At 42.3% G+C, this 140,934-nt stretch overlaps 12 protein-coding genes and 3 non-coding genes across 21 annotated transcripts; 7 read left to right on the top strand and 8 right to left on the bottom strand.

Annotated features, from left to right (window-relative positions):
- Nucleotides 1-4,253: 4,253 nt before the first annotated feature.
- Nucleotides 4,254-6,076, top strand: LOC113134548 (tripartite motif-containing protein 16-like). Its single transcript, XM_026313989.1, has one exon. It carries the CDS (start codon nt 4,376-4,378, stop codon nt 6,056-6,058), a length of 1,683 nt encoding a protein of 560 aa, XP_026169774.1. The 5' UTR covers nt 4,254-4,375; the 3' UTR covers nt 6,059-6,076.
- A 4,323-nt stretch (nt 6,077-10,399) lies between these two features.
- Nucleotides 10,400-12,199, top strand: LOC113134598 (tripartite motif-containing protein 16-like). The gene has a single exon (XM_026314051.1). The coding sequence runs from the start codon at nt 10,441-10,443 to the stop codon at nt 12,130-12,132; it is 1,692 nt and encodes a 563-aa protein (XP_026169836.1). The 5' UTR covers nt 10,400-10,440; the 3' UTR covers nt 12,133-12,199.
- A 6,056-nt stretch (nt 12,200-18,255) lies between these two features.
- On the top strand, nt 18,256-20,310 carry LOC113134550 (tripartite motif-containing protein 16-like). Its single transcript, XM_026313991.1, has one exon. The coding sequence runs from the start codon at nt 18,408-18,410 to the stop codon at nt 20,088-20,090; it is 1,683 nt and encodes a 560-aa protein (XP_026169776.1). The 5' UTR covers nt 18,256-18,407; the 3' UTR covers nt 20,091-20,310.
- A 3,789-nt stretch (nt 20,311-24,099) lies between these two features.
- Nucleotides 24,100-33,192, top strand: LOC113134992 (uncharacterized). Its single transcript, XM_026314623.2, has 3 exons — nt 24,100-25,868; nt 31,472-31,715; nt 32,033-33,192. The coding sequence occupies exons 1-3, from the start codon at nt 24,195-24,197 to the stop codon at nt 33,073-33,075; spliced, it is 2,961 nt and encodes a 986-aa protein (XP_026170408.1). The 5' UTR covers nt 24,100-24,194; the 3' UTR covers nt 33,076-33,192.
- A 2,544-nt stretch (nt 33,193-35,736) lies between these two features.
- On the top strand, nt 35,737-45,014 carry stard3nl (STARD3 N-terminal like). 2 transcript variants are annotated; one of them, XM_026314078.1, is made up of 9 exons: nt 35,737-35,889; nt 38,862-39,177; nt 40,985-41,062; nt 41,586-41,663; nt 42,222-42,275; nt 42,606-42,723; nt 43,322-43,414; nt 43,555-43,622; nt 44,235-45,014. In XM_026314078.1, the coding sequence occupies exons 2-8, from the start codon at nt 38,986-38,988 to the stop codon at nt 43,617-43,619; spliced, it is 678 nt and encodes a 225-aa protein (XP_026169863.1). In that variant the 5' UTR covers nt 35,737-35,889; nt 38,862-38,985; the 3' UTR covers nt 43,620-43,622; nt 44,235-45,014. The 2 variants fall into 2 exon arrangements, with proteins under 2 accessions (XP_026169863.1, XP_026169862.1); XM_026314077.1 differs by having other exon boundaries at nt 40,982-41,062.
- Nucleotides 41,799-72,753, bottom strand: slco5a1a (solute carrier organic anion transporter family member 5A1a). 5 transcript variants are annotated; one of them, XR_003296074.2, is made up of 14 exons: nt 70,068-71,787; nt 61,893-62,025; nt 60,490-60,707; nt 60,056-60,220; nt 57,090-57,288; nt 55,485-55,644; nt 55,096-55,340; nt 54,513-54,577; nt 46,287-46,442; nt 45,527-45,677; nt 43,980-44,106; nt 43,433-43,568; nt 42,633-42,708; nt 41,799-42,441 (listed from the first exon to the last, which is right to left on the bottom strand). XR_003296074.2 is itself a non-coding variant. In XM_026313945.1 (10 exons), exons 2-10 carry the CDS (start codon nt 71,026-71,028, stop codon nt 53,269-53,271), a joined length of 2,667 nt encoding a protein of 888 aa, XP_026169730.1. In that variant the 5' UTR covers nt 71,029-71,486; nt 72,714-72,753; the 3' UTR covers nt 52,334-53,268. The 5 variants fall into 5 exon arrangements, 4 of the variants coding, with proteins under 4 accessions (XP_026169731.1, XP_026169730.1, XP_026169729.1 ...); XM_026313945.1 differs by lacking the exons at nt 41,799-42,441; nt 42,633-42,708; nt 43,433-43,568; ... (1 more) ...; nt 45,527-45,677; nt 46,287-46,442 and adding exons at nt 52,334-53,789; nt 72,714-72,753 and having other exon boundaries at nt 70,068-71,486; XM_026313946.2 differs by lacking the exons at nt 41,799-42,441; nt 42,633-42,708; nt 43,433-43,568; ... (1 more) ...; nt 45,527-45,677; nt 46,287-46,442 and adding an exon at nt 48,182-52,474.
- Nucleotides 72,754-73,343: 590 nt separating this feature from the next.
- Nucleotides 73,344-75,304, bottom strand: LOC113134552 (E3 ubiquitin/ISG15 ligase TRIM25-like). The gene has a single exon (XM_026313994.2). It carries the CDS (start codon nt 75,274-75,276, stop codon nt 73,606-73,608), a length of 1,671 nt encoding a protein of 556 aa, XP_026169779.1. The 5' UTR covers nt 75,277-75,304; the 3' UTR covers nt 73,344-73,605.
- A 2,384-nt stretch (nt 75,305-77,688) lies between these two features.
- LOC113134556 (tripartite motif-containing protein 16-like) lies at nt 77,689-79,812 on the bottom strand. The gene has a single exon (XM_026313999.1). It carries the CDS (start codon nt 79,735-79,737, stop codon nt 78,088-78,090), a length of 1,650 nt encoding a protein of 549 aa, XP_026169784.1. The 5' UTR covers nt 79,738-79,812; the 3' UTR covers nt 77,689-78,087.
- Nucleotides 79,813-84,111: 4,299 nt separating this feature from the next.
- Nucleotides 84,112-85,845, bottom strand: LOC113134553 (tripartite motif-containing protein 16-like). The gene has a single exon (XM_026313995.1). The coding sequence runs from the start codon at nt 85,803-85,805 to the stop codon at nt 84,135-84,137; it is 1,671 nt and encodes a 556-aa protein (XP_026169780.1). The 5' UTR covers nt 85,806-85,845; the 3' UTR covers nt 84,112-84,134.
- A 5,670-nt stretch (nt 85,846-91,515) lies between these two features.
- Nucleotides 91,516-117,396, top strand: LOC113134536 (double-stranded RNA-specific editase B2-like). The gene is made up of 11 exons (XM_026313970.1): nt 91,516-91,713; nt 105,780-105,866; nt 106,379-107,319; nt 110,715-110,832; nt 111,339-111,507; nt 111,869-112,023; nt 112,109-112,123; nt 113,245-113,398; nt 113,972-114,153; nt 114,692-114,882; nt 116,265-117,396. Exons 1-11 carry the CDS (start codon nt 91,611-91,613, stop codon nt 116,418-116,420), a joined length of 2,271 nt encoding a protein of 756 aa, XP_026169755.1. The 5' UTR covers nt 91,516-91,610; the 3' UTR covers nt 116,421-117,396.
- On the bottom strand, nt 98,183-98,264 carry trnas-uga (transfer RNA serine (anticodon UGA)). Its single transcript has one exon. It is a non-coding gene; the product is annotated as a tRNA-Ser (tRNA).
- On the bottom strand, nt 99,316-99,397 carry trnas-uga (transfer RNA serine (anticodon UGA)). Its single transcript has one exon. It is a non-coding gene; the product is annotated as a tRNA-Ser (tRNA).
- trnas-uga (transfer RNA serine (anticodon UGA)) lies at nt 103,460-103,541 on the top strand. Its single transcript has one exon. It is a non-coding gene; the product is annotated as a tRNA-Ser (tRNA).
- A 449-nt stretch (nt 117,397-117,845) lies between the features above and the next one.
- Nucleotides 117,846-133,095, bottom strand: LOC113134561 (WD repeat-containing protein 37). Of its 2 annotated transcripts, XM_026314006.1 has the most exons (15): nt 132,944-133,095; nt 131,495-131,662; nt 128,871-128,967; nt 128,505-128,600; nt 128,303-128,367; nt 127,951-128,037; nt 125,095-125,230; nt 124,760-124,831; nt 124,577-124,621; nt 123,991-124,067; nt 123,668-123,905; nt 122,866-123,007; nt 122,161-122,295; nt 121,749-121,863; nt 117,846-121,422 (listed from the first exon to the last, which is right to left on the bottom strand). In XM_026314006.1, the coding sequence occupies exons 2-15, from the start codon at nt 131,630-131,632 to the stop codon at nt 121,291-121,293; spliced, it is 1,575 nt and encodes a 524-aa protein (XP_026169791.1). In that variant the 5' UTR covers nt 131,633-131,662; nt 132,944-133,095; the 3' UTR covers nt 117,846-121,290. The 2 variants fall into 2 exon arrangements, with proteins under 2 accessions (XP_026169791.1, XP_026169792.1); XM_026314007.1 differs by lacking the exon at nt 127,951-128,037.
- A 463-nt stretch (nt 133,096-133,558) lies between these two features.
- Nucleotides 133,559-139,860, bottom strand: gtpbp4 (GTP binding protein 4). Its single transcript, XM_026313981.1, has 17 exons — nt 139,729-139,860; nt 138,549-138,719; nt 138,370-138,473; nt 138,048-138,184; nt 137,781-137,881; nt 137,458-137,550; nt 136,997-137,188; nt 136,657-136,722; nt 136,335-136,424; nt 136,146-136,256; nt 135,965-136,042; nt 135,609-135,660; nt 135,423-135,523; nt 134,824-135,021; nt 134,607-134,672; nt 134,338-134,481; nt 133,559-134,235 (listed from the first exon to the last, which is right to left on the bottom strand). Exons 1-17 carry the CDS (start codon nt 139,774-139,776, stop codon nt 134,083-134,085), a joined length of 1,905 nt encoding a protein of 634 aa, XP_026169766.1. The 5' UTR covers nt 139,777-139,860; the 3' UTR covers nt 133,559-134,082.
- Between the last annotated feature and the right edge of the window lie 1,074 nt (nt 139,861-140,934).

Genomic DNA, 140,934 nt, shown 5'->3' with positions numbered 1-140,934 from the left:
GAAGGAGGCCTAGAGGAAGACCAAAGAGGAGGTTCTTGGATGTAGTGAAGGAGGACATGAGGATAGTTGGTGTGGGTGAGGAGGATTCAGAGGATAGGGTTAGATGGAGGAAGATGATTCGCTGTGGCGACCCCTGAAGGGAGCAGCCGAAAGGAGAAGAAGGACCGTATTTGCATGGACCAAATTCCCATTTCAGTTGTTGATAAAACAGGTTTCAGAAACCTTGTAGAACAGCTTGACAAAAGATATGAGATGCCAAGGAGAAAACACTTCTCTGAGACAGAGATTCCCACTTTGTACATTGAATCGAGGTCTGTGCTTGAATCACAACTGTCCAGCCAGCCTTTCTTTGCTTGTACGACAGACCTTGGGACGAGTTGAACAGTGGACTTGTATATGGCTGTTACAATTCACTTCATTAGTGACTCTTGGGGGTAGTAGTATTAGTAGTAGAGTTCTTTTTAATATAACTATTACTATTTGTGGTAGAATTAAATGTGACATTAATAGCTATATGTAGAGGCGTTTGTAGCAGTATTTAAAAAGCATTGCCTTTTCTCTATTTGACATTGAAGGTCACTAACCTTTTCTCTGTCAAATTTTCATGTCAGACAAAAGGCAAAGATGTTCCGTACCTTTTAGAAGTTTAAAAAATTAAATCCTATACAGAAGATCAATTGGTTTCTAAAGGGCTTTTCAAGCATAGTTCTAAAAATAGGCCTCAGGTTTAAAGGGTTAACCCAACAGCATTCTGAGGCCAAAGTCCCTCCCTTGTTCTACAATGAGCAGTACAGTCGTCATGTTGTGTCCCTTACAGGTGCAGCACCACCCGACTGTTTACTTCAGGTTCTATCAAATTTGGCCCATTTCATTTTTCACTGTGGGCAGTTCTTAGTCTGTGCTACACAGATTTCACAGTTTGGATACAGAAACAAAATGGTGTCAGCTAAATATAATGCACCATCAATTTAACTGGGAGTGATTTTGGACACAGTGTTTGTCAAGTGTTTTCTAGAGCTGTTTATTAATTTGCTGCTAATTTTCTGAAACTGTTTCAAGGACCTGTAATGTCGGGCAGCTTTACTTCCGACGCCCCACTTTGGGGTTACTCCAACAGTCTCCATCGTCTGTCCCTCCTCAATCGTCCAAGTGTCCGCCAGTAGTGGTCCGCACCAGCTTATCGACACCTGAGCCCATGCAAGTAGGCCACAACAGGATTCCCCCAGCGGACAGAGAATGTCGATGGATCCAGAAGTTATACTTCTACTGCAGCACGCCAGGACACCGGGTCCAATTCTGTCCGGCAAAAGACCAGGTTCAGCAGGCCCGTGAGGTCCTTGCTGACCCGAACCCTGTTAGAAAGCACTTCCTCACAATCCCTCACGACTGTTACCCTCGTCATGGCTCCATATCAACAACAGCTCGCTATCCTCATAGACTCCGGGTCCGACACTAACCTCATGTCCCAAGCTGTTGGCCCACCTGCTTCAAGTGCTTCAAGTCAAAACCCTCAACGACACCTTGCTGCATCAAGTCAAGGTCAGAACCAAACCAGTAGTCATGTCAATTGCTAATCATCAAGAATTCGTCTCCACGCCGTTGACTCACTGCTTTCCTCAGTTGTCCTGGGTCTCCCTTGGTTGCAGCTCCACAATCCCCGCATTGACTGGACGACTGGAGAAATTTTGGAATGGAGTCCCGGATGCGACACCACATGCCTCGGTACAGCTCTCAACCCTTCACCCCCTACTTCAAGAGAACACTACGAGCCAGACTTGATCAAAGTCCCAAGTATCTACCACGATCTCTGGGAAGTTTTCAACAAGTCCTGGGCCACATCTTTACCCCCCAACCGTCCCTACGACTGCGCGATCGCTCTCTCACCTGGAACCAGTCCCCCGAAGGGTCGTCTGTACTCCTTATCCAGACCAGAGCAGGAAGCCATGCATACTTATATCCAGGAATCTCTAGCTGCGGGCATTATCAGGCCCTCTAAGTCGCCTGCAGGAGCTGGTTTCTTTTTTGTGGGGAAACGGGATGGAGGCCTCCGGCCGTGTATAGACTATAGAGGACTGAACAGCATCACAGTAAGAAATACCTATCCTTTACCCCTACACACATCAGCCTTTGACTTAGTACAAGGGGCTCAAATCTTTTCTAAACTCGATCTCCGTAACGCCTATCACCTCATCCGTATGCGAGAGGGAGACAATTGGAAGACCGCCTTCAATACCCCGAGCAGTCACTATGAATACCTGGTTATGCTATTTGGCCTCATGAATGGCCCCACTGTCATTCAGAACCTGGTCAATGATGTGTAAGAGATGCTAAATTTCACCCATGTGCCTTTTTTTCAAGAAAATTATCTCCTTCGGAAAAGAATTATGATATAGGCAATCGGGAATTACTGGCCGTCAAATTAGCTCTGGAAGTGTGGAGACATTGTCTTGAAAGAGCAAGACATCCATTTATCATTCTTACTGATCACAAAAACCTTGAATACCTCAGAACAGCAAAAAGACTCAACTCCCGTCAAGCCAGATGGTCTCTTTTCTTTGAACAGTTTAACTTTACCTTATCCTATCGCCCAGGATCTAGAAACAACAAGGCCGATGCCCTCTCTCATGACTCCACTCTTCGCCCGAATTGGAGGAAAAATCAAGATACATCTTACCGGACTCAACTCGCCTGGGGGCAGCCCATTGAACAAGACATCCTCCAAGCCAATCGAGGTAATGCAACACCATCCAATTGCCCTTCACAATGTCTCTATGTACCCGCCCAGTTCCGATCTAGGGTGTTGGAGATATGTCACGCGTCTCGTCTACGTGTTCATCTGGGGATTAGGCGCACACTTCAGGTGGTCTTTCAAAGGTTTTGGTGGCCCGATCTAAGAAAGGATGTTCAGGAGTACATCTTCGCATGTCCGATCTGTGCCCAGTCAAAGCCTTCACACCAGGCACCAGCGGGCCTCCTTCAACCTCTCCCCGTTCCGAGATGACCATGGTCCCACATCTCTGTAGATTTTGTAACCGGTCTACCTCCTTCCTCTGGTATGAACACTATTCTAACAGTTGTGAACCGTTTTTCAAAGATGGTGCATTTTGTTCCCCTTTCCCAACTACCCTCAGCTGTTCAGACTGCCTAGATCTTTGCTGATCATGTGTTTAGACTTCACGGAATTCCCCATGGATATTGTCTCCGATAGGGGCCCACAATTCGTGGCAAGGTTTTGGAAGGAGTTCAGTAGGCTCCTCGGGGTATCAATAAGTCTATCATCAGGTTTCCATTCTCAAAGCAACGGACAGGCAGAACAGCTGAATCAAGAGCTAGAGACCGGACTCCGCATCCTGTGCTCGAAGGACCACAATTCGTGGGTAAGGAACCTCTCTTGGGTTGAGTACTCACATAACTCTGTCTTCTGCCTTCACCAGACTCTCCCCGTTTCAAGTAGTATACAGATACCAACCTCCTGTGTTTGGACCTCAGATACTACAAGCCATGGTCCCTTCAGCTTCCGCGGCTTTTCGTCGATGCCACCTGGTGTGGAGACAGGCTCGACAGACCCTCTTGGCCACTGGATCCAGCTACACCCGTCAGACAAACCGGAAGCGAACACCGGCCTCGCAATATAAACCAGAACAGAAAGTTTGGTTGTCCTCTAAGGACATTCCCCTGGAGGTGACCTGTGCCTAGCTCACCCCTAGGTTTATAGAGCCCTTTTCTGTTACTAAGGTGATAAACCCAGCAGCAGTTAGATTACAGCTCCCCAAGGCTTTATGGGTTCACCCTACCTTCCATGTTTCCAGAATTAAGCCAACCAGCAGGAGCCCACTCATTGGAGTAGTTTATCGGAGGAGTTTTTTCTGTTACGTTTAACTCCGAACTGTTTTGAGTTTGCTTATCAGAATACCTGGAGTTCCTGACCAGAACAAATACTGATACCGTCAGTTACTGCTCTGCGGGCCAAAATTCCGGATTCCATCATTCATCTGCCTAGGATACCTCGAATTTACCGGTGTGGGCTTAGTCAGCAACCATCCTGCACCATATATCGTCTGGTCTATGTCTCCATCTACTGGTCAAATCATATTCCACATTCTCATTCATTATTAAGTCTTGTGACAATAAAACCTCTTTAACTGATGAGTGGTGTGGGTGTTTTTTGGTCCTCAAGTCCGACGAACCCTGTCAGGACCAGTGAACCTGCAGCCTAACAACAAAGGCAAATGATACAACAGGCCTGTCAACATGTCAGTGATCAACTAAGTCTGACATTTTCTAACAGTGTTCTGGTTTATTCATGACTGATTTTAGCTGAAATCCTCTACATCAAAAAGTGAAAGCCACACAGTCATTACCACTGAGAGCTGAAATGGCACAGAAAGGAGTTCAGCTGGACCAGGAATCAATTTCTTGTTCGATCTGTCTGGATCTACTGAAGGATCCGGTGACTATTCCCTGTGGACACAACTACTGCATGACCTGTGTTGAAAGATTCTGGGATGAAGAGGATGAGAAGAATATCTGTAGCTGCCCTCAGTGTAGGCAGACCTTCACACCGAGACCTGTCCTGGTGAAAAACACCATGTTAGCAGATTTAGTGGAGCAGCTGAAGAAGACTGGACTCCAAGCTGCTCCTGCTGATCACTGCTATGCTGGACCTGAAGATGTGGCCTGTGATTTCTGCACTGGGAGAAAACTGAAAGCCCTCAAGTCCTGTCTGGTGTGTCTGGTGTCTTACTGTGAGAAACACCTCCAGCCTCATTATGATGTAGCTCAGTTAAAGAGACACAAGCTGGTGGAGCCCTGCAAGAAGCTCCAGGACAACATCTGCTCTCGTCACGATGAGGTGATGAAGATGTTCTGCCGCACTGATCAGCAGTGTATCTGTTCTCTCTGCTCTGTGGAGGAACATAAAGGCCACGACACAGTCTCAGGTGCATCAGAAAGGACTGAGAGGCAGAGAGAGCTCGAGGGGAGTCGACATAAAATCCAGCAGAGAATCCAGGACAGAGAGAAAGCTATGAAGGTGCTTCAGCAGCAGCTAGAAACCATCAATGGCTCTGCTGATAAAGCAGTGAAGGACAGCGAGAAGATCTTCACTGAGCTGATCAGTCTCCTGGAGAAAAGACGCTCTGATGTGAAGCAGCAGATCAGATCCCAGCAGGAAACTGAAGGGAGTCGAGTCAAAGAGCTTCAGGAGAAGCTGGAGCAGGAGATCACTGAGCTGAAGAGGAAAGACGCTGATCTGAAGCAGCTCTCACACACACAGGATCACATCCAGTTTCTACAGAACTACCCCTCAGTGTCAGCTCTCAGTGAACCTACAGACTCATCCAGCATCAATATCCGTCCTCTGAGATACTTTGAGGACGTGACAGCAACTTTGTCAGAGCTCAGAGATAAACTACAGGATATTCTGAGGGAGAAATGGACAAACATCTCACTGGCTCTGACTGAAGTGGATGTTTTACTGTCACAACCAGAGCCCAAGACCAGAGCTGGATTCTTACAATATTCACAGGAAATCACACTGGATCCAAACACAGCAAACACATGGCTGTTATTATCTGAGGGAAACAGAAAAGCAACATTAATGAGTCAACAACAGTCTTATTCCAGTCACCGAGACAGATTCACTTTATCGGAACAGGTCCTGAATAGAGAGAGTCTGACTGGACGTTGCTACTGGGAGGTGGAGTGGAGCGGGACAGGAGTTGGTGTAGCAGTCACATACAAGAATATCAGCAGAGCAGGGTGGCTGAATGAATGTGGATTTGGAGTCAACAACAAATCTTGGGCATTATATTGTGAACAAAACAGTTATGACTTTTGGCACAACAACATCAGAACTCCATTGTCAGGTCCTCAGTCCTCCAGAGTAGGAGTGTACCTGGATCACAGAGCAGGTATTCTGTCCTTCTACAGTGTCTCTGAAACCATGACTCTCCTCCACAGAGTCCAGACCACATTCACTCAGCCTCTCTATGCTGGACTTTGGATTGGTTACTGGTTTAATGTTGGAGGCAGTGCTGAGATTTGTAAAGTCAAATAGATGTTACAGGATTAAAACAGCTCAATCAGCTCATTGATTTAGTTTCATTAATAGTTGCTCATTGTTGTGGTGTCACATTAATCAAACTGTGTGGATGGAACTATGATCTCTGGTTTCTGTTTTACTTGTTTTCCAAACCACTTTAGAATGTAAAATATTTAATTTATTGTCTGTATTTTCAGTGGAAGTTAATGTTTCATCCAACAACAAAACTGGGGATTGAAAAATGAAGACAAATAAGTTTAAATGAATCCAGTTGGTCCAGTTTGGTAGTAGAGACATACATGAACTGTTACAGTTCTCCTTTGGGACTTCCTGCCGGGGGACTCTTATTTTCTAGAGATTTCCTTTTATCATCGCTCTGGTCCCCGGGCAGCTTTATGTTAGTAATATGTGTTCATGAGTTTCACCTGTTTCTATTATGTTCCTAATCACCGTTTGTGTTCTCCCTATTTATACCTCCCTCTTTCCTTTGTTCCCTGTCGGAGCATTAGTTGATGTTTGCCAGAGTAGAAGGATCATATTTGCCTGTTTGGCTGCCTTTTCGTTTAACCGAGAGGTGTTCTCATTTTTACTGTCTGCCCTCCTGGTGGCGGTGAATATTTGTTTGCCTGAGCCCTGGATGTTTCCATGGAAATAAACTGCCTGCTGTCCTGCACTTGGGCCCTACCTCTCCTTTTTCACCCGCACCACACCGAATCATAACATTTACAGCAGGTTTATAACTCACCTGAGGGTTCAGATAATACTGAAATATACAGTTGACAAATATTTCAACAGGGCACAAAACAATTTGTTCAGAATGCACTATTGTATCATATTAATATTCTGGAGACATTGGGCCGTTTTGATAGATTTCATATCAGCATTTGATGTTATCAGTCACAAGCTAGTACTTGAAAAACAAGTTTTATGATTTCAAACCATCTGCAGTTTCCTGGGTCAAAAGTTATTTAAAAAGTAGATCACAAAGGGTTTTCTTTAATGGTATTTTGTCTCATAGTGTCTGTGAACTGTGGCGTTCCTCTGGGAACCAGTCTTGGTCCATTAATATATTCTTTGTTTTTTTATAAACGACTTACCTTTGGTTTTAAGACAAGCAAAACTAGTTGTGTGCATTTGACACAGCTATGTATGCTTCCACTATATCATCTGCTGCCTTGACTGAAATTCTCAACAAGGAATTAAAAGCATTTGAAAAATGGATTATAAAGAACGAACTGATTATCAGTGTATTGGAGACAAAAAATATTATACTTGGCTCAAGCAAATCTTTAAGGAATGTGCAAAACCTTAAAGTGTTTGTAAATAATACACCTATAGAACAAGTGGAAAATGTTAAACTGCTGGGCATACACACTGAGTAAATTATCTTTGTCAGTGCATATTGATAATATGGTCAAAAACATTGGCAATGCATTAGCTGTGGTGAGAAGATGCAGCAGATACTTAACATTAAGTTTAGTTAAACTTATAATAGGCAATCTGATAATTTCACAGCGAGACTGTTGCCAGTTGATTTGGGTAAATGCTGGAAAGAAAGATTTAAACACACTTCAGTTGGTTCAAAATGAAGCTGCTAGATAAGCTTTACATTTTTCATGCCGCAGTAGTGTCAATAGGATGTGTGGTATTCTGGCACTGGAAAAATGCCGGTGTATGTATAATATTTCAAATGGTACAATACCCTAATTTTGCTCAGTTCAGTATTTCATTTGCTGCTGACGTTCACCACAGTGTTACCCAAACTGACACGAAACTGTCAAGTGTGAAAAGGAAAATAGATCTAACAGGTGAAACTCACTCTTCACGTCAGAAATTAATAAATAACGAAATCGGTAGAAGTGAAATATGACATTACTTTCCCTACAAAAGTTATGAAAGAGGTGAACCAACCGATCTTAAATCACCAGTCTACAAGCGCTGCTATAAGTCATGCGCTGCCACAGGAGGCAACACATCAAATCTTAGCAAACATTTGTCACTCTCATCCTGATTTGTTCAAGGAGTTAAAAGATCGACAGGTGAGTCTCTTTCTACTGATTTAATTTAGACTTTTATTTTAAAGAGATCATTATCATTATTTTTAGTATTAGTAATAGTGATGAAGGGCATAATACTGTTGTGACGACCACTAAAGGGAAGCAGCTGAGTGAGAGAGAAAATTATAACTATTACTAATGTGCACGTTACAATAAAACTTTATAATAAAGCTACATATGTCAGTTTTATAGCTTTTGTTTTTTAGCATCAACCAATAAGTTTAAAAATACACCAATACATGTTTACCAGATTAACATTGTGCATTAAACGAATATGAACCCAAACACTAAAAATAACCAAGATTAATGCCAATGTGGATGCATGACAGCTAATGTTTTACGTGTAAATGTAATTATTTCTTTTGACAGCCAGAGGAAGAAACAAAAAAAACATCTTCAAGCCAGCCTACTATTTCAAAGGTACTGTCAGTGACAAGAAAATATGAGTGTAGCAAAAAGACTTAACAGGGTTGTATTTGCATGGACCAAATTCCCACTTCAGTTGTTGATAAAACAGGTTTCAGAAACCTTGTAGAACAGCTTGACAAAAGATATGAGATGCCAAGGAGAAAACACTTCTCTGAGACAGAGATTCCCACTTTGTACATTGAATCGAGGTCTGTGCTTGAATCACAACTGTCCAGCCAGCCTTTCTTTGCTTGTACGACAGACCTTGGGACGAGTCGAACAGTGGACTCGTATATGGCTGTTACAATTCACTTCATTAGTGACTCTTGGGGGTAGTAGTATTAGTAGTAGAGTTCTTTTTAATATAACTATTACTATTTGTGGTAGAATTAAATGTCACATTAATAGCTATATGTAGAGGCGTTTGTAGCAGTATTTAAAAAGCATGGCCTTTTCTCTATTTGACATTGAAGTTGGCCACCACTTTCACCAAATAAAATGACAAAGCCTCACCAGTTCAGCTGTTTCTAATTCGTGTTAATTCTTTGATAACAGGCCTTCAAGGGGGCGGAGTTGAATCATGAATACTAATGTGGTAGGACCTTTTTTTTAAAGCAATATTCTTTAGACCAGTGGTCACCAACCTTTTCTCTGTCAAATTTTCATGTCAGACAAAAGGCAAAGATGTTCCGTACCTTTTAGAAGTTTAAAAAATTAAGCTAAATATAATGCACCATAAATTAAACAGGGAGTGATTTTGGACACAGTGTTTGTCAAGTGTTTTCTAGAGCTGTTTATTAATTTGCTGCTAATTTACTGAAACTGTTTCAAGGACCAGTGAACCTGCAGCCTAACAAGCTAGCTCACAGATAATAGCACCATCTGGTTTGACTCACCATCCTAAATATTGATAATGAAACTGATAATATTCATCTCCAAGTGACTGTTTCAAGTTTAATTTGGTCTTCAGGCAATTGGATGAATCCAAATACTGAATCAACAAACATCAACCGACAAATGAAGCCAAATACACAGGTGTTATGTTTTTTAGTTTATTTGAGATCCAGGTGTTACATTTTCTTTGCTTCTTTTTTAGCAGGAAACCATCTTGCTGGAAACTAGTAAAATGATTGTCATCCAGGTGTGACTGCTTACTTACTTACAGAGAAACGTTAGCATTATCAGGCTAATATCAGCATATTGTATGAGACTGATGCTGTGTCTCTGTCTGAATTACTGTAAATCTAAAACCAGGGCCTTGTTTTGATCAGTCACCTCATAGCAGGAAGTCTACTGTGATTGGTCCAAACAACCACATATTTACTCCTAAAATAAAGAAGCAACAACATTTTATGGCCTTTCTTTACCATGGATGTTGAACCAGGAGTTGTAGGTCTGTCTGAAGAAATGTCCTTAAAAGTCAAATGATACAACAGGCCTGTCAACATGTCAGTGATCAACTAAGTCTGACATTTTCTAACAGTGTTCTGGTTTCTTCATGACTGATTTTAGCTGAAATCCTCTACATCAAAAATAGATTGTTTTTTAGTTTATATGTTAGGAGAACAGAGCAGGTGAGTTAAAACTGAGGAAGACATGATCCCTAGATGAAAATATCAACTAATAAATTACTGACCAGTGTATTTAATTACAAATTCAAGGGTTAAATAAGCAGTATCTCTGTCTTCCTGAAATGAGGCTCAGCCTGATAACCCTCCCTCTGCTCTCACACACAGCAGCTCCAGTCTGTCCACGTATTTCCTTGTTTCCTCCCCTTCAGATCTACAGTTTGAAAATGGGTGTAACCAACTTGTGGGAAGGTGCAGGAGCTGACAGACCACATTCACTGTACAAACACCTGTGGTTTAGATCACAGCTCAAACTAGTTTCACTTCTAACAAAGTCACACAGTCATTACCACTGAGAGGTGAAATGGCACAGAAAGGAGCTCAGCTGGACCAGGAATCAATTTCTTGTTCGATCTGTCTGGATCTACTGAAGGATCCGGTGACTGTTCCCTGTGGACACAGCTACTGCATGACCTGCATTAAAACTCACTGGGATGAAGAGGATGAGAAGAATATCTACAGCTGCCCTCAGTGTAGGCAGACCTTCACATCGAGGCCTGTCCTGGTGAAAAACACCATGTTAGCAGATTTAGTGGAGCAGCTGAAGAAGACTGGACTCCAAGCTGCTTCTGTTGATCACTGCTATGCTGGACCTGAAGACGTGGCCTGTGATGTCTGCACTGGGAGAAAACTGAAAGCCCTCAAGTCCTGTCTGGTGTGTCTGGTGTCTTACTGTGAGAAACACCTCCAGCCTCATTATGATGTAGCTCAGTTAAAGAGACACAAGCTGGTGGAGCCCTGCAAGAAGCTCCAGGACAACATCTGCTCTCATCATGATGAGGTGATGAAGATGTTCTGCCGCACTGATCAGCAGTGTATCTGTTCTCTCTGCTCTGTGGAGGAACATAAAGGCCACGACACAGTCTCAGCTGCAGCAGAAAGGACTGAGAGGCAGAGAGAGCTCGAGGGGAGTCGACAGAAAATCCAGCAGAGAATCCAGGACAGAGAGAAAGATGTGAAGGTGCTTCAGCAGGAGCTGGAGGCCATCAATGGCTCTGCTGATAAAGCAGCGGAGGACAGTGAGAAGATCTTCACTGAGCTGATCCGTCTCCTGAAGAAAAGATGCTCTGATTTGAAGCAGCAGATCAGATCCCAGCAGGAAACTGAAGGGAGTCGAGTCAAAGAGCTTCAGGAGAAGCTGGAGCAGGAGATCACTGAGCTGAAGAGGAAAGACGCTGATCTGAAGCAGCTCTCACACACACAGGATCACACCCAGTTTCTACAGAACTACCCCTCAGTGTCAGCTCTCAGTGAACCTACAGATTCATCCAGCATCAATATCCGTCCTCTGAGATACTTTGAGGACGTGACAGCAGCTGTGTCAGAGCTCAGAGATAAACTACAGGACATTCTGAGGGAGAAATGGACAAACATCTCACGGGCTCTGACTGAAGTGGATGTTTTACTGGCACAACCAGAGCCCAAGACCAGAGCTGGATTCTTACAATATTCACAGGAAATCACACTGGATCCAAACACAGCACACACACTTCTGTTATTATCTGAGGGAAACAGAAAAGCAACAGTAATGAGTCAACAACAGTCTTATTCCAGTCACCCAGACAGATTCACTGATTACTGGCAGGTCCTGAATAGAGAGAGTCTGACTGGACGTTGTTACTGGGAGGTGGAGTGGAGCGGGACAGGAGTCAATGTAGCAGTCACATACAAGAATATCAGCAGAGCAGGGACCTCGAAAGAATGTGTATTTGGACTCAATGACAAATCTTGGGCATTATATTGTCGACAAGACAATTATAATTTTTGGCATAATAACATCAGAACTCCAGTGTCAGGTCCTCAGTCCTCCAGAGTAGGAGTGTACCTGGATCACAGAGCAGGTATTCTGTCCTTCTACAGTGTCTCTAAAACCATGACTCTCCTCCACAGAGTCCAGACCACATTCACTCAGCCTCTCTATGCTGGACTCTGGCTTGGTTACTGTTTGAATTCTGGAAGCAGTGCTGAGATTTGTGAAGTCATGCTACAGGATTAAAGCAGCTCAATCAGCTCATTAATTTAGTTTCAATAGTTGCTTATTGTTGTGGTATCACATTAATCAAACTGTGGGTAGAACTATGATCTTTGCTTTCTGTTTTATCTCTGCCTTGTTTTCCAAACTGACAATGTAAAATGTTTAATTTACTGTCTGTATTATTATTGTTTTATCCATCAATAAAACAGGATTGAAAAATGAAGATAAGTTGAGTCCACTTGGTCCAGTTTGTTGTTAGAGACAGACATGAACAGCAGAGGGGGTGTGAGAGCCACAGAGCACAGTGTCATGTCCAGTACACCTGAGGGTTCAGGTAATACTGAAATATACATTTAACAAATATTTCACTAGGGTACGAAACAAATTGTTCACAGTACACTGTTGTATCATATTAATATTCTGGAAACAAAAGTAAAATGTACAGCTTTGCTTAGGATCACACAGTAGTAAATGATTTCAGTACTTCTTCACTTGTCCATGTCTTCAATTACAACATGGTGCTTCATGTAATTTAGCATTTTAGAGGTGAAATAATGTGTGCACATAAGTTTCCAGCATCCCAGCACCTGTTTGTGAAAGGAAGATAGTTTGACTGACAAACAAAGAAAATCCCGTTTGTATACAAGTTCACGCCAAATGCATTTTCTCTGGGTTTGCTTCTGCAATTCAGGAGCCATTGCACATGCGCATTGGTGCCTCTTCCTACCCTCCCGTTGACGTACGTCATGGTGACGTCACTGGGAGAAAGGCTGAATGGCTGATGGAGGCGAAAGTGGTTTTCCACATTTCTCATGTCTGTCTCACAGCTGTCTGTGGACACTGCAGCAGAGGAAGGAAGGTAAGAATATGTGTTTTTAATGAGGGATTGTGTTAGAAATCTAACTTCTCCTGCATACGGTCTTTGCCTTAATCACAAATGCAGTAGAGTTGGCTAAAGCTAACGTTTCCTGTTATCCCCACGGAGTTGCTAGCTTGTAGTTCAGGCTAAAACTAGAAGTGACTGACAGTAAATTTACCTTGGAGGTCGTATGTGTTATTTTTATTATTTTTACTTTCTGATTGTTAATAAAAATTTTACACAAAATAATTTAAATTACAAATCTAACCGAAGATATTCAACGCTCGCTCCTGGTAGAAATTTAAAGTTCCCGCTTTTTGCGGCCGCGTATTGCTTATGCGTATATCCGTTTGTTGTGACGGTGGTGGTTTGATTAGTTTGACTACAGCTACGAGCGTTTTAAGGTTCAAAGGTCAGATAACAGTTTTCATATTATACTGTTCGTTGGTTCCTGTCCACTGTCAGTGACGTGATATTGTTCTGCTGCTGTACAGTGACTGCATTTTAACCACACCATGTTTGTCCTGGCTAACGTTACTTTAAGATTAGAGCTCAAGGCTAACGTTAAGTTCTTCTTGGGAATTAAAATGTTGATGAAAGTACAATGAGACATTAATACATCCTGACATTACAGTGGACACTGCATGCAATGCTTCTCTTTAGCAAAGCTCTTCAGTAAAGGCCTCATAATACCAGAGACTAAGATGATGCTGTGAGCTAATTTGAAGCTGCTCTGTTAAAAACACCTGGACATTTTTGACATTAGCCTGGATCGGGTTATGTGTTCACTGCTTCAGATGCTTTGGAATGGAGAGTATCCATGTAAATAATGGTAAGTCTTCTTGTATTTTACAAAGTGCTGCATTATGTGAGGTTGTTTGAGTTATTGCTAGCTAGGGAATGTTTTAGAATCTGTTTTTAAGATCAGTGACTCTTAAAAATCAGCCAGATGAACCTACAGAAGTTTCTGAAGCATGGGGCTACTTGTTTTTCTGCCTCTGGGGAAATAAAGTGACAACTGAAAAGAAGTTAGAGCCTCTTGCTTTATGTGATGGAAGAGAAATTGTAATGAAAGAGAATCTCCTAGTATGACCTAATTAGCAATATCAACAGTAGATTTATTGGTTTTATTAATTTTATTATGAAAGAGATTCCATTTATTACAATAGTAGCAGTATTTGTAATATACAGTGGGTACTATTAGTTTTAATAATCAGCAGAGTAGTATTAATAGTAGTATTAGTAGTGCTCAGTAGTAGAAGTCTTTTTAATATAACTTGTAATTTGTAATAGAAAGTGTCGAGGCATTTGAATAAGTATCCTTTAAAAAGCATGGCCTCTTTTTTTAAATCGAATATAGTCACAGCTTTCACCACATAAAATGACAAAGCCTCACCTGCCGTTCATCTGTTTCTAGTTAGTGTCAATTCTTTGATAACATTTAACAATTATTTAAAAATTATATGTGATATTTAACATAATTTCCCATTGCATTAAGTATGCTTGCTTCCTTTGGTTTTATTTTGAAATTAGCCTAACTAGACTTTGTCATTGTCTACTAATGTTTTTCTTTTATATTATTATTTATTTATTTTAGTGGGACAGAGCTGAATCATGGAAACTAACATGGTAGGACCTTTTTAAAAGCAATATTCTCTACACTTTAACGTAAAAGTTCAACTGAGTTGCTTCTTGGCTTGGAGACTATGAATCTTTCGACACACAGACATCAGCAGACATTGTGTTTCTTTGTTGATGCTTTCATTTACATTACACCCAAATGATTTTTTTTTGTTTTGGTTCCTTCATAATCTGATCAGCAGCGAGTGGTTAATAGTTCAGTTACATTGAGATCAGATGATTAATGTGTCCAGTAAAGTACATTACACAACAGAACCAGGACTAGAGATGAGACTGGTCAGCAGTTTTTTCTTTGTCTCCACACTTTCCTCTTTCCTTCCTTTTAATAATTGGATTTTTGTTTAATCAGATCTGGGCACTTTGCAACCTGTGTGAATAACTGACGGTCAGTTAGAAACAGAGCAGGTCCTCAATACAGCTTCACTAGAACTAAGGACAAAACTCAAAGAAAAGTAAAGTCACCATCTGCTTCAGGTCCAACTTCTCTCTCCTTCAAACTCAAAGCTGAACAGAAGCAGAAGATGCCAAAGCTCTGTGTCCCACTGCTCAGAGATCTTAAACCCTTTACAGTTGATGCTGTGCAGCCAAAACTGTGACAGAGGACAGTTAGAAAGACTGATCCCTGAAGCATCTTTACTAACCTGAGCCAACTTCATGCTGATTTTAAACATGTCCAACCCAAGTTTAATTGCATTGTTTATTTTTTTTTCAGTTCTCATACTGATTCATTTATTGGCACTGAACTGATGTCACTGAGATCTGACTATTTATTCAAGGACAGTTTTTCTTCTACATGAGTTTGTCCATTTCCTGTAGCTTCTTTCTTCTGGACGGAAATATTTAACTTACTGTACTGCGGTCGTCTCACAGCTACAGTTTTCATACTGAAAATATATTTTCTGACATTAGTTTTACTTCTCAGTATTAAAAAGTAGTTTGACAGTGAGGCATCAATACTTAACAAAACATACAGTATCAGTACTTCTGAACCACCACAAGATGGAGGTAGAATTAAATTGTAAATAAAATCACAGAGGATCATGACTCTGCTCTGATGGTGTTTGTGTTACATTGTGTTGTAGCTGCATCTCAAATCTTGAATCTCACACTGAAACAGCCTGACAGCTGTTGGACCAAGCCACTGAACCCACAGTAGCAGTAAATACAGTCTTACCTTAAAGGTGTTTCTTTGAGCTTTGAGGTTAGACAGGAATCTCCGTGGACCATGATGTTTGCAGATGACATTGTCATCTGTAGTGAGAGCAGGGAGCAGGTGGAGGAAAATGTAGAGAGGTGGAGGTTTTCTCTGGAAAGGAGAGGAATGAAGGTTAGCTGCAGTAAAACAGAGTACATGTGTGTAAATGAGAGGGACTCAAGTAGAACGGTGAGGTTACAAGGAGTAGAGGTGAAGAAGGTGGAGGATTTTAAGTACCTAGGGTCAACAGTCCAGAGCAACGGAGAGTGTGGAAAAGAAGTGAAGAGACATGTACAAGCAGGTTGGAACGGGTGGAGGAACGTGTCAGGTGTGATGTGTGACAAAAGAGTGTCAGCAAGAATGAAAGGAAAGGTGGACAAGACAGTGGTGAGACCAGCAATGTTGGAGAAAAAGCCAGGGAAGCCAGATTGAGATGGTTTGGACATGTTCAGAGGAGGGACAGTGAATACATTGGTAAAAGGATGCTGAGGTTAGAGCTGCCAGGAAGGAGGCCTAGAGGAAGACCAAAGAGGAGGTTATTGGATGTAGTGAAGGAGGACATGAGGATAGTTGGTGTGGGTGAGGAGGATTCAGAGGATAGGGTTAGATGGAGGAAGATGATTCGCTGTGGCGACCCCTGAAGGGAGCAGCCGAAAGGAGAAGAAGGACCGTATTTGCATGGACCAAATTCCCATTTCAGTTGTTGATAAAACAGGTTTCAGAAACCTTGTAGAACAGCTTGACAAAAGATATGAGATGCCAAAGAGAAAACACTTCTCTGAGACAGAGATTCCCACTTTGTACATTGAATCGAGGTCTGTGCTTGTATCACAACTGTCCAGCCAGCCTTTCTTTGCTTGTAAGTGTACAATTCACTTCATTAGTGACTCTTGGGGGTAGTAGTATTAGTAGTAGAGTTCTTTTTAATATAACTATTACTATTTGTGGTAGAATTAAATGTCACATTAATAGCTATATGTAGAGGCGTTTGTAGCAGTATTTAAAAAGCATTGCCTTTTCTCTATTTCACATTGGTCACCAACCTTTTCTCTGTCAAATTTTCATGTCAGACAAAAGGCAAAGATGTTCCGTACCTTTTAGAAGTTTAAAAATTTAAATCCTATACAGAAGATCAATTGGTTTCTAAAGGGCTTTTCGAGCATAGATCTAAAAATAGGCCTCAGGTTTAAAGGGTTACCCTAACAGCATTCTGAGTCCAAAGTCCCTCCCTTGTTCTACAATGAGCAGTACAGTCTTCATGTTGTGTCCCTTACAGGTGCAGCACTACCCGACTGTTTACTTCAGGTTCTATCAAATTTGGCCCATTTCATTTTTCACTGTGAGCAGTTCTTAGTCTGTGCTACACAGATTTCACAGTTTGGATACAGAAACAAAATGGTGTCAGCTAAATATAATGCACCATCAATTAAACAGAGAGTGATTTTGGACACAGTGTTTGTCAAGTGTTTTCTAGAGCTGTTTATTAATTTGCTGCTAATTTACTGAAACTGTTTCAAGGACCAGTGAACCTGCAGCCTAACAAGCTAGCTCACAGATAATAACACCATCTGGTTTGACTCACCATCCTAAATATTGATAATGAAACTGATAATATTCATCTCCAAGTGACTGTTTCAAGTTTAATTTGGTCTTCCGGCAGTTGGATGAATCCAAATATTGAATCAACAAACATCAACCGACAAATGAAGCCAAATTCACAGGTGTTATGTTTTTTAGTTTATTTGAGATCCAGGTGTTACATTTTCTTTGCTTCTTTTTTTAGCAGGAAACCATCTTGCTGGAAACTAGTAAAATGATTGTCATCCAGGTGTGACTGCTTACTTACTTACAGAGAAACGTTAGCATTATCAGGCTAATATCAGCATATTGTATGAGACTGATGCTGTGTCTCTGTCTGAATTACTGTAAATCTAAAACCAGGGCCTTGTTTGATCAGTCACCTCATAGCAGGAAGTCCACTGTGATTGGTCCAAACAACCACATATTTACTCCTAAAATAAAGAAGCAACAACATTTTATGGCCTTTCTTTGCCATGGATGTTGAACCAGGAGTTGTAGGTCTGTCTGAAGAAATGTCCTTAAAAGTCAAATGATACAACAGGCCTGTCAACATGTCAGTGATCAACTAAGTCTGACATTTTCTAACAGTGTTCTGGTTTATTCATGACTGATTTTAGCTGAAATCCTCTACATCAAAAATAGATTGTTTTTAGTTTATATGTTAGGAGAACAGAGCAGGTGAGTTAAAACTGAGGACGACATGATCCCTAAATGAACAACTGACCAGTGTATTTAATGAGGAATTCAAGGGTTAAATAAGCAGTATCTCTGTCTTCCTGAAATGAGGCTCAGCCTGATAACCCTCCCTCTGCTCTCACCCACATCAGCTCCAGTCTGTCCACGTATTTCCTTCTTCCCTCCCCTTCAGATCTACAGTTTGATGATGGGTCTAACCAACATGTGGGGAAGTGCAGGAGCTGACAGACCACATTCACTGTACAAACACATGTTGTTTAGATCATAGCTCAAACTAGTTTCACTTCTAACAAAGTCCCACAGTCATTACCACTGAGAGGTGAAATGGCACAGAAAGGAGCTCAGCTTGACCAGGAAATCTTTTCTTGTTCGATCTGTCTGGATCTACTGAAGGATCCGGTGACTGTTCCCTGTGGACACAGCTACTGCATGACCTGTATTAAAACTCACTGGGATGAAGAGGATGAGAAGAATATTTACAGCTGCCCTCAGTGTAGGCAGACCTTCACACCAAGGCCTGTCCTGGGGAAAAACACCATGTTTGCAGCTTTAGTGGAGCAGCTGAAGAAGACTGGACACCAAGCTGCTCCTGCTGATCACTGCTATGCTGGACCTGAAGATGTGGCCTGTGATGTCTGCACTGGGAGAAAACTGAAAGCCCTCAAGTCCTGTCTGGTGTGTCTGGTGTCTTACTGTGAGAAACACCTCCAGCCTCATTATGATGTAGCTCAGTTAAAGAGACACAAGCTGTTGGAGCCCTGCAAGAAGCTCCAGGACAACATCTGCTCTCATCACGATGAGGTGATGAAGATGTTCTGCCGCACTGATCAGCAGTGTATCTGTTATCTCTGCTCTGTGGACGAACATAAAGGCCACGACACAGTCTCAGCTGCAGCAGAAAGGACTGAGAGGCAGAGAGAGCTCGAGGGGAGTCAACAGAAAATCCAGCAGAGAATCCAGGACAGAGAGAAAGATGTGAAGGTGCTTCAGCAGGAGCTGGAGACCATCAATGGCTCTGCTGATAAAGCAGTGAAGAACAGTGAGAAGATCTTCAGTGAGCTGATCTGTCTCCTGAAGAAAAGACGCTCTGATGTGAAGCAGCAGATCAGATCCCAGCAGAAAACTGAAGGGAGTCGAGTCAAAGAGCTTCAGGAGAAGCTGGAGCAGGAGATCACTGAGCTGAAGAGGAAAGACGCTGATCTGAAGCAGCTCTCACACACACAGGATCACACCCAGTTTCTACAGAACTACCCCTCAGTGTCAGCTCTCAGTGAACCTACAGACTCATCCAGCATCAATATCCGTCCTCTGAGATACTTTGAGGACGTGACAGCAGCTGTGTCAGAGCTCGGAGATAAACTACAGGACATTCTGAGGGAGAAATGGACAAACATCTCACTGGCTCTGACTGAAGTGGATGTTTTACTGTCACAACCAGAGCCCAAGACCAGAGCTGGATTCTTACAATATTCACAGAAAATCACACTGGATCCAAACACAGCAAACACACAGCTGTTATTATCTGAGGGAAACAGAAAAGCGACATCAGTGAGTCGACAACAGTCTTATTCCAGTCACCCAGACAGATTCATTAAATGGTGTCAGGTCTTGAGTGGAGAGAGTCTGACTGGACGTTGTTACTGGGAAGTGGAGTGGAGCGGGAGAGTAGTTGTTGTAGCAGTCACATACAAGAATATCAGCAGAAAAGGGTGGTTGAATGAATGTGTATTTGGTTTCAATGACAAATCTTGGGCATTAGATTGTGGAGAAGATAATTATAACTTTTGGCACAACAACATCAAAACTCCAGTGTCAGGTCCTCAGTCCTCCAGACTAGGAGTGTACCTGGATCACAGAGCAGGTATTCTGTCCTTCTACAGTGTCTCTGAAACCATGACTCTCCTCCACAGAGTCCAGACCACATTCACTCAGCCTCTCTATGCTGGATTCTACCTTTCCAATTTGTTTAATGCTGGAAGCAGTGCTGAGATTTGTAAAGTCAAATAGATGCTACAGGATTAAAACAGCTCAATGAGATGATGATTTAGTTTCATTAATAGTTTGTGGTGTCACATTAATCAAACAGTGGAACTATGATCTCTGCTTTCTGTTTTATCTCTGCCTTGTTATTCAAACAAACACAATGTAAGATTTTTAATTCACTGTCTATTTTTACAGAAAGTTAATGTTTTGTCTAACAATAAAAGTGAGGATTGAAAAATGACAATTTTAAATGAGTCCAGTTGGTCCAGTTTGTTGTTAGAAATAGACATGAGCAGCAGGAGGAGTGTGAGAGCCACAGAGCACAGTGTCATGTACAGTACACTTGAGGGTTTAGGTCAGGGGTCGGCAACCTGTGGCTCTTTTATCCCTCTGCTGCGGCTCCCTACAGCCTTGGGAAATAAACAATGAGTATTTAATTAAAATGTATTTTTGTTTAGTTAATTTTTAAAATGTAATTCCAAATTTGAAAATTATGGTGATCTTGGTCCACATGTGTTTTGTGGAGTTGGAGAAGGCATTCGACTGCGTCCCTCACAACATCCTGTGGGAGGTGCTCCTGGAGTGTGGGGCCCCTTGGCCCTTTGCTGAGGGCTGTTCGATCTCTATACAAACGGAGCAGGAGCTTGGTTCGCGTTGCCAGTAGTAAGTCAGATCTGTTCCCAGTGCACGTTGAACTCCGGCATGGCTGCCCTTTGTCACCGGTTCTGTTCATCACTTATGGACATAATTTCTAGGCGCAGCCAGGGGCCGGAGGGAGTCCAGTTCGGGGACCACAGGATCTCATCTCTGCTTTTTGCAGATGATGTTGTCCTGTTGGCTCCATCGAGCCAGGATTTCCAGCGTGCGCTCGGGCGGTTTGCAACCGAGTGTGAAGCGGCTGGGATGAGAATCAGCACCTCCAAGTCTGAGGCCATGGTACTCACCCGGAAAAAGGTGGCTGGCCATCTCCAGGCCAGGGGAGAGATCCTGCCTCAGGTGGAGGAGTTTAAGTATCTTGGGGTCTTGTTCACGAGTGAGCAAAGGATGGAACGTGAGATTGACAGACGGATCAGGGCATCGGCAGCAGTAATGCGGTTGGTGTACCGGTCCGTTGTGGTGAAGAAGGAGCTAAGCCGGAAGGCGAAGCTCTCGATTTACCGGTCAATCTACGTTCCTACTCTCACCTATGGTCATGAGCTCTGGGTCATGACCGAAAGGACAAGATCGCGGATACAAGCGGCTGAAATGAGCTTCCGCCACAGGGTGGCTGGGCGCTCCCTTAGAGATAGGTGGAGGAGCTTGGTCACCCGGGAGGAGCTTGGAGTAGAGCCTCCGCTCCTCCACATCGAGAGGAGTCTGCTGAGGTGGCTCAGGCATCTGTTTCGGATGCCTCCTGGGCACCTCCCTGGGGAGGTGTTCCGGGCATGTCCCACCAGAAGGAGGCCCCGAGGAAGACCCAGGACACGCTGGAGGGACTATGTCTCCCGGCTGGCCTGGGAACGCCTCGGTGTCCCCCCGGAAGAGCTGGAGGAAGTGTCCAGGGAGAAGGAAGCCTGGGTATCCCTGATTAGGCTACTGCCCCCGCAACCCGGCCCCGGATAAGCGGAAGAAGATGGATGGATGGATGGTGATCTTGTAAAATCTAAATAAAACATGATTAAAAATTGTTGTCATTCTTAATATTCATCACAACCGCCAATGTACGACAGCTGCCTGCGCGCGATTTCTATAATTTTTCGACTCCAGGTAAATCAACTATGGAGAATTCTAAGAAAAGAAAAGTATCTGAAGAAAACAGAACATTTAATGCTACGTGGACAGATTAATTTGCTTTCACTGCTGACGAGACTGGTTTACCAGTCTGCTTAATATGTGATGAGAAACTAGCAAACAACAAAAAGTCAAATGTTGCGAGACATTTCCAGAATAAACACGCAGCCTTTGCTCAAAAATATCCGGATTGGGGATGAGAGAAAAAAAGCCGTTTCAGAACTGATGCAGAAGGTTGATATGAGCAAAAATGTTTTTAAGAAGTGGATGAAATCTGCAAATTCAACCACATACGCTAGTTTTGTGGCCGCTCATGAAATGGCCAGGCACGGGAAGCTGTTCACAGACAGAGAATATTTAAAAGACAGAATAAAGGCAAGAAACATTTTAACCTGTGTTATTTTATTTTATATTGCAAAAGGACTTTGCGGCTCCCGGTGTTTTCTTTTCTGTGGAAAATGGGTCCAAATGGCTCTTTGAGTGTTTAAGGTTGCCAACCCTTGGTTTAGGTAATACTGAAACATGCTGTCCAGTGTCACTGAAGTCTTGTGTTTGTCCATGACAGTGAAATCAGAGCTGTTCACTGCTTGTACTGAAGAGCTGTGATAACTAAATGTTCACTTTCAAACTGTAGTCAGAGCATGAAGTTTTTAAAGGAAACACAAATAGCTTGGCATTATTTGGGGGCGGTTTATAAGAGGTCAAATATCATCTTTCAACATAAAAGGTTGTGTTGTGCTGTTTGCTTCCATCCTGCTGCAGGTTTTTTGAGTACATCTACTTGTACCAGAGTATGGTGATGTTCCAGATCGACCAGAAGACCAAGGACTGCGCAAAGGTCGCTCTGACGGAGGCCTGGGATCCCTTTGACATCCCTGACAACTCCACCTTTGAGGACCAGTATTTCATCGGAGGTCCCGGGGACAACGTGGAGGTTCAGGAGTGGTCGGACAGGAAGCCTGCACGCAAACGTGAGTCTGGGTCTAAACACAACACCCTTGGGTTTATGCAGAGCGGTATATTTTTTATGCTAAAGAACGAGGAATACACATGGATAAAAGCTAAATAACAACATTTAGAAAACAAACATTCAAACACCCTTAAACAGGTGAGCAGTGTGGCTCCCTGTAGCACCTGTCAATCAGCCCGGCCTGAGAGGATGCCCGAGTCCTGCTGAGGCCTCGTCCGCCCTGACCTTTGAACCTAAGAGCCCAACAGCATTCTGTGTCCAAAGTCCCTCCCTTGTTCTACAATGAGCAGTACAGTCTTCATGTTGTGTCCCTTACAGGTGCAGCACCACCCGACTGTTTACTTCAGGTTGTATCAAATTTGGCCCATTTCATTTTTCACTGTGAGCGGTTATTAGTCTGTGCTACACAGATTTCACAGTTTGGATACAGAAACAAAATGGTGTCAGCTAAATATAATGCACCATAAATTAAACAGGGAGTGATTTTGGACACAGTGTTTGAAGCCAAATTCACAGGTGTTATGTTTTTTAGTTTATTTGAGATCCAGGTGTTACATTTTCTTTGCTTCTTTTTTAGCAGGAAACCATCTTGCTGGAAACTAGTAAAATGATTGTCATCCAGGTGTGACTGCTTACTTACTTACAGAGAAACGTTAGCATTATCAGGCTAATATCAGCATATTGTATGAGACTGATGCTGTGTCTCTGTCTGAATTACTGTAAATCTAAAACCAGGGCCTTGTTTTGATCAGTCACCTCATAGCAGGAAGTCTACTGTGATTGGTCCAAACAACCACATATTTACTCCTAAAATAAAGAATCAACAACATTTTATGGCGTTTCTATACCATGGATGTTGAACCAGGAGTTGTAGGTCTGTCTGAAGAAATGTCCTTAAAAGGTAAATGATACAACAGGCCTGTCAACATGTCAGTGATCAACTAAGTCTGACATTTTCTAACAGTGTTCTGGTTTCTTCATGACTGATTTTAGCTGAAATCCTCTACATCAAAAATAGATTGTTTTTAGTTTATATGTTAGGAGAACAGAGCAGGTGAGTTAAAACTGAGGACGACATGATCCCTAAATGAACAACTGACCAGTGTATTTATTTGGGAATTCAAGGGTTAAATAAGCAGAATCTCTGTCTTCCTGGAATGAGGCTCAGCCTGATAACCCTCCCTCTGCTCTCACCCACATCAGCTCCAGTCTGTCCACGTATTTCCTTCCCTTCAGATCTACAGTTTGATGATGGGTCTAACCAACATGTGGGGAAGTGCAGGAGCTGACAGACCACATTCACTGTACAAACACATGTTGTTTAGATCACAGCTCAAAGTAGTTTCACTTCTAACAAAGTCACACAGTCATTACCACTGAGAGGTGAAATGGCACAGAAAGGAGCTCAGCTTGACCAGGAAACCTTTTCTTGTTCGATCTGTCTGGATCTACTGAAGGATCCGGTGACTGTTCCCTGTGGACACAGCTACTGCATGACCTGTATTAAAACTCACTGGGATGAAGAGGATGAGAAGAATATCTACAGCTGCCCTCAGTGTAGGCAGACCTTCACACCGAGGCCTGTCCTGGGGAAAAACACCATGTTTGCAGCTTTAGTGGAGCAGCTGAAGAAGACTGGACTCCAAGCTGCTTCTGCTGATCACTGCTATGCTGGACCTGAAGATGTGGCCTGTGATGTCTGCACTGGGAGAAAACTGAAAGCCCTCAAGTCCTGTCTGGTGTGTCTGGTGTCTTACTGTGAGAAACACCTCCAGCCTCATTATGATGTAGCTCAGTTAAAGAGACACAAGCTGGTGGAGCCCTGCAAGAAGCTCCAGGACAGCATCTGCTCTCATCACGATGAGGTGATGAAGATGTTCTGCCGCACTGATCAGCACTGTATCTGTTATCTCTGCTCTGTGGACGAACATAAAGGCCACGACACAGTCTCAGCTGCAGCAGAAAGGACTGAGAGGCAGAGAGAGCTCGAGGGGAGTCGACAGAAAATCCAGCAGAGAATCCACGACAGAGAGAAAGATGTGAAGGTGCTTCAGCTGGAGCTGGAGACCATCAATGGCTCTGCTGATAAAGCAGTGAAGAACAGTGAGAAGATCTTCAGTGAGCTGATCTGTCTCCTGAAGAAAAGACGCTCTGATGTGAAGCAGCAGATCAGATCCCAGAAGGAAACTGAAGGGAGTCGAGTCCAAGAGCTTCAGGAGAAGCTGGAGCAGGAGATCACTGAGATGAAGAGGAAAGACGCTGATCTGAAGCAGCTCTCACACACACAGGATCACACCCAGTTTCTACAGAACTACCCCTCAGTGTCAGCTCTCAGTGAACCTACAGACTCATCCAGCATCAATATCCGTCCTCTGAGATACTTTGAGGACGTGACAGCAGCTGTGTCAGAGCTCAGAGATAAACTACAGGACATTCTGAGGGAGAAATGGACAAACATCTCACTGGCTCTGACTGAAGTGGATGTTTTACTGTCACGACCAGAGCCCAAGACCAGAGCTGGATTCTTACAATATTCACAGGAAATCACACTGGATCCAAACACAGCAAACACACAGCTGTTATTATCTGAGGGGAACAGAAAAGCGACATCAGTGAGTCAAGAACAGTCTTATTCCAGTCACCCAGACAGATTCAGTGGATGGTGTCAGGTCCTGAGTGGAGAGAGTCTGACTGGACGTTGTTACTGGGAAGTGGAGTGGAGCGGGAGAGTAGTTGTTGTAGCAGTCACATACAAGAATATCAGCAGAGCAGGGTGGTTGAATGAATGTGTATTTGGTTTCAATGACAAATCTTGGGCATTAGATTGTGGAGAAGATAATTATAACTTTTGGCACAACAACATCAAAACTCCAGTGTCAGGTCCTCAGTCCTCCAGACTAGGAGTGTACCTGGATCACAGAGCAGGTATTCTGTCCTTCTACAGTGTCTCTGAAACCATGACTCTCCTCCACAGAGTCCAGACCACATTCACTCAGCCTCTCTATGCTGGATTCTACCTTTCCAATTTGTTTAATGCTGGAAGCAGTGCTGAGATTTGTAAAGTCAAATAGATGCTACAGGATTAAAACAGCTCAATGAGATGATGATTTAGTTTCATTAATAGTTTGTGGTGTCACATTAATCAAACAGTGGGTGGAACTATGATCTCTGCTTTCTGTTTTATCTCTGCCTTGTTATTCAAACAAACACAATGTAAGATTTTTAATTCACTGTCTATTTTTACAGAAAGTTAATGTTTTGTCTAACAATAAAAGTGAGGATTGAAAAATGACAATTTTAAATGAGTCCAGTTGGTCCAGTTTGTTGTTAGAAATAGACATGAGCAGCAGGAGGAGTGTGAGAGCCACAGAGCACAGTGTCATGTACAGTACACTTGAGGGTTTAGGTCAGGGGTCGGCAACCTGTGGCTCTTTTATCCCTCTGCTGCGGCTCCCTACAGCCTTGGGAAATAAACAATGAGTATTTAATTAAAATGTATTTTTGTTTAGTTAATTTTTAAAATGTAATTCCAAATTTGAAAATTATGGTGATCTTGGTCCACATGTGTTTTGTGGAGTTGGAGAAGGCATTCGACTGCGTCCCTCGCAACATCCTGTGGGAGGTGCTCCTGGAGTGTGGGGCCCCTTGGCCCTTTGCTGAGGGCTGTTCGATCTCTATACAAACGGAGCAGGAGCTTGGTTCGCGTTGCCAGTAGTAAGTCAGATCTGTTCCCAGTGCACGTTGAACTCCGGCATGGCTGCCCTTTGTCACCGGTTCTGTTCATCACTTATGGACATAATTTCTAGGCGCAGCCAGGGGCCGGAGGGAGTCCAGTTCGGGGACCACAGGATCTCATCTCTGCTTTTTGCAGATGATGTTGTCCTGTTGGCTCCATCGAGCCAGGATTTCCAGCGTGCGCTCGGGCGGTTTGCAACCGAGTGTGAAGCGGCTGGGATGAGAATCAGCACCTCCAAGTCTGAGGCCATGGTACTCACCCGGAAAAAGGTGGCTGGCCATCTCCAGGCCAGGGGAGAGATTCAATTCAATTCAATTCAATTTTATTTGTATAGCGCCAAATCACAATACAAATCATCTCAAGGCACTTTACAAAAACTAAAACTAAAAACCCAACAATTCCCTTTATGAGCAAGCACTTGGCGACAGTGGAGAGGAAAAAACTCCCTTTAACGGAAGAAAAAAACCTCCAGCAGAACCGGGCTCAGTTTGGGCGGCCATCTGCCTCGACCGGTTGGGGTGAGTGGATAGAGCAGAGAGAAAAGAACAGCAAAAATAAACAACAAATAGACACTGCAAGTTGGTGGGGCCAGTAACTGCACATCAGCGATAAACAGCTCCAGGACCAGGGACACCTGCAGAAGGTACAGAGAGAGAGAGAGAGAGAGAGGGAGGGAGAGAGCACAAACTAGGGGAGAGAGAGAGCACAAGGTTAGTAACATTCAATGGTGGAATATACATGAGGTGGGAGAGAAGGGGGGGGGTAGGGTAGGGGAGCTCAGTGCACCAATGGTCCTCGGGCAGTCTAGGCCTATAGCAGCATAACTAACTAAGGGATGGTTCAGGGTTGCCTGAAGCCAGCCCTAACTATATGCTTTGTCAAAGAGGAAGGTTTTAAGTCTAGCCTTAAAAGTACAGAGAGTGTCCGCCTCCTGAACCCAGGCTGAGAGCTGGTTCCACAGGAGAGGAGCTTGATAGCTAAAGGCTCTGCCTCCCATTCTGCTTTTGAGAACTCTGGGAACCACAAGTAGGCCTGCACTCTGAGAGCGAAGTGGTCTATTGGGATAATATGGTACTATGAGGTCTTTAAGGTATGAAGGAGCTTGATTATGAAGGGATTTGTATGTGAGAAGAAGGATTTTAAATTCTATTCTATATTTTACAGGGAGCCAATGAAGAGAAGCCAATATAGGAGAAATATGATCTCTCTTGCTAGTTCCTGTCAGGACTCTGGCTGCGGCATTCTGGATTAATTGGAGGCTTTTTATTAAGATATTAGGACATCCAGATAGTAATGAGTTACAGTAATCTAGCCTTGAGGAAACAAACGCATGGACTAGTTTTTCTGCATCATTTTGAGACAGGATGTTCCTAATTTTGGAAATGTTGCGCAGGTGAAAGAATGCAGTTCTAGAAATTTGTTTTATGTGTGAGTTAAAGGACATGTCCTGGTCAAAAATAACTCCAAGGTTTTTTACAGTAGTGCTGGAGGCCAGGGCTATGCCATCTAGAGTAGCTATAATTTTAGAAAAGTTATTTCTGAGATTTTTAGGCCCAAATATAATGACTTCTGTTTTCTCCGAGTTTAAAAGTAAAAAGTTACTGGTCATCCAAGCCTTTATGTCAGTTAGACAGGCTTGAAGTCTGGTTAACTGGTTTGTGTTAACAGGTTTAATAGATAGATATAACTGAGTGTCATCCGCATAGCAGTGGTAATTAATAGAGTGCTTCCTAATGATATATCCTAAAGGAAGCATGTACAGGGTGAACAGAATCGGTCCTAGCACAGAACCTTGTGGAACTCCATAACTAACTTTTGTTCGTGTGGAAGGTTCATCATGGACATGAACAAACTGGAATCTGTCCGATAAATAGGATTGGAACCACTTTAACGCTGTTCCTCTGATACCAATCACATGCTCCAGTCTCTGTAATAAGATGTTGTGGTCAATGGTGTCGAATGCTGCACTAAGGTCTAGGAGGACAAGTATCGAAACAAGTCCATTATCTGAGGCTAAGAGAAGATCGTTGGTAACTTTCAACAGTGCTGTTTCTGTACTATGATGTGCTCTAAATCCTGATTGGAAATCTTCAAATAGTTCATTCCTGTGTAAGTGGTCTGATAGCTGCTTAGCAACAGCTTTTTCTAGGATTTTAGAAATAAATGGCAGGTTGGATATTGGTCTATAATTAGCCAAGACACCTGGATCAAGACTAGGCTTTTTGAGTAAAGGTTTGATTACTGCAGTCTTAAAGGCCTGGGGTACGTAGCCTGATACTAGAGATAAATTTACCAAGTCCAATAAAGATGAGTTCATTAATGGCAGGGTGCCTTTAAGCAGTCTAGTCGGGATGGGGTCCAAGAGACACGTTGATGATTTCGATGAAGCAACTACTGATGTAAATTCAGAGAGATCTATAGGAGAGAAGCAGTCTAAACATAACTGAGGTCCTACAGATGATTCAAGAGCTACTGTAGTAAAAGATTCATTTATTGCAGGTATAGGAAGCATCTGCTGAATTTTATCTCTAATAGTTGTGATTTTATTTGTAAAGAAACTCATAAATTCATCACTGCTGAGAGCTAAGGGAACACTGGGCTCAACGGAGCTGTGGCTTTTTGTCAGCCTGGCTACAGTGCTGAAAAGAAACCTGGGATTGTTCTTATTTTCCTCTATTAGTGATGAATAGTATGCAGTTCTGGCTTTACGGAGAGCTTTTTTATATGTTAGTAGACTGTTTTTCCAGGCTAGAAAAATTTCCTCTAAGTTTGTGGAACGCCACTTCCTTTCCAGCCTTCGTGATGCCTGCTTTAAGGTACGAACATGTAAATTATACCATGGGGCTAGTCTTCTCTGAATCACTAACTTCTTTTTCAGAGGGGCTACAGAATCAAGCGTTTCACGCAGTGAGGTTACAGCGCTGTCAACAACATGATCAATTTGGTAGGGAGTAGGATTAAGGCAGCTGCCCTCCATTATGTTTATACTTGGCATAGATGCAAATAAAGATGGAATCATTTTCTTAAATTTATTAACAGCGTTGTCGGATAAACATCTGCTGTAGTGGAATTTTCTTCCAGACGCTGCATGATCCATCATTTTAAATTCGAAAGTTATTAAAGAATGATCTGACAAAACAGGATTTGGGGGGAAAATTATTAGATGTTCAATTTCGATGCCATAGGTCAGAACAAGATCAAGGGTGTGATTGAAACAGTGGGTGGGTTTATTAACGTTTTGAATGAAACCAATTGAATCTAATATAGAATTAAATGCAATGCTGAGGCTGTTATTTTCAACATCTACATGAATGTTAAAATCTCCCACTATAATGACTTTATCTGATCTAAGCACTAAATCAGACAGGAAGTCAGGGAATTCAGTTAAAAACTCTGAGTAAGGAACAGGTGGACGGATCCTGCCTCAGGTGGAGGAGTTTAAGTATCTTGGGGTCTTGTTCACGAGTGAGCAAAGGATGGAACGTGAGATTGACAGACGGATCAGGGCATCGGCAGCAGTAATGCGGTTGGTGTACCGGTCCGTTGTGGTGAAGAAGGAGCTAAGCCGGAAGGCGAAGCTCTCGATTTACCGGTCAATCTACGTTCCTACTCTCACCTATGGTCATGAGCTCTGGGTCATGACCGAAAGGACAAGATCGTGGATACAAGCGGCTGAAATGAGCTTCCTCCACAGGGTGGCTGGGCGCTCCCTTAGAGATAGGGTGAGGAGCTCGGTCACCCGGGAGGAGCTTGGAGTAGAGCCTCCGCTCCTCCACATCGAGAGGAGTCAGCTGAGGTGGCTCAGGCATCTGTTTCGGATGCCTCCTGGGCACCTCCCTGGGGAGGTGTTCCGGGCATGTCCCACCAGAAGGAGGCCCCGAGGAAGACCCAGGACACGCTGGAGGGACTATGTCTCCCGGCTGGCCTGGGAACGCCTCGGTGTCCCCCCGGAAGAGCTGGAGGAAGTGTCCAGGGAGAAGGAAGCCTGGGTATCCCTGATTAGGCTACTGCCCCCGCAACCCGGCCCCGGATAAGCGGAAGAAGATGGATGGATGGATGGTGATCTTGTAAAATCTAAATAAAACATGATTAAAAATTGTTGTCATTCTTAATATTCATCACAACCGCCAATGTACGACAGCTGCCTGCGCGCGATTTCTATAATTTTTCGACTCCAGGTAAATCAACTATGGAGAATTCTAAGAAAAGAAAAGTATCTGAAGAAAACAGAACATTTAATGCTACGTGGGCAGATTAATTTGCTTTCACTGCTGACGAGACTGGTTTACCAGTCTGCTTAATATGTGATGAGAAACTAGCAAACAACAAAAAGTCAAATGTTGCGAGACATTTCCAGAATAAACACGCAGCCTTTGCTCAAAAATATCCGGATTGGGGATGAGAGAAAAAAAGCCGTTTCAGAACTGATGCAGAAGGTTGATATGAGCAAAAATGTTTTTAAGAAGTGGATGAAATCTGCAAATTCAACCATATACGCTAGTTTTTTGGCCGCTCATGAAATGGCCAGGCACGGGAAGCTGTTCACAGACAGAGAATATTTAAAAGACAGAATAAAGGCAAGAAACATTTTAACCTGTGTTATTTTATTTTATATTGCAAAAGGACTTTGCGGCTCCCGGTGTTTTCTTTTCTGTGGAAAATGGGTCCAAATGGCTCTTTGAGTGTTTAAGGTTGCCAACCCTTGGTTTAGGTAATACTGAAACATGCTGTCCAGTGTCACTGAAGTCTTGTGTTTGTCCATGACAGTGAAATCAGAGCTGTTCACTGCTTGTACTGAAGAGCTGTGATAACTAAATGTTCACTTTCAAACTGTAGTCAGAGCATGAAGTTTTTAAAGGAAACACAAATAGCTTGGCATTATTTGGGGGCGGTTTATAAGAGGTCAAATATCATCTTTCAACATAAAAGGTTGTGTTGTGCTGTTTGCTTCCATCCTGCTGCAGGTTTTTTGAGTACATCTACTTGTACCAGAGTATGGTGATGTTCCAGATCGACCAGAAGACCAAGGACTGCGCAAAGGTCGCTCTGACGGAGGCCTGGGATCCCTTTGACATCCCTGACAACTCCACCTTTGAGGACCAGTATTTCATCGGAGGTCCCGGGGACAACGTGGAGGTTCAGGAGTGGTCGGACAGGAAGCCTGCACGCAAACGTGAGTCTGGGTCTAAACACAACACCCTTGGGTTTATGCAGAGCGGTATATTTTTTATGCTAAAGAACGAGGAATACACATGGATAAAAGCTAAATAACAACATTTAGAAAACAAACATTCAAACACCCTTAAACAGGTGAGCAGTGTGGCTCCCTGTAGCACCTGTCAATCAGCCCGGCCTGAGAGGATGCCCGAGTCCTGCTGAGGCCTCGACCGCCCTGACCTTTGAACCTAAGAGCCCAACAGCATTCTGTGTCCAAAGTCCCTCCCTTGTTCTACAATGAGCAGTACAGTCTTCATGTTGTGTCCCTTACAGGTGCAGCACCACCCGACTGTTTACTTCAGGTTGTATCAAATTTGGCCCATTTCATTTTTCACTGTGAGAAGATCTTCAGTGAGCTGATCTGTCTCCTGGAGAAAAGACGCTCTGATGTGAAGCAGCAGATCAGATCCCAGCAGGAAACTGAAGTGAGTCGAGTCAAACAGCTTCAGGAGAAGCTGGAGCAGGAGATCACTGAGCTGAAGAGGAAAGACGCTGATCTGAAGCAGCTCTCACACACACAGGATCACACCCAGTTTCTACAGAACTACCCCTCAGTGTCAGCTCTCAGTGAACCTACAGACTCATCCAGCATCAATATCCGTCCTCTGAGATACTTTGAGGACGTGACAGCAGCTGTGTCAGAGCTCAGAGATAAACTACAGGACATTCTGAGGGAGAAATGGACAAACATCTCACTGGCTCTGACTGAAGTGGATGTTTTACTGCCACAACCAGAGCCCAAGACCAGAGCTGGATTCTTACAATATTCACAGGAAATCACACTGGATCCAAACACAGCAAACACCCGTCTGTTATTATCTGAGGGAAACAGAAAAGCAACATTAATGAGTCAATATCAGTCTTATTCCAGTCACCCAGACAGATTCACTTATTGGTGTCAGGTCCTGAGTAGAGAGAGTCTGACTGGACGTTGTTACTGGGAGATGGAGTGGAGCGGGACAGGAGTTTCTGTAGCAGTCACATACAAGAATATCAGCAGAGCAGGGTGGTCAAGTGAATGTGAATTTGGATTTAATGACAAATCCTGGGTTTTGGATTGTCAACTGAATAGTTATGATTTTTGGCACAATAATATCAGAACTCCAGTGTCAGGTCCCCAGTCCACTAGAATAGGAGTGTACCTGGATCACAGAGCAGGTATTCTGTCCTTCTACAGTGTCTCTGAAACCATGACTCTCCTCCACAGAGTCCAGACCACATTCACTCAACCTCTCTATGCTGGACTTCAGCTTTGGTATGGTGAATTTTGGTGGGATATTTATTTTGACAACACTGCTGAGCTATGTAAACTCTAATAGTCATTGAGTTAATTAAGCTCAGCTGTATTTTAGCACGGACTGGTGACCTGTCCAGGGTGGACCCCTGCCTTTCACCCGAGAGAGAGCTGGGATAGGCTCCAGCAGATCCCCGTGACCCTGGTCTTCAGGAAAAAGCAGATATAGAAAATGGATGGATGAATGGATGTATTTTAGCACTGTGGATTGTTGGTTTTCCCTGTTGCCTCACAGCATGAAGGTTCCTGGTTTGAAACCCATCAGGGGCCTTTCTGTGTGGAGTTTGTATGTTCTCCCTGTGCTTGTGTGGGTTTCCTCCCACAGTCCAAAAACATGTATGTCAGGTTGATTGGTGACTCTAAATTGCCCATAGGAGTGAGTGTGAGTGTGTGAGGTTGTTTGTCTCTATGTGGCCCTGTGATGAACTGGTGACCTGTCCAGGGTGGACCCCTGCCTTTCACCCAGAGAAAGCTGGGATAGGCTCCAGCAGGTCTCTGGGACCCAATTTTGTGATACATTAGTGACATCTAAAAGATACTGAGGAAGGTGGGTTAGAGAGAGCCTACTGAGGGAGGTGGAGTGGAGCGGGAGAGGAGTTGGTGTAGCAGTCACATACAAGAATCGAATTAATGTAGATTTGGACTCAATGACAAATCTTGGACTTTATGTTGTCCAAAAAACAGATATGAATTTAGGTACAACAAGATAAAAACTCCTGTGTCAGGTCCTCAGTCCTCAGGGTGTCCGTGGATCCTTAAAAAGTCTTAAATTCTATATTATAAAACTAAGGCCTTAAAGCATTAAAATGTCTTAAATTCGTGTTTCAAAGGTCTTAAAATTAAATCTAACAGACCCATAAAGAAGATTTTATTTTCATCTTGAAATCAATTTGAAATACTTTCGCCTATTTGTTACGCAGAACAAAATAGGCGGAACCAACTAAAATACGCGTTTGAGGGGAGTTTATACTGTAACTTCCCTGTTTTGTCTGGTCAGTCGTGGTGGTTATTGATGCTCATGCTATCTGGTGAACTCCCTGCCAGTGTTACAGGACAACACAAAGCATTACCAGGTTTTCCTGATCTAAACTGTGTCATTGTTGTGCCACAATAGTCCATCAATCCATTATCTACTTGGGACATTCACACCTATTTGCAATGTCTCTCCAGAGTCAAATGTCTACATTTTTTTGTCTTACATTGTTGTCCCTCATTAACTTGCATCATATTCAGTAGGGCTGTAGATCAGTCATTTTAAAACCAGCTCCACAGCATCAGTGTCACTGACCTATTATTTTAAGCCTGTTGTTCACTCTTAGGTTTTTGATTAGACAGAAGAAAAATGTGACTTTCTGCTGGACTTTTCTGACTTTGTCATTCTGACCTGGAGATGGAGCCAAGACAGCTTCTCTGAAGTGTTGATTATCCATCAAGCTCAAAGTTTATTTTCATTTTACTATTGGTGAGCTGAGGCTTAGGTTATGGATTTTGATGATAAAATTCCTAAAAATAAAAATGACTTGGAGTTTAAGGGATTAAGCTTTGTCTCACTGTTTGTTCCTTAAAGCTCATTAAGACATTTCTGCAGAGCATTTGTCAGCCATTTTCTTTGTAGTCATTTCTACACTACAGCAGAAAGATTTGCAGTTTTCTATCAGTCGTTTCCCTCAAAGTCAAGTTTTTCTTTTTTCATTCATCTACTAGATATTTTTTTCTTATGTTTCAAGTTTCTTCTCTGATTCCCTTTAATCCATGAAGGAAGTTTTTTAATTTAAATCCATATTTTCACAACATGAAAATGTAAATTGCTTCAGGTCTCAGTAGATGCCAATGATTAATCATATTTTCGCCCACTGCATGAGCCTTAAAAGGCAAATCACCAGGCTTTTTTAAAATATAATATAATATATAACATATATATAAATATTTACTCATGAGGTTGTAAATATTTATCTGATTATTTCCATTTTCTGTTGCTTTATATTTTTACACTACAGTTCAGGTGAAATATTGGACTGTGTCAGTAGTTTCCCTGTAAACTTCTCATATGATTTAACTTAAAAAACACTTCAAGGGCCAATGTGACAAATTCATATCAGGAATTTAACCAAAATAATAAAGAAAAAATAATACAGGTTTAGCCTTTACTGTTTTATTTGATTAGTATTATTTCTACCTTATTAATAGCTAATCTCACAACCTCTTAGATTTCTCAAGTTATCGTTTCGAGGTGTAGAAAACAAGGTTGGGAGCCACATAACTAAACTATAAGTATCAGCCTCAACAGTTAGATTTTTATGCATTGATGCATTAATTTATAAATGTTGTTTAATAACCTGAAAACACAGTTAAGTTTAAGCCACAAGCGGTACATACTTTTCCTTTGACAGCTGCTTCAGAGTACAGATTAACCTTCATTTACTTGTACATTACTAAAAACATGACTTGTACTGGAACATTTTTACTTTGCACAGACCCTGATCCTAGTCCACATGGGACAGGCTGAAGGTTTCCACATGTTTTGTTATGTTTTGGTTTCAAAATCCCCGTTTTTTTAATTTTAAAATGTTTGTGTAAAGTTAAAACTGAGACAATAAAAATCTCCAACATGGCCGTCAGGGAGAGCGCTCCGTCAACAGAAAGCGCTCGGTCCATGTTGCGGACTCCATATCCCAGAATCCTCCGCGGTTGCTTTTTCATATTGTGGCTCGACCTGTCCGAGCACACGGAGGGGAAACAGATGATCCGACTGCTGCGTCGAGGCTGAAATCCTCCGAGTGACACCCTGCCAGAGCTGGTTCAGACAATTAAACCGCCCGAAGGAGCGAGTTTAAAGGTGAGAGGCGTGATGGTCACTTTTAAAACGCGGCTTTAATGTCCGACTTTACGCTACCTAGCTAGCTAGCTAACTAGCTGTTCCACACCTTTAGTTTGTTGTGGCATCTGTTCACAGGAAACGTTTTACCTGCACCACGATTGTTTGTTTCCTTTTCAGTTTCAGGGCTGTTGGTTCTCTGGTCTCAGCAGCTCAGGTGTTTGCTAAGGAGCCTGTAGTAGTGTTGTGGTTGTTGTTGGCCTTCTCTCAGTCTCTCGGGGTTTTTGTTGAACCCGTTTTGCAGTTTTCGTTTCCAGCTGCAGTTTTTAAATCCCATTTGTAGTCGCCCATAAAAGCGGAGCAGGGAAAACCTCATCCGGCTGGGCTTTGATTTTTAGCAGTACTCCATTACAGTCCAGCTTTGAGGTATTTGTACTTTAACTATTTCCATGTTGAGCTACTTCATCCTTGGACTTCACTACATGTCAGAGTCAAACCTTGTACTTTTTCCTGCTCTACATTGATCTGATAACTTTAGTTCCTTTTCAGAATCAGATGGATCCAACAAAATACAGACTGATCATCAGACTTTATTGATCCCTGGGGGGAAATTCACAAGATACCCAGCAGTATGGAAAGTACTTCAAATTAGAAGTACATGAGGTAGTTAACGTCAGCTACCCAGCGGTACATTAAGTACTTCAAATTAGAAGTACATAAGGTAGTTATCAGCTCCACCTTTACCAGCTCCAACATTAAAGTGATCAACACAATAATCAATAATTACAATCCAATAATATCAGATCCATTCACGTGAAATGGGCCATTCTGCACAATGAGTACTTTTACTTTGGATACTTTAAGTACATTTGGACTTTTACTGCAGCAACATTTTGAATGCGGGACTTTTACTTGGAACAGAGGATTTTAACACTGTGGTATTTCTACTGTTACTGTAGTAAAGGATCTGAGTACTTCTTCCACTGCTGATTATAACAAATGACTAAGTCATGTTAAAGGGGAGTTGGCAGTGATGGCCTCACATTTTACAGCATTTGCTGTGTCTGGGGATTAGCAGCCAAAAATTTCCTGTGAGAAGTTGGTGGAGACCAAACCAGAGCTCAAAGTAAAGTGAATATCAGTCTTAAACTTAATATTTGTCCTTGTGAATTGAGCTGGTTATAATTATGCGTGATGGGGAAATGATAATCACAGCTCTGGTATCACTGTAATATCCACGAATACTCTTTGGTCTTAAATAAGCACAAGAAGTAGAGTTTTTTCCTCTATTACTGCGTTCACCCTGATTCTACTGGAAAACCTTTGTTAAATCCACTAAACCAAAAAATCCCTGTGACCAGTAGCCAAATGAAAAGGAGTTAAAGTCGAGAAAAGATAAATAATTTGAGCACAGTCGGGGTTGATCCTCAGCTGTACTGTCAAATATCTCACTGTGGCCACATTTCTATAATATTAAAACCTGAACGTTGAACCAAACTGTGAGTGGAGATTAGGTCATAGTTAGAGCTCAAAGTGAATGATCAGCTGATCAATAGAAAAACTATCAAATGTTTTGATAAAAGTGAAGACTAATCAATTGTAAATAGGAGAAAGATGTTGCAGCCCTTTCAAGGAGAATAGTAAGACATAGTAAACATTTTTGAAATTCCTCGTCCTCTGATTGTAAAGTTTCTCTGACATCTCAGTTTTATTCAGTTGACTTTCCAGTTCGTGCCTGATCAGACCAGTCAGAAGTTCCCATCAGCTTGTCAGGTGACTGCTGGGTAAAGGTCACACCCCATGAGAAAATGCACCAATTAGAATTAGATTAAAGTTGAACGAAGTGCAGAGTTTGAATGTGGACAGAACGTTTTTATCAGAAACGGGAACCAGAAACGTTTATCATTTTCTCCCATTTCCCCCTGCTCTTCCTAGAAAGATCTATCATGTTTGTCTCCTCTTATACCCAAACTACTCCTAAACTGGATCCTGCCCGTCCCCCTTTGGTGCAGAAATTTGTTTTTGCTCCTTGTGGCTGTTTGGAAACACACACCCCTGTGTTGAATCATTGCTTTGGTTGTTTAATTCACACTTGTTTCTTTCTTCTTCTTTTTTTTTTTTTTTTGAAATTGTGGCTAAATTACACGTTTTTGGGATATTTTTCCCACTTTGGTCCTTTCTGTGATGAATTTAAAGTCATGTAAATGAAAATGAAAATCGATTTAAAAAAAAACAGAACTAGTGTCTCATGAAAGTGCAAAATGTAAAAATCATGACATCTTGTGCAACCACAAGACAAGTTTCTAATGAGAGAAAAAAATAGCAAAAAATCTTTTTTAGTTTTACTTTACTGTGTCAGAGGAACTTAGTCAGTGTAGTTTCACTTCCTAACACACAGTCACTGTAAACACCAGGAGGTCACAGCCAAAAGGCAACACACACACACACACACACACACACAAACACAAACACAAACACAAGAGGAGTGTTTTCTGGGTCATGCAGAAGTGATTTTACAGTGTTTATCTGAGTAAAACATTTACTAAGCAAAGATGCAAGTTTTCTTTTTGCACTTCAGCATGAAAATACACCGACAAAATGTATTTTCCTGTAACTCCAGCAGTAAAGATGTAGATGTTGCTGCATAAACAGTGATTTTGAAAATGTTTACTTTAGATGTGGCGTTTGAGGTCAAACCACCCCTGTATAATCTTGGTCTCCACTCCCCTCTGGCCATCCATGTATAATGAAAATAAGCAGCTGAAAATGGGCTGATATAAAGATGGAAGATGTGTCACTGATTCCTCCCACTGTGCAGAACTGAAGCCACAAGTTTTTAAATATGCTGGCTGCCATTTTGCTTTTGTGATGCATTTTGCAACCAGCCACCAGGTGGCGTTAGACTTGCAGATGACGTCAGCCTTGTCTTAAATCACATGGCAGATCAGCATCTTGTTCTGAGAATTCATTTTTGTGCTTTGTCCCTTTTGCAGATGCAGTTTTCCTCCAATGAGCGAGTCCACATCTGCTGATGACCCCCCTCCTGACACCGAGCCCACCTTCTGAACGTTGACCAGTGGGCGGGGCTGGCCCTGTCCGAAGGGGGCGCAGCCAGCAATGGACAGCCGGTGCAGCAGCAGCGTCGACTCTACAGGGGTGGGGTCTATCAACAACGCGCTCCTTTCTGCGAGGGTGGACTCGTACGAAGCCGCGGAGAAGAAGTGCATCTCCGACGTGAGGAGGACCTTCTGCCTCTTCGTCACCTTTGACCTCTTGTTCATCAGCTTGCTCTGGATCATAGAGCTCAATGTAAGACATGTCTGTCTGTGTCTCAGAGGTTAGTGAGAGTTTTCAGGGGGGAAGACACCTTTTGATTTGTGGTGGGTAGAAATTAAGTTAAAAAGGATGCAGTGTTTGAAACAACTATGTTTAGGTTCTGATGAAATCCACAGAAAAGATGAATGTTCCCGTCCACACCCTCCCCATGTCATTCAGCGCCTGTGCAGCCATGTGAGCCTGAACTTTAGACCAGTTCATTAGATGCTCATAGTGACAACAGTCGTGATTTTTCAGTCCAGCTGAGGATGATGGGAATGTCAGTGTCACAGGAATTTGCTTTGAAAACAAATTTTGGCTCCAGCTGCTACAGATATTAACGTGTTTATGGCACAAAGTGAGGATCTAACGAATCTGTGGGATTCATCCTCTGATCCTCTGAATGTCTGTAGAAAACACAACATTCAGGCTTGTTGAGACATTTTTGTCTGTAGTGGTGAACTGACTGACCAATCGCACTGTAGATCACACATTTAAGTACAACAGCACAGACAGGATGTGCAAATAGAAAATAGTTTATACGTCCTAAAAATTGTTTTGATTGGAACATGATGATTTTTTTCTTCCTGTTAGTTTCTAATTCAGCTGCAGACACTTGTGCCAAAGCTGAATTTAATGGTTTTATCGGACTTGTCTGACTCAGTTCTGGCTCAGACTTTAACCAAACATTACCTCTTCGTGGTGTATTTTATGAGGCGCTGTCAGATAACCTCATGCAGAGTTCATGGTCAGATGTTTCAGTCTGAACCGTGTCGAGGCCGAGCAGAAGCAGCTCAGACGCTGCTGGAAAACCAAAACATTGTGCCCTGAGTGAGGAAGTGATTTTACTGCAGCACTATCCCAGAGTCGGCCTGCAGGCTGGCGTAGTCGTGGCTGCACTCAGCCTTACTGCATAGCTGCTTTTAGATGACGGTTCAGTGATTCGCTCTGAATAGAAAATCTGCTGCTGCTCTTCCTCTCTGGCTGTAACACTGAATGGAAGCAGTTTGGTTGTGAAACTGACTCAGCCTTTGAAAACAGCAGATGAAATCTGAGTCCAGCAGGAGACGTCAACTTTGATTTCTCTGCAATAACAGTTTATTTTTCACGTTGCACAATATCATCTTGTATTTCATATCAGTGTTATCAGTGATATGACAGAGATGAAAGTGCTGAAGCTGAAGAATAAACCTTAAAACCATCATGATCCACTGAAGAGAAGATGTTTCACTCTTCTAAAGTTATTTTTTAAACCTTCTAAAGTTTTATATGTACCTCACCTCAGTTTATTGACGCACCAACCCGATTATAATCTCTATAACAATCTCTGCAGGGCTGAACTGTGGCCTTAGAATAACCACGAGTCCCAAGATAAGAATTCAGCTGGAGATAAAAATTTGTAAACACATGACAGATCATTGTTGAAGAGGGAAATTCCAGAGCGAAGTTTCAATTTCAAAACAGTTTCAACAACAGATTTCATTCCACTCGTACTGATAACAGCAGTGAGCCGACGGAGCAGCTGAATAAACTAAACAGTGAAGGAGCGAAGCATCTAGTTTTCAGTCCAAGTTCCTTTTTGTCTGGTTTGAACATCAGAGTCTGCTGCTGCAGCTGTGGTGGGATCAAACTCTGCCTCAGCTGAAAGTCAAAGATACACACATCAACAAAAGGCTTTGCTTGTTCCAGTCATTTCAGTCAAATTCATCAAAGTCAAATCCATGTCAGGAGTGTGAAGTGTGAAAGTGAGGCTGACTGTGGCCGATGTTTTCATCCACAGTGTTTGTTGTTTGTGCAGCAGGTGAAAGGCAGCATTGAGAAGCAGCTGGAGGAAGAAGTCCTGCACTACGACTACCACACCTCCTCCTTCGACATCTTTGTAAGACGCTTTTCCACTGTTCTCACACACACACACACACACATATATATATATCTTCTCATAGAGCTTCACTACTGGTCGCATTATGTTTCAGCTGTGACTTATGTGAACAGCTCAGGTCCAGGTGGTGAAGTGTCAAAGGGAAAAGCAGAAAGTGAAATGTCAGGGGTCCATTATTTGGACCATCCAGCCCAGCAGGACGCAGGACTGGGTCTGACTTTTCCAGTGAACTAAGGGAGTCAGGATGATGAGGCTGTGGAAGGAAAGAACAAGACGCTCAGCTTCGAATGATTATTAGTTTGTGCTTTGAACTGAGACTTCACAATAAACTACACACATTTTACTACTGGAAATTGAGGTGACCCCAGACTTTTGACCAGTAGCCTGCATCTTTTTTTTTTTTTTTTTTTTGATGTTTAAACTTAATAAAAAGTTAAAGTTTAAACTTTATGTTTAAACTTTATTAAAAAGACAAAACCTCAAATGTTGTCTCTTCTCTCCTCCTGTGTCTCCCCTCCACCAGCTTCTGGCTGTTTTCAGGTTTGCTGTTCTCATCTTGGCCTATGCCGTCTGTAAACTTCGTCACTGGTGGGCCATCGCAGTAAGTTTTCATGCTCGTCTTTGTTTTTGTCTATGCTGCAATATGACGGTGTTTCTTTGTGCCAGCAGAGGGCGCTGTCTGATGAAGAAATCAAACTTTGATGGCAGCTTTAGTTTCTTTAGCTTCCTAAACTCATCCATACGGTGAAATATGTTTGTAATAAGTTTATTTTATAGCACTGTTCAAAAACACGTTGCAGTAAATTGGACTAAAACAGAACAAAAATAATCCAAGAGAATGTGATTCTAAAACGATTAGAGTAAAAGCTTTAAATGTTAAACCATCATTACCAGTAAACCGTTATTAAACAAATACACGCTCATTAGATAATGTACCAGAATACTGCATGTTTTAGAGTAAGATCAGCAAATACATCAGGGTACTGTACTATACAAGTGTCTCTGACCATATAGAGTCAGTTAGGTTTTAATGAAAGAGTCGTAGTGAAGGATGTGACGTAACAGTCACTGTTTGTTTTCCTCCCTGATTTCATTTAATGAGAGAAAAACACTTTGTCTTCATCAGGACAGTCTTTAATCAAGTGTTGTCTGTGTGCAGATCACCACTGCAGTCAGCTGTGCGTTCCTCATCGCTAAAGTCATTCTGTCTCAGGTGAGTCAGCGGGTCACCATCAGAACCACTGCTGTCTCCCTGGTTCTCATGAGGCTCAGTCGTCAGTATCGGCTCAGTGATTAAACCATTTAACATTTTTAACATCGTTTTCGGTTCAGTCATCGTCCGTTGTTTAGACAGATTCTTTTGAACTGAGCAGATGTTTCTGAAATGTGCACAGAGAAGAATGTACTTCAGTTCTTATTGTTTTTATTTTGCAGCACTGAAACTTACAAGTGCAGTTTTGTAAAGTGCTGTCAGTCAGATGAGGTAGTACAATGAGTGTAGTAAAAACTAAAGGTGTGTGTTCGTGCATGTGTGTGTGCACAGCTGCTGTCTCAGGGCGCCTTCGGGTACCTGCTGCCCATCATCTCCTTCGTGTTGGCCTGGATCGAAACGTGGCTGCTCGACTTCAAGGTTCTGCCTCAGGAGGCTGAGGATGAAAACAGTGAGTCACAGCTGCTGATACTGTTTCTACTACTGTTTTTACTCTTAAAATACTACAACTGTACTCATACATTAATGTAAATATACTGCATTCAAAAAGTTACTTAAGGTAAATATGTATATTATCAGTTAAAGGTACTTAAAGTATAAAATGTAAAATTACTCTATGTTGGAGCTAGTTTTACTACTTTATGTAGTTTCTTTAACACTGTTCGTTTTATGAACTTACATCAGGTTTTTATGTCAAATCTGAAAAATATTTTTAAGTGGAGTTTTCAGATAAACTTAGTACTAAATGTGGCTGCTACTGTAATTTACAACTACTAGTCCAGTTTTTAAATTGTTGCTGTTCTAACACTACTACAGTACTACTAGTGCTGATAATGGTACTACTAACTCTTTATCTGTAATGCATATGCCACTATATTACCCCTACTACTACTGCTGCTTAAGTAGTACTACTGCTTAATATGTTAATGCATCTACTCTTGTACTAGTAATATTAGAATTAATTTATAGTAACAGTATTACTGTTGTTACTACAAAAGCTGATACTTCTGTCAGTATTAATACTGTGGTGTATCGTCCTTGTGTCACAGGGTATCAGTCCATCATAGACGCCACAGCACCTCTCATGTGTCCGGGTCCTTTATCTGACGGACAGTTCTACTCGCCACCGGAGTCTGTGGCAGGTCTGTTTACTCACTCACCTGTTATCGAGAGACAGGTCCGGCTGCTGATCCATGTCCAAACCGCTGTGAATCTGTTTTAGCCAGTCTGCATAGGGGGTGAAGTGGTTGTTTTTATCTTCACTCATTTCTCTTGTTTTCAGACTCTGATGAGGACCTGGATGATAAACATGATCCAGAAAAAGGCCTCATTCAGCAGGTGACCTAACAGGTAACTGTTTCTAAATGCTTTAACTCGTGTAGCTTATTCCTTAAAGGTGCATTAACTTAAATCTTTGTGAGGTAGCTAGAGGAGGCTAATGAGGCTCAAACTCCCACCATAATCTCCTCCTTCCCGCTCTTTGCCCTCTCCTGTTTCTTGAAGCTACGCCGTGAACTACAGAAGCTAGCGTTAGCTGACAGAGGAGTAAATGTGTCAGTCCAGCAGACGCTCTGGTTCCTGCTAATGTGACCCAAAGCACTAACGTTACCCAAAGCTCCACTTCCTCCCAAATTCACATCAGATCCAATCAGGACCATGCTAGGTGGCTAATGCTACCAAACCAACAGGTTAGCTTTAGATGCTAACACATCCAGAAGGAAGAAGGCCCCATGAGGATCCAATATGAGTCCTTTGGCTGCTTTGAACTCTCTCCAGGTTCCAGGGGGGTGGTGAGTAGTATAGCTGAGAGACACCAGGGCCTGGATCTGGGTACCTGCAGGGACCAGTGGGTGAAGTCTTAATTAATGCAGCTTTAGGGATGATGCCTTTACTGACCACTATCTTCACCCAAATTTTAAACCTCCTTTCATCTATGTTGTCTTTTTTTTTTCTTCTTCTCAGGGTTTTTCTCCTGCTGCCGATGAGACCGAGGAAAAATCTGCCTTACACATTCTGCCATTTTAGTTTTTATTTATCTCAAAGTATTATTTGTTTACTTCTACCACGACTGTACGTCACTTTCTGATATCAGCCTTCTGCGTGTACACAGAGAAAGAAAAAGTGCTGCCTAAATATCATTTTAGTATCAAGACTCTCAAATTTGTTCTGAGGAATATTTCTATGAAGATTTGTGTTCAAGACTCCCAGAACGGTGACAAGAATAAATGTAAATATAAATAAAAATAAAATCAGTACATTTAAGATCGATTTCAATGTGAGGACACAGTTTAAATATTTTCTTCTTCAAGGTATTAATTTCTATATTTCCAACATCATGTTTACTTCTATCACCTGCTTGAGTCTGAAGTCACTGTGAAGGTAAAGAAGGATTTTCCAGCCAGTATTGAGCTGACGGGCCACGACTGTAGCAAACAAGGGGCAGAATATTTACAGTTACTGCATTTTTACAAACGTCTCTAATTACTTCCAGGTCTTAAAAACACTGAAAGAAGTTGCATGGACAGTGGGACAATATTCCACAGATCTGAAGGTTTGTGTTAAAGATTATACCTGAAAACAAGATGAGCCATAAATCTGCAGCATTTAAACATGAAGGTTGAGAAACTGCTCCATATGAGCTGGAAGAAAATAACTGTACATATCTTCATGCATGTTGTGCATTGGTTTTGTTTTTATCGAAAGCTTGTCTGTAAAATGGAATGATTAAAATGTGAAATCTTGCATGGTTGTCTTCTGTTCTCATGTTTGTTAGTTTATCGTATTCACAAATACAGTACATACTGATACAACTGGTTAAAAAGTAAATACATTTTTACATTTAGCTGATTGAATTTCTCTTTTCAAATAACTGCTGATATGAAAATAATTTATTTTAAATATTAATCCTGCTTCTTAATACAATATGGTTTATTACACGTCATTTTTCTAAGATTTTACTTGTAAACCAGGATTTAAAAGATTAAATAAAAACTGATCTGGGCAGAATAATTCATGTAAACTGTTCAGTCCAAATCTGATTTGACTTTCAAATTTTACTTTAATTTACTGATATTTGTAGATAGAACAGGCTTTTTTCTTTCAAATTAAAATCAATTATTTTCTGCTACTTTTCACAATAAGAGTTTGTCTAATGCATCTGTCAAACAAGTTAAAACCCAAATTAGATACAGAAGAAAATCTTTTTTTTTTTAGCAGTTATATATTTTGTACAATAATAATTAATTCGTACTTACAGTTTTTCATCCATCGTCCATCCAGGTCACGGGGGCAGCGGACTTCGGCAACACAGGGTAGAGAAGCTGGAATAACAACAGTAGGGCTGTGGGTAGCAGAGTCCTGGGGGAGTAGTATAGCTGAGAGACACCAGGGCCTGTATCTGGGTACCTGCCGGGACCAGTGGGTGAAGTCTTAATTAATGCAGCTTTAGGGATGATGCCTTCTCTCCTGCTTTCAATGAGACTGAGGAAAAATCTGCCTTACACATTCTGCCATTTTAGTTTTTATCTCAAAGTATTATTTGTTTACTTCTACCACGACTGTACGTCACTTTCTGATATCAGCCTTCTGCGTGTACACACAGAAAGGAAGTGCTGCCTAAATATCTTTTTCAGGATCAAGACTCAAATTTGTTCTGAGGAATATTTCTATCTGAAAATGTCAATTTTTCTAAGCTGTTCCTGGTAAACCAGGATTTAAAAGATAAAAACTAATCCAAGCAGAATAATCCATGTAAACTCTGTTCAATCCAAATATGATTTGATTTTCTAATTTTCACTTTAAAAGACTCTTTGCTTTAATTTACTGATATATGTAGTTGGCAGAACAGGCTTTTTTCTTTCAAATTAAAATAAATTTTTTTCGGCTACTTTTCACATTAAGAGTTTGTCTGATGCATTTGTCAAACACGTTAAAACAAAAACCAAATTAGATACAGAAGAAAACCTGTAAATATGTATTTTGTTGTACCTTAATACAATAATAATTAATACTCACAGTTTTCCATCCATCCATCATCTTCACCTCATCTAGGGCCAGGTCACGGGGCCAGCAGTCTAAACAAAGATGCCCATGGGGGGGGGGCATGCCTGGAACACCTGCCTGAACCAAATCAACTGGTTCCTCTCGATGTAGAGGAGCAGCCCACCCACCCTGTGGAGGAAACTAATTTCAGCCACTTTTATCCGAGATCTGATTCTTTCGGTCATGATCCAGAGCTCGTGACCATGGGTGAGGGTAGGAACTCTGTTTTCCAATCGATCTGGTAAACAGAGCTTTGCCTTACAGCTCAGCTCCCTCTTCACCACAAAGGACCAGTAGAGCTAACGCATAACTACAGACGCTGCATCAATCTCTCGCTCCATCCTTCCCTCTCCTGTGAAACAGACCCTGAGATACTTAAACTCCTCCACGTTTCCTTCCTGCCTGACTATGTCCCCAGCCTAGGTCAGCAGCACACCCTCTCCACTATACACAGTGTGAGTAGCTGCTTCCCCCTCCTGTCGATACCCATCAGTAGAGTCCCGCAAACCAGCCAAGCTCAGCACGACTCTTTCTCGAGTCTGGCATCCTTTACTTCCGGTGTCAGGAATGCCGCAACAACAGGCACCGACAACCATATGTCCACAGCTCCGTTCTGCCGCTTCAGCAATGGAGGCACTGAACATAGTCCATTCGGACTCAATGTCCCCAGCCTCCCTCGGGATGTGTGCAAAGCTCTGTCTGAGGTGGGAGTTGAAGACCCCTTACAAGGACCTTTACCAGACGTTCCCCACACACCCTCACTGTGTTTGGGCCTGCCAGGTCTGTCCTCCCCCGCCATCAGATCCAACTCACCACCAGGTGGTGATCAGTTGACAGCTCAGTCCCTCTCTTCCCCCAAGTGTCCAGAACATACAGCCAGACTACAAGGTCAATCTCTATTGACGATCTCTAACCTAGGGAGTCCTGGTGCCATTCACACTTATGGACACCCTTATATTCAAACATGTTTGTTATGGACAAACTGTGACTAGCACAGAAGTCCAATAACAGAACACCACTCAGGTTCAGATCAGGGAGGCCCTCTACAGGTCTCACGGTCGTTGCCCACGTGAGCATTGAAGTCCCCCAGCAGAATAATGGAGTCCACAGTTTGAGTTCTTTCCAGTACCCCCCATAGAGAGGCTGGGTATTCTGCACCATCATTTGATGCATAAGCACAAAGGACAGTGAAAGCCTGATCCCTAACCCAAAGACGCAGGGATATGATCCGCTCATTCACCGAGGTAAACTCCATGGTTCAGCTGGGGGGCTATTAACAAGTCCATGCCAGCCCACCCTCTCTCACCCTGGGCAACTCCAGAGTGGAAGAGAGTCCAGCCCTTATCAAAGGGTTTGGTTCCAGAACCTAGGCCCTGCATGGAGATGAGCCCAACACAAGCTCAGGCTCCTTCTCCTCCAGTGAGGTGACATTCCATGTCCCACAAGCCAGCTTAGCCATCTGGGGGTTGTACCTGCCTTTGACCGCTGCCCAGACCACATTGTGCCAGCCGCATATGATCCCTTCTGCACGTGGTGGGCCCACAGAAGGTCGGCCCCACATCTTGTCTTCAGGCTGTGCCCAACCGGACCCTATAGGTGGAGACCCAGCCACCAGACCCTCGCCTTCAGGCCCCCGCCCTAGGCCTGGTTCCTGGGGGGGTCCACTTATCCCAGGCAGGATCGTGTGCCTTAATGTTTCTTGAGTCATATGGGGTCTTTTTGAGTCACACTTTGTCTGGCCCATTACCTGAGACCAATTTGCCTTGGGTGACCCTACCAGGGGCGTAAAGCCCCGGGCAACATAGCTCCCAGGATCATTTGGGCACTCAAACCCCTCCACCACGATAAGGTGGCGACTCTTGGAGGGGACATACAGTATTTCATGTCTTTATTCTGCTTGCAAGAATTTGGCAGCGACTCATCTTCACAATGTGATAATTAGATTTTAATTATTTTGGTGACAATTTTTTTTCAGACATTACTGCTCAACACAAAAACATTTGTACACAATTAAATCCACAACACAGGAACTTCTGCAATACTGTTTTATTTCTATTCTTCACATTTTTATTGACAGAAGTCAAGTATCCAAGGCATCTGTGAACTGTGTCCACAATCTGCCTTGTTCAGTGCAGCCTCAGTCAAAACACTGTCCTTTTCAAATAAATACAATACTGATAAAAAAAGAAGGTAAACTCCTAACCTACTGTCCACACGAGCTCATCCAGATCCAGATTCAGTCTTTGTCTATAGTTAGTCTGAAATTATGCCACATTACTACATGAACAAACATGTGGAGGTACAGGACTCAGCAAAATCAGCAACATGAGTCCACCTGCATGACTGATGTTAAATCTCATCTACTGCAGTTTTGAGACTAAAATACTTTTCAGGATACCTTGAACCTTCTTTAGCTTAATGTTACAAAACTGATTTCACAAAGAGACACTAAATGGGGAAAAAAAAAAAAAAAATCACAACTGGAATGAATTGTGTTTTAAAGGAACAGTTCAGCATTTTGGATGAGAAGGTGTGAGAAGGTGTGGTTAGTTCAGCTTAGGATCAAGACTGAGTGCTGGGCTCTTCAAAAATACAAACTTCTGTTTTTTTTGTTTTCTACCAGTGTGTTCTGTGATCCGGAAACAGCTGAGACAGGGTTCCGATTGGACCCTCAGTCATTAGACCAGCACTCAGTCTGCCACAGACCTGATAACCACAGTAGCAGGAGTTTAAGCTCATACTGGGCCAACTTTCTTTCTTTGGCCATTTTTCTTAACGAAGCCATAGACCAACATGAGTGAGTTTAGATTTTTCTTACCGTCAACAAATCCCATAAAAAACAAAAACCTACCATGTGATCATCAAAGGTTATTACAAGAAACCAAATGTGGATTTATCCGCCAATGAAAATAGTCCCCAACAAATGCACCATTTCCACATTTGTGCCCATTTTGCTTCAAAGCTACAACAGGCAGCTGTTTTATTATAATTATTAGTTTTTAAAGATTCAAAGTTAAAGTACTGAGAAACCCGCTGACACAGGGCTGGTTTAGTCTTTTCAGGGGATTTGTTGACAATAAGAAAAGTTTTGTACACAACAGCATCTTCATCTAAACTACAATCAACAAAAACACAAATCAAGCCCTCCACAGTTTCACAGTTGCTCTCGTTAGTGAATGAAAATGTTGAAAGTGCTGCATTTATAAGAAATATGGACTCAGCTTTTCATCTTTGGGCATCGTGATTTCAAAGCGTGACCCCGGCTGACCAGGAGACACAAAACAAGTGAAAACAGACGTTTAAACACGAAGAAACAGAACGATGACATCTCTGTGCTTCACTAACACTAAATGGATCCATGCAGGACTTACTGTGATTTCTATTGTCCTTTATCGGTTTCATGAAAGTGGAATCGTGCGTTATGTAGTTCTACTTCACGTTGAGCACTGAAACTGTGTGTGAACTTTTCTTCTTCACTGACTACATTTACTGAACGGTGCCTCCTCAGTCTTCACTCCCAGTCATCAATTTACAAGTTCGTCCAGACCCACAAGAAAACGTCTCGACACTAAACAAGAGCTTCACTCTGTGGCACATTCAACGTTGTGCATCCACATTTGGACTTTTCTGTTTAAAGTTTAATAAAGTTTATCAGCTCCAGTTTGTGCCTGTCAAAGCTCTAATTATTTTACATTTGAGACATTTCCAATCAGAAAATAAGAAGCATGACTTTTCCAAAATCCTTAAACTCTCTAATCCTGCAAAGGTGAAAAATGTTGAGTTTACTGTAAAGTGTTTCGGTCACAAACCCACTAGTTGATTATTGTTTAATTAACTGTTAAATGGTTTCATATGAAAGTCTAAATGTTGTTTATGGGTCTAAACAGCCAAGAATATTTTTATTCAATAATTAAAATCATTTTCCAAGTAAAACAATCCAAATAAGGACTGAACTGAATTCTAGGTCAAACAAAACGACCTGAGATGAGTGTTAAACATTTTTTAGTCGATTTAAAAACAAGAAAATAATATTAATTATTAAAAAAAAATAACACTAGTCTCCTTTATAACATGCTGTAATGCAGTCAGGCTGGGAAAATGCTTTCTGGGGGTTTGAATTACTATTAAATTGGATTTTGTGTTAAACAGGTTAAATTTTTTTTTTTTTACAAGGTCAGAAAAAAATGGATTTTGGAAAAGTCTACCAATGGAACTGAAATGATCTTTATCTTTGTTTTTGTAGAGATCTCTAAAGATGTCAGGCTGGACTTTAGGACCCTGTAACAGGCTTTTGCTCCATTTTCTGAGATTTGATGTGCAAAAATATTTTAACCACACAGAAACTAATCAGTAGATTATTGGTGATGATGAAAATAGACTTAGTTTAATCCACCATTCAAAAATGTCTCAAATGTAAAAATAGTGATTGTAGGAGACACAAGCTCCAACAGAAACACTGTCCTGGTTGTTTTTCTCGTATGTACTGCAGGTTCCTCTGCTCTTTCACGTGCACAAGGACATGCTGTTTCATATCGACCCAGCAGGTGTCCTCACAGGACAATCCGAACGCTGCATCTTCCATGAGCAAATACTACACATGAAACATGGAAGGTCCACAGGCAGCGTCCCCATCAAGGTCTGAAGACTCAGGGTAAACAAAAATAAAACGGTGCAGAGGAGGGAGCTGTCAACAAACAACCAACAATTCACACGGCCGTAACACATGAGGAGGGAAATTAGTACTAACACTGATTTTTTTTTTTTTTTTTGCCTTTACACTGCTCACAGTGTTACTGCAGCTCCCACAGCTCAGAAATACCTTGGACTAACCTTTTAAAAATGGAAAAAAGTTGATTATAAACTGTATCAGCAGATCGACATTTCAAAAACATCAAGCTCAGTTCTTACTTTTACAAACTAATTCATTTTAGAAGAAGATTTAAATGTAGCTGAAGTGCTCCTTCACTTTTCTTAGTACTGTTCAAAATGCCAGACTGAAAAATCACAGAATTTACATTTTGTGTCCAATGAGACGTTTTCCCCAGTGAGCGATCATCTGTTGATAAAGATCATTTGAGAATCGAGACCCAATGAAAGACCGAACTGGCCTGATAAGATGCAGCTCGTCACTACTTCAACTACTGGGCCTGAACTGTCAAGTAGTTTGTCTGGGGAACCTCCTGCTAAAAGCATCAGTCAATAATCAGTCAATAATCAGTCAACATGTAAATAAACACTAAAGATTCTTCTTAGTCACAAACAAAAGATGTTGAGACGTCACGTTGGGCTCTGAGAAATTATGACGCGTATTTTTCCACTGCTGTCGACTTTTTTTTGTTATTTCTGGAGAATAACCAGCAGATTCACAATTACAGAAAATAAACAGCAGCTTCAGCTCGGCTGTGATCAGAGGCCTTTTCTGCTTTTCCCTGTGCTTTTGCCTTTTTAGACTTTGAATATTAGCAAACTATTTTCTGCTATTGCAAGTAGCCATAAAGCTGCATCCTATTTTTTCAGGCAAGATTTAAGTTTCCGTCAGTTCTGAGGACCAAAGCTCAACAATTAGTCAACATCACACAGGACCAGAAACCAACTTCCTATCCAGGACCCATCCCATAATTCACCTGCATCTTTTACTGTCGCAGCTGATGAAGAATAGACGACTACACTACACCTCTATGTGATGATCAGCTACTTGTCTTTCTACATGTTCACTACAAACGGTGGGGTTGCTGTTGGAAAATGACTGGATGTATCTGTCACTGAGCCTGGTAAATAGTCCCAAACACTGTCTGTCAGGAATGCCAGCTCCAAGACGTCTCCAGTCATAGTTTTTGTTTTCCATATTCTTCCAGTGGTGTGAAGGATGCCCGGTGACTTGTCCAGCCAGGAATGTGGTCAGGAGGAAAATGTCAACCCCATTTTTTTCAGGCTAAACCACTTATCGGGGCCAGTCCAGGGTGAAATGGCTCGGATGTATGGATGCATTGTATGGAGCTGGCCAAAGCCAACAATCCGACTTCCAACGGTAATACTACATGTCATTGTGTCAGGGGAGCAACAAAAGTCCTTGCGTTGGACAGGAATGCATTCTGTGCGTGCCAAGCTGCTTAGTCCAGTGACCTGTCGCCCGGTGAGGTTCTTTTCAAATGTTTTTAACCCTAAAAACAATAACAAAAGAAAACAACAAAAACAAAATGGACGCTAAACATTTTTTTTTTCCACATAGCACCATACCATCGGTTTCCAGTCTTAACACTTGAATTGCAGAGTATCACATTTCCATAGGGCTGTTGTTGTTCTGTGACAGAGCTGATATACAGAGACGAACACAAATGAAAACGAAGCAGCAGAGCACAGATGTCAGGTGAAGGGGAAACAGGAAGTCTGGTGAAGCTGAGGTATCTGTTCAGGTGAGTGTTTCTTTTACAGGGTGACCAGAGTCTGAGGGATGATCAGTGTGGCCGTTTGTGCATGTACTGTACATGTGAGGACATGTGAGTGGTGACAGAAGGCACGTATTGCCGATGTGGGGGATGTGGCGTTTGTGAGCGATGAACTCTTCTCCATCCAAAGCAGGGGCAGCAAAGCCTTTGTCCTCTTGCTGCACCGGCTGGTGGATCACAAAGGAAACACCAGGCCGCTCTCAACGTTTTCACCCACCAAGCAGATTTTTCATGTCAGAGGAGAGTCTCCAGGCAGGTTGCCAGTCCGACTATTCATCATTCAACCTGATATGGAGCTTCACAGCAAATCAGGACCTCCAGCAGGTGTTTTCTGACCCTCATTAAATCTCTCACTGAGTCTCTCACCGGCCAACAAGAGTTTTAAGAAGACAGCAGGAACTCCACGCGATGCTTGGTGCCTTTGACAGCAGCTAAAAATCCAGCTGAATGGATTTCAGAATAAAAGAAAGTGGGTGAGACCTGCCTCACTACCCGCCCTCATTCTGAACTCAGACACGGACTGAAACATGTTCCAGAGATTGTGCCGATGTGGGGGTGGGAACCGCAGCAGGGGACGGCGCAGCCGGAGGGGGAGGAGTTATTGCTTTTAGCTCATTTCCAGGACAGCTCTGGGTGCTGACGCCGCGGTTGAGGGCCCCAGCACGTGGCGGCCCGTTAATGGGCATCCCGTTCGGGTCGCTCCTCGGGATGTTGACAGGGCAGGAACGAGTGCGGGCGTGGCCCTTGTGACCGCCAGGGTGGCAGACGAGACTGCCCACCGTGTCGACGGGCGACAGGTGGCGCTTGAGCCAGCGCTCCACCCGTTCCTCTTTGTATTTGATGGAGTACCAGGTGAGGAAGATGAAGAGGAAGCCAAGGAACTTGAGGCTGGCGGCGAGGCCAAAGTAGACGAAGCGCAGCGAGGTGACGTCGTACTCCCAGCAGGAGCCGTGGACGCCACAGTCCTGCTGCCACAACATGCAGGTGGTGTCGATGACAGCACCAAAGTAAATGGGTGTTGGGATGTAAGCTGAGTGAAAAAAAGAAATAAACAAGGGAGAAAAGGGAGAGAGATGAGAGGAAGAGAAAAGATATGCCAGAAGAAAGCAGGAGAGAAAAGGGGACGGATCAGCCAGAGAGAGAAAAGAGGGGTGACAGACAGGAAGGAGGATGAAGAGACAAGAAAATTAAGTTTGGAGGCAAAGTCCAGAAAGAGGGTTTTGAAGAAGTGAAGAGAAAGAGAATGAAATATGGTAAAAACGCAGGAAGGGGTCAAAACAATAAGACAGAAGGCGAGGAAGAGGAGGGACACAAGGGAAGAAGGAAAGAGAAAGTGAAAAAGCAGAGAATCAGTCACCTTGGACCAAAAAATCTAAAGGGGCAAAGCATTTAACATTTCTCATCAGCAAGGTTGATGAAGATGAGTTTTCTTGTCCTTCCCCCCAAAACACTGGATCCTACATCTCCCATAATTCCCATAAAGGGTCTTTAATTTCACTTCCTGCTCGCATCCTTCAGGGTGCGCAGCTTTCTGAAAGTCCCGTGTATCAAATCTAATTTCCCTCCTTGTTGTTTGTCAGAGATTTCCCAACAGTACATCAGCCCGTCGGTCAGCAGCTACACGACGTGCTGTGCATCTACAATTCATGCATTTAGCTGATACGTCTCCTCAGACAACACTGCTAATGAAATCCTCTATTTCAAAATAACCTCAGGAGCCAGTTTTCTTTTGTTTTGTAGTTTTTCTACTCACCGAGGGTCCTGAGGAGAACAAACTGCATTCCCAGAGCGAACGGCCTCTCCTGCTCCGCCACAGACCTGCAGCACAAAACAAAAAAGGTGGAGACTGAGGAGGATGATAATAGAGGATTTACTTTATTTACCGATATGAACGATATAAACACATACATACAAGAGGTCGATACTCAAACTGACATACAAATATAAAAAGACCTTAAACTTAAGTTTGTAGCTTCATGTTTTTCTACTTGTTACAAAACAATTTTCAGAACAGAAAATGAAGCTAAATTCTGAAGGTGCAGTAAACTTTAACAGTGCACATGTTGGATATCTGCACTTTGAAATGGAACAAACTGTTGAATTCAAACAACAGGCAGCACTGATCATAATTTAGACGGACTGTGCACAAGATATTTTAGAGTAGGATTACATTTTCTTTTTACTTTGGTAGCCCCACTGGAAAAAAGACTAAAAATTGTCTATGGATGTCCAGAAAAATACAGTGAGTGACAGTGAGTCTACCGTCTCAGCCCATAATCTGTAATAATGTAACATGATGCATGAAAATGACCCAACGGCATTTTAGAAGGCTGTACCTGAGGGTGACGATGATGGCGGAGGGCTGGGCGCAGGCAGTGATGAGCGTGACGATGAAGAGGAAGATGAGGAAGGGGATGAGGGTGTTGCAGGTGCGGTCGCACTTCCCTGACACGGCGTAGCCGTTCTCATTCAGGTAGGTCTTGACGATGACGAGCTGCAGCTGGTTGGTGCCCTGCCCGCTGGACGACGGCGTGATGACCTGCCGGCTCTGGACACAGGCGCAGTCTGAGTAGTTACGAACCTAGAGGGCAGGAAGGGACGTGTGGAGGATCAGATACTGAATTCAGTTGCTAGACCTGCATAAATGCAGATGTGTAACAGCCTGATATTGTTTAGCTCTTAGACTTTTGGCTTGTCTTGGTTATCCACCATCCCTGGCTCTTACCCCAGTGCTATCATTGGCCACGCTGCTGCACCCAGCCAGGCAGGGGTTAAAGTACGTGATCCCGTCAGAACCACAGACCGGAGCGTACTCGTGGATTTTACAGCCGCAGTTCACATTACAGCCTCCGGTGAGGTTCCTCTGGGTCATGGTGAGAGTGGGCCTGGAGACAGAAAACATGAGGAGACACACAGCCGTGTTTAGGTTTCAGATTTTAAAGCTACAAGCTCACAAGAATACTAGTAGCAAACTGTAAATCTTAACTGGAGCCATAATACTGACTGGCACAAACAATGAGATGCAAGAAAAAGGCCAGTAAGTAAATGAAGATAATGAAGACGGGTGTGGAAGAAGGAAGGACAAGAAACGAGGGAAGTGAGCTACACATATGTACACCAGAGAATACTGAATCAAATGAAGATGTAAAGAAAAATCAAAACCAAAAAAATAAAAAGGAACATTTCAAAACAAAAACTACAGAGGGGAGAGAAGGGCAAGAAGGACAGACTGGTCTTTTTTTTTTTTTTTACTTCCCTCTGTCAGAGGTAGAAGCACAAGAGAGAAAAAAAGGAGAGAGAGGGCGTTCAGCCAAAGATCCTCTCTTCCAAGCTGTCCTTGGACATTTTCCATTGTTGCCATGTAATCGCTCCCAGGGACGCAGCGTCCAAAAGAAAATGTCTCTGCTCACTGGCTCGTTATCTGTTATCCTGCACTGATCACTCACTTCCTCCGTGACACTGGCCACAGATGGGGTGATAAAAACTACCACCGACTCTGCCAGGCCAGCAAAGGATTAAATACAAAACAGGCCAGGCTGCAGTCAGCAAACGGCTGTTTCTGCTTCAAACAGGATCAGGGGAAAAAAAAAAAAAAAAGATCTGTTTACTTCTGGAATTACGAGGAGACCTCCTGTTAGAGCCACCTCAGGGGAGGTGTTTAAATAAAAAGCTAAGTGATGTCTATTTTTAGAAACCCTTAATATCTGCTAATAAAAAAGATGAGCCATCTGACAGCAACTTTCTTTGTGTGAGCCATGACACAGTGCAGGCTGGTAGTTTCAATATAGATGATTATTTCTTTACCTGAAACGTACGACAACAGAAAGCTGCAATTTTTCTTCTAGAAAATGTTTGATTTTGTTTGTTTTACATCAGCTAGTAAACCAGTCAGGAGTTAAGGGATTAGGCTGACACTTCTGTCAACAGAACACACTACTATCAGGTACAACCCAGATCTAGTCTTTAACTGCATCACTATACAGTCTGTTACAGGGACAGACAATAAAGAGCATGTGACAAGTATGTGCTGAGATGATGTAAAGGCCACTGAGGTCAGTTGTCTTTCTCTATGTGACATCTGTCTGTGCAGCCTCTGTGTTTTTTACAGTCTGTCTCTTTATCTTTCACTTGTACATGTTCTCTCCTGTCTCCGTTTTCCTTCTCCCCTTCATCCTTCATATGTCTCGCTGTCTCCCTCCGTCCTGCACACCGACCACTCGACACTCGGGGGAAATTTTGAATTCAGATTAGACATGAAACAGATCATCTCTGTGCTGCAGTGATGTCGTTCTGCCTGAAATCAACACTCAGCCCCCCCCCAGCTCCTCACCCAGTGGTGTAGGGGATGTTGATTCCTCCGAGGTTGATGCTCTCGCAGCCCACGATGAACAGCGTGGAGAAGCAGAGCAGGGAGACTCCGCTGCAGATCATGGCGAGTTTGGCTGACTCGCGAGCTCCCAGCTTCAGCTTCTTAATGATGTAACCTCCAAGGACGATGCCCACGCCTGCGCTAGGCACAATAATCACACCTGGAGGGAAGAAATTCAGAGAACTCTGTTTTTATACTCCACTAACAGTTTTATTCCAAGCGTCTTACAGTGAGGTTCAGCAACGTTACTCTAACTGGTGAAATGAGATTCAGCCAGAAACCTAAAGATAATTTAAAGCTCCACCAATCAGTTTTCTATATTAGAAAACTATATTAGAGCTTTTTGGCTGCACGGTTTTGGTTTTGAGGACCTTTTCAGTAGCAGGCAGCACTGTAATAAACAGTTCTGTTTATTATCTCCTTTATTGACTCCCAGGGACCTAAAATACTGAGTATTCTGTATTGCACTGCTTGTTACAGCTGTACTAAAGACAAATACCTAACTGCAGGAACAAAGAATAAAGTTTGGAAAACTTCCTAACATTTAAAATTGATCCTAATTTTTTTATATGTTCTTTGAGTTAGCAGATGTGTCTGTGAAAACACCTTCAGACTCATCACATTCATGTAGTTTTCTATCACCTTAAATAAGAGCAGGGCTAAATTATTTTGAACACCAACCTAAGCCTGGTGTTAAGTGCAGTTTGATCACAACTTAATGACAGTGGCACCAGATATTGATCCAAATATTGCAAAATCAGTGTGTGTATTGGTATTTAGAGACAGGACACATGTGCCCACACCAAAGAAACAGAAATCACTCAAACTAAAGTGAAAAGGTGTGTTCATGTAGGCTCCCACAGTTATATATAATGCAGCCTTCCTTCTCTCGATTGATAAATCTTAAAGCAAACACAGCAATCACAACAACAGCCGCCTCCGGGCAGCCTTGCATTTCCATGACAGCACGTACTTTCAGTGTGGGTGGCCCTGAAGGGAGCGGTGCTTCCAACCCAGGCAGAGTTAGTGCCTTTCCAGTAGGTGTTAGATAATGTGTCCTGTGAAAATCAGCATTTTCACTGGTATACGAATACACTGCAGAGTCCGTCAGCTTCTGGTCTTTATTTTATAAATGTCTGTGGTGTTTTTGTCTCGAGACCTAAGACAAATGTCAGAAGAACTTTTTGATCAAAGGAACTGACCTTACTAATATTGTAAAGATCATATTTTCTGTAAGAAATGGTTCCAACTCAACAAAACCCTTCCCTGTACTTGAAATTTCTATCTGTTCTATGAAACCTAATTCTATCAGGACAGGCTTTGGGTATTCGACCTCTCATCTCCCTTTAGTGAACCGAGATTACACACAAAAACTGCAGCCTCCTGCTACTGGTATATATCACAGTCCACAACATGATTTCAACACTATCATTTTTGTCGTGCCGAGGGAATGGAACCAGGCAGGTGGGTGCTAGTGGCCTACTCTACCCACTCAGCCACAAAATCATAGTCACACTCCACTGAGACTTTGCAGATCCTTCCTGGGGAATAGTTTCATTTGACTCACTAGATAAGAAAATATGTATGAGTGGCAGTTTTAATCAGAGAGCTCACAGCCTGCTCCTCCTACACCTTAGACGGTTACATAAGTGGAGACTACAACATTTCTGATATCAAAAAATTGGATTTCTTTAGGTTCTGTGACAAAATTGTGGTGGTGATCAATAATTCTGAAAAACAACAAACGTCTTTTATCCCTGGTTTGCTTTCTCATCACACTCAAAATGTTTATGGTCTGCACAGATGAATAATTTGCTTGTTTGCCATTTGGAGCTGTCCTGTCCACAGTTTAACAGACGTCTCTTTTTGTAATGGCAGTTTGCTGGAGGGGATGTGCTGCTGTCATTTCACCATTTGGAATGAAATGGCAGCAAAGCTGAAGCACCACATTGTATTCAGCTCTGTCAATAAAACCATGAGTGGGCTCAGAAAAAAAAGAGTGTTTTCACGGTACAGTGGGTATTTCAGGACAGCTCAGCTCGTCAGGTCTACCATGGTCAGAAACCAAAAATCCAACAGAGCCACTTCACACAGTGACTGGTGGACATTGTGGACTGACTGTGGCACAACTCAACAACACTGCAATGAATGAGTTCCCAGCAAGACTGTGTGTAGATGTGCACCGTTACTGTTAATATTTAAGTAACGTTGCGTCTCCACTTTGTCTCAGGTGGAGTAATATTGACACTCTTGACTTCTCTTTTCAAGCATAACCCAACCATCAGCCTTCCACTGTCACACTTAGCCAATCTTCTCCGTCTTATGTCTTTGTGACCTGCTGCTATTAAATGTCGGCATGTTAAAAAGTCTGTTTTATATGTAAAGTTTAAGCTTGACAGCCGTTTAACGTGCATACAGATTGAGCGTGTAGTGGATTATGCCTGTTTAAGCATGTGTTTCAGCATGTGACTGTGAGCACATCAGTATCTGTGTGTTGAATGCACAGTGTCCCAGGTGCCCCCTTCTTTTGAAGCCCAACACTTTCTTTATTATTAATGTGTGCTGGCTTGCAGCTCTGAGCTGACAGCCTCCTGCTCTGTTCTTAGATAAAACCAGCGGAGCAAAGCTGAACTGGCAGAAATTTAAGTCCTCGGTGTTGTATGAATATTCTGTAGTCTGGCTGCAACTGGTCTGTGCTGCTGTGAGACATTAAAGGGGAACTGAACATAGAGGGTGGAGAACAGTTCTGCTTCTACGATGCTCAAATTCCTACTAAATAAGCAATAAATCCTGTGTTTGAAACATCAGATCTAAATAGGACGCCAAGTGCAGGAATGGAAATGAATGGAGACAATCAGACTGAGTGCATCAGAGACAAACTGGGTGATGAAGTAAGTGTGTGAAATGTCTTTAGTGTGTTAGCTCACCGGTGTAGATGCTGGCGCTGGAGGCTGGGATGCCAAACTGAGACTCGATAAACTTGGGGATGAAAGTGATGAACGCGGTGACGATGGCGCTCTCTGCCGTGTAGGAGAGGCTGACGAACAGGAAGGTCACGTTGCTGAGAATCCTCACCGCAGCTTTGGGCAGGTCTGAAATGAGGGGAACATTTGAAAGCAAAATAAAGATACTGATTTACTTCTTTAAGTTCTGGGACTTATTATTAGAATGGAGGACCCTTTCTGTGTCTGGCTGCAGGCTGATGGGGGATTGAAAAGTGCAGCCAAAAGCTGTGTGCACTAAGTTTAAGGTAGATGTTGATATTTTCGATGTCACCAAGTCTGTGCTGATAAAGATCTGATGTTATTATGAAGAGGAAGCTGGCATCAACAGTGACACCAGCAGTATCCTGGTCGTGTACCTTTGATGTCCTTGCCAAAGCCCATAGATGAGGTGACCGTCTGACTCTTGTTGCTGCTCTTCTCCTTGAGGACCTCGTCGTCGCTGGACAGGTCGTCCAGGCTCAGCTTTTTCCTCCTCTTCTTCTTCTTGAGTCGGGGCGGCAGCTTTTTGGGGAAGGTGAACATGGGGAAGATGACCAGCAGCATGGCCACGGCACACAGCAGGAACCCGCTCCACCTAAACAGATGAGGGAGGATTGAAATAAAATATGCAGAACACAGTAAAGGAAGTTTTCTTCAAAGTGCAGTCAACAGTGAGTCAAAGACGGGTTGCATCGCTCCTCGCCTCCACGCTATCACAGAGTCGGTCTGGTCTTGTGTTGCTGCACACAAATAAATAAATAAACTGTATCCACGGTACAGTCATCCATCCGCTCCCTGCTTTCATCACCTATAATTCATGTAGGAAGCCCGTGGCTTTCAGCTCCTGAATCACTGATTATGCTGTCAGTTAGAGGACGGCATCACTGAGAGCTGGAAATAGATGAATAGCTGCATTTCACACATGCCAACAGATTTACATACGGATGTAAGACATGTACAAAAAAACGTGATCTGAAGAGCAAACATGCATCTTATGTAACTAAAGTGATATTGTATTTTGGTAGAGTCCTGATTTTGCCCACCCACAGGACAGTTTTAAATGTGGTAGTTGGTTAGATTGTCTTTATTGGCTGCAGTTTCCACCCTCTCGACTCCCTCTCCTGTGTGGTGAAAATGACTTTAATAATCACAGGAAAAAACATGCTCTGCCATTCTAGGCCATTATTCGTTTCTGAGAAGTGAACATCTCACATACATTTGTTCTTGTTTTAATGTCACAACTGGAGTTTAGGTAAAACACCAGAGGCTGGCAAATAGTATATTTAACACCTGGTAAGTTCATACTCAATCCAACCTGGCTTCAGTTAGGCCTCTAGTGCTACAGACACATTTCAGTCCGTACTGTGTATCAAAGTCTTAAAGGGTGGTACTGGATGTCTCGTCAGATTATTACATCAGTTTACAAACTCTGATCAGACATATTTTGCTCTGACTCTGTAAACCTTTCTAACCTAAGTGGTAGATTTTATACAGGTAACCTCCTTTATTTACTACTGATGCATTGAGCAAATCAGAATATTTGTAATTTCCAGTATAGCATTTGTTGAGAACTATGTTCAGCAGTGGATTAATCCACATATAGTGGGAACATGGCACCCAGGGCAGTGGTGTTCCTCTGAGTGGAGCTGATTTTAGTCTTCTTCTCTTTCTTGATAACAGCAGAATAAAAAATAATAATAAAAGTAATCTTCTGATTTAAGCTCTATCTTAATTCACATCTGTCACTATTGTCTGGCTGCTTTTGCTCGACTGGTCTCACCAGTTGCCGATGAATCGGGGGTCACTTTGATCGATGTTGACGACGGTCTTGGGGTCCACGTAAAAGCCGATGAGGACTCCTCCCAGCAGGTATCCAGCTGCAGGACCCAGTGCTCCCATCACATACATGATGGCTGAGGAGAGAAAAGATAGAAACCCTGTTCAGACTTTGGCCACGATATGGCAGATGCTGCTTTCTCCATATTCGCAGTTCAAACAAGCATTTTTAGCTTTAGCTGTTTTCCTCCATAAATCATTTTTTGCATCGTCCTGTCCTGACCCCTGGCTGTTCATCCTGCACAGACAGAACAGCCAGTGGCCATTTTCCAGCTGGGCAATCCTACAACTACACAACAGCTTAACGTTTTAAGACAGTCATGTCATCATGATCACTTCTCTGGACGCTCATGCACATGATTTTAAAAACATTTGCCCTAAAAGAACTATTTCATGTCGACTTCTTTGTGAAAGAAATTATTGAAACCGAATGTCATTTGCCAAAATCCAACCCTTATGCAACACTTCAAATCAAAACTAATCTAGCACTGAGAGCTGGGTACAAAAGGCCATGTGTGTGGGTCATGTGTGCGGATCATACGACTATACAATAAGGGGCCTGCATGAGGCTGAGAATAAGATTTCTCCAATTAGAGGGAATTAACATCTTAAATTCTTTGGCTGCAGTTGAAAGGGAACCCAATAATCCAGTGGGGTGGCATAATAACTCTAAGCTGGGCCAGGTCCTGGACCTGCTAAAGGGAACTCACTGGGAGCTCTGGGTTTAAGTCAGCAGTAGTTTCAAAGATGCCTCATGTGGTAGAGTTTCAGTACTTCTTCGAAATTAAATTACAACTTAAATCTGTTTATTATTATTTTATTAGTGACCCCACTACAGAAGCTGGTTAGGACCATCCCAGCAGAGGTCCTGTAAGTCAACTGATGAGGATTAGACCTGTCAATACTCCAGAGTAACATGACATGTTTCTGTTACCACACTGAGCTAAAGTGGAATAAACTGATGTGCACTGCATCAGACTAAATAACTGATTTTTTTTGGTTAAATCTTATTTCTATTTGGTTTGGAATAATTCATTTAGATTTTTTCAAATCCATTTACAGAAAATGTGTAATATTAAGATGTCAGCTATTTCGGTATAATTGCTTTATTTTCCTTGATAACGCTCTTAAACAATGAATTGTTGAGTCATTAACCAAAGACTGTTATCCTGTCACACAAAATCATTAAATTCTCTGAACGTTTCCTCATTTTAAGACGCCTTTCTCCAATAACCCTCCAAGATATTCCAGAAGGCCCGCAGCACTGCAGTTACTCATCTGCAGATCGTCTTCACAGAAGCAAATCTTCTGGCCCTCCATCCCACCTCTCCACTCCATTATTTTATTACATCATTCGAGTGGGATGGCCAGAGTCTCGGATGATAAAGCATAGGGATGCGATGGAGGATTTAGGCTTTCCAAGGGTATCCAGCAGTATTGTGGATTATCCCTTATCTAGCCGGGGAAGAGGGAAAACCCACGGCTGGCAGGCTGCCGTGTTACGCAACATGGTGCAGACCATCAGCAGAGGGATAAAGTGACGACAAGGCTGCTGCTGGTAAGGCCAGAAAGCACTGAGGTTTGAGGACTCAGAAATAAAGTGAGGAAAAAATGGAGATGGAGCAAGATGTCAAGAGACAGAGACGACAGATGGCTAAAAAAGAAAACAGATAAACTACCTCACACTACAAATCTCTGGCTAATGTTAATCAGAGCAAGTTAAAAACAAAAAAAAAAAAACAGGTACAAAAAATGAAAAGCAAGAAAGGTAAGGTGCGACAAAAACATACAGGAGGAAAATAAATGATGCAGGACAAAGAGGGGGAAGCAGAAAGACGCAGATAGATGGAGCCTGCTGGGAAAACTTCTGGTACCAAAGCAAACTGATTTTCAGCGTCGTCGTTTCCATCTATCACCACTCTGCAGTTCAGTTTGTCTACACTGAAAAACAGGCCTCTGATTCCTCCACATCTTTATCCAGAAAAGCCACCAATCCACTGCCAGAGGCCTGTTCCCGTACAATCCCTGATAGGCTTCTATTCCTGGAAACTTGCACAGTAAAAGTACATACTGTAATACAGAAATGAAAACATATGGGGCAAATAACTCTCTCAGCACCACGATTCCTCAGGATCTGTCCGATTCAGCTCAGCATGACTGAACAATCAAACACGTACATTCACTCTGCAGTAAGAAATCAGAATGTCAATGTCAGGAAAATCAAACACTGAGTTTCAACAGAGTAGGACAAGCAGCCCAACAGGCCACAGTCATGCTGATGTATAGAGATGAAATGATAAGCCACAGCAGTTGATCAACAGGATATTCATTTTTAGATGTGTTGTTAACAGAGGAGCAGAACCAATTCAAACAACAATGAGAGATATTACCTAGTTCTGATTATATGTCGATTCACAGCAGATCTATATTCAACTAATCTGACACTGAGCATTTCGAAACACGTACAATAACTAACACATGCTGATGCCTGAACAAGCCTGAGCCAGTGTGCAGAAGATGCACAGTGTCCCCCACAGCCGTGCAAGAGGTACTGTAGGTGCAGCCAGGCAGTCTGATCTGGTCAGATCTGGTTTAAGACACATTCTGAACTGAGTCACAGTTTAGCTGCTTCAACACCAGCCCTCGTAGTGAGCCGGTAGCTGATTATACAGCTTTCACACTGTTTTCTTCCTAGAGAGGTCACACTCTAACATAATCATTTATTGGTAACCACTGATTACCGTGTCATAATGCTCACTCTGCAGCGTTCACTGCAGCAATTATGAGAGCTCGGGTGCTGCATCAATACCGAAAGTTGCGTCTGCAGTCTGGCTCTCTACAACCCTGATTACATGAGTCTGGACCTGCTGGGCCAGCGACACGCAGCGAGAGACTGATGTCAGCTGTAAATTAGAGGAAAGGATGGCTGAGAGCCACTGCTGCCAAAACACTTTTAGTAAACGTAAAATGTAAATCTGAAATTACTGCATGTTTTTAATTAAAGGCTTCAAGAGACTCAGAAAGACGTGACCGTCAATCAGCAAGAAATATCTTGTAAACTTTAAATCCAGTTAACATCAATCAAAACATAAATCAGGACTGGAGCTGCAAAGTTGTATTTGAGGTTTCATTAAATCTTTGGCAGGGGATGGACTGGTTTATGTGTGATGATGTACATCTTTTTAAAGAGGAGAAAACTGCTGCTCAGCAGGAGTCAATGCAGGAGTCTTTGACAGCAGGAGTCAATGCTGAGGGAGGAGTCGTGACACAGTGTTTGGACACTTGGACAAACTACTACTATTACTACCAGTAAAACCAGTGAGTGAATTAAGGCATTTAGGCACAAACTTAAAGGCACAAACTTAAAAAAAATAGTCTAAATTAAAACTGAGGAGTTGACGATATCTTGACTTTTCAGTACCTGGCATGTGTTACTTTCCAAAAACACCAGATCCCATAATGTCCATCTCTTCTTCTACTTCTAATCCTGAAACTCAGTCTCAGAATCAGTTTTTTTTCCCAATGCTTGTAAAACGAAGACGAAGTTTATATGGGAACATGAAAAGTGGCTGTCATGTCGCCTGCTGCCTCACATTGGAGCCAAACAGAGCACCTCTTATTGGGGTTACAAAGCAATATTGTGCTGAATTATTCTAATGGATGTCTGTTACGCCTTTGGGCATGATCTCATATGTAGGTTAACACAAAGCAGAGCCAAACTGGACCAGAACGCTTATTGTGCTGCGCCCATGCTGACACAAAACACAGTGGACTAACAATGTACGGGCCGTGACTTCTTTAAGGTACATTTTCAAAATAAGGAACTTCTTCACATTTTCTCACTTCAGTGTATTTTTAATTCAGCGATACTGTCACTGAGGTTGTGGCCAGTCTGCAGTGTCCTGCTTGAAAGACACTGGTGACTGAACGTGAGCTACTATCATTTTAAATCTATTTTGCCTTTTAAATCTTTCTTTTCTCCTGGAACAGGACTGTAGTGAGTCCGCGTAGTGAGTCTGTGATAGTAAGCAGACACAGCAGAGATAACAGTACCACTTATTACCACCACTAGTGGCAGCGTTTAAAAACACACAGCATTTGTGAAGTGTGTGAACCTGCCATCAGCTGGATAACACATTTCCAGTAATAAATCCCATCATTGTCCCAGTGAGACGACCTTTGGTCTTATTACTTAAAGCCCGACTGGACCCTTGAAGAAAATGTTGCATTGTGTTGGTGCTGGACTGGTCCCGCTCCCACTGGGCATGGCCACTTGACTTAAGATTCGCTAGAAACTCAAGTTTAACTGCCCCTCCCTGTTAGTGTTTTATCTCCATTAACAGCCACGAGAAACCAAAAGATGGTACTGATTGATTTAGGTCTGCATTTAACAAGGGACCGTGCCAGGAAATTCCCATTTGCTGCTGTAAGACCTCAATCAATCTGCGTTTTAAAAGTGTCTGCAGAAATAAAGCAGTGGGCTAAATTAAGACAGTAGTGGTCTGTGTAGACAGCATTTCTGCTGAATCAACAGTATGGATGCAGATTTACTAAAGACATCATCTGTCTCTGCTCATCTCATGTTCTGCTACTAATATAATAACCTAAGTGGGCTAAGAAGCATAAGAGGCCTATCTGTGTACACCCAGCCCTTTGTGCAAGTTTGTGGTCAACAGACACACTATACGTTTCCACATGAGCAGGTTAGACAGCCAGAGACAGGAAATGCTCAACTATAAAAAATCATGTACAAAATGTTACTAAAACCAGGCATCTAATTTGAGAAATGTACTTCCTTACCATCAGTCCATACAGCTCTCATGGTAATTTTATTTCACTTCAACATTTGATTTCATTTCAGTCTGTTTCCCTTTGTACTTTCTTCTGAAACTGAAAACTGAGATTAAACCTAGCAGGTGGAAATGAGAAATAAACCATGCATATTCTGAAAAGAAGAGGCTTTTATAGCAGGGGAAAGGTTTAGATACAGCAGCTCACTATGGTACATAACACACACTTCCTCAAACTGAGCGTAGCTCACTTTGGAAAATAATAGCAACTGACACTAAAATGAAAAATACGAGGTTTGTGTTTGTCAGGATACTGGACTGAACTGAGATGGTTTTTAACGGACCAGGTCCTGTCAGCTGCCATAAAACCAACCGACCACACCGACATGTTTCTGCAGCCAAACACAATCTGCCCCTGCTGACTGGGATACTCTGCACTATCCTGCCATTGCAGACTGAAAACAAACACTTTCATTCAACAGTCACAAAAGCAACACATTCCCAAAGTTTACTGGTCAGTGGGTCTTGCCAGCCAAACACTTTTCTGTTTATGTGCCAAAGTGACTGCTGGAGCACGCAAAAATCTAACAGCCGGGTTGGTTTTGCTAAAACCAGAGCTAATTCAACTTTTTAGTTTCGACAGATTTTAATTTGAAACTTCACATGTTGAATAATACACTTAATGTGCAACTAATTATTAGTTTTGTATTTGCTTCATCTCTTTTTATATTAAATGATCAACTGTTTAGTCCATGAAGTGTCAGAAAGTAGTAAACATTAAAAAATAAATCAATATCAGAAGCTGGGACTGACTTCACAGTAAATAGATTCTCATAGTTGTTGCTGGGTAATTTTCTGCTGAACAACTTATCAATTTGACTCTTCCAGCCCTATCTAGAGGACAAGCCACTTGTGCCTGTCTGTATTCATTTGGAAAAAAAGATCAGCAGTGATAGCTGTATATACACATATACAGTGGGTACGGAAAGTATTCAGACCCCTTTAAATTTTTCACTCTTTGTGTCATTGCAGCCATTTGCCAAAATCAAAAAAGTTCATTTTATTTCTCATTAATGTACACTCAGCACCCCATCTTGACAGAAAAAAACAGAAATGTAGAAATTTTTGCAAATGTATTAAAAAAGAAAAACTGAAATATTTTAACCAGTGCCTTGTGCTCATGACACACACTCCGAACCCTCATGGAGATAACCCTGAGAGCACCGCAACAGCATCATCGGGTTTCTCATGAAAGCTGCTCCAGAGCCACAGATTATTCCACAGCCTGAATCATACAAACCGTGACAAAGACTCTGATCTTTGTGTGTAAAGCCCCTTTAACTGCCAGAAAACATTATGCACATTGCTTCAAAGATAAGAAAAGCACAGCCAATTTTTGCCAAACGTCTTCATGATTAATATTTTGCAGGAGCGCTACAGGCTGCTTCACTGAGCTACAGCCAAATATTCCACAGAACTTGGCAGGTGGCAGGAAGCAGTTCTGGTTACTTAACTTTCATTCCAGATCTCGTTTCTTCCTTCTGCTTTAACAAGGTGTGAAGTCAAGGTGTGTAAACACCCCCCTCTAAAAAGATCAATATGCTCATGCATTTTGCTAAATGCAGCCAAAAGGAGCAAGTTTCTGAACTTTCTCATGACTATTAGATGAATTTTTTTATCATCATTACTTCAACATGTAAAGTGTCTAAACCCATGTCATTCTCCAGACTCCCTGCAGGTGATGTACTTGCAACTGGCAGCACCACTGATCAAAGCCTCTCCTTTTTCCTACTCCAGCTCTAGCACAGTCTTTTTATTGGGGCTTTTTTGCTTTTTCCCCTAGTGGCAGGAATGCACTTAAGAGCTTTCCCTCTTTCATAACGCAGCTCTCATTTGTTGGTTTAATTAGACTTTACCTTGTTTGAGGCTACTGGGGCGAGAACTTCTGGGGAAGCATGTGAAGGGGAAGGAAACGAGGGGAGGGGATTTCAAAGGTCATACAGTTGATTTGGCTGCAGAACTTTCTGGAGCAGGTCTCTGAGCACAGCACTATTCTGCTTCACATGGCAGGTGATGGGACTAATGGCTGACCCTAACACAGCTGCATCTTCAACCTGCCAAGCTGCTGAAATGCACACTATGCCAAATAGTCAATGTATGTAGAGCCACACATTGTCTACAGCTGCTGACCAGCATACCTTTAGGCAGCAAACAATGACGCTTTAGACAAAAGTGTGCATCCAACTTTCAGGGAAGACTCTGTTCTGTTTCAGCCTGGCCACACTCTAATATCGTGAAAGCACTTTCTCAGTTTGGTGTGGAAGAACTTGACTGGCCTGCAGAGAACAGCGACCTCAACCCATCCAACCCAGGCTGTGAGCCAGGCCTTATCACCCAACACCAGTGCTGGAACTCACTAATGATCTTGAAAATCCCTGCGACCAGGTTCCAAATCTGGCAGAAACATTTCCTATAAGACTAGAGTCTAATAGAACAAATGGATGACTAACGTCCATATGCAGCATGTCGGTATCAACATAGTCAACTATAGGCAAGTAGAAGCTGCATAACATTTTGTTAAGTTCTTAATTTATTAACCTTAAATTGTGATTTTCGGCTTGTTTGGGTTCTTATGTCCACATACAAGTGTCTCAGATAATAATGAAATTTTGTTAAGTGTAACAAACTGTAACTCTGCCACTCAGACATATCTGCCCTTAACCGTGGTCGTATTCTGGCTGTAATCTTGTTTTTTTTTTTGTTTGTTTGTTTTATCCCAATGAGACTGACGTATGGCAGGTATGGGTGCAAGTGTAAATATGTATTTACCAGTTGGCACGTGAGCATTAGATGGTAAACCAATATACGGAGCCAAGATGGTGGCTGTGTGGGACACTACTCATAGCCCTCTTTTTTCATGCAGCCATGTTTGTGAGTATTGTTTCACATTATAGGTTGTAGGCTCTTAGCCCTGCCATGCCACTTATATTGATTCTGTTTGCATAATTAACTTAATTTGACTCCATATGTCTTTAAGAATATGAGGAACCACATTCATTATTAATTTTCTAAATATGAATTTTGTATTATGGGGTTGTTTGTGTCCTCATTCCAACTTAACTGATCACATTTTCATCTCTTGCACCAGGCTGGACGAGCATCTCGAGACTAACGAGAACACAGAGAATAAGAATATAGCAGCAAAAGTAACTGTGATGTAAACACCTGCTGTTTTTCACTCTGACCAATCACTATAAATCTGATTTCATTGGCTGTATGAAATGTAAAGCCGCTAGAAGAAGCTGCTGTGGTGGATAGAAAACTCTTACCTAGATATAGTGAGGCGTTCTCTTTCTTGACATTGTCATCCAGGTAGGTGGGTCCCAGTGTGTAGATGGGTGTAGATCCCATGCCCACCAGGATCTGAGCGATGATGAACAGCGCCACATACAGGTTGTGCTCGTTGCCCTCCTGGTCTCTGGGACAAGACGTGATGTCAACACGGTCCCTGACACTGGCATTGCTGTTTGTGCACAGGCCCTCGTTGGCTGAGGATGAGTTGACTTCCTGAATTTGGTAGGCCGGGGAGATGAAGTGAGGTAAGGAGAAGAGGGCGGCACCTACAGCAATGAATACCCCGCCAACCGCCAACCAGCGGGGCCTCTGGCCACGCCCACCAAAGTAGCTGATGAAGACAACGACCAGAAGGCTCCCTATGTCGAAACAGCTGACCAGGAGGCCAGATTCTGAGCTTCTCAGGCTGTATCTCTTCTCTATGGTGGTGATGACGCTGCTGAGGTAGCCCGACACCATAAGTGACTGGATGAATGTCAGGTAGCACATGCAGAACAGGAAACAGCGAGAGTCCTGTAAGATAACGCCCAGGTACTTCCTACTAGGCAGACGGATCTGAGCTAGCCTGGAAGCAAAAAACCCCGGGGGCTTCCTCCTTGCCATGATTTTATTCCTTCGGATCTCTGTGTTTGCCATGTATGAGCTTGGCCTGTTTAGTGCCGACTTCCCTGGCCTGGGAAGGTAATTCGTTCTCGTCGGGGACTCCGCCTGAAATGCCTCAGACTTGGCCGGGAGCTGGATAAATTCTGCGCTCTCTTCCGCCATTATAGACATCTGCACAGAAGTAGCCACTAAGGTTTCCTCTTGGGGTGCTGCTTCATTTAAAATCGGCAAACTTTTAGATTTGAAGTTCGCACCCGGCTCCTCCAGCTCACTGAAAAATCCATCGTTTTTCTGAAGAGACTCAGACAGCTCGGCTTCCTCACATTCAGCCATTCTTTTCAGTCAAACCCACCTTTCTTCAGGGGTTAGGAAAATAAACCGGCCCAGTTCAAAGCCTACATTTACACTTCAGGGGCTGCTGCCCATTACATTTATTATTGATAGATGCATCTACTCCCACAAATAGAGTCCGTGGTACCCAAAGAGGCCTGAAGAAACAACAGAGACAACTAAAAGGAAAGAGGACTCACAGCTTGTGTTTATCTGCAGTGCAGACAGGGCAGCCTCCGGGTTTGCTTATCTTGTCATGCACACTCGCCTTCTGCCACCATCTAATCCCGAGGTGGAGCCCGTTCAGGCCTCCTCGGCTCGGCCAGCGGAGCTCCAGGGCCGGGGCCCCTTGCAGATACACAACATTTCCACTTGATGTCTCCTCTCAGCTGGACGCTGCTGCTCCACGGTTGGCAGGGGTGAGATGAAGGTGCAGAGCGTCCGCCACATCCCCAACGCCCCTGTCAATGAAGATCACAGTCACAATGTCAGTCCTTTAGGTGCACTACATGGTGGTGCCCCCCTTCTCCTTCTAACTCCTCCTCCCCAAGTCAAGGGCATCCCCTCCTCCTCTGATATATCCCCGCACCAGCTGTCCTCCCAGCGGGCGACAGATGCTGTCATTTAGTCATTATATTTCTGTGTAAATGACTGAAGATGTCTAAGGGAATAACACAGAATTAGGAAACAAGAAGAGCCGTCGAGGAAAACGAGTCCAGAACGAGAGGAGTCCGAGGAGTGTGATGCTGATCTGCTGTGAAACACCGCAGTGCTGCTCTCTGTTTTGAAAACAATCGTCAAGCTGCTGCAAGCTCTCACTGCACTTTTCAAAATAAAAGTGTAAAACCAGTACCAGACCCTAGGTGCTTAAAAACACACACCGGTATTTTAAATTGGCTTCAGAGCATCTTGTTTTGTGCTACCAAACCGAGACGGTGTAATCATCAAATGTGTAGCAAAACCTTACGAAATATTAAAAATGCAACGATGGTTATGCATATTTGTGTTGACTATTTAAAATTCAGGCACTTTTCAGTCACACCAGTATCCAACACGGCGACAAATAGACTAAGAAAATCGCGTTGAATCACATTAATTAATCCAGACACTTAATATTATTTTCTTTATTTATTAATTAAACTTGCATATCTCCCAGACCTGAAAACACCTGTGACTCGCTGCTCCATAGTGATTAATTCGGCACTCATAACGGACAATAACGTTTAAATTAAACGGTTAAATGTCCCGTTAAACTAACGTTAAGTTAGCTAGGTACCGTTAGCGCAAGTAACGTTAAGCGCTAGCTAGCTTAACGTTTAATTGCCATTTACTAACATTAGAAATAAACATTTAACAAAAAAAAACGTTTGAGACATTTATAATGTTTTGCGGTGCCGTTAGCGAGTTAAATATCAGTTTAACAGCTAATGTGTTTAAACAATATTGTTAACAGACGTTAAACGGATTTAGCTAACACTTTACTTTGAAAAACGTTCCAGCTAGCTGCTAACTTAGCGTTAGCTAATCCGCTAACGTTCAACAACAAAGGCGACACAACGCTTCGCTGACCTGACTCTCTGAAGTGACAACACGACCTTTAAACCTTCATCACCGGGTCTCAACCCAGAGTCTGACCGGACCGGTGCTAAAAACAGAACCAAGAAAAGCGTTAATTCTTAAAATCTCACCTGCAACACATCTCGACGAGCCTCGTCAAGCAGCAGCGTGAGAGACCGGAAGAGTAATGCTTTGCTTTCAAAATAAAAGCATAAATTCGCCCCAAAAAGAGATGCAGGGGGTGATTTATTTTGATTTTGTGTTACGTCTGGCACCTTTCAGCAAAAAATCAGGACAAAATATTAAACACACACAAGCTAGTGTCAAAACACAAACAAGGGCTACAAAACAAAACTGCAATTTTTAGGGTAAGAACACATGACAGGATGTTAACAAAAAAACATTTGCATTTTTTGTTTAATGATTCAAAATATCAAACTGATTACTGTTAGAAATGTTTATAGTCTGCTGCATATTTACTAACAATGGTAATAAAATTAGAATTAAATATAATAAATGAATTACCAATTAAAAAACGACAAGAGTTGTGGAGAGGCGTCCACATAATTTTAGTGATCCAGTATAGGAAATGTATGTAAAGAGCGACCTCTATTGGAGGAATTAATATATGCAAACAGCTGCATGATAAAAATACAAGACAATAGATGAAATAATTACACACTGATTATAGCCTTTCTGAATAATATGACAATATAATATTTGAAAACAATTATAATATCTTTAAATCAGTAAATTGCTCAACTGTTTTTGTTTTTTTTTTGCTTCAGTTACTATTAAGGTTTTTTTTCAGCTGATAAGAACTCAGCTGTTTTCTTAAACTTTAGCAAACTCTCATGATTAATGTGTAGTTTCATATTAGTAGTCAAAGGCATCCATGGCAAAGTAAATAAAAGACACCAATGAGCTGAACTCTTAATTAAAATCAACACTAGGGACAAAATGAAAACTGAATCTGAAAAAAACAGGATCATAAATTTTCTGTTCAGCAAAGTAAACCCTAGCTTAATTAAGTGCACATATCTCAGCACTATTTCCATTGCGACCATCCAGATAAAGTCCAGCATAGAGAGGCTGAGTGAATGTGGTCTGGACTCTGTGGAGGAGAGTCATGGTTTCAGAGACACTGTAGAAGGACAGAATACCTGCTCTGTGATCCAGGTACACTCCTACTCTGGAGGACTGAGGACCTGACACTGGAGTTCTGATGTTGTTATGTTTGAATTCATAACGATGTTTATAAAAACCAAAGGCCCAAGACTCGCTATTATCTCCAAATTTTTCATGTACGCCGTCACTGTCTTTGTATGCAACCACTACTGAAACTCCTGCTTCCCCTTTTTCCACCTCCCAGTAACAACGTCTAGTCAGACTCTCTCTACTCAGGACCTGATGCTCATCAGTAAATCTGTCTGGGTGCCAAGGATTGGGATAATATTGTGCTACAAACATTAATGTTGCTTTTCTGTTCCCCTCAGATAATAACAGACGTGTGTGTGCTGTGTTTGGATCCAGTGTGATTTCCTGTGAATATTGTAAGAATCCAGCTCTGGTCTTGGGCTCTGGTTGTGACAGTAAAACATCCACTATAGTCAGTGTCTGTAAAATCTTTGTCCATTTCTCCCTCAGAATGTCCTGTAGTTTATCTCTGAGCTCTGACACAGCTGCTGTAACGTCCTCAAAGTAAAAGAGAGGACAGATATTAGTGCTGGGTAACTCTATAGACTCATTAAAACTTGACAGCAAGAAGTAATTTTCTAGAAAATAGTTGTGATCCTCTGTGTGTGAGAGCTGCTTCAGATCAGCGTCTTTCCTCTTCAGCTCAGTGATCTCCTGCTCCAGCTTCTCCTGAAGCTCTTTGACTCGACTCCCTTCAGTTTCCTGCTGGGATCTGATCTGCTGCTTCACATCAGAGCGTCTTTTCTCCAGGAGACTGATCAGCTCAGTGAAGATCTTCTCACTGTCCTCCACTGCTTTATCAGCAGAGCCATTGATGGTCTCCAGCTCCTGCTGAAGCACCTTCACATCTTTCTCTCTGTCCTGGATTCTCTGCTGGATTTTCTGTCGACTCCCCTCGAGCTCTCTCTGCCTCTCAGTCCTTTCTGCTGCAGCTGAGACTGTGTCGTGGCCTTTATGTTCGTCCACAGGGCAGAGATAACAGATACTCTGCTGATCAGTGCGGCAGAACATCTTCATCACCTCATCGTGATGAGAGCAGATGTTGTCCTGGAGCTTCTTGCAGGGCTCCACCAGCTTGTGTCTCTTTAACTGAGCTACATCATAATGAGGCTGGAGGTGTTTCTCACAGTAAGACACCAGACACACCAGACAGGACTTGAGGGCTTTCAGTTTTCTCCCAGTGCAGACATCACAGGCCACATCTTCAGGTCCAGCAGAGCAGTGATCAGCAGGAGCAGCTTGGAGTCCAGTCTTCTTCAGCTGCTCCACTAAAGCTGCTAACATGATGTTTTTCACCAGGACAGGTCTCGGTGTGAAGGTCTCCCTACACTGAGGGCAGCTGTAGATATTCTTCTCATCCTCTTCATCCCAGTGAGTTTTAATACAGGTCATGCAGTAGCTGTGTCCACAGGGAACAGTCACCGGATCCTTCAGTAGATCCAGACAGATCGAACAAGAAAAGGTTTCCTGGTCCAGCTGAACTCCTTTATGTGCCATTTCACCTCTCAGTAGTAATGACTGAGAGTTTCACTTAGTCATAAATGAAACTAGTTTGAGCTGTGATCTAAACAACAGGTGTTTGTACAGGGAATGTGGTCTGTCAGCTCCTGCACCTTCCGACATGTTGGTTACACCCATCATCAAACTGTAGATCTGAAGGGGAGGGAACAAGGAAGGGAGGGCGGATTATCAGGTTCTGACGTATTTCAGGAAGAGACGCAGCCTGAGAGAGAAACTGTGTGTTTAGCACTTTTCAGTGTAGGAGGAGCTGCTGGTCACTGTGGGATTCGTCCTGAACTAGAAAATATGAAAGCAGAGTGACATTTGTAAGCACAATAATTTTGATGAACTTCGTTCTAGGCACCAGCTGCTCATCAGAAAATATTTTATCAGAAAGTCTGCAATGACATGATGAGGCACTAATCCTTTTCTGTGCCAGCTGAAGTGCTGAGCATAAAGAGAAGTTTCAGCACAGTCGAACCCAAAGCACAAAACTTTCATACTAAATGTTAAAGGTCTCATAGACATATTTAGTATGTTTTTCACTTGGTATTTTTACATTTCTGGTAGTTTCTCTTCAGTGAAAGCTGCTTACTACTTTGTTTCTACTACATCTAACTGAGCCACATGCGGTCTCAGAACCAAAACATCAACCATGCCATAATATGCATTTGTTTTAAAAGGTCTAAATCAGGAGATTTGTGTGAATCATTTTAATATCCAGATATCACAATGCCAGTCATTTTGTAACATACAAAATTAACAAAACACTGATATTGTCATTTCTATCTTTTGTGACAGCAGATATAAATTAACTCTGTCATGTGGTGTGCGATGCAGGGATGAAGGAGGAGAGGTAAGACCCAAATGCAGAACACAAAAAGTTTAATTTCTACCTGGATCACCCAGGGCTCAGGCACAAAAAACATGAAATCCACAGTCCAGGAGAGAAAACTGACAGGCAAGTAAACCCAAAATCAAGACTAACAACAAATGTCACAACAGTTAACTAAAGCGCCCACAAAGAACAAATAAAGACAGGTGGTATATATAGACAGAACTGAAGACTAATTAAACACAGGTAAAACCTATGAACTAATGAGAAATAAAGCTACCAATAACACATAAACCTAACACAGGAAACCAGAAACCAAAATAAAAGTCCTACCGGAACTGCTGGTGGTGAGCCAGGATACAGGAGTGATGACCAGTAACACAACTGGCTCCCACAACGAGGAGGCAACAGGACCTAGTTGCCTACGGAAAATACATACACACAAAGGAGGGAGAGAAACCAGGGGGCACAAGTAGAAACAGGTGAAACTAATCAAAGATAAACATAAAGCTACCGGGGACCAAAACAGGGGTCACAGGAAATAGAAACCAAAAATAAAAGTCTAGACAGGAAGCCAGAACATGGTTCATGACAAGGACAATGGTACATTGTACATATGTACATGTTGAATACTGGAAATGTTCATAAACCACTAAATGACTATTTAAAGTGCTTCAAACTGACAATAGTAAACCTGATAAACATATAATTACAGTTCTATGATATTGGACATGAAGACCTTGCAGTACTGTACTGTAAACCATTTGGGAGATATGATCTCCCAGTCTGTCAGGAAGGAACCCACCAGTAAATATTTAATCTGCAATTTTGTTCGACTTTCAAATATTCATGAAATCTAATCAACTTAATCATCGTTATTCACAGCAAGATGAAACTCCCTGCCACTTCACTGGAGCGTGACCAGGGTGGCTGACTGCACAGTCACTCTCAAAAACAACTTATGGCTGTACTTTTCAGCCACACCAGTGTCCAACACGACGAAAAATAAACGGCTGGCCACTAGCCACGCCGCTAACTTAGCCACTAGCTAAGCCGCTAACTTAGCCGCTAGCTAAACTGAGGATTATAAAACAAGTATCAGAAACAAATAAAATGTAATTTCACTAGACACCAATCTAACACCAGTTTATTCCAAATACACAAACAGCATCGTTCGAATGCTAAAGAATGAAAATAGGTCTTTAAGCTAGATTTAAAAGCATCTAATGATGGAGAAGCTCTGATGTTCAAAGGTAGACTGTTCCACAGCTTTGGGGTAGCTACTGAGACCGGGGCCGGCTAACTTAGCCATTAGCTAAGAAGCTAGCTTATCCGCTAGCTAAGCCGTTAGCTAAACCGCCATATTAGCCGCTATCTAAACCGCTAGCTAATTCGCTAATTTAGCCGTTAGCTAAGCCGCTAGCCTTCGCTGACCTGACTCTCTGAAAAGACACCATGACATTTAAACCCCCAGTCTGACCGGACCGGTGGTGGAAACAGAACCAAAATAAGCGTTAATGCTAAAAATCTCACCTGCAACACATCTCGACGAGCTGTGTAATTTTTCATTTTCCTTTTTTTTTTTTTTTTTTTTTTTTTTTTACGTCTGGCACCTTTCAGCAAAATATCAGGACAAAATATTAAAAACACACAAGCTAGTGTCAAAACACAAACAAGGGCTACAAAACTAAATACGCTTAAATGGATTAAAACGGAAAATTGTAAGAGCCCAAATTGAATTTAATAAAAGGTACAATTAGATGTAAAGTTTTCTGCTGATGACAAACGAGTTGTTGTGGAGAAGTGTCCACATGCTTTTAGTGATTCAATATGGGAATTGTATGTAAAGAGCGACCTCTGTTGGAGGAATTAATATATGTTACACGATAAAATACAACACTAGGGACAAAATGAAAACTGAATCTGAAAAAAACAGGATCACATATTTTCTGTTCAGCAAAGTAAACCCTAGCTTAATTAAGTGAACATATCTCAGCACTATTTTCAAGAGGACCGTTAATATGAAGTCCAGCATAAAGAGGCAGAATGAATGTGGTCTGGACTCTGTGGAGGAGAGTCATGGTGTCAGATATGCTGTAGAAGGACAGAATACCTGCTCTGTGATCCAGGTACACTCCTACTCTGGAGGACCGAGGACCTGACACTGGAGTGATGACGTTGTCATGTCTGAATTCATAACGATGTTTATAAAAACCAAAGGCCCAGGACTTGTTATTATCTCCAAATTTTTCATGTACACTGTCACTGTCTTTGTATGCAACCACTACTGAAACTCCTCCCTCCCCTTTTTCCACCTCCCAGTAACAACGTCTAGTCAGACTCTCTCTACTCAGGACCTGATAAGAATGAGTCAGTCTGTCTGGATGACTGGAATAAGACTGTTCTTCACTCATCATTGTTGCTTTTCTGTTCCCCTCAGATAATAACAGACGTGTGTGTGCTGTGTTTGGATCCAGTGTGATTTTCTGTGAATATTGTAAGAATCCAGCTCTGGTCATGGGTTGTGGCAGTAAAACATACACCCCTTTCAGAGCCAGTGAGATGTTTGTCCATTTCTCCCTCAGAATATCCTGTAGTTTATCTCTGAGCTCTGACACAGCTGCTGTCACGTCCTCAAAGTAGAACAGAGGACGGATATTGATGCTGGATGAGTCTGTAGGTTCACTGAGAGCTGACACTGAGGGGTAGTTCTGTAGAAACTGGTTGTGATCCTCTGTGTGTGAGAGCTGCTTCAGATCAGCGTCTTTCCTCTTCAGCTCAGTGATCTCCTGCTCCAGCTTCTCCTGAAGCTCTTTGACTCGACTCACTTCAGTTTCCTGCTGGGATCTGATCTGCTGCTTCACATCAGAGCGTCTTTTCTCCAGGAGACGGATCATCTCAGTGAAGATCTTCTCACTGTCCTCCACTGCTTTATCAGCAGAGCCATTGATGGTCTCCAGCTGCTGCTGAAGCACCTTCACAGCTTTCTCTCTGTCCTGGATTCTCTGCTGGATTTTCCCCTCGAGCTCTCTCTGCCTCTCAGTCCTTTCTGCTGCAGCTGAGACTGTGTCGTGGCCTTTATGTTCGTCCACAGAGCAGAGATAACAGATACACTGCTGATCAGTGCGGCAGAACATCTTCATCACCTCATCATGACGAGAGCAGATGTTGTCCTGGAGCTTCTTGCAGGGCTCCACCAGCTTGTGTCTCTTTAACTGAGCTACATCATAATGAGGCTGGAGGTGTTTCTCACAGTAAGACACCAGACACACCAGACAGGACTTGAGGGCTTTCAGTTTTCTCCCACTGCAGAAATCACAGGCCACATCTTCAGGTCCAGCAGAGCAGTGATCAGCAGGAGCAGCTTGGAGTCCAGTCTTCTTCAGCTGCTCCACTAAAGCTGCTAACATGGTGTTTTTCCCTAGGACAGGCCTCGGTATGAAGGTCTGCCTACACTGAGGGCAGCTGTAGATATTCTTCTCATCCTCTTCATCCCAGTGAGCTTTAATACAGGTCATGCAGTAGCTATGTCCACAGGGAACAGCCACCGGATCCTTCAGTAGATCCAGACAGATCGAACAAGAAAAGGTTTCCTGGTCCAGCTGAGCTCCTTTCTGTGCCATTTCACCTCTCAGTGGTAATGACTGGGAGTTTCACTTAGTCATAAATGAAACTAGTTTGAGGTGTGATCTAAACAACATGTGTTTGTACAGTGAATGTGGTCTGTCAGCTCCTGCACCTTCCCACAAGTTGGTTACACCCATTTTCAAACTGTAGATCTGAAGGGGAGGGAACAAGGAAGGGAGGGCAGATTATCAGATTCTGACGTATTTCAGGAAGAGACGCAGCCTGAGAGAGAAACTGTGTGTTTAGCACTTTTCAGTGTAGGAGGAGCTGCTGGTCACTGTGGGATTCGTCCTGAACTAGAAAATATGAAAGCATTTGTAATTTAATTTCATTTGTAATTACTTTTATTACTATTACTTTACTTTAATTACTATTGTAATATAATTTGTAATTACAATAATTTTGATGAACTTCATTCTAGGCACCAGCTGCTCATCAGAAAATATTTTGTCAGAAAGTCTGCAATGACATGAAGGGGCACAAATCCTTTTCTGTGCCAGCTGAAGTGCTGAACATAAAGAGAAGTTTCAGCACAGTCAAACCCAAAGCACAAAACTTTCATTCTAAATGTTAAAGGTCTCATAGATATATTTAGTATGTTTTTCACTTGGTATTTTTACATTTCTGGCAGTTTCTCTTCAGTGAAAGCTGCTTACTACTTTGTTTCTACTACATCTAACTGAGACGTGAGGTCTTTACACAGTGTTGCCAGACCAATAATGAAGCACAAGTAAGTTCGTAGTCCAACACTGCAGGACAGTAATATAGCACAGGTAAGGCTTTATGCAGAACTGCCAGGGAAATAATGAAATACAGGTAAGTCTCTGTGTAGCGCTGATGAACATACGTTATATTTCTTCAAGGTTTCTCCAGAGGCAGAATATAATTACCGAATATCTGAGGCTGTGCAGAGCTGGTGACTAGTGAAGACTGACTCCAGTCACGTTCATGGAAGGCACAGGAGAATGCTGGAACTAGGAGAAGATCCTGAAGGCACTGAGAAAGATAAACATGGAAACCCTGATGGCCCAGGGATAATTGTTAGACTCATGGTGAATGGGATGACTCAAGACCAGGGAATGGAAGCACAGCTGGTGGTGAGCCAGGATAAAGGAGTGATGACCAGTAACACAACTGGCTCCCACAACGAGGAGGCAACAGGACCTAGTTGCCTACGGAAAATACATACACACAAAGGAGGGAGAGAAACCAGGGGGCACAAGTAGAAACAGGTGAAACTAATCAAAGATAAACATAAAGCTACCGGGGACCAAAACAGGGGTCACAGGAAATAGAAACCAAAAATAAAAGTCTAGACAGGAAGCCAGAACATGGTTCATGACAAGGACAATGGTACATTGTACATATGCACATGTTGAATACTGGAAATGTTCATAAACCACTAAATTACTATCTACTTAAAGAAAACGGATTAAAACTGACAATAGTAAACCTGATAAACATATAATCACAGTTCTATGATACTGGACATGAAGACCTTGCAGTACTGTACTGTAAACCATTTGGGAGATATGATCTCCCAGATCGTTATTCACAGCGAGATGAAACTCCATGCCACTTCACTGGAGCGTGACCAGGGTGGCTGACTGCACAGTCGCTCTCAAAAACAATTATCGCTGTACTTTTCAGGCACACCAGTGTCCAACACGACGAAAAATAAGCGGCTAGCCACTAGCTAAGCCGCTAACTTAGCCGCTAGCTAAGCCGAAGATTATAAAACAAGTATCAGAAACAAATAAAATGTAATTTCACTAAACACCAATCTAACACCAGTTTATTCCAAATACACACACAGCATCGTTCGAATGCTAAAGAATTAAAATAGGTCTTTAAGCTAGATTTAAAAGCATATAATGATGGAGAAGCTCTGATGTTCAAAGGTAGACTGTTCCACAGCTTTGGGACAGCTACTGAGACCAGGGCCGGCTAACTTATTGGACATAACATATCTCCCAGACCTGAAAACATCTGTGACTCCTTGCTCCATAGTGATTAACTCGGTATGCCTAACGGACAATAACGGTTAAATTAAACGGCTAAATTTCCCGTTAAACTAACGTTAAGTTAGCAAGATACCGTTAGCACAAGTAATGTTAAGAACTAAGCTAGCTAACATTTAATCGTCGTTTGCTAACATCAATGTTAATGATTAGATATAATAAATAACATTTAACAGACAAAAAAGATTTGAGACATGTAGTATGTTGGGCTAAATATCAGTTTAACACCTGTTTTTTTTTTTTGTTTTGTTTTTTAAATAAAATGTTAGCTACTTCGCTATCTTAGCCGTTGGCTAAACTGCTAGCTAGGCCGCTAATTTAACGTTAGCTAAACCGCTTGCTAAGCCGCTAATTTAGCCGTTAGCTAAACCGCTAGCTAGGCCGCTAATTTAACGTTAGCTAAACCGCTAATTTAGCCGTTAGCTAAACCGCTTGCTAAGCCGCTAATTTAGCCGTTAGCTAAACCGCTAATTTAGCCGTTAGCTAAACCGCTAGCTAGGCCGCTAATTTAGCCGTTAGCTGAACCGCTTGCTAAGCCGCTAATTTAGCCGTTAGCTGAACCGCTTGCTAAGCCGCTAATTTAGCCGTTAGCTAATCCGCTAACATTCAACAACAAAGGCGACGCAACGCTTCGCTGACCTGACTCTGAAGACACAACACGACCTTTAAACCTTCATCCCCGGGTTTCAACCCCCAGTCTGACCGGACCGGGGATGGAAACAGAACCGAAAAAAAGGTGTTTATGCTAAAAACCAAACTGGCAAAACATCTGGATGAGCCGGGTAATTATTTAATTGTCATTTTTATTTTATTTATTTATTACATGTCATATTTAGTTGTCTGGCCCTTTCAGCAAAAATATTAGGACAAAATATTAAACACACACAAGCTAAACACATTACGTTACAAAACAAAATACGTTTAAATGAAACAAAATCAAAATATGTAACGCTAAGAGCCTCAAGTGGATTTGATAAAAGGTACAATTAGATGTAAAGCTTTCTGCTAATTTGGTGCCTGTGCGGTGTTATGGAGTGCACAAAGAGTGAGCATCATTTGTCAATGTTGTGTTTTGACCTTGGAGACTGAGTAAAACTGTCCCAAATCACCTAAGAGGTCCCAAAGATTCATAAGGCAGCACCAGAACATAAGTATATTTAGACCTTACACTATTCAGTGCCTTAAAAACAAGCAGTATGTTTAACTGGCTCTTTGAATGACAACACAAAAAGTATATTAACTGCAGGAAGGTACAGTACCAAGCTGGAGTGTACTGATTGTATTCTGGATCAAAAGGAGGAAAATAAAATACTGTCGCTTATGTACTAAGATGTGTTTTAATGCCTAAGTCTTTATCTTCACATGATTTTCATTGCTCTTTATCACATCTCAGTTCTCAGTCAAATGTTTATTCCCCACAGCATGAAAGATAACAAGTTACGATAACCACAGCATCATTTATGTTAATGAAAAAGAATCTCTTCAATCATCAAATCAGGAAGATCAAAATTTAAGTAATATAGATCAATTATAGAGAAACATAATAAACTGTATTTGTTAGGGTAAGAACAGATGAGAGGATGTTAACAAAAAAACATTTGCATTTTTTGTTTGATGATTCAAAATGTCAAACAGCTATTTTTACAAAGTGATGTCTAATTTAAAAAATACATTAACAACTTCATTCATGGGTTTGTTAGCATTGTTAAACATACCCCACAACAGGTATTTAGATTTCCCCTCACACTACATCCCACATGTGATTACTGTTAGAAATATTTATAGTCTGCTGCATATTTGTTAACAATGGTAATAAAACTACAATTAAATATAATAAATGAATTACCAATAAAAAATGACAAAAGAGTTGTGAAGTGTCCACATGCTTTTAGTGATCCAGTATAGGAATTGTATGTAAAGAGCGACCTCTGTTGGAGGAATTCATATCTATTGCATGATAAAATACAACACAATGGATGAAATAGAAATAAAAATCAGATTATACACTGATTATAGCCTTTCCTAACAGTATGGCAATAAAATATTTTAAAACAATGATAATAATATCTTTACTTCAGTAAATTGCTTGACTGTTTCAGTTTTTAAGTTGTTAATGCTATAAATCCTAAGCTTAGATTTCTAGAAGTTAGATTTTTTTTTCAGCTGATAAAAACTGGGCTGTTTTCTTAAACTTTATCAAATTCTTATGGTTAAAGTGTAGTTTTATATTAGTAGTCAAAGGCGTCCATAGTAAAGTAAATAAAAGACACCAATGAGCTGAGCTCATATTTGAAATCAACACTAGGGACAAAATGAAAACTGAAGCTGAAAAAAAAGACTCACATTTTCTATTCAGCATAGTAAACCCTAGACTAATTAAGTGAACATATCTCAGCAGTATTTTCAACGGGACCATTCAGATAAAGTCCAGCATAGAGAGGCTGAGTGAATGTGGTCTGGACTCTGTGGAGGAGAGTCATGGTTTCAGAGGCGCAGTAGAAGGACAGAATACCTGCTCTGTGATCCAGGTACACTCCTACTCTGGAGGACCGAGGACCTGACACTGGAGTGATGATGTTGTTATGTCTGAATTCATAACGATGTTTATAAAAACCAAAGGCCCAGGACTTGTTATTATCTCCAAATTTTTCATGTACACTGTCACTGTCTTTGTATGCAACCACTACTGAAACTCCTCCCTCCCCTTTTTCCACCTCCCAGTAACAACGTCTATTCAGACTCTCTCCACTCAGGACCTGATGCTCATCAGTAAATCTGTCTGGGTGCCAAGGATTGGGATAATATTGTCCTACCAACATTAATGTTGCTTTTCTGTTCCCCTCAGATAATAACAGACGTCTGTGTGCTGTGTTTGGATCCAGTGTGATTTCCTGTGAATATTTTAAGAATCCAGCTCTGGTCTTGGGCTCTGGTTGTGACAGTAAAACATCCACTATAGTCAGTGTCTGCAAAATCTTTGGCCATTTCTCCCTCAGAATGTCCTGTAGTTTATCTCTGAGCTCTGACACAGCTGCTGTCACGCCCTCAAAGTAAAAGAGAGGACAGATATTAGTGCTGGGTAACTCTATAGACTCATTAAAACTTGACAGCAAGAAGTAATTTTCTAGAAAATAGTTGTGATCCTCTGTGTGTGAGAGCTGCTTCAGATCAGCGTCTTTCCTCTTCAGCTCAGTGATCTCCTGCTCCAGCTTCTCCTGAAGCTCTTTGACTCGACTCACTTCAGTTTCCTGCTGGGATCTGATCTGCTGCTTCACATCAGAGCGTCTTTTCTCCAGGAGACTGATCAGCTCAGTGAAGATCTTCTCACTGTCCTCCACTGCTTTATCAGCAGAGCCATTGATGGTCTCCAGCTCCTGCTGAAGCACCTTCACATCTTTCTCTCTGTCCTGGATTCTCTGCTGGATTTTCTGTCGACTCCCCTCGAGCTCTCTCTGCCTCTCAGTCCTTTCTGCTGCAGCTGAGACTGTGTCGTGGCCTTTATGTTCCTCCACAGGGCAGAGATAACAGATACACTGCTGATCAGTGCGGCAGAACATCTTCATCACCTCATCGTGATGAGAGCAGATGTTGTCCTGGAGCTTCTCGCAGGGCTCCACCAGCTTGTGTCTCTTTAACTGAGCTACATCATAATGAGGCTGGAGGTGTTTCTCACAGTAAGACACCAGACACACCAGACAGGACTTGAGGGCTTTCAGTTTTCTCCCAGTGCAGACATCACAGGCCACATCTTCAGGTCCAGCATAGCAGTGATCAGCAGGAGCAGCTTGGAGTCCAGTCTTCTTCAGCTGCTCCACTAAAGCTGCTAACATGATGTTTTTCACCAGGACAGGCCTCGGTATGAAGGTCTGCCTACACTGAGGGCAGCTGTAGATATTCTTCTCATCCTCTTCATCCCAGTGAGTTTTAATACAGGTCATGCAGTAGCTGTGTCCACAGGGAACAGTCACCGGATCCTTCAGTAGATTCAGACAGATCGAACAAGAAAAGGTTTCCTGGTCCAGCTGAGCTCCTTTCTGTGCCATTTCACCTCTCAGTGGTAATGACTTGGAGTTTCACTTAGTCATAAATGAAACTAGATTGAGCTGTGATCTAAAGAACATGTACAGTGAATGTGGTCTGTCAGATCCTGCACCTCCCCTCATGTTGGTTACACCCATCATCAAACTGTAGATCTGGAGAAAACAAGGAAATATGTGGACAGACTGGAGCTGCTGTGTGTGAGAGCAGAGGGAGGGTTATCAGGCTGAGCCTCATTCCAGAAACAGAATTGGTCTGAGAGAGAAACCGTTTCAATAGTATAGGGGGAGCTGGTGGTCACTGTGTGGTTCAGCTTCAGGATATTCACTGGATGCAAAAAAGAAAAAGAATCAAAGACAGAGAAGATTTTCTACCACTAATGTAATTAAAAGTGTATGTAGACATACAGTATGTCTTCTTTATTGTTTTTACCAACTGTACTTTTTTTTTTGGAGGTTAAAGTTAAAAAGCAGAGTGACTTTCATCTGTAATTACAATCATTTTTATAAACTTTGTTCTACGCACCAGCTGCTCATAAGAAGATATTTTATCAGACAGTCTGCAATGACATGAGAACAACAGTTTGTGTCTCTTTATGGTGATCTTGAGCAGATTTAACAACAGAGGACCTGATGCCATTTAGTGAATCTAATAACTAAATCATAATAAAGTATTTGACAATGTTTCCATCCCTACTGTTTACGTCATTTTGAAGCTGAACCTCTCAGTTTCCTCTTTCTGCCACCTGGAGACGCCAGTGTACCATGTTTCCTATCAAGCAGCTTCCAAGAGTTTAGGTTTCACTGCAAACTGTGCAGGAAGACACAGACAACAGCATTTAGGAGATTATTAAAGCATTCTTAGTAATTGTCTAAGAAATCCTGTTTATCCCAGTAAATCTGATGATACTTTATATGCAGTGGTGGAAAATAATGAAGTACATTGTTAGAGATTGAGACAAATAATTCATGAAATAGCTAAAATTGATTAATTGAACTAATTTACCAGGTGTTAGAATTAGTATCTTTAGGCAGACGTCATTTCTTTCTCGGTATGTTCTTATAGATGTCTTGTTTTCACTATATGACCAGAGAGAGGGCAGTATTGAGTGTTTGAGGGTTTGATTTTTAGGCTTGGGATCTACCACATACTTGTTTTTAATGCTTCCTTTTATAGGTAGAAAGTCATGTAAATGCATATATAAAATTCAGCTTGTGTCATGGGACAAAATACATGTTGAACACTGTAAATGTTCATAAACCTCTTAGGAAAAAGGAATTCCTTATTCAAGCAGAGTCTGCCTGACATTATCCCTGACTGTAGATTTTTTCATTATCAAAGAAATACAATGACTGGTGTTTATGCATCCATGCACACACAGTGGAAACAGGGACTGCTCATAACTAATCCAGCTGCCAGTTTCCAAAAAGTCAACAAATATAGGCTAAAATCAGTGAAAGGTCAAGTCAGAGTTTCCACCTTTGGCCTATTGTCTTTATTAGAATTATAGTTATAACCCACAGTAGATTCACAGTCACATATAATGACTGTCTACTTAAAGAAAACGGATTCAAACTGACAATAATAAACCTGATAAACATATAATTACAGTTCTATGATACTGGACATGAAGACCTTGCAGTACTGTACTGTAAACCATTTGGGAGACATGATCTCCCAGTCTGTCAGGAAGGAACCCACCAGTAAATATTTAATCTGCAATTTTGTTCTCCTTTCAAATATTCATGAAATCTAATCAACTTAATCATGGTATGATCGTTATTCACAGCGAGATGAAACTCCCTGCCACTTCACTGGAGCGTGACCAGGGTGGCTGACTGCACAGTCGCTCTCAAAAACAATACAACTAACGCACACGTACAATCAGATGTCGATGTGGCACAGAAGGAGAGAAGAAGCAACCAAGAAAGTATCAGTACATTCATTTAGCAGCTGGTAAAAATGTCTTTCCATAACGTAAGAGCATCCAGTGCCTTAAACCAGGACAATTGGGAGGAGAAGAAGAACTGAACATCAGGTGGAAAGAAAAGGAAAAAATCTAAGTATGAAATGTGGCTCTTCTTTTTAATAAAACACATTATCGCAAAAGTAAAATCCTGTTTGGTAACGTTATCTGTTGGCTCGTGTCATTTCAGTGTTCCTGCTGTAGGGAAGTAAATATCAGGGCAGCTCCACACTCCCTTTAACTGTGTGGTCTGAAAGCACCTACTGACACTACTGACAAAACATGAAGCCACATAATCTGTTACTGTTAGAAATAAAAAAGGCACAGACATGAGCGTGCCAGCACCCCCCTCCTGTGGTTTAGCCAACAAAGCTACGGTTAACTTTACAGTAATTAATATTTCTGCTGCTGCAAATTACCTGAACGTAAACATATTTACTAGGAGGCAGGGCTCTCCACAGACCAGGGCGAGAACATAGCCCCTCACTGGCCTCCCACCCACAAATACACTTGTTTCTGTTGGAATCCACAGCCCATTGAACCACAAAGTGTTTTTAAATGGTGCTTCGACCCTGCACCATCTGTCCCCCCCTTAGTGTAAAATTAAATTAAACACACTATGTGTACAATTCAAAGTAGTCTCACTTTGGCAGCAGGGGAACTGACACCGAGGCAGACAGCAGCATTGTACACAACACTGCACAAACCTTCACTAGGGTTGTCCTGTTTTTCTACAGAAACATATACCATCACAATAATGTGACATAAGCCATGTGATAGAAATATGCAATACTGTGTGTGTGTGTGTGTGTGTGTGTGTGTGTGCAAACGGGTAAAGAAAGTTTGGCCTGAAAAGAAGAAAGAGTCAAGGAGACAGAGAGAAAAACATAAATATGCAAATTCTGCAACATGACAGAAATTTCCAGACGATACAACAATATGCCTTCGTTTATCCTGTACATGCAGCCAAATCCTCCTCGCCAGCAAACCTGAGTGGAGAAGCTGCAGAGAGCGAGCCCGCGGGCGGCAGCAGCAGAGCTTTACAAACGAACAGTGAGATAGATCTAATGTACAGCGCAATGTTTGGCCTGAGGAGCGCACAGGGAAGCTGCTGTGTCCTATTTGCTGGGATGTTGAGCTCATTTGGAGAGCACTTCATTCTCCCTGCCCTGTGGGATCTTAGCCACGGGCTGAAATACAGTACAATCTATCTGTTTTTCATCAGACGCACTAATAGCTTTTCTGTTGTGTCTGCATGATACTAAAGCCTCCCTTCTACTTTATCTCACCTTAACAGTTTGGATGTCTGAAAACAGCAGGAGGAGATGTTAGACATGGGGTTATTTTTGCTATTTTTTCTTTCTCTCTCATGGATGCACGTATCAGAAAGCTGCAGGTTCTTCTTTGTAGCATGTGGGTACACTCCAAAAAGGTATTTCCAAGTCTCTTTCATCCACTTTACGTCAAATCTATTCAAACTCGTTACTAAGTTCAGAGTTTTTGCATGCTTTATTTATTACACAGTTACCAGGAGCAAGTTCAGCTCAGGACAATTAAAGCATGTTTTTCAAAACTGAAAGCTTAAAGAGTATTAAAGTACAGGAACTCCACCCACCAGTTTGCCTCTGGTCCTTTCGAGCCTTAGGGGTGAAGCTTGTCACTATACTGAGGAGTACGGCAGCTAATTAGAGCAGAGATCCAACAAAGACTTCTAATGAAGCCGTGGCCAAATATGGTGCTGGAGCCTGTGATTAGCTTAGCTTAGCATTTCAACTGGAAACACATAGAAAGTATGGTTATGTTTACACTAAAACTACTCCATTAGGTTTAGACATTAAATCTAATTGGTTTGGTTTAGGAAAAAACTGTGATTTGTATTAAAGCTGTCTACCAACACCACGGCTCACCTACTTGCACTGGGTACACAGTAAGATAGAGAGATATAACATACACAAGAATTCATTTCTTTTGACTTGAGTCACTTCAGCACTCTTGTACATGCATGTACATGATTTTTAGCCAAATCCCTGACACTTCCTCAGCAGCAGATTAGAATAATCCTCCAAAGGAAAGTCTAGTAAATGAGAAAGAGTTTTAGCTGCCTTCACTTCATTCCTCCTCTCCCTCTGCTGTGTGATGTACTTAAGGCACACGATGATTGAAAGCATGTGGTAAGAAACTGTGGATAATTGTACAGGAACGCAGCCGTGCAGCTTTGGGGATCACAATAAATGTGAATCCCAGGGGCTCGACACGATCCATGCACACCTGGGGATAAACAAAGAGGTACTGCATCTCGCTAATCCTGTGAAGACAAAATCAGTGACTCGAAACCAAGAGGATCAAAGCACAATAAAAGCCAAAGAGGAGGGTTGACGCAATGAAATGTGAAATAAAATGATGCTGGTTAGGAAACCAGGGCGGATGATTTGAATCTGAGCTCAGATGTCACAGACAAAGTTTGAGAAAGGTGACTGAAATTACACAGCAGGATTATGCAAAGTGGCCATTCAGATGCAAAACAGTGAAAAGTTCAATTTGGCACAGAAGGTCTAGTATTAAATGACGTTATGTATTTTTAATGGTTTTCTTTGTGTTCTGAGGTTTTCATCCCTCAAAATCCAGTTTTATTGTCTTTTCCCATTAGGTGTCACAGACAGAACACTACCTGCTGTAGTCTGTATCATTTTAAAGCCACGGTTGAGGATATTTTACTGGACACTGAACGAAATATCATCATCATCGGTTTGTGTTTTGAATCTAATGAGATCTGCAGGTGCAGCCTGAGTCTGATTTCCTCCAACATGTCTGCTTTTTGTTCTTTTATTTCTGATGGTTGTCAAACTATGAAGAGACTCACTACTGCCACCTACTGCTGAGGGGGGTATCATTAGACTCTACCTTTACGTTGGAACCCATGTTCACGCCTTGTTGCCTGGGGACACTGATAGTGTGTCTCAGCTGATGCTTCAGCAGGTACGTCATGAGTCTTTAATTGATCCTTCCTCGCTCCTCGATTGACCTGGAGGTTGTAATGTTTCAGAAAAAAAAGACACAAATGAGAAAAGCTGGATGCAGTTAAGGGAACTGAAATGAATTATGAGAACTGAATATTATGCTGCCACTTGTAAGCATCTTCCTCATACACCATAATGATACTGTTGACCTCCAACTGCAAATACGATTTCTGTCCCCTCTTCCACTGGCCCTGAGCTGCCTGTGCATGAGGCATAATCAGACCAATAACTAGAAAACCTTTTGGGCTAGTACATTTCATCAACACAGGTATACAGTTCCTAAAAAAATGACACCTGGTCTCACCCAACCATTTAAAAAAAGTAGTGTATATCAAGTATAATGAAAATATATCACAGGTTTGTCAATCTGATTATTATTACTGTTACACAGTCATTCAAACTCAGAGCCGGAGTGTTTCCTTCTGCCAATAATGTCCAGAGGTGATTGATGCATTTTTAAATCGAATTATTTAGTAACCCTGTATGGTTTAATGCTCAATATGTTGCTTCTACAGGTGTGAAAATGTGCGACTGGCTACCAGCTGATGCCACAAAACTCTCTGACTTTGTATCAGTGACGTTGAATCACATCCCAAACCAGAGTTCTACCTCTCCTCATGATGTCACAGCGTTATCAGCCGCCTTCGTCCTCCGGGTGGCAGCGTGATGGGTGGGGGGGGGGGGAGTCAGTCACCGTACAGGGCTTCCCGCTGCAGAGCTGCACTCTGAATCCTCCCTGAGCATTTGTTTCAGGCAGACAGAGGAGAGGAGGCAGCAGAGGATAAACTACTACGGGAAAAACAGAACAAAGAGAATAAACCTCCTGAATGGCGCCGGTGCACGGGACCTGCAGCCGAAACATGGAGAGATCAGAGCGTGATATGAAAGGAAAGTCCAAGAGGAAGAGGAGGAAGAGGAGTAAAGGCAAAGGTAAGTCCAGCAGCTGTGATTATTGAAGTTCATGTGGTTGAATGCAGGAGGAACTGCCACTGTGATACTGGTATGATAATTATATTGGTATTAACAGGGTCCTGCAATCCTCTGCAACACTCAGAAAAAAGCTTTTCAGTCACTTTTTTTGAACTTTATGGCATTTTATGTGTTTCGTTTATCTACATTAGCTGCTCATCACATTAGGCTCAATGGGTTAAATTAGATTTTGAAAGTGTGTTCAATACATGTCATCAAACTACAGTTATTATCTATGTGTGTGTGTGTGTGTGTGTGTGTGTGTGTGTGTGTGTGTGTGTGCAGCCTCAATTATCACAGCCCATGTGGAGAATTTTGATTTGGATTATTTCTCCGAGCTATTTGAGATCAATAGGAGCTGATAAGTCTAAAAATGAAGCTTTGTCTTTGAAAAGGAAGAGTGATATTGTCACATGGGGACATTATTTTACTGCACAATAAAGTCACCGGTGTGTAGCAAAGGATGAAGCTGTTTATTTCAATTCCTGAACATGACCCTGCAAATACAAACCTGCGTCTAATAGCTGGAGATTTGTTCAGCATTTTGTATAAAACCAAACCCAAAATGTAAAGTCTGAATATGAGGGTACAGGGTCTCACGGGGTTTAACATGTTTACAGCAGCTTTATTAGACTTTCTGTTGTTTTAGAGGCAGAAATGAAAATGACCTGTTTGTTTGAGCCCAGTCTCAGGGTGCAGAGCCACACTGTCATGTTATACTGAGTCCCAGAGGGGTTTCTCTTTAAATGTTGCATTAAAATTAGGTTTAATCAGAATTTCATCTTTGGCATTTACCTTAGCTCTTTGCTGCCAGTGAAATAATTGCTTTTACTCTGGTCACTGAGGCTGAACTCAGTCAATGAGCTAGATTCTGCCTCCAGAACAGGTCTGTTACAAAATCAAATCTCCGATCTGCAAAAAACTGCAGGTCAACACAGAGCGATTCCTCAACCAGCTCGCAGGTCCCTCGGCGTACAAATGCTAATCGTGGAATCCCTGATCAGATCTCCTAATCTTATTCACTGCAAACTCGAGTCGGGTCAACTCGAGTTTATTTATATAGCCCCAACTTAGAGAAGCAGGGTGGATCAGGTATCAGCAAAATGGGACCAATCCATGTTTAAAACAATTTATTCATGTAAACTCTCATGTTTAATGCCACAGGCTAACATCAGCATGCTGACATGCTCATTCTAACTATAATGTTTAACATCTATAATGTTTATCGTGTTCAGCAACTTAATGTTGCACGTTTGCATATTAATATTTGATAAGTGCAGCAGTGCCTGATGGGAATGTCCAGAAATTTGACTTTGTTTGACTTTGGTTAAATATAGTCAAATATTTTAAAGTCAACCTAAGGGAACACATGGTTCGGTCCAAGTTTCATTGTAAGCCTGAATCAAAAAGGTTAAATCAGTAGGATCCATGTATGTCTGTCTAGGATTTAATGGTCCGGTAATTACTGAGATATTTCAGTACGGATCCAAAGCGACAAACGCCACAGCGGGCCACTGCTAGCATCGCTAGAACTGGAAGACACTCAGAAAGTAAACTGAAGCAGCAGAACTACAACATGTATGTGCACAACTGACACCACTCCGCTCTGGTAATCATAATTACAGTCATCTGGGCAACGGGTCAGCCTTTAAAGATTAAACTGGCATTGTTCTCCACTTGTTAATCCCCAGTAAATGCTGCAGATTACTCCATCATGGCTTTTGTATTAACTACAGTGGTTATTCAAAGTGCGCTAAGCCTATTCCACTTTCATTAATGACCCACTGGCCTTTTTTGTGCATAAAAGCGCATCTGAAAAATAAATGCCTCCAGAAAATCATTACTCGATGGAACTCCTCAAATCCCACTATTTTAGGCCCAGAATACATTTAGCTAATGCTGGCAGTGTATCCAACAATGAGCCATACTTCAGTGCCAGCTGTCACTGCAGTAACAGAAGGCAGCATCATTTTCCCACATGTTTACAGCACAGCTCTGTCCATGCACAGCAGGACACACACTTGTGTTATAAGACGCTCATGTTCCAAAAGTAATTCAACAGTATTTGAGGTTATGTGTTGCTGAGAGAACCTGCACGTGGAGGAACTGCAGAAAAGAAACACAAAGGAACAGTCTTTTCTGTTCATGATTACATGGAAATATCCAATTTAACATGATCATTTCATCTCATATTGAAAGCTCAACTAGTTTGAGATTATATTTCTTACTCAACATTCCATCAACAATAATCTTAAAGCATTAAAATAAACCTAAACATGATCATTTTTAACCACATCCTGACATGATGCTGACATTAATCTTCACATCTGGCTCCTGGAAAGAAGGTGAAAAATATCAGATGGTGAAACTGTTCTGGAAACTATCGAGCATCGATTTGATCAGTTGAGATCTGCAGAAAGTTCCTAAACTGAGGGTATATTTTTGCATTACTTCCTTCCATCAGTCAGTCTCTTTGCCTCCGTTCACTGGGTATTGTGTATCTACTTGTAACATATTAAATGCAATGATGCAGAAAATTGGCACAGTAAGAGAGAATGAGCTCAAATTCTTGGAAAATAATCAAACCTGCATCTATGGAAGGATTTTAGGTGCCTGCACCTGACCCAAGGTTGAAGCTTGACACAACAAAACAAGTCAACTAGCACGACGCTAAGTTCTGTTAAACACACGAAGTTAAATTGGGTTGAAAATTGAAAGTTGGTTAGTTTGAATATAACTGTTCAATAAGATTTAAATGACTGTTTCAGTCTAATGTCAGATTGAAATGCTGCTGTTTCTAAATCTTTTAGACCAAAACAGGGAGCAATCTAATTTTAGCTCCTCTGTTACAGAAAACTACAATTCTCTCTCCATGTTAGGAATTAGCCGAATGAGCACATAATGAAATCACTTCATTAATAAGGATTTTTTTTCTGTGTACAGATGACAGGATGAAGTTGTGGGCTTCATTTGGCTATAAAATCTCCTTCTGCTGGCTTTTCAGTCAAATGAACTGTCATTTGTTGGCTGTAAAATGTAGTTGGAGAAATGATTTGATTGTCCTGCTTTCAGTGAGGATTATGATTCTCCAGCATGGCACAAACAGCTGCTGTCTGTGATGAGTCTGTCGGTGGTTTTCTGATGACGTGTCATGCGTTTGGATATATCTGTATATTGGATGCATTTTGGATAAGTGAGCTCCATCGTGCAGTCAAACTTAGTGGGGCATGTCAGTGTGCAATTTCACTGATGGATTCTGCAATCTCCACACTTCTCTGGGGCTCTGACTTCATGAAAACATTAGCAATATGGTTTGTGTGCCCATTTAACTTAATTGCAGGGAGGCTCAGCGGGTAAAGTGTGGTACTAACTCTGCAAGGGTTAGGGGTCCCATTTCTTCTGCAGCTCAGTGTGAAGGGAGCTGCTGCTAACGCCACCAGAGTCTGCATTTTGATCTCCACTGAGTCTAAATATGTTACGAAAAGTATCTGTCGAGTTTCTTGCATGTTCTGCATCATGTTGGCTTCACTTTTTCTTGTTGTGACTTGCTGCCTGTCCTTTAATATTATAAACTAAACTGAAAATATCAAGCCAAACGATTTGAGGACACCGTGAGACGCTACAAGATGAAATTAAATGGTGATAAAGTTAAAAAAGGAACTGATTTTGAACCTCAATGAACCTTGAACTTGGCAAACTCACATAATTAAACATATGCCGAATTAGTTATTAGTAGTTCCTGTTTTCAGGGTGCCTATAGATATACACGCAAATATCACTGCATTATTTTTATACTGATGAAAACCTAAAAACCTGATAATTCACAGGCAAGTTCTGGAGTTAAAAGGTGCATCTTTTTTTTCCTATGATTTCTTTGTGACCCTAGACAGGACTAAGCAGATAGAGATAATGGATGGATGACTCATTTTTCATTAGCCACAGTAGCAAATATTAGGAGCTGACCGACATGGACAGAAAATCAAACTCTGGCCCCTGGTACAAACGTGTCTAAAGCCCCAACCTCTCCTTTATAAAACCAAGAGAAACAAGTCATTTTGTCTAAGTCCTACTGTTCTTCTCTGTGTGGTTCTTTTGGATCCAGTTTAACTTGTTTCACAGCACTTTTATAATCACAAGACATATTAACCAGCACTTCATACAGAGGCTGCCCATGCAGGGGCCCCTGACCCCTGACCCCTGACAGCTTTTACATTATTGTGTCAAAGAATTTCTAGTTGTGTCAGTCACTGGATGAAGCTGCAGAACCAGAACCACATTTTTCCTTAGTTCTCCTATATAATGTTCTAAGCTCATCCCGTCTGACAAGCCGTACATGTGCCTGTGTTGAGCTTTTTATTATTGTCACTTTGTTCTGACTTTTCTCAACTTAAGCAGCTGCTTCTTCTAAAACTACAGAATCATCAGACGGCATCATTATCTTTTTAGATATTTTTAAATGTCTGAATCCGTCTGAGATGTTTTGAGGAAAATTGCAGTAAATTATATTTAATGGCTCTCTCATTACCTTTGTTTTGGTCTGCGCTGTCACAGCGAGAGATCTGCTAAACTACTACACACTCCCACATTTGCATGCTCAAACACACACGTTCATAACCTGCCGAGGGGCTTTTTCCTCCTCTCTTACACTGATTCACTGGGTGGATTGATCCTAAACTGGACTAATTCAAATAAAACATACTTATTCAAACAAAGGAATTTTCCTACCAGTCCATATTTATGACATGAAACTAAGGATATTATCTGACAACAACCTCAGGTGGTTGTGATGCAGCTGGTGTCCTGTATCATATTGTTGTTACTCTGTGTTTAGTGCTAATTAGCAAACTACTAAATCAAGTAATCAGTTTAAAGCTGCTAAGCTAATATTATGAATATGGTAAATTAGGCCCTAATGAACATTAGCGCTGTCACAGTGAGATGCTGATGTTAGCATTTAGCTCAGCACAGCTGTCCCTACGTTTCTGGCTGCAGACTCTTAGTTGTGTATTTCTCCTTGAACATGAATGAATGATCTGAATTCTTCTTTACCTGTGAGTGGCCTGTGGGTTTGACTCTTTACTATAAGATGCAGTTTTACCCAGAACTCTGATGTATAATCAGCATTTAAAGAACAACAATGCTTCACGGTTCACAATTAAGAGACAAATGAACACTAATCTTTCAACCTGATAAAATGACAGCGAAGCAGCAGGCGAGCGCGCTGAGACTTGAAACGAGGCATTATTGTCTGCAAGCCAATAGCCTGCCATAAATTATCTCTGTCATTGTTATTATCTCTCGTTGCTATTTCATTGCACATTACCGTATGTTTCAGGCAATAATTTCATCACTCATTTCCAAATAATGATCATCAGCCTGTTGATTTGAAAGCAGACGTTTAGCTTTGGCTGGCTTTGTTGCTTGAGTGTGATTTGATGAGCTGCTGCACTGAACTAAATATAGAACTACTGAGAAAGGCTTTGCAGCCTGTTCTCACCGTGTGGGAAAGAAAATGATACTGGATGTGGATCTGCAGTGAAATAAAACTTAACTGTAGCAATTATAAATGAGAACATAAATGCATCTAAATATATATATATATATATATATATAGTATATATACTTAGAGATACAGTATATATACATAAATGAGTCACTGCTGATCACTGCAGCTACACATCAATGCGACCACCATGTTGGTACAGGGAAGCAGTGCCTAATAATGCATGTATGTATATGAAGGCAGCAGGTCTGTTCATGTTAATGTGAACAGTCCTGTGATGGACTGGTGACCTGTCCAGGGTGGACCCCTGCCTTTCACCCAAAGAGAGCTGGGATAGGCTCCAGCAGATCCCTGGGACCCTGGTTAGGACTAAAGGGGTATAGATGATGGATGGATGGTTGTTTAAGTAAGTTAAAAATAAGTATTTCCATACCAAAGCATTTCTTTGTTTTAAATAGAAAGAGTAAAGCTAATATATATGGTATATTAATAATTACTGTACTTTCAGAGTGTATTCCTCTATCCTTTTAGTGCTGCTGTACATTTTTAATGCATCTCCCCAGCTGAAAAACCTCTGAAGTAACAGATCCTGACTCTGACTTTACTGTCGTCTAGACTCTTGTTAAGCTCAAGCTGGTTACATGAACCTTTTATTTCCTGCAGCCGAGTTGTTGTCACGGATAAACCAGTTAATTAACTAATCTGGATTCCTGCAAGCCTGAGATGCCACATCAGCTACTAAAAACTGACTAAGAGAGAGTTTGACTAATGCAAAGCAAAAACACTATGATACAAACACTGCAACACAACACACTATAAATCAGTAAGACATTTCCTTGTGTCATATTGGAAGGGAGAACCATGGACACACTGAAGGTGAGGACTGAGCAAACATGAAGTTGTAGCTGTTAAAAGTCCAGAGGTTATCGCTGTGAGCAGGGTTTGAACCTGCGCGGGGAAACCCCATTGGATTTCAAGTCCAACGCCTTAACCACTCGGCCATCACAGCTGCTACAAACACCCCACCTTCCTCCAACGCTAATCAATCTCTGATTGGACGACAACAGGAGAAATGTTGCCAGATCTCATCAACATCAATAAATATTTTCTGATCCACCACAATCACATTCTTCTTCCCTCAAGCACCGACTATAAATCACTGTCGCTCTCGTTAGAAGCTGATTTCAGTCGAGCCGCTGCCTTGATTGTCTGCTCAGGGCTCAGGTTGTCATTCATCCACAATTATATCTCAGTGAGCGTCTGTCAGTCACATGGGGATGCAGGTATGTTGAAATATATGTGAGCGTTTTTGTGACGACTGTTCGAAGTCGAGCATGAAGGATTTTTTCCCAACATGCAGGCCTACGGTACTGCAGTAATCCTGTACTGTTGCTATATTTGATGCTAAGACACTGCACCAGTAAAGAGGCATCACTGTGATGTTTTTACATATGCAGAACACGTCTTCCACCACTGTGCAGCCCTGACAGGTGTATTTATGAAGTACACCATCATATACTACAGTCTTTTGCAAAGTACAGCCACATCACTGTGAGCATGATTGGAACCTGCAAAGCAAAACCCCTTTAGATTTCAAGTCCAACGACGCAGTAAAAAAACAAACACCCACTGACAGTACTGGGTCACTGGTTGGACAACGCTGGAACAACTGCTGCCAGGAATTACTCACTTCTAAATTATTTATAAAAGAGTATTCCTACTGTAATGGAGCTACAGTCACATGACTAAAAGACCTGGGGAGCTAAAAGTCATTTTGTGCATAGATAAAATCAAGCCTGCACTGGTCAAATGAAAATACACTGAACTGACATTGGACAATTCTGCTAAAAGTTAATTTAATGTGGAGAACCATTAATAAAACACAGTAGTGGTATTAGTACTACACAGTAAAAGACTTGTACTGCAGAACAGTAGTAATTCTTTCTTATTACATTTTTGAACAAGGACCCAGGTCCCTCTTGCAGTGTGATATTAAGCAGCACATGTTCTATTTATCTTGAAACCTCAAACGATTAAATCAATTAAAGAGAAAGCTCCATCGCTGTGAGCAGGGTTTGAACCTGCGCGGGGAAACCCCATTGGATTTCAAGTCCAACGCCTTAACCACTCGGCCATCACAGCTACAAACTGACACACCCGCAGACTGTAATGAGTCTGTGATTGGACACCAACAGACAAACTGATCCTCACTTATATGTCTTTTACTAACAGAACATTTCTGCACAGGAAAATTACTTCTGGACATGTATCTCTGTCACCGCTGGAACATGATTTTGGAAACAAGTCCTATTCATTTACAGCCAAAGTGTCACTGTAAAAAGGGGTGGAGCCTCCACAGGGACGTTCACTATGGCTTTCACGTACTGAGGTCACTGCATTTCTACCTCAGGATATTGCCATGTTTAAGAGATCTGAGTACTTCCTCCACTACTGATTTAAAATCTTGTTTATTGGCTGCAGAGATAAAATCATGCTGCCGTAAGACTTCAGACACTTTGCTGGACTAGTTTTGGTGTTTCTGCCAAATGCTCATTTTCATTTGCAATTTCACAAACATGGAACAACAAGTTTCAACATGTTAGACAAAAGTGTTTTTCCAACAGCCAGTAGCGGTTTCCAACAGCAGCCATGGAGGAGTCTCTGCAGCTCAAAGTGGGAACCAGTGGCTGCCAGAGCCAAGAGGCGGCGTTCTTTAGCACAGAGAGAGTGGGACAAAGAAAGACCAACAACCAGGGTTAACATGGCTTTGGCTTTTTCACATGGAGAGACTTCAAAGCAGCCAACGGACTCACATTGGATCCTCATGGGGCCTTCTTCCTTCTGGATGTGTTGGCATCTAAAGCTAACCTGTTGGTTTTGGTACCATTAGCCACCTAGCATGGTCCTGATTGGACGTTTGGATTGAATGGATCTGATGTGGACTTGGGAGGAAGTGGAGCTTTGGGTAACGTTGGTGCTTTGGGTCACATTAGCAGGAACCAGAGCGTCTACTGGACTGACACATTTACTCCTTAGTCAGCTAACGCTAGCTTTGGACTGGGCACTTTGTCCCAACCAGGCATCTGTAGTTCACGTCGTAGCTTCAGGAAACAGGACGGGATGGGCGGGGCAAAGAGCAGGAAGGAGGGGCTTATGGTGGGAGTTAGTTTGGACTCATTAAACCCTCCAGAGGCTGAGAAGAAATGAGGTAGAGCAGCTTTAATCATCAGCTGGAACTGTGATATGTTGTGATTTGTGAGCAAGCAGCATCGTTATTTCCATTCACTTTAATGTGGTAATCAGCGTGTGTGGGTGTGCAGTTTGTGTGTGTGTGTGTGTGTGTGTGTGTGTGAAATAGTGTGAACAGTATGTATTATGTGCAAATGTTTATGTGTTCATCAACTGACTCAATGTGCTGCCAGCAGTTCGCTCTCTCCTTCCACCCACACACGTGCTGAGAGCTGATCAAAGCATCGGCATTATCAGAACATATTTTCTCAGAGATGAAAGATAAAAAGAATCAGAGCAAAGGTTTTACTTTTTTTGTTGCGTTAGGAAAATCTAGACCACATTTTTTCATATCCTTTGTCAGCTCAAAAACGGCTGATTGATTTAACTTTACGCTTTATTGGGTTTTCCTGTAAGGAGCCATTTGTGTTGGCTCAGCTCCTGCACATAGACTTTTCCTGACGTCCTATAGATTGTCTCCAAAATTAACATCAACAGGGTTTTGAGAAGGATCATTTGCAAACCCAGTAAGAAATGACATTAGATCAATCTTAAGCGGTGAAGCGGGAGATTATGAAAGATTTAATTCTCTGTATCTACTGCGCAGTTATTCCACCTTCAGTGTTTCAACAACTTGGACAACTAGGACTGTTGCAACTTTTGACCCATTTACGCTCAAACCTGAAAACACAAAACAAAGCAGCTTCAGGTAGAATAGTTAATGTGCTGCCAGTAAAGGTTTTATGTATCCACACATGACCTGTAGCTAAAGCTCTAAAAGCAGGAAGGTGAGAGCCTATTACACAAACTGCTTCGGTCACATATACGGCTCAACCAGCGTATCTGTATGAAACGCCCATAAAAACAAGGCCAAACACAGAACACATAACAAAAAGACTCCAAATGAGATGCAAAAAGACTAAAAACACACAGAAACTGCTCTTCAGATCTGTGTTTGCTGCTGTGTATGAGGGTGTGTGTGTGGTGTGTTTATGGGGTGAGGGCTGTGCCCAGGGGCCTATAGTCTCATAATCTATCCCTGCCTCAGGATATCTGTCCTTCCTTGGAACCAGCCTGGGGAGACCCTGTTGCAGTTTAATGCAGTTTAAGTCCAATAGTTTAATAGTTTTAAACGTGGGCAGTGATTGTTGGGTTTGTATGCATTTGATAAAATCAGGTAATTTAAGCTTTTTCAGTTTATGTTTGTGATTTGACTGGTACAATATGTCCTGCAGCCTTAGGTATTTGTAGACCACAACCCTACTCACTATCATCATCATCACCATCCAGCTGCTGACGTGCATGAATCACACAACCATTCAGACAATAAAGGTCACTGCCGTCATGACCTCTCTGATTCATATTTATATCTGCAGACCCAAACCAGGTGAGGTTCCCCAAGGCCCTGGCCTTTATGAGACTTTACCCACTCGGCCTTCGCAGCCTGATTAGGGCCGTGTGTCTGTTAGCTTCACTGCCACATCGTAACCTCCATGCAGACTTTTGTTTTTATAGCTATTCCAGACAGCCACACTCTGAGGCAGCAGCCAGTCATCGTAAAGATGTGATATCTAATATCGTTTAACTATGAGCATAATGGTCCACATTTCCCTAGAAGGCATTCATAGCATTGCATTTTGGTTGTTTGCATACAAAATGAAAAAAGAGAAAGACAATCAAACCCTGGCTGCGTCTCATCTCCACACACGGACTGGGTGGTGTGTTCAAGTGTCACTTCTGGCTCAGAGAAACACGACGTTCAGGGATGCAACAGTCGGCCTTGGTCGCTGCTATTTCCTCACTCGACTTGCTGTGTCTCTGCCCTTAGGTGTTCTTGGGTAAAGATCCTCAGTACAGACAAGTGTTGTTACGGATAATAGCTATCCATAATTTGCATGAACACCTTTTAGTGAGGCTTCTGAGAGATAAAACACTTCAGGCCCATATAAAGACCAGGACGGTTAATGATGTAATAATTAGACATTTCATCACATAGGCCTAATAAACCAAACATATACCACAAATATCAGTACCAATACCAAGGCATTTGACAGAGAACGTATTCTCTTCTGCCCTTGAGGAAAGACAGTCCACATTACAAGTAAATGAAACTCACTTGCCATTAATTACGCTTAGCAAATGAGATTATCCACAGCTGTCAGACCACACACACCGGACAGCGAGCGGGTGCTTTTTGCTTCCCCCCCGCCATGCCTAATTTCATTATTCTATTAAATAAGGTTCATTAACAGTAGCTGGATGAAGAAACTTTGCTTCTAAGGTTTGATAAACACAATCACTGTGGAATATGAAGCGGTGCACACATCCTGTTCTCATTTCTCTTCTGCTCTTCTGTTCTCTTTTGTTCAGCAGACTATAGTCTTTCAGTTTCAGCGACTGTTCTGTGAAGTGCTCATTAATATCAGCTTTCTTTGCAATTTCTGCTATCAGCGATGCCTTTACTGGAGGAGATAAAAGAGGAAAATGAGAAATGAGTTGAAGCTGAAATGCAGAGTTCAGCGCGGTACTAAAGGAAGCTGTGACGACCACGTGGTTAATCCAGTGAGCTTTCGAATCTAACTCAGAAATCTACCGATTTAACAGTTTTCTAGTCTGTGCAGCTCCTTCTAAATGAACACTGAAAACTGTTACTGCAAGAAACAACGATGCTAGAGTCATTTATGCTTCACTATGTTGGTTTTAAACATTAAATGCCTAAGTATTCATAGAAAAACAATAATGCATCAACTCTAGCTGTGAAGGCTGAGTGGTTAAGGTGCTTCCTGGGATGTCTACCATCCTTTGCAGAGACCTGTGGGCTTTGTCTTTACTATGGTGGTCAGATTTCTTCTTTTTTTTAAAAATCACATCTCATCTGCTGCGATCCGGTCATAATGGGAGCTAGACCACCTACAGGTGTGGTTAAGTGGTCGATGTGGTGCGATTCTGATGTGGCTTTAACGGCTACAAGCCACAGCTGTGATGGCCGAGTGGTTAAGGCGTTGGACTTGAAATCCAATAGGGTCTCCCTGCGCAGGTTCGAACCCTGCTCACAGCGGCTGATAACTTGTTGTTTGGGTAAACGAGACACTCAGTGTTTGTTAATAAATGCACCGATGGGATTCACCTGCGGGTGTTCGTGCAGCAACAACAAAAATTCTCCACATGAGGGTTTTAAAACTCCATAATTCAGCAAATTTGCTGCACTTGTACTTTAGACCACGATCATATGTTCCCACAGCAGCTGGAAGTCCATCTCTAAATTGCTGCACAAACTTACTGTGCAAATTTAGCAGTGATAGAGATTACAGGTAGATTAAGCAAACAATTTGTCATGCTGCAACCTGGTTAACCCCTACTTAAATCAAGTCCAAAGCCTAATACTGCAATTCTCAAATGGCTGTGAGTTAATGAAGCGCTACTTGAGTGAGAGAGAGCGCGTTTATGTGCCTACAACTAGGGGAAATCGAGTGAGAGATGAATGAAAGAGTGAAAATGACAGAAAGTGTGGGACGGCGCGAAGGCTTAGCCGATGTAATGCAAAGACAAACACAGTTATTATCTTTTTCGTCCTAAAATAAATGGCCCCATTAACTGTGATGATGCAGGTCATTAAAACACCTCCAACTTCCACCTGCCGCTGCCTTCAGAAGCTCCAGACTCACATCATTACATTCACATCCCATCTCGCAGCTCTCGCTCATATCAACTCTCCACTTAATGGCATCACACGGCTAATATAACCGCAAGGTGCAAGGTTAATGCAGAATAGTTTAGTCCACACTCTTCATTATTCTAATGACTTTTAGTTTGCATTGCAGTGCCCTCCACACTCACCAGTCACCGCCAGGAAACGGGACAAACGGGCAGTAAAATTACCCACCAGGAAATCTGAGGTTCAGAAAACCTGCATTTTTCTTCCTGTAGTGATTCTTTCAGAGGTAAAACAAGTCATTTACATTTAAAGTGAGGTTCAGTACGATATCAGGTTTTCTCACTGTAGCACAACTAATTTCATATTATTTATGCGGAATATTGCTTTACTTACTTTGCTTGTAATCTGGAGGATATTGGAGTTTTAAATTTGCCTGAATATAAGAAAATAAAAACATTTTAACCCATAGCGCTACAGAAGGTGTCTATGGGTTTAAAAATGACTTACATGAATAATAAAGTGTCTTTAAACTTTAATGTTGATCCATAATATTTAACTTTCAGCGAGCAGGATTTAATATTTCATAAACAGCGGATATATAATTACCAACATATTTCTCTGTCTTTATGTCTTGGTGTGTTTCTGCCCTACATGCTCTGCTGAACCAAAACGAGGCCACAGCAACAAAACGGGGTCTGTGGTTCAGGGGCCAACGGGGCCCAGCAGGTGATCAGTTACAGCAGAGTCCTCAGGGCGAGTCCTGAAGACAAATAAGAGCAGCAGCAGCAGATATGGAAGACTTAGTAAGACATTTGTAGTGGGTGATTTTTAACATTGATCTGTTTAGTAGAACTGCAGCTGTTTTCCCAATAAGATACTCTGACACTCTGAGGTGTAGCTAGAAAATGAGTTCTACAATCAGAACAATCTTACTTGTTAATACAGTTTATGAGCTGAGGAGGCTCCGTATTAACTCAACCATGAGGGGAAAAAGCAGCGACGCTCACTCACTCAGCTTCAGATTAGTCTTTCCACAAATAATGCGAGAGGACGTGGATAAAAACCTAAAACCACAGAATTTGGAGAAACGTGGTTATGTCTGATTGAATGCCGTCATTGTTCAGGTCTTAAAAGGTGGGATCTTTTCTGACCAGTCACTCCAGGAACGCTGGTTTCTGTGAAACCTCTGAACCACCCATCAGATCTGCTCAGATCTACGATTGTGCTCAATTCAAAAACTGTGTGACCAGGTTAATAAGACAAAGCTTCTCATTCAGTTTAATCCCCTCGATGGCTCCTGTCTGAAAACCTCAGTCCTTATCAGCGACACCTTTCAATTACCCCGTCTGGCTCCGGCTGCCTTTCTGTTTGCTTTCACCCCGATCATTTAGTGGGAGCTCTGCTGACCTCACATGCTATGGTCGGCCATAAATGTGTTTACCTCAGTCAATCTTTATGGCTGGGAGTGAGTATCTAAGTACGCAGCATAAATATTCAGAATCATGGGTTTATTTCACAAACACAAAAGTGCCAGAGATGAGTTGTTTTATTAATATAAGCAGTAAAATACTGCAGCTTTCTGTTTTCTTTGCTGTGGAGAAAATGCTCAGGGTCTCATATATTTATGACGCTGTTTTTCAGAACCAGGCAACACATTATCAACCCTCATCACTCCCATAAGACACTGGGACGCTGGAGCATCGTCAGCCGAGGATGCAGATAATTCAAGTAAATATTTTCCTCGTTGCAGTAGTAAGAAGTGAAGTTTTCCATGTACTCGTCATGAAATGTTGCACGGTGAGGATTACTGTTATATCTCACTGATGCCCTGACTTTTTATGTGGCACTTTCTTAGTCGGTGCATCTTAAATCACTTGGGTAAACAGGCTCCTGTCAGCTCTCTCCTGAGCTGATTTCTCACTGGTCATGTAAACGAGAAACAGCAGTCGAAACCTGATTTCTCCAAACAACCACAGAGAATGCTAACACTTTAATGAAGGGTTGGACTGCCCTGCTTGTCCTCCAATTATCCCTGCCTTACCCACTGACGAATACCTGGTTCAGGGGTGTTATATCAGACGCTAAGAAGAAGCTGTAGTTCTACCCACCTAAAGACCCTCACTTCAGGGCAGGTGAAAATGTTTGACCTACAAACATATTAAACCCCATTAAACACAAAAAACAAAGACCTTCTCCTTGTTGTTTTCAGGTTTCCTGTCATAATTTTGATGTCTCAACAGGTACAAGCAGCTTGGAGGTGAAAGAGAATCAGGAGGATAAACTCCGCGTGGACTGTGACCTGCTACGAAAGTATCATCCATCAACCTTTTGCACGACTTTCCCCAGACACAGACCGAGAGCCGTGAAGAGGAAGCAGCCACTGGTGGATGGAAGAGACCAGCTGCTCTACCAAAACCACCTGTCCTGCAAAAGAGCAGCGTGGGCTGTCTCTCAGAAAAATGCACTGGTGCAGCTGAACGAGTTACGACCGGGCCTGCGCTATGAGATCATGTCAAAGACTGGTCCGCTGCACGCGCCGGTGTTCTCCGTAGGAGTGGAGGTCAACGGGCTGCGCTTCGAGGGCCGAGGGCCCACCAAGAAGCAGGCTAAGATGAGCGCTGCAGAGCTGGCTCTCCGGTCATTCATCCAGTTCCCCAACGCCTCCCAGGCTCATGCTGTTTTGGGGAACTTCAGCAGCGCTCCTCCAGATTTCACCGCAGATAAACTGGACATCCCTGATGCATTCCTCAAAGAGTTTGAGCATGAAAACTGTGACCTCCTGCACCGCAACACTGCAAAAAAGGAGGTTTTCTACACCATTTACAACCACAGACGACTTGTTCAGCTCACACTGGACTTGGTCTCCTCAACAAATCCAAAAAGACGAGCCCTTAGCACCTCCCTTTTAGAGCACCTCAGCCCGGTGGCACTGCTCAACAAGCTGCGACCAGGACTCAGGTACATGTGCCTGACAGAGAGAGTTCACGGGAGGCCGACGAGGACTTTTGTTATGGTGGTCAGGGTGGAGGGCAGGGTGTTCGAAGGCTGTGGTCACAGTAAGAGACTGGCGAAGGCGAAGGCCGCAGCAGCCGCCCTACAGTCTCTTTTCAACATCAGTCTGGGACCAGAGAGGAAGGTCCTGGGCCTTCAGGGCAGCAGGAGCCAAAAGCAGCTGCCTCAGGTGAGTAGGTCTGATTGTTTTCCTACTACACCAGTGCAGTATCTGGAGCTGTAGACTGCAATTGAACTGGGATTGAACTGGTACTTTCTGGTGGTTACACACTAATGACAGCTGTTTCCATTTGTGCTGATAGATTGTTCTAAATATTACACACTGAACCATTTTTACTGCAACTCAGTGCTACTCAACTCAAGTAGGGCTGAACTTTGAGAACAGGTCCAGTCATTAGTGTAAAGGCTGTTTCTCACTGTGTAATTAAGCAGAAGGGGTTTTTCAGATCTCACTGGCCTCGTGATGGAGACAGGGAGACTTTTACAACAGTTAGAGTCTCTCCCCAGGGCTGTTCCTTTGGCCTTGTAGTTGTGGAGCTGCAATTGATGGAATTTGAGTTTGGTTTATTTCCAACTTCCAAAAAAGTCCTTAGGGCGTTAAGGGGTTAATAAGAGCTGCTCTAATGCCACAAAAGATAATTAAGAAAATGAAAAGCCTCACCTTTCAGTAAGTGTCCTTCACGTGTTATAGACAAACTTGGAAACACCACAAATCACACCCCAGCTTTAAGCACTGACGCCCAGATCGCCCCTTATCTCTTTAGCTTTCACCAGGCTTCTAAATAGTCTGGATAAATGGGTCTGAGGTGCACCGTATGCTACCAAATGGAGTGTGCCGCACATCAGCATGGCCATCATGTCCTGAGGCCTGAGAGCTGGATGGCGTCCTGTACGCTCGTCTGGAGCATCTAAACAACTTCATTATGTCTCTGAGTCTCTGAGAATTGTGCTTTATGAACACAAGAAGATTTGTCCCCCAACAAAGGGGCCCCAGAGCTGAACAGGGCTAATGCACAAACCACGTCGTCATTGGACTCACATGTCGATGCTGACGCCTATTTCACATGTTTAGTGAGAGAATCCACGTGCAGGTGGATACGAGAGCCAACATGTTGGAAGGAAAAAAGGAATTTGATGCTGTGAATTTGAACAAAAAGACGTTTTCACTGCTGCAGGATAAAACTTAGTAAGTGAACAATTTGCCAAATCTTCCCTCCTCCTCTTTGTCTAGACGACAAATCTTTCACAGCCTCCCCAACTGATCATTTAGCATCATCGCTCCCTTCAATATGAACTGTCTGTCAGGCGGCGTGACGCATTAATGAACATTATTACAGCACATTAGGGATGAAGGAGGAGCGGCAGCGCACCAAGGAGATTGAGGTGGAACGAGAAGGCGGTGTGAAGAGCATAATAATCTGACAGATAATTGTTTAACACACTCATTACACACGACCTTGTGCCACTGTCACCCAGAAAACGTTGAGCAGAGATTTTCACTAAACGGCATGCTCTTAGAGAACGAGAATGAAAAAGCTGCAGCACTGCAGGAACACAGCTACAGACACCGAGGTCATTTCCAGATGACACTGAGCACTAAGGCTTTAAATTCTGCGGCTGCACACAGAAGTTAAAAGCTTAAAATTGGACAATTTCTAGGCCTGGAAGAGGCTTATTGGGAGAATCCAGGTTGTGATACTCCACAGCCAATAGTTAAAATGTGAAACGTGTATAAGATGAAGATTTCGGTTGGTTTCTAAGGTGGATGAGGAGGATTTCAATCTAAGGTGGATGAGGAGGATTTCAATATTTCTGAAATCCTGCTTGTTAGCAAACAAAAAGCTTAATGCTGAAGCTACAGGGATAAATAATAATGAATAAGACTTTTTCAGACAGGATCTTTGTAAAGGCGCGTTCATGTTGCTGCTGTATGAAATGATCACCAACCCCTGAGAAACGTGTCTGTACCTTTAGCTGATAAACGCTCCGCCATGTTCACCAGCCCATCTCTAATTGTCTGTCTGCTGCTGCGTTGCCAGATTTGACAAAAAACCTGGGGCTTGTTTTCCATCCAGCGAGGATAAATATCATTATGATGATTAAATGAAACAAACATTAATAGTCCTCACTTGTATGAACAGGTGTAGTTCTGCTGGCCCTGTTTACATTTTGGAAATCTAAAAATATGTCTGTGTGTTCAGATTAGTCTCCGGTGCAGTGGCTCAGTGTGCTTGTTCTGACGTGTGTGGTAAACTGATCATTTCAGGTTGTGTTAGATCACCTGCATACACCTGCACCTTTAACCTCACACCTTGTACTTTCCATAGGTGGGAACAGACCAAACAGTACAAAAAGAACCCAAACCAGCTGCAGGCAGTGTGGACTGGACTAACTGGGCCTGTTCGCTGGAAACTAAACCGATGAGACGTGAGAAACATGTTCATGCAGGTTTTAGTCAAGGGCTGAGAAGATTGATAGGGTCACATTTCTATCTTCATTTTAAAATGAACAAATGCACGTCTTCCTCCTGTCTGAGTGATTGCACACTTTTAAAGCTGGACGTACATTTAGGACCAGTTTTCAGTTAGGTCCAGTGACTGTGTCGGGCCCATTACTGGGGCTGTGTCAGTACCAGACTCTGCCCATTAATCTAAACAAACCTGCAGAATTATGTCCAACGTTATTCCCTCAGTCATTAAAGCTGCATTAGACATGACGTCCAAATCATTTGAATGATCTCTTTATTCTGACGGGGATAATAACGTACGAGGCTCCGATAACTTTAGTCTGGTTTACTTTTCTAAATTTATCAAATATGAAATATTTGCAGCTTCCCCTGGGCTCAATTCAGACTCACACATTTCATCTGCCTCCTCCAACCTGAGCCGCAGCTTCCAGACGTTCAGCAGTCCGGCTAATGACGAGAACATCGACTCTGATTATCTCGTCAAAACCACCACGACCCTCCTCCTACCAAGCCTCCACACAGCTGTTTGTTTGGCTGCTCCTCCTGGCTTCTCATCGACCCCAAACCAAAAGCCGATGTCTGCCAAAGACTGACAGTCCTCTAAAAATATAATTGGGCTCGTTGTGACAGGGAGGAGTGTGACACCTCTTCCTCCGCAGACAGGGGGAGTTTAGAGGGAGAAAACTCTCGGCCATCGCTGACAGACTGTCAGGAGATTTTTGGCGAGCCCGTCCACGTGGGCCAGGTGGATGTCACAGCTGCTGCATCGCTGGGTTTGAAAGTTTTCTGTGTTTTCAGCGGCTGCTGTCTGAGAAATACGAGACAGGAGAAGCCTCGGGTGTAAATATAGGTTTAATGCTGCAAAAAAAACTGTACGAACTTTAACATTATTTAGTTTTAGTGAACAGAAAAGATTTTAACTAGGAGATAATCATCTGTTTCTCTAATCTAACCTGAAGAAACACTGAGCTGAAGCACGAAGACCGTACGACTGTAAAAACCCACAGTCAGAATCACTAACATCCCATAAAATCTGCAAAAACACAGCCATAAAAAATGACGTTTGTTCAATGTCTCTACCATTTCTTCTTCTGCAGCTCTTTGCAGACTCAGTCTTCCACCTGGTGAGAGAGAAGTACACCGAGCTGACCGACAGCTGTTTCTCTACCTCGCACGCCCGGCACAAGGTCCTGGCTGGGATCATCATGACCAGAGGTGAGTGGTGGAGACATGGAGGTCAAAACTGTGACAGGTGTCAAAGTTAAAGACGAGGCCACTGACAGGAATCACTCAGATCCAAATATTAACAGGTAAGTCACTGGAAAGGTTTGGTATCAATAACACTTGGTGACATACATCCAAAAAAGAGGGGGAGACCAAACCCGGAGCTAAAACTGAGACCCAGCAGGTGGACACAGACACTGATCCACATGGAGGTTTCAGCTTTAACAGCAGAGACGACAATGTCCTGGACTCAAAACGGTGCTGAAGCTTCTGAGTCCCTGTTACATGAAAATGCATCACTGAGTTCCCTCTGACATCCTGCAGATCCACTTTACTGTCCTGTGAGTCTTTGATGAGGCACAGCAGCCTGGTTTTTAGGGTGACTCTCCAGACCTCAGCCTGTTGAGGTTCTGAGTCAAATGAAGTCTTTTGTTTGAATTGGATCCGGTGGACTGTCTTCGTTAATCAGTCCTGTTCATCTTCTCCTCCCCCTCCAGGCCTGGATCTCAGATCCGCCCGGGTTGTGTCTCTGGCCACGGGAACCAAGTGTCTGGATGTGGACAACGTGAGCGACCGTGGATTAACGCTCAGTGACTGCCACGCTGAAGTGGTCTGCAGACGGGCGCTAGTTCGGTTCCTGTATGCTCAGCTGGAGCTGCTGCTCTGGTACAAACAGGAAGTTTCTTCTTCTGTTGTTCAGCTGGAAGGTGGACTATGCACCGAAAATCATTTTGTTTTCCTGCTAATCCTGTTTTTTAACATGTTTTTGTCTAGTTTTCTGCTGGATTTGCCATAAAAACACAGTTTACCTGCTGTTTTTAAACCATGAGGCTGGTAGTTGGTTCTGGTTCATGAATGTGGTACAAAACTAATGACAGTCCAGTTCTCACTGGGACATTTTATGGCTTTGAGAATATTGAATACTCTTATTTTATTATGTTCTTGAGATATAAAACTATAACAACATAACTAATCCTCAGTTCTTATTATAATTTGGTTTGTGTTGCTGTTCCTCTCCTCTCTGTAGTAAGTCAGCAGATGCTGGCGAACAATCGATTTTCGTACCAAATAAAGGCGGCGGTGGCTTCCGGCTGCAGGACGGCGTCCTCTTCCACATGTACGTCAGCTCGTCGCCGTGTGGAGACGCTCGACTCAACTGCCCCTACGAGACCACGGCTGCATGTGAGACAGACATTTAGAGGAAGGCGCTCAAACAGAAACAAGGAGATCAGTTACAAGTATTAATAATAAAGTAAAAGGCCAAAAGTACCATCATCCAAAAGTACTTGAAGTATTCAAAGTAATAGTACTCATTGTGCAGAATGGCCAACTATTTAACTACGTTATGTACTTCTAATTTGAAGTACTTTATATACCGCTGGGTAGCTGACGTTGACTACCTTATATACTTCTAATTTGAAGTACTTTATATACCGCTGGGTAGCTGACGTTGACTACCTTATGTACTTCTAATTTGAAGTACTTTATATACCGCTGGGTAGCTGACGTTGACTACCTTATGTACTTCTAATTTGAAGTACTTTATATACCGCTGGGTAGCTGACGTTGACTACCTTATATACTTCTAATTTGAAGTACTTTATATACCGCTGGGTAGCTGACGTTGACTACCTTATGTACTTCTGATTTGAAGTACTTTATATACCGCCGGGTAGCTGACGTTGACTACCTTATGTACTTCTGATTTGAAGTACTTTATATACCGCCGGGTAGCTGACGTTGACTACCTTATGTACTTCTGATTTGAAGTACTTTATATACCGCTGGGTAGCTGACGTTAACTACCTTATATACTTCTGATTTGAAGTACTTTATATACCGCTGGGTAGCTGACGTTGACTACCTTATGTACTTCTAATTTGAAGTACTTTATATACCGCTGGGTAGCTGACGTTGACTACCTTATGTACTTCTAATTTGAAGTACTTTATATACCGCTGGGTAGCTGACGTTGACTACCTTATGTACTTCTAATTTGAAGTACTTTATATACCGCTGGGTAGCTGACGTTAACTACCTTATGTACTTCTAATTTGAAGTATATAAGGCTCTGACATGTAGTAAAGTCCAAGGATGAAGTAGTACAACATAGAAGTATAAAAATAACTTTAACTACAGTACCTGAGTAGATGAATCTTAGTTAGTTCACTAACAAGTTGCACATTTTACTAATTGACCTTGTTAACAGTGAAATCCAGTAAAATGAATTGGTCTTTTTCAATCAGCCTCTTCATCAATTTCCATTTTAACTGTCAGCAGTGAAGCAGCAGCTAACCAGGCTGACCCGGGCTGACCCGGGCTGACCCAGGCTGACCCGGGCTGACCCGGAAAGAAAGAGGCTAGTCTGTGGTTTGGTGCCTAATCTGTTTTCTCTTCTGTCAGATCCCAGCAGGAGGTTTCGCTGTCACCTCAGGGCAAAGGTCAACGGAGGTGAGGGGACTCTGCCTGTCACAGCACGGAGGACCAATCAGAAATGGGAAGGCGTGTCGCCGGGTAAACCTTTCGTCACCATGTCCTGCACTGACAAAATGGCAAAGTGAGTTTGGCTGGAAAACCATGTTCTTATAGTCAGTTCAAGATATTTAATTGAATTAAAGGAAAGTAAGTGTCAAATGTTTAAAAATCAATTATCATCGTTTTAATCATCGAATATTTCATAAAGAGTTTACTCCAAATTTAACCTTATTTTCATAATTTGAGCTTTTTTGTTTCATACTAACTAGAGTTTTATTTAACAGGTTTAAATAAAGTGGTTTGAAAGGCAAAGCAGAACCATAGGATTGTTTTCCTTCACTGAACTTATTGGATTAATTGATAAAAATAATGTGATTGTGAATAAAAACCATGAAAAGGGCAGCTGAGTCAAACAGAGAACACACTCTGGATTATAGCTTGTAAATGTGAATAAAGCAGCAGGAGATGCTGCTTCAGTGCTATCGCCTGGTCTCTGCTCACCTTACTTTTCTTCTGAAGGATCTAGGAAACCAAATCTCTCATCCAGTCAGCTGACTGAAACTTTACCTGTCCCTGAGTGAAAATCTTCACAGCTGAGGAACCTCAGACTGCTGCCATAACTCTGCTCGGTTTTATTAACAGTTTGTTTCAACAGGTGGAACGTTGTGGGCCTCCAGGGGGCACTCCTGTCCCACCTGGTGGAGCCGGTTTACCTGCACAGCCTGACGGTGGGGACGCTGAGCCACACTGGTCACCTGGGCAGAGCCATGGCACGACGCCTCGCACCCATAAAGCACCTGCCCTTCCCTTACCGGCGACGGCAGCTGCTGCTCAGCTGTACGTCCTGGTGGAGTCCTAAACCGCCTGATTTACACTGACACTGCATTAGTCCTTTCTGATCCAGTTCAGGACAGTCTACACACTCAGAGTCTGGTCTGGAACAGGAGACCCTGAGTCTCTGGTTCATCTGAGAGAAACCAAAGGACTAGACAGTGTCAATGAGCCGCGATGACAGAATCTCTTAACCATCTCTTATACATTATACAGTTAAACAGCACCTGCAGCTGCATCGGTGAAAACAAACCTAAGGCCACAGGGTTTGGGTATTTCAGGGCTTTGACACATATTTCTGAGGTAAACTAGAGCAGCCCATGGCCAGAAGCTTGTGATGATGCTTAGCATGTGTTTAATGTTTTGTGTTAACATTTGCTAATCTGCACTAAACACCAAGTGTCTCTGAGGCTGATTTAAATGTGTTTTTCAGGGTCAGCAAAACTATTACAGATTTCACCAAACCAATGGTTTTAACCAAACCTTGCCACAGGATTTTAAGAGTCTAAAAGTCTCGCCCGTGGGCTCCTCTCTGCCTGCACAGGTCTGAGCAGCGAAGAGGTTCGGCCGGCAGGAAAGGCCCCCAACGTCAGCGGGAACTGGAGCTGGGGTGACGCAGGCCTGGAGGAGATCAGCACCTCCACAGGACGGAGGAAGGACTCAGGAACGGCGTCACGGCTCTGCAGACGTGCCCTGTTCGCCCGCTGGCAGAGGCTGCAGCATCAGGTGGGTCAGGTGAGTCAGGTGAGCCTTTACACCTTCCTGTTCACTTTGCATGAAAGGATGTTATCACTTTGGCCTCTAAACTCTTTATCTCGGGTGTTTTCAAAGGTTTAGCTGCTCTGTGGTTTGATCAGTTAGTCAACATAGTTTACAAACTAAATCCGGTCATTAAATATTCTTCTAAAGGTTTATAGTGCAGATAAAAACCTTCACTTAAAGACTGCAGAACTTTGTTTTTACTAGTTTCTTATCATTTTATTGTCTCGTCTGTGACCTGGTGTTTATGTAAGAAACCTTCTAATGTTTTAAAAGCAGCTTTTAATGTCCTCGGTGAAAGTGAAATATGTATGCTGAGAGTGTTGTGCCAGACCAAATGGCCCCGGTTTAAAACTGATGCCAGCAGACAGAGTCGTAATTATTTACAGAAACAACTGGAACGATTGGAAGTGACGCTGCTCTCAGGATCACAGGGAAGAGGCAGAGCTGCTGTTGCAGCACCGATGGCTCAGACACAAAACTGGGATTTAAAAGGTGAAGTGCACACAAGAATATGAAAAACATGGATGTGATGCTCCTGCAGCCAAATCTGAGCAAACGGGGACCTAATTGACTAAAACATGTCAAACCAAGCAAACATGTTAACACACAGCTGTTTGTTAGCAGCCTGTAATCCATATTTTATAATCAAAAGACACAATGATCCAATGAGGGGTGGTTTGTAACGATAACAGAGAATTAGCTGTGGACTCCCATCATGTTTACAGACCTGGTTTATCAGTGTGTTCTCATAGTGGCACTTTCAGGCGCAGGAAGCAGTAGATTTCAAAATAAAAGCCAACGTCCTCTACCATAGTGGAGCATTTAGCAGCTGAAGAGCCAGAGATTCATATGTGCACGTCTTAAATCCTTCCAGCGTCAAAACTCTGCACATGCATCAGTCTGCAAACTGAAATAAAGTCAAGGCTTTAAAGTTTTTCCTTCACTCAGCCTGGGGAGGTTTCATAGGCCTTTCTCATTACTGACGCGCCGACATGTCAGACACAGGTGTGACCAATAAGATTATCGGTGATTTCAACGGGTCAGTTCCAGGTTCCTGCTTCCTGAAGGAAGCGGAGCCGTCGTTAATGGCATTAGTTACGCCTCCTGCATTGACAAGTCAAAATGTCAGCTGTGTGAAATATCCATTTCCATGGGACAGGTGTCGCTCTGAACGGTGCAGCAGATGATTGACAGGTGTTATTTTTAGCTGAGAGCTCAACCTGACTCCTCAGTGTGACACTCACTGCATGTCACCAGTCATGTATGTGTGTGTGTGTGTGTTATCATTATCACAGTAAAAGTGGAGCAGGTGTGTGTTTTGGTTATTTCACTGTGTCCCTGCTGCTCTTCCTCAGCTGAATGGTCAGGCATCAGGGGCAGAAGCTACAACTGGGACCTATTGCAGTTCCAAGATGGCTGCAGGACGCTACCAGAGGGCCATGCAGCAGTTCGGCAGCGCTCTGCAGGGTGGAGGTCTGGGCACGTGGCTCAGAAAGCCTCCAGAGCTGTGAAACACTGTGTGTTTTACCTTGTGAGCGTGTGGAAGAGTGTGAAGTGAACTAGAGGAGACGGTTGGGAATTTCACCTCCATTTATCTTCTGTGTGAAATAATTCTCTTGCTACACTGAGCAAAAAGCATTAATCTAATCTAAAGCCGGACTAGACGTCTCAGTAGCTGTAGCTGGCTAGTTCACAGGAGTAACTAACTAACTAACTAAAGATGTTTTCTATGTCCTTATGTAAAAAGGCCAATATTTAACTTAGAGCTGCAGTGGACGAGCAGGTTGAGCACTGACTTTAAAAGTTACAGTTTCTCCCATCCTGGAAAAGAACAATCAGCAAAATGGCTTCAAACAAACAAATAAAATCCAAAATGCAATCACTTCAGCTAATTGAAGGAGGGGGGGCAGACTCTTCAGTGGCTGCCAAACCCATACAAACAATAAAACAGCCAAAATAAAAATCATCTTGGCAGTTTCAGTAACAGTCTTGGATGATACATGTGCTCCCCAATCTTCTATTTTGGACACGTGGCATGAACAGACACTGGAAGATGCTCCTCATTTCTTTCATTTCTTGCATTACTAACACAAAGATAATTCAGTGCGACTTCATATTTTATTTCATGTGTCCCATCACTGACATGATGCCAAACCCTGAACTCTTAAACCCTCAGCTGACCAGAACGTCCTCAGAAGGCTGGTTTTGTCCTGTCACTTAGGAAGACTTTACACACACTTTCATGTCCTCAACAACCTGCACCCACCAAAAACCCGACCTAAAGCCCTAAAGTCCAGTCGTTTACAAAGTTTACTGTGTTAGTATATTTCTGTCCACACACCTGAAGACTGCGGAGGAACAGCTGCATTATTCACAGGACCAGCTTCAGGTTTTGTTCACTGAGCTGAGAGTCAAGACTTTTGTGTGTTGCTGTGTGTGTTTATGTCTCACCTGTGCAGTGTTTCCATTTCCATCAACCTTTCACCCTCATGCTTTGTGAGCGTGTGCACACACCTCCACCTAGAGGCAGACTGTGTGTATTACACGTGGAGTCCAGATTTGACTGAAGAAAGAAACACATTTATTGTCTTTTTATTTCTTTACAGGTTTGAGTCAATATCATAAATACCCAAAGGCTGTGTGTGTTTTCTTTCTATGGGAAATGCAGATGACTAGTTCTTCTCAAGTCAACTTGTTTTTCTTAGGTATGCAGAATGTACTGAGTCTATAATGCTCATGAGTATTTTTATCACTGCAAATAAATTATTTGTGTTAGTTTTGGTGTTTTTTTTTTTTTATCTCGTAAATTATTGTCACTGAAGCCAAAAAATAATTATTAATAATAATAATTATTATTATTATTAGTAGTAGAATAGAATAAATAGATTCACATTGGACATCACAATAATATTCCCACCAAAAACCAGTCGGGCAGAAAATGTTCAAACAGCACAAACGGTTTATTTTGACTCCACAAGCAGAAGCTTGCTCCTCAGTACACAGCTACAACCCTCCACACTGCGGTCAAGTCGAGCCAACAGGTTTCATCTTTGTGTGTCTGCGAACTGAGCTGTGGGGTTTGTTCTACATCAACAACTTCTACAAGACTGTCAACACCGAGGAGCCACAGGTTCACAGGTCAGCGGGCGGCCGATGCTCAGCGATGGACACGGTAACACAATGTGGCTCAGTGAAACGCAGTGAAACCTGCTTAAACTGTCTCAAAGATTCTGGATAACACACACACACACTCACACTCTCACACACACACTCACACACACACACACACACTAAAGGTGTTTAAACCAGGGGTCAGTGGTTTCTGCTCTAGTGCTAAAACATCCACTTTTAAATTGTGCAGCTGACAGTTTTTAGGTGATTCCCAATGATCGGGCTGCACTGAGACACAGAAACATCACGTTTTCCATCTCTGGTGGAAACAAAATCAGCTCAGTTTACAGATGAACTGACGTCGTCCACCGTGAAGAAATGAAGTGGATTTAACAACAAAATAAAAACATAAAATGCAGGATCACGTCATCAAGTTATGAAGGTTAATGCAGCTGAAATACACAATGAAGCCAACTCAGCTCCTTTCTTTGCTATTTTACAGTTTCTAAGATACAAATGTTATGGTTTTAAACTTACAGCTGCCTTTTGACAAGTACAGTAATTATTTTAGTTAAGTGAAAATATTCATATCTTAAGGTAGTGATGATGTTTTTACACCTGCGATCTCAGCAGACAATATTTCTGAGGTTTCTCTATGCATCTCAAAGGTCGGCAGCAAACACTTTTGTTTTGAAACGCTCCACAAATCTAACGCTAGACTTTTATTTTGAAATGAGCTGAGCTTGTGCATCGTGTTTCTGCTGGAACTAACGAGGCCTGTGGAAACACACAAGTACTGCAAAGTTCAACAACAACAGGACGACGGCTGTACTGTAGCCAAAACTTGAAATCCTTTGTTACAACATTAATCATGTTTTTAGACACACACACACACACACTTTGTTCAGGTAATGCAGTGAAATCATCTGAGAGCACACACACACACACATCACTGCATCCTCTCCTGTTCACTTGAATGCAGCTTTGGCAAAGTGTTGAAGCCTCAGCGTGGAAGCAAAGCAGGTGACAGTGAACGCATCACAGCCCTCGTCAGAGATTTGACTTGTTCTGACGCAGTGTGACAAATATGGCGCTGACACTAATGACTAAAGGGCGCTGCGAGAAACGTTACAGTCAGGTCAGACATGAGTCCACTATCAGTGCAGAGGGAACGTTTCAGCATCAGTTCAGTGACGTCAAATACGACGCCAGTTTTTAATGAATCTCTTTCTGCTGAAATCAGATTCTCTTACGTGACAAAGTGACAAAATGAGTTTTCTCTGTACAATGTGCACAAGCTAATCTCCATGTACGTGAACTCACCCTCCATCTCATGCTTCAAAAAGAATCCACAGGTTAGACGGAGTCTGGTCCAATGGTCCGTTCAGGTTTAGTGGATAAATGAAATAATCTACCGGTTCCAATTGGTCTGATCACCAAATGATGACAAATGAAGCCAGCCGACTTATTCCTGAATTTTATGTCCAATTAAAAATTCAAGTCTTCTGAATTTACATGTGACGTCCTCATTTTCTAATGAAGCTGGTTTATGCTAAACGTTAATATCTGAAACACACACAATTACAGAGCCACTGCTCTAATTATGACCAGCACCAGAAACTAAAGTCAGGAACTAAAAAAAAAAAAAAATCTCTTTCTGCATATTCGTTTGTTTCTACATCTCAGCAGCTGAATTTCAGGCAAATCACTGACAGACAGGCTGGAAAAACAGCAGAACTCATTTCCATCAACATCAGAAAAACACCATGTTGTTCTGAAGCGTCTGCTGGTTGAAGACATGCAGAAGAAGAAAGACGGCCTGTGTAAACTATTTCTATTTTAGGGCATGACTGCACTGAAACAATCAGCAAGTCCATTTTTGACTTAGTGTTTGTTCTCTTGATCTCATACTCTGCTGTTTGTAGGACTGACCCGTCACACGGTGCGTCATGGTCCTGGACGTGTTTCTGATATAAATGTGATTTAATTATGTTTTGTAGTAATAAAACACTACATTGACTAGAATCTCCACATTTTGTTTACGGTATCATCTTTTGTCTATAATTTCTTCCATTTTGAATAAATTCAGTAATTGCTCCGTGTCAAACTAAATGGTCGAATGTGCAGCTTCAGGTTTTACATCCTGCAAAGCTGCACAAACAAATGGGGGACGAAACTCTTTACCAACAGCAGCTCTGCCTGCACAGCTCAGCCATCAGCCTCTTTGAGTCTTCACACAGGACCATAAAAATCCACCAGCATTAGTCCCCTGGCTAACTTCCTCACTCTGACTATACCAACTACGTACACAATCAGCAAAAGCTTTTTTCTTCTTCAACAAAGCAGCAAAAAAAAAAAAAAAGAAGTGTAACAGCGACTGGTGACTTTTTAAAAAGGTGCCCCACCTGCTCACACACACACACACACACACACACACACACAAAGATTATTGAGAAAAAGAAGATTTAAGCATCAGATCCACAGAAACGTGAGTGAACTTCTTCCCTGTGCTGCCATCTGCATCAATGTCAAGCAACTTAAAGACTTAAAGAAATCCAAAATGACCAGGTTCGATTTGGACACAACCACAGAAACCAGGAAACTGAAATGAATCAGAAGTTAAATAAGTTATCACTCAACACCAAAACTAATATAAAACTAGTGATCTGATCCTTTGAGACATCAGCCTTTCATCGTTGTCTGCAGGTTAATGTCAGATCAGATTTGCTGTTCTGCAGCTGAAACCAGCATCAAGCGTATCCGCAGCACCTTTCTTTCCTCTAACGCTTTAGCCTCAGCAAAACACGCTCTGCTTTTTAGCTTTCAGTTACATCTCTGTGCTTTTTACACCACAGGTCTTTTTTTTTTTTTATTGCAACGACAAAAAATTGCTTCCATGCAAACAAACACTCAACTGTGCTCTGAGTATATTGGCAGCGGTGATTTAGAGAGTGAGACAGATGCATGAGGCAGCGAGCACAAGTCCTTCTGCTGTCCCTGAGTCTGGGGGACCACAGATCTCAGGGAGCTGAGTATGAAAACTGAACCCCTGTGGGCTCCAGACGCTTATTAAAACTCATATTTTTATCTTTCATTAGAGTCGTCGCTCAAATGACGTCGTTACGACACGTGACACATTTTCACAGACAGAAAGGATGAAGCTAAACTTTGTACAGCAGCACTTTAAGCCCACAGGTGATGAGTGTTCGATACTCCAAACAGACTCTGGCCGGGGCGGCACTGTCAGGTTCCAGTAGTAGCGGATGGACGTCATTTCTCCTGCAGCAGAGCGGGGATGTTGATGTTCCAGCCGATGGCCTGCCGGTCGAAGCCGCAGGTGAACAGGTTGCAGGAGGTGTTGTCTTCACACCAGGCGGAGCAGCAGACCATGCGCCGGTGACCCTGACCCACGACGGACAGACAGAGCCGTTATCACTGAGGCTAAATAGTGAAGCTAATAATCACACTGGCTCTTATTTTGAAATACAAGTCACTGTAAACTTGTGCTCGGTTTTTATACATTGGTTGTTTTTATATTGTCATAAACAATATACAACAAAAATATGATTCTAGTCTTTTGGCACTTCGTCTGAACTCGGGAGGACAGTGAGTATTGATATAAATACATATAAAAAAAAAAAAACATGCACACTGAAAACTCAGTTGGCAGTGAACGGGAAGGTGTGTGTGCTGCCAGGAGCCAATCATCTGCTCCTCCACCGACTCACCTGCCTGTTGCTCCGCGGGAGTCGAGCCAGTCGCACCCCAGACATGTCGAACAGCCGGACCTGCCGATTGTCGTGAGGAAGAGCGATGATTTTCTGGTTCACCGACACGCTGATCCTGAACACAACAAGCAGCGGGACGGGTCAGAACACACAACGTTGGATTTCATCTGCAGTAAACAGACTCCTGAAGGAGCTAACTTGAGCTTTGGGAATTTGTATCAAGTGTTTTTTTTTTTTTTTTACTATTTTTGGCCCAGACAGGCTGAATAATAAGATCGTGACATTTTTCAATGAAAGCAAATGACTTGTTCAGTGCTCTGCAGGGACTTCTCATTCAGAGCAGCAATTATAAATATTATATTAAACCACAGAAACACAGGCGCTCTCGCTTGTGACGTCAGTGCTCACGCACCTGTTGACGGCAGAGTCGGTGCGGATGGTTGCTATGGGCGACCTCATGTTCTTCAGGTCCCACACTTTGACGGTTCGATCGTCACTCCCAGACACCACGTTGTCTCCCACGGTGAACACAGCAGACGTCACGGTGCTGCGAAGGACAAGAAACCCTGATAAGAATCGATGGTGCCATTTATCTGTGTGGATGAAACGATCTATCAAACCGACACCTCTGATAAATAATGAATCAATATCACAAGCGAACACAGCAATAAACCGTAGCTTGTTACACCCAGAGGTGGAAAGTAACTGAGTACATTTACTCAAGTACTTCCCATTATTGTGAAATGTGCCATTCGACTACTTTCACTTTTACTTTGAGATTTAGTTTACTGATATTTTTACTGCAGTAACACTTTGAATGCAGTACTTTTACTTGCAACAGAGGATTTTTACACTGTGGTTGTGATTTTTACTTTACTGCAGAACAGGATCTGAGTATTTATTTCAGCACTTTTCCAACTAAATCAACAAAAACCTATGAACCAGCTCAACTTAAACTGGTTTTAGTTTATTAAAATTGTTATTTATCAATTATCTATTTATCCCCAGATATACTCATTTGTCAAAGTGTGACCGTTCAAAACAAACGTAAACAACTGAAGTCAGAGAAACCAATTGTGTGTGTGTGTGTGTGTGTGTGTGTGTGTGAGACACTGACTCAGTGTGTCCCTGGAACACATTGACAGAGTGGATGGACGGGTCTCTGAAGTCCCACAGTCTGAAGGTGGTGTCCCTGGATGAGGTGACCACCAGACGCTGGGTGGGGTGTGTGCAGCAGTGGGTCAGCTCCTGGTCATGGCCTGAACAAACACATGCACAGATAAGCACAGAGGAGAATCTGCCAGAAAACTCTCCCTCACATGCTTCCTCCCACCCCCTCCATGTTCGTCCCTGCATTCAAATCTTACCCTTTGCTAAATCCTTACACATTTACTTCTTGCACTGTTACTCATTTTGCATAATGCTCTTCCATAGCTTCGTTTATCTGGCAGCAGGACGGTGTGTTCCACAGTGAGATGCTCCTTAAACTCAGTGAGACCAGGTTCAGGGCTGACATGCTGGAAAACAACCTCCCACAAGGACACGAATCCCTCCCAGCTCCATGGAAATCATACTTAGCCCTGACCTCCATGTTAAAGAGTGAGGTATCACTCTGACCAAAACTGACAGCCTAAACTCTCCGGACCTCAACCTGTGTCCTTTCTTAAAGCAATACTGGTGAATACAGGACAGTTATAAGATGTAATCAGTGCCAGTGGTATCATTAAACCTGTGCTCACCGAACATCAGCTACAGCCAGAAAAGCTTTCTGGGTGGAAAGATAAAAACTATTCTGTAAAACAGCCAGTTTCTGTTCATGTAAAATGAAACTGAGTCAGAGCCAGATCTGAACATCCAGTTTACATGTTGTCAGAGCCCAGAGTTTAATCATAAACCCACTAATAGTGTCATCGTCATACCAGTAAGTGAGTGGACCAGCTCTGAGGTCTCCACGTCGTACAGGTTGGCAGCTCGATCCCAGGAGGCCGTCACCACCTGTTTGCCGCCCACCAGCCAATCAGCAGCGATGACCACACCCTGATGGCTGCGCAGAGTCGTAGTCGCCACGCGGACAGAGGGACAGTCGTTTGGACCCTCGATCTCGCCGTCGGCCTCGTCTTTATCCGAAAAGTCCACGTCGTCGTCGCAGGGAGTCTGCTGCTTCACAAGACGAGTTAAGTTACAGACACAGTGCAAACATGAGAAACTCACAGTGGCACACACTAACAGGCTTTATGCTTACACTGATATCAGCAACAGGCTGTGGAGTCGGCAGCTGCACCATGTATCTCCAGATGTGAGCTGTCTGGTCTCCAGAGGCTGAGGAGAAGAAACGTCAGAGTCAAGACAAATCAGCCTGTTTGTTAAACCTGCGTCTGAATGAGACCAGGTCTCATGACTCGGCAGGTTAAGTAGAGATGATCTGCAGTGTGTCCACATCTCTGCTTTGTTGTTTAAAGCAAACATTTATGAATGAGGAAAACAAAAAGACAAAATAATTTTGCCTTGACACAACGTAAAGACACATCCCTCCCATTTGTTAATTGCTCTGATGTATAAAAAAATTACAACTTCTTGACAAAGAAAGATAAAACTGGTAACTGGTAAATAAAGTCTCTCTGACCCTGTTGGTTTCAATCAAAGCAGCTCCACCAATAAAATTGTTACAGACACAACTACAACCAACTTCACACTTGAACCGTCAGATCTGAATCTGGGGAAATCTGCTCTGACTTGTTTTGTCCTTTGGTCACTCCAAGAGCAGATTTGCTTTAACATTTGAAGTTAACTCTGAACTGGATTCAGCCTGTGGTGTTTTGGATCATTACCTGTTAGAGCCATCTGCTCGGTGGGGTGGAACTTGATGGAGTTGACTGTAGAGACAAGAGCAGATGCATCTGAACAAAAATAATTTCCTAACAGGGCACATACTGCATGTCAACGATAGTCGCAGAGAAAAGTTTATGTAGGTTTCATGAGTAGAGCCCAGTTTGAGTTTGAGTTAACTCTACCTGATCCTTGATGGCCCATATATTTCAGGAGGCACTTCCCAGTCTCGATGCTCCACAGCATCGCGGTGTGGTCTGACGGGACACGTTCAAAAGCATTTACACTACGGTCCACAGTACTTACGTAATAAGGTCTTGACATACATTCATTGGTCTGATCTTTTATTATTATTAGTTTAATATCAAATGAACAGGAATCTAGAAGGTTATAGAATAAAACGCAGACAAGTATGAAAAGAGAAAAACCAAAAAGAAGCCTGAGGCTTTTGACTCTGCTGACCATGCAGGAACAGAGTGACATGAAAATAGAAAATTAGTATATAAAATGGGTGAAATACCTGCAGATGCAGTTCCCAGCACCACGGGCTGTGTCCTGGTGACGCTGAGGTCCCAGATGCCGTCTCTGTGGCCGACATACTCCCTGACCAGCTGGCACACGGCTCTGGATGTGGTCGCTTTGAAACTGGACACAATCTGCCAGCGACACCAAACTCAGGTTAAGACACAACAGCAGTAAGGCCCAGCGACGTCCCTGCCAGGGTTCCTACACACCGTGCGTCTCAAACTGGTTTCCTTGTGTTTTGGGTGTGTGGGTGTGAAGGCTGACTGGTTAGTGATTCATGTGATGTGCTTCCCCACACATGCTCAGCCCACTGAAACCTACTTCTGAGAAATGGAAAACTGGCATCCTAGGGTGCTAAGACCCACGCACGAGGCGGGAATTTAGTGGAGTCAACTAATGCAGATGTGGAAGTTTTGTTAATTTCACGTTCATTAAACTAAGAATGTCTGCTTCCTACTTTCAGAGCATTTTACAGTTTAACTTGAAATGACGAAGTTCACCAAAGTCTTTAAATTCGAAAGAAACAACATTTGCTTAAAAATAAACCAACTTAAGTGCTGATTGTTTTTGTAGCAGTAAAAATGGTGCAAACATGATGGAGGTGACTGGAGCGTCTCTCCTCATACACTGGGCAGACACTGATGCTCGTACTCTGACTACAGTGACTCAACAATCAGCTTAATAACTGTAGTTTACTGAAAGTTTCTCGAGTTGAGTTAATTTAACTGAGTTGGGTTTACATTTCCCTACACAAATAAAAAAACTAATGTGAGTTAATCCACATCTTCAGGGCTGCAGGCAAAGTTTCTAATTTGAACCAGCTCCAAATGATTTACAGTGTAAGATCTCTTTCTAATGGCAGCATCTAAATACAATGAAGTATGAAGGTTTTAAAAAATTCCCACACTTTTTGTGTATATTTCAAACATTTTAAGGTCTGGAAATAATCCAATTAAAGATTTCCAAACTTTTACGGAGCTGTGTAGGAACCCCGGCCTGTTAGGAGGAGGAAGCGGGTCAGCAGGTCAGCAGAACTGAGGATCACTGAGGAGCTGCTCAGCAGGGTCCCTGTAGTATGCTGGGGCTACGAAGCTTTGACTGACAACAGCATTATCATATCAGTTCTGGGTTCAGGAGCTTTTACTAAAATCTCTTTATTGGTATTTGTTTTAAGTTTGTCTGAGCACTCGACAGATGGGCTGTAAGAAACCCCACCCATGGGATGCTCTAAGTACTTCAAAACAAACGCCATCAATGACCAGTCAACCCAGATCTGGTATCAACACAATGCAGACGTATTAAGGATCAGTGCCGTATGCTGCATTTGTTGTAGAAATATTACTGTAAATGCAAAAACTGCAAAAAAAGAAAGAAAAATTTAGAAAGGAGCAAAAGGAAGGGAAGTTATGGTGAGACAGAAGAAAATGATCAGTAATTAACGTCGGTCGCATCGAGGTTTGGTCAAAGTGTTTACATTAAAGATGGGGACGATACAAACTGGACTCTTGGTTCCTTTTGGACACAGACCACTAAATAAGTTCCAACTGAAAGGAAGCAGGAGAGCACAGAGAACAGCATCATTCATCTGAGAAATAAAGCTGGAGCTGCACACAGAGCAGAATCAAAATCTGAATGGAAATCAACAAATGAACGTCAAAATAAACCAATTCAAGTGAAGATACAATGAAAAATACCACTACTGAGCAACAGCACCAGTGGCTGCTGTTTGTCTGTAGTATATCATTTCTATCTTTGTCCTATAATGCGTGACATAACGTGTAACAATGTGAAGATGAATCAAAAGTCATTTGTGTCTCCTGCTGTCGTGAGGATGATGATGAATCCAGAACTTGCTCAAATGTAACAGTGAAGCGTCATGTTACATTTAAAAATGAAGCGGCAGCGACGGGGAGTTTTAGGGAGACGGGAAGCTGCTGGAAAAGCTTTAAGAAACTGGCTGAACAGTGAATCTAATGCACCTAGAAGTTAAGGCGGTTCGCAGCTGCAGCGTGCAGTCGGCCATAGCCACATCAAGATTTTCTGTTCTCCCAACCTTTTTACTGTTAGAGCATCAGTTAACAGTAAAACAGATATAACTAAAGTGATAGATCAGCTGGTATTAGATGATCACAGATACACTGGTGCAGGTAGATATTCAATAACAGTAACAGCTGTCAGTGCAGAAACGCCAGATACCTGTTGTCTCCTGCACAACACATCCACATAAAAATGTTTGTGTTACTTTGTGTTTTTAGAGAAAAATCATTTAAAGTATAATAGAATTTTTGTAAAGAATTCAAATCAATATGGGAATCAGCTTCAAAAGTACCAGAAACTTCAGATGTGTGAAACCCTGACCAAAACACACTGCAGTCACATGATTAGATACAACTAAATGTTTTTGTCACTGGCGTCAACTGACTCTCTAAAGTCACCTGAATAATCTTTGGCAGCTAGAAAAGGTTTAAATCACTCACATCTGCCAGTGTAAATCTTAAAGTGGCCAAGCTTTCACTTTCAGCAGTACCAGAGCACTGATCAGAAGCAGCCAACTAATGTCCCTCCACCCTGAGTGTTTTATTAATGAAGGCACAAGAAGCAGTTTGATGTAACAGCTGCTTTGTGTTAAAAAAGTCTCCAGAGTGCATCATTATGTGAAGCCTAAACCAAAACTAAAGGGGGTGCAACCGAAAAAGCCTGTTAGTTTTTAATCTCACACAGAAACTGGTTTTAAAAAAGCTCAAACTCCTACATTTGAATGACCAAGTCTCTTGGGGAGGGAGTGTCGACCCCCTGGCTGGGCTGTTCATGCATATTGGCACACAAGGGGGGGGAGAAATCAACAAATTACCCATGAGTCTCCACCCCACAACTCCCAACTGGTTACGCTGAAGTTGCGGGATCCAGCTACTCTGGCATGGCAAGAATTTGAACGTGGCTACGAGCAAAAAGGTGAAAAAGACAGCAGTTCTTGTCTTTAACATTCACAAGTCATGATCGTACACTGACGGCCTAGAAAACAATTCAGACAATTTATGAATTAAACCTCATTACATAAGTCAATGCAGCAAACCAAGACTTAACGAAAATGATCAAAATTCAAAGAGTATGTGCGCACACACATATTAAAGAAGGCTTCAACCCACAATATTTACATCGATGATTTTCAAAGTTCTGGATAATAATTAGGGTTAATTGATTACCTTGCTCGTGGAAGCCTTGTAGGTCGTCTTCAGTTTTTGGGACAGCTGGCTCGTGCTATGACTCGCTGTCAAACAAGGTCAGAGATATCAACGTCATACATGTTGATAAGAAGACAAATCGAGCATTGATTTAATTATACTGTATACAGTCACCTATTTCACAGCACAGTCAAAACAGAGGTGAATGCAGAGTGTGACTCACCCTTTGTTTTCAGAGCTCCTTTGGCTAAATCTGCCCCTTCGAAAGTCTGTCCCTCTCCAGCCAAACGTTCATTCAGCGTCTCGATTTCTCTGCGTACTGACAGCAAACGAGTCGTGTTAAAAACTGCACTGATCACAGATTAGCCCACATTGATTCAAATCTGAGTGATAGCAAAATTAGACAAAAAAAAAGAAGAAGCTTGAAACCCAAATTAGCTGATAAAATCTGGGTGTTCCCTTCAACTAAGCACTTGCTGCAGAAACGTGAATGTGAAGAAGTTTCCAGCTGTACTGTATCGACCATATACTGTTTTTGGATCATGAAAGGTTAAAGGAATCAATACTTCCTGACTTCTTGTTGACATACATTCCAGGTTTTCTATGTAGAGGTTTTCGAACTCCCTCTCGATCTGACTGAACAGGTCCAGCAGATTGCTCCTCAGAGACAGAGGCAGTTTGGAGTCCTGCAGGGAGAGACGGGGGGAACATTAAACAACCTGGAAGAACATGAGACTATCACAGAGGAGACGTGCACAATGTGTGGGAGGGGGTGTTTCAGTTCAAACACTGAGCAGAGGAGTCGGTGAAGAGGGTGTGTACAGTTGTTTTAACATGACGGAGGCTGGGGAAAAAAAATGAAGCCTGATAAAAATGACAGTGTACACCGACACAGCCTCCCTCCCTCCCTCTCTTGGCAGCTGCACCAAATGCTACCATAAGTGAGCTACTATTTTGGGGTGTTTAGACTATTCTGTAAGGAACAATACGAAGTGTATTACTTTAACAAAGCACAATATAATCATTGAGGAAGGAAATAAGAAGGAACGCCTGTGTCACGTTAAATCAGGAAAGAATCAATAAAAGATTCTACAAGAGGAAAGAATTAGTAAAAATAATCCTGGAGCCCAATAAACGGGTCTTAAAAGCCTTAAACCTTAAACTCTGGCTTTTCAGCTTGAAGAAGGAAAAACTTCAGGTTCAGCAAACAACAGTTTAATGTGTTAAAACTAATTATAGACAATTATAGTGCCATTTATCTTACTATTAACAAGCACACAGACTTTGAAACACACGTACTGTATGCTGCTTGTGGTGTGATAGAAATTTAAAGGAAAAACAGATACTTTAGATTAAAAGTCTCTAATTCACAATAACCTCCAGAAAAAATAAATGACTAAAATACCTAAAAAAAAGGCTGTTTGAAAGGGAAAGGCTGCAGTATGGGGGGGGGGGGCGTATATACGACAAACGCACACTGCAAAAACAATGACTATAGGACACAGCACTAAAACACATGGGGAGCAGGACACAGATTGAGATGTAACAGCCATAAAACCCAAATGCTAAAAATCCTTTGCATAAAAATGTTAAACACAAAATACACTCAAGACTCATGTTTATTTATTAGCAGTAGTGCAGCCAAACTCTGCGACTGCTGTGTCAAACCGTGTCACGTAGCAGACACACTTCCCGAGAAATGATTGATAACGACTGATTGATAAACAGAAACTTTGCTGCTGTTCATCAAATGCTTTTGTACAACAACAGTGTCATGTGTTATCTTGGCTCACAGTCAAGGTGGGACAGGAACATGAGAATGACACACCAGGTGACAACTAGAATAACACATTTATGTCTTGAAAGTCAAGTATCGATCCAAACAATGTAAAATTCAACTAAAACCATCTTAATAAATCATCCAGAGACTTATGTGTCACAAACGTTAGAAAAAATGGCCACATTGAGACAAACAGCTTGAAAGTCACAGGCCTGATTTGTTTTACAAACTGGGAAACTAACAGGATGTAACCGCACCAACACAAAATACAGTCAGGTCTGTTCCTTGACAGAAATCCCATCGTAGGTGTGACTGAACGATAATTATTGATCGAATATCTAGAAAATCACTTGTTAAAGAAGAAAGGATGTGCTGATTTAACAGAGAAAGCCACACAACACCTCGTCTACATACTAATCAAACCTACACGACTAAAGTTAGCTCTAAAACTCATCTGGAAAGTTACACTACAGGCTGAAACATGGACAACTAGACACCTGAAACTTACCTCCATTCTCATGAAGGATTCCAGATTATCAGAGGACTGGGACCAAAAGGGACCAGAGTGAAAAAACAGAAAGTCATGAGGAAGGGATTACACTGTTTGCACCACAGTCAGTCGGAAACAGCTCCTTGTACTGTACGTGGCCAAAATCCAGAACAACTCTCTGCTCCTTTCCCTGGAGAGTTAAATACTGGCAGGGAAGCAATGATAAACCATATCCTGTCATTTCAAACGCCAAGAGTGTGTATAACTAACAACATGAGAGACTCCTGATTAACAGCACCATTTAAAATATTCAGATTTCCACCCAGGCACAATTCAAAGAAATATATTAATGGTGACTTGTAGGAGGTTAAGCATGTTCTGCTTAAGTCTGAATCTATCTCTAACTGGTTCTTCATTCTTTTAATCCCTTTTTTTCTCCTTTTCCCTGTTTTACTATCTTCTCAGACAATTTTCTCCAGGCAACTGTGTTCATTCAACATCCCAGGAGTAACTGAGTTCCCAAAGTGAAATCCAGCAAGGCCTTAGATTCCTGAGAACCACCAATCAGCACCAGTGATCCAACAGATCCACCTGACTGAAGTGCAAATGCCTAAGCCTGTTCTGAATCCATATGTTTTACCCACTGAGTTAAAATAACATTTCTATCATGCAGTAATTATGGCCTGCTTAAGCCAGCCACATATAAAGCATCATGTGCTCTTTAAACGGGTGCATTAAAACCTAATTGGCTTAGGTTCCAAACTAGAGCGCTTACGGGTGCAGACAGCAACAGCAGGACAGCAAGCTAATGATGACGGGCAGGGGGGAAACAGTCGGACACCTCAGAAAAGCAGCTGGAAAAATCATGGGGTGATCCTAGTCACGGTTACCTAGAAATGTCGGTAATGTTTTTATTCATCTTCACTGTGTGAATTCCCCTCACCTGTCCCTCTAGCATGTCTCTCTGCAGGCCAGAGCGCTCCTGCTCCGTGCTGTTGGTCCTGCGGATGGACAAGCTATGAGACTTCCTCTTCTGCTTGGCCTGGCGGGCGGCGACACTGCTCCCACTTTCCACTGGCATCCCTCCTTCCAAACCTGAAGCAACCACGGTCTGAAAGTCACACAATCACAGAAATAAGAGACCAAACAATCAAGGAAAGAAATAGCAGTCGCACTAAGGTGGGGGTCGGGGCTGCACGCGAACCACTCGCTCAACAACTTCACACACAGGAAACCGTAAGACGACTGTGCTGTCCTGGCAGTGGCTGCATTTGGCAGCCTCCATGTGTGAACGTGCAAAATGAAGAAGTGAATGAGTGTGAAACAGAGTGTTGCCGAGCGTATAAGCTCAGCAAACCCTCAGCAGGCTTCTTCATGTGTAACAAGAGGAATTACTGAGACACAAACCGAGAAGTGTGCAGCAGTAACACAATCTTCTTGTTTCTAAAAACAGAAAATGAGCTAATACTAAAGTTTTGTTGGAGAACGTGGAAATATTCTAATTGGGGCTCGGCACAAAGGAAAAATATATCATTTATGTGTCCAGGGGTCCATCTCCTGAAAACTACTTATTTAGTGGTGGCAAATGAATGTTCACAAACTGGAAATAATGTGAAATATTTTCCTAGTGTTGCAATCAATGCTTGTTTTTACTAAATGTTAAAATGCCCATCATACAATAGATTATTTTGGAACAAAAAGCCAACTGTTGGTTATCATGTATATATTTTAACTGTTTGGTCTATAAATACTAGAAAATGCATCATCATCAACACCTTGTTCACATTTTAATTCCTGTAATTTCTTCCATAAATCCTGTGCCAGCTTTGTCACTGTAACTGCTGCAATCAGACCTCTGGGATGTTATTGATATTCTGAATTGATATTGTTAAAAACAAAACACACACTTACAGAGACACACAAACACTGTTCCTGATGCTCATATCACAGTAATGACAACACACACGACACCTGTGTTATATTTGCCCTTGAGCTGACATAAGGAGACACACAGGTGACACAGGTGTTTCTTTCTTTTAGCAAAGACACATCACTGCTTGTTGTTGGTTATTGTCTTTGCACGGACTGACGAGCCTTGTTTAGCTGCCGGGGGTTGGTTCCTCTTACAGACTGTCACTGATGTTTCATAAGGACCCGAGGACGATTAAAAAAAGACCTTTATGCGACCTGTGTGTGTGTGTGTGTGTGTACATTTCAAGGACAAACGTTAAATAAATAAATAGTCCAGCTCCCTGGCTGTAATATTAATAATATTACCAAACGTACATACTGTTAGCCTTGTTAGCGCGGTGCCAAACGCAAGCTAGCCAAAGCTAACATGCTAATAGGCTAACGATTAAGACAACCTGCCCAAACCTGGTTTTCGACCTACCAGAAAGTCTACAGGTACAGGGTTTTATTCCGGGGTATCGTGGGGAACACGACCCTTTCTAGCATTTTCTTCAAAGCTGCGATGGTTTTGTCCAAAATCCGTGTTGACAGTTGACGAGCTCGGCTGCGTGAGAAAAGATAACGAAGCCAATTCCGGCCAGGGGCTTTTCGCAATAAAAGCCGTGGTTTCTCTATAGACCAAACTCCACTCAAAATGCGCTGGTTTCCTGCTATTCTTGGGTATTAACAAACACCAGCACCGAAAACCATTAACTTTAAATGTTTTCACGGATAAATGACATCTTACGGTAGTTTCGGGATATTAAAAAGGTATGAAGAAGCTTCAAATCAGGAAATTGAGATTTTTTTTAAAAATAACTGAGTCACACGCTTTTACAGAAAACGTGATTGCATTAATATTATTAATATTAATTAATATCTAATTAAATTGTGAAAACTAAACGTTAAAATTCTTTAAAAATAAAAGCTCTCAGGCTACCACACTAAGATAAATCCCACATCCAACTCAATACAGGAATGATGAAGGGAAAACACAGCAAGCTCCCAGCTCCCACCTTGGGTTTCCACCATGAGACCAAATTGAAGACAACCTTGCTGCAGTGTTTCATTCAGGAGTATGTTTATTTGTCTCCTTGTTAATGAATATTTCTCAAGAAGAGACTTGCAGTGCAAGAACCATCACTTTATCCAAAGTAGAGCCAGCAATTCCAGAGCCACATACAAGCTGTAAGGTGAAAGTTCACTGAGCTGCTGGTGCTGAGAGAAAAACTTGTGAAATCATATACAATTCAGTTAAAAACTGAATAATATTTGACATAGCCCCTGTTAGTCAGGGTCTAAGTTTGATGCTGATAACATCAGTAACAGGATAAGATATTTAGATTCATCTGGTTTCTGAGTCTCTCTGAGACATGCTATTATTATAATTACTAATCATTTAAAGTGTGGGTGCATTTCCCCAGCAGCTTTACAGTTTTCTGTGACACCATCATCCACCCATGCCACAAAAATACTACATGACATGAGTTTTCTTGGTTAAAAGGAAGGCTATTTCATGTTCAGATTTCTGCACATAGATGCCCCTTGAATGTGTTTCTCAAGAGTCCAGAACCAGCGGTTTTATCTGCGATCTGTGGTGCCTGACTTCCTCTTTCCGGCCAGGAGGTGTTTGGGTTTGAGGTCAAACACGTGTCTGTCTGATTCGCCTTTCTTGCCTTGGCGGTTCATGCCTTTCTGGGAGTTCTTCATCATCTTCTTCGCCTTCTTTGCCATCTGAGAATCAAATTACAAAAATACATTGACATGTGTTTTCTTGGAATTAACTTTTGGAACCAGGGATTAGATTTCCAAGAATTGTACAACACCATCATGTACCTTTGCATCTCGTAGTCCAGACTGGTCTCGTGGTGGACGGGAGGCGCTCTGGCTGCGGGTTTTGGAGGTTGGAGGGGCCGAAGCTTCACGCTTGCGTTTCTTAGTGATGCTGCGGGACCGCCGGGCCTGTTCTGCGTAGTGGCTCTGAAAGTACGAGAGGAAACTAGTTAGTGCTTCTGTGTGTTGCTGTACATGGCTGCTTTCAGACATACCAAGGATTTTTTGTTTTCATTTTGAAATCATAGGCAGTGTAATTCATCATAACTTACATCATCCTTGTTGTTCATGTCCAGGCCGAGGTTGCCCATCTCCTTCTCAAGCTTCTTTCTTTCAACCTGAACAAACCACAGAGACACGAGCAGCAACAAAAAGGTAAGAGACAACCCGAAAAACACAGGAAACAGACGTGACCTCAGAATTTCAGATTAAAATGCTAAGAAGATTATTTTTCTTGTTTCTGTACAACAATGCTGACACTGCAGTGACCTTGGTGGCAGTCCTGGGCATGCGAGGCCCGTGCACATTCTTCTCTTTTGACTTCATGACCATGAGCTGCTTCTTGTCGCGGATCTGTTTGGCCAGAACACGGATCTCTTGCATTTCTTCGTCTTCGCTCTCGTCATCCGAGTCGTACTCCCCGGCTCGCTCCTTCAGCTCCTCCTCCTTCTCCAGGTCCTCCAGTTTCTGTGGCAGACAGAACAGAACATCAAGACATTCAGAAGACCTCAGGAAACAGAAAGCCCTTCGCCCTCTCTACTTTGCCTGTCTAGGAAATCAGGGAATCCCAGTTTTTCATTTTAAAAATCTTTGACAGAAGTGAACCTGGCTAACACAGCTGCAGACTGACCGACACCTTAGACAAAACATGAAGACAACAAAATATAATTGACTGATTTATCAAAAATGAACCAGCAGCTTGTTTATCACTCTCCGTTTCCAGTTGCTGATTTGAAGCAGATACAGTTTTATTTAAAACCCTCAAAAGGATTTTCCTGAGGAAACTGCTTCTCCAACCAAAAACACTTTGTCAACTGCAGTTCGTTGGAATTAAAATCTAACACGATCGAATTTTCACACTGACTCACCTTCATGATTTCAGGGTCAATGTAATCTGCAATATTGTGGCCCTCCCAGACTTCAGGGATCTTATCATGCTTCTCTTCCGCGTTCATCAGATCCCAGTATTCTGAAAGAAAACAGACAAAACCCTTTAAATTTACTGCCGACAGATTCAGTTGCAGCTCAGTTATTGAAATGAAAACTCTTCTTACTCTGTAGGTCAAGAACGTAGTCGTCACCCAGCTCCAGCTCCAGATCTCTCTCCTGTAGCAAGAACAGAAAAAGTACAAAAATTCTGAATTATATATATATGAATTATATAAATTATATTACTGCTTTATAGTTTTACAACGTTAATGCATTCATGCACATGCCATTTAGCACTGCTGGGTATCAATGTGTACTAATTATCTACCTAAAACCTTAAACTACCTTTTAAATAAATGTAGTAAAAATGTGAGTACAAGTAGCACAAATGGTAATTACTCAAGTACAAATAGTTAAAATTGTACTTAAGTTGAGTACGTAAGTAAATGGACTTTATTTCTGAAGTTGACACCATTCGTACCAGTTTGCGTTTGGGTGCATCCACCTCCATGGCCTTCCTGCGGATCAAGGCTCCCTCTGGGATAAATGGAGGCCTCTCCTGGAAACAACAAAGGATACAAAGTCAGATTTAATGCATATCTGAGAACAGCTCAACTGAGAAGACGCAGTGCACAGAATTTACAACTTGAGTGTGTTTTCACCTTCTGGTCTCTCTTGGTTGGCATAGCCAGGTGGAGCCGGTTGAGAACATCGTGGACCTTCTTGCCCTTCATCTTGGTGTCGACACGATGGGCGAGGAGTCGATCACAGGCCTGAGAAACAGGACTGTGAATCACACCACATTAACAGTAAAGGACCACACTCCACAGGTGTATGTCTCTGCGTCTCACCTCAGTTTTAACCTGCATGACTCCCTCCTCGGTCAGGGTGCTGGTCTCGATCACGGGGATTCCCTCAGCAGAGAGGTCTGCAAAGATTTTCTGACAACAGCAAAAAACAAAAATGCAGCCAAAACAAATCTATATAACTTCTCATTAAAATCCACCTGAATGAAAACAGTGACTCATAGTTTAAAAAGCAGCTTTGCAAACTAATAGCATCACACCTTTGGTTAATCTCTACCATCAGATTTTCAGTAAATGCTTTATTTAGCATTAGCATCTGTTTTCTGTGCTGCCATCACATCAGTGAACCTCAGATGTTTCAACTCACCTGGTTTTCCTCAGACAGCTCATTGATCTTCTTCACGTCACATTTGTTGGCCACGATGATGAGCGGCTGCAGGGAGCGAGACAGCAGCGTTAATTCTTCCGCTTTATCATTTTTCCTCAGAGGAAGCAGCTAAATGTGCAGAATACTTTCCACTAACAGAGGCAGATTTTTCCGCTGCCCAAATTTAAACCTGTTGTCAGCAAAACAGGTTCTACTGTTTGTTGAAAATCTGAGTGCGAGCACTTTTCTAACATCAAATCACAGGATGACTGGGTAATGAAGTCCATAACAGTTATCCCAGGGTTCCACCAAAAACAGGCGCAACATACAGATGCCTCACCTTGTTGGCGAAAAGGGGGCGGATGTTGTTAAAGAGCTCCAGCTGCTCCTGCATGGTGTGACCACACTGCTCCGAAACATCCATGACATAAAGAACGGCTGCTCGCAGGTGAGCCAGAGCGGTAATGGCCTGCATCTCGATGGTGTTCCTCTCCTCCAGGGGGTGGTCCAGGATACCGGGGGTGTCCACCACCTGAACACACACAGGAAAAAGAAAAACGATCAGGTCGCTGCACGTTACAGTCGACCTTTATAAGTACGACAGCAGGTGATTCTCTGCAAAGGTCTTTGACACCGTTGTTTTAAAGTTAGGTCAAACAGTACGGTTAAAGTCAACCTGAAAAATAATTCAAATTTCAGACCATTACTTAAAAAATAAACCTGAACATTTAGAGGCCTCTTGTTATTCGTCTTCTGAATTTGTTCAACTGCGAAAGAAGCTTTGATTCAGCTTCAGTTTACCTGCCAGCGAAGGTATCTGTAGTCCATGTGACCCACAAACAAAGACTTGGTGGTGAAAGCGTAAGGCTGGACGTCAACATCTGCTCTGGTCACCTGACAAAAAAAACCATTCATACATGGTAAACTATGGTCTGACACACACCAAACCAAAAACTGTCTCAGTTTAAGGGGCTATGGAGACTTAAAAATTAATCATACAACACTGTCTCGCATTAGCATTTACCCATACAGAGGTTTGTCCATCATGATCTTGCAGCATTAACACTGATCTTACAGTGTGAGACAGCTGTCACACAAAGAGTTGGTGGTATGAACTTGTCTACCTTGTTGATGAAACTGGACTTGCCAACATTGGGGTAACCGCACAGAAGCAGGGTCCTGGTGTTGGGGTCAATGGTCGGCAAACGGGACAGATGCTGACGGACTGTTGAAGGTGAACAATGTAAACATGAGTTATTTTCACATATGAAGACAGAAAAGACAGATGAAACTATTAAAAGAGTCAAAGAACAAGACACAGATTTAGAAAGTTTAAGGCCAACAGAAAATAAACCACTATAGGAAAACAGATTTTTATATTTTTCAGTTACCTTGTTCCAGATACTCCAGACTCGACTTCTGTCGTTTCAGGATGGTGCACATGCGACCCAGAGCAGCTCTCTTCAGCTGTTTGCATCGATACAGAGAATCTCCATACTTCATCAGCCGCACATAGTCTTTAGCAACACTGCAGGGACACAGACAGGGTCACTGAGCCGCATTAAGTCGGGCTTTCATCTCATTCTGGTTTAAATTAAGCTGCATTTCATAATCCTTGTGTTGTTTTTCTTCTCTTTTATAACTGACCATGTCATCACCTTTACTACTTCACTTTACTATTACCCAAATCCACCACACGCAAGCCAAACTTACTTATCAATCAGATTTTTGGCAATGTTTATCTGTCCCAAGGCCAACTTGTAATGGTCTTTGTCGTACAGCACGTTCATCAGATCAGCATAGAATGGATGGATGTCCTGGGGAGAGAACAAACGTTTCAAAAACAATGCAAACCTCACAGACTGATGTTAAAATGACTGGTTGTTACTTACGTCGAGTTTGGGAAAGTCGGAGAGGATCTGCGTGAGGCGGTCATGGTAGTTCTGCTGGGTGAACTTCACCTTTCGCATGTAAAAATGTCGGATACGGTGGATCTGGTAATGCTTGTGTATCACCGTGGGCGTCTTCCTTTGCGTTTTGGATAAAGTGATGTCGATGAAATCCTGCAGGGAAAAGAGCAGTGTCCAAGTTAGGGTTTTACTGAAGACAGAATAATAAACTCTTTATTGTCCAAGTGTCATTTTATTTTAAGGAAATGCAGTTTATACTTCTAAAAAGGAGTTTGTGATTTCAAATCAGTTGCCCATATTTTGATCTTCTTTTGCCTTAGGTATTAATTGCTCATTTTCCTCGTGTTTTATTATGACAAATCTGACACCAAAAAGTAAAGTAAATAAAAAAATCTAAGAATGCATTATTCGTCAACTGTTACTAAACGTTTATAAGGAAAAACAACAAAAAGAAGCAATTTTTGTTTAATTTCCCCAAAAAAATCTCAGGCAAACAGTCTTTCTAGAGTTCTGCCAAATTCTATTAACAAATCTGCCTGTTTAATATATAATCGCTTGTGGGAAATAGAATTGCTTTTATAACAACATTTACCATTACGTGACCACTTAATACTTATATGTTTTGGTAGTTCGGCACAGGAATCAAACAGAGAACAGGTCTCTTTCTCGACAGACCACACCTTTTATAACTTTGCTCCAATGGATTGTAACCGCATGCTGTCATTTAAAGAGTCACTGATAGAGCAACAGGTGAGAAACGTGATTAGTTCCAGAATTATGGGATGTATGTCGGATTAAATAATGCTGACATTTATCCTGTGGCATTACCAAAAAAAAATACAGTCTTAAACTTCAAGATTTTTCTATTGGAGTTTGATGCGTGACATGTCTGTGCTCGTGTCAGCGGCTTTTTAAAGGTCAAGAAAACCAGTTTCCCGCTATAACGCCCTTTACCTGCCAGACTGAAACGACTATCCGGCTGTTTTTAAAGTTATAACCACTTGGAAACCTGCTGGTGTCTCTTTACAGCACCACAACACGTGTTTTCCTCCACAACACAACCCCATGTTCCTTTCCACTTTCTGCCGCGACCCACGACTCAGGAACAGAACCAGAAAAAAAACATCTGTTTAAAACGCTAAGGACGTCGGGTAAAACTTACCTTGGCGGTGGGAACCACCATAATCTTCTTGAAATTATAAAGTGCCATTTTGTCAGAACACGTCGTGGTCCGCTGACGGCACGGGGAAAGGAAAGCTCGGTGTTCCGTTAAAACCGGAAAAGGCTCTGAAAACCGTATTGTCAGGTTTTTGTCACACCGCCCTCTGGTGTCCGGATGCTGACATAGCAATAACAAAAGGCAATAAGCGCATTTGTGCATAGTTTCTGTCTTTATATTGCAGTTTGCTATCTGTAAAATCAGACCAAACCGAATAACAGCTTATTATATATTGTAATATTTCACATTTCTTACCATAAAATATTCTCCTTGCAAAGAGCATCCCTAAGACCAGGATCTGTAACTGCCTCTAACAAAAATCTGAAAAAATCTGGACCATGTAGTCCAGGTCAGACTGATCTTGATTGTGTAACCACTGCTCTTCATAACTGAAGTATAACCACAATAGTATGTTCATATAAACATACAAAGACTGTTTGTTGTTGTTTCCATCATTTGTTATTATATTGATTTTCTATTGGTTTATGCAACATCAAAATCAATGAAACAAATGTCAATCACAAATGAAAAAAAAAATTTTATTTTATTTTTGCATCTCTTGTTGCTTTTGTCCTGTTGCTGCAGACCCTGTCACCATTTTTGCACTTACCTTTGTTTACCTGCATCACATGACCCACACACCTGCTGTACATGATCTCTTTACCCTCCTTAAATAAAAATATAAATTTAGTAGAATATATATCATCATCATTGATTTTGTTTGTTTATTTATCAGTATTTTGTAAATATGTATTTTTATTGTTTGTTCAGGATATAAGACAATATTTTTGTCATTATTTTTATGTTACCATGTTGTCATGCTACCTCTACCTGCCTACTCCTTATTTGCTCTAAACTGCGCTAATCAAAAAAAACAGCCAATCGCTGGCCGCAAATATCTCTAGGCCACACCCAACACACCTGATCACGAGTGGGTCCGCGTGCGCCCACTGCTCAGTGCTGACCAATCAGGACGGCGGCTGTGAGCGCGAGGGAGGAGGAGCAGGAGGGGTGGGAGCGCGAGCCCTGTGTGACAGCTTCGGGATCGGTGCTGCACTAGAGATAGAAAACACAGGAAGAGCTCTCACTCTGACGAGCTAAGAACAGCTCGTCTTTACTTTTTACCATTTACATAGTTACGGTAATATG

Source organism: Mastacembelus armatus, chromosome 17, assembly GCF_900324485.2.
Source record: "Mastacembelus armatus chromosome 17, fMasArm1.2, whole genome shotgun sequence".
Taxonomy (NCBI): Eukaryota; Metazoa; Chordata; class Actinopteri; order Synbranchiformes; family Mastacembelidae; genus Mastacembelus; species Mastacembelus armatus.
This window is presented reverse-complemented; position numbering and strand designations above follow the sequence as displayed.

Excerpts from the sequence above, each read along its gene's own strand:
- LOC113134548 (XM_026313989.1), top strand. The coding sequence starts at position 4,376 with ATGGCACAGAAAGGAGTTCAGCTGGACCAGGAATCAATTTCTTGTTCG.
- LOC113134598 (XM_026314051.1), top strand. The coding sequence starts at position 10,441 with ATGGCACAGAAAGGAGCTCAGCTGGACCAGGAATCAATTTCTTGTTCG.
- LOC113134550 (XM_026313991.1), top strand. The coding sequence starts at position 18,408 with ATGGCACAGAAAGGAGCTCAGCTTGACCAGGAAATCTTTTCTTGTTCG.
- LOC113134992 (XM_026314623.2), top strand. The coding sequence starts at position 24,195 with ATGGCACAGAAAGGAGCTCAGCTTGACCAGGAAACCTTTTCTTGTTCG. Across the intron at positions 25,869-31,471 it reads GCAGTGCTGAGATTTGTAAA|GTTGTGTTGTGCTGTTTGCT; the intron begins GTCAAATAGATG and ends TCAACATAAAAG. Across the intron at positions 31,716-32,032 it reads CAGGAAGCCTGCACGCAAAC|GTGCAGCACCACCCGACTGT; the intron begins GTGAGTCTGGGT and ends TGTCCCTTACAG.
- stard3nl (XM_026314077.1), top strand. The coding sequence starts at position 38,986 with ATGGACAGCCGGTGCAGCAGCAGCGTCGACTCTACAGGGGTGGGGTCT. Across the intron at positions 41,063-41,585 it reads CCTCCTCCTTCGACATCTTT|CTTCTGGCTGTTTTCAGGTT; the intron begins GTAAGACGCTTT and ends CCCCTCCACCAG. Across the intron at positions 41,664-42,221 it reads GTCACTGGTGGGCCATCGCA|ATCACCACTGCAGTCAGCTG; the intron begins GTAAGTTTTCAT and ends GTCTGTGTGCAG.
- slco5a1a (XM_026313945.1), bottom strand. The coding sequence starts at position 71,028 with ATGGCTGAATGTGAGGAAGCCGAGCTGTCTGAGTCTCTTCAGAAAAAC. Across the intron at positions 62,026-70,067 it reads GAACGCCTCACTATATCTAG|CCATCATGTATGTGATGGGA; the intron begins GTAAGAGTTTTC and ends TTCTCTCCTCAG. Across the intron at positions 60,708-61,892 it reads CCCCGATTCATCGGCAACTG|GTGGAGCGGGTTCCTGCTGT; the intron begins GTGAGACCAGTC and ends TCATCTGTTTAG.
- LOC113134552 (XM_026313994.2), bottom strand. The coding sequence starts at position 75,276 with ATGGCACATAAAGGAGTTCAGCTGGACCAGGAAACCTTTTCTTGTTCG.
- LOC113134556 (XM_026313999.1), bottom strand. The coding sequence starts at position 79,737 with ATGGCACAGAAAGGAGCTCAGCTGGACCAGGAAACCTTTTCTTGTTCG.
- LOC113134553 (XM_026313995.1), bottom strand. The coding sequence starts at position 85,805 with ATGGCACAGAAAGGAGCTCAGCTGGACCAGGAAACCTTTTCTTGTTCG.
- LOC113134536 (XM_026313970.1), top strand. The coding sequence starts at position 91,611 with ATGGCGCCGGTGCACGGGACCTGCAGCCGAAACATGGAGAGATCAGAG. Across the intron at positions 110,833-111,338 it reads TGGGATCATCATGACCAGAG|GCCTGGATCTCAGATCCGCC; the intron begins GTGAGTGGTGGA and ends CTCCCCCTCCAG. Across the intron at positions 113,399-113,971 it reads TGCACTGACAAAATGGCAAA|GTGGAACGTTGTGGGCCTCC; the intron begins GTGAGTTTGGCT and ends TTGTTTCAACAG.
- LOC113134561 (XM_026314006.1), bottom strand. The coding sequence starts at position 131,632 with ATGCCAGTGGAAAGTGGGAGCAGTGTCGCCGCCCGCCAGGCCAAGCAG. Across the intron at positions 123,906-123,990 it reads AGCCTGTTGCTGATATCAGT|CAGACTCCCTGCGACGACGA; the intron begins GTAAGCATAAAG and ends CTTGTGAAGCAG. Across the intron at positions 121,423-121,748 it reads TCCCGCGGAGCAACAGGCAG|GGTCACCGGCGCATGGTCTG; the intron begins GTGAGTCGGTGG and ends GTCGTGGGTCAG.
- gtpbp4 (XM_026313981.1), bottom strand. The coding sequence starts at position 139,776 with ATGGCACTTTATAATTTCAAGAAGATTATGGTGGTTCCCACCGCCAAG. Across the intron at positions 135,022-135,422 it reads TTGACCCTGAAATCATGAAG|AAACTGGAGGACCTGGAGAA; the intron begins GTGAGTCAGTGT and ends TGTCTGCCACAG. Across the intron at positions 134,482-134,606 it reads ACATGAACAACAAGGATGAT|AGCCACTACGCAGAACAGGC; the intron begins GTAAGTTATGAT and ends TCGTACTTTCAG.